Source organism: Dromiciops gliroides, chromosome 1 (assembly GCF_019393635.1).
Source record: "Dromiciops gliroides isolate mDroGli1 chromosome 1, mDroGli1.pri, whole genome shotgun sequence".
Taxonomy (NCBI): domain Eukaryota; kingdom Metazoa; phylum Chordata; class Mammalia; order Microbiotheria; family Microbiotheriidae; genus Dromiciops; species Dromiciops gliroides.
This window is the reverse complement of record NC_057861.1, coordinates 1-132,341: the sequence shown is the minus strand read 5'-3', so window position 1 is coordinate 132,341 and position 132,341 is coordinate 1. Positions and strand designations below refer to the sequence as shown.

The following is a 132,341-nucleotide window of genomic DNA, read 5'->3' as shown; positions in this document are numbered from 1 at the left end:
GATGAAGGAGTCTTTCCTTTCCCACCTCTGCCATAGGAATCTCGTCAGAGCCACAAGGAATGAAAGCACACACACAAAAGAACAACAATTATTAAGTGTGTGCTGTGGAGCACCATGCTAAGGCCTGGGGGTCCAAGGGGAAAATGATGACAGCCCCTGTTCTCATGGAGCTTCCATTGAACTGAAGGGTTTCCTCTGTAGGTCAGATGGGCAGGGCCCATGTTCCTGAGGGTGCAGCAGCACAGCAGGTGGTCGTGCCTCTTGTCCACTCCAACTCCACTTGTACTGATAAAATTGCTTCTCTTTGTGCTGGGGTCCATCTCCCCAGAGCTGGGGACCTTGGGGCAAAGAACCCTTTTTCTGGGTTTTCTGGTGTTGTGACTGCAGTTGCTGCAGCAGTAGTGGCCAGGCTGTGTCTCCACAAGGTTGTATCCCTGTTGTGTGACTATGGACCCCGGCCTTCTAATCCTCAAGCTTTGGACTTCAAGATCCTGGAGCATTGTCCTCATGATGCGAGGGGAGAAGGTGATCACTCGGGTCATGGTGGTTTGACTTGCCTGGCACAAGCTACCTCCTCTTTCCCCGGGGGGGGGGGGGGAGGGGCTTGGCAGCTTCAGCCGGGCTGGCTCATCTGAGCTGTGGGTGGCAGTCGTCTGACTGTTGTTGAGGGTGGCTAAGCCCTCATCCACAAGAGTTAGTCCCATGGACGATGGCTGTGCTGACTGAAATAGAAACAGGACCCCAGGTCTGGGGGATGCTACCCCTCCTAGAGCTCTTGGGCTGGTCTGGTTTCTGGTGGTTGGTAAACAGCTGTTGCTGTTGATGCTGGGGAAGGTGGGTCATTTCTCCCCAGTGATACCTCCCCTTAGGGATGGCTGTGGGGTCTAGGCTGGAAGAAGGTGTGATGGCTCATGAGGCACTGCTATTCCCAAAGCTCCTTCATTCAGGGCTCTGTACTGTCTCCTTTGGAATCCATGGGGAGCTGGGGGTCAGTGCAGTTTTAGGGGGTTTATTTGCCTGGCACATGCTACATCTTGCCTCTCCCTCACGTGTCCTGGCTGCTTAATATTCCCAAAATAAGAGGCAGCTAGGTGGCACAGTGGATAAAGCACCGGCCCTGGATTCAGGAGGACCTGAGTTCAAATCTGCTCTCAAACATTTGACACTTACTAGTTGTGTGACCCTGGGTAAGTCACTTAACCCTCATTGCCTTGTAAAAACAAAAATAAAAACAAACCAAAAAAATTCCCGAAACAAAATTCTTGTTCATTAATAAATAAAGACACTTTGGATCTTGGGATGGTGTATTGTTCCCCTTGTGGTAAAAATGATTTGTGGTAAAGTTATTATTGCAGTTTTAACACTCCATATATCAAATTTTGGCCCTCACAACCTGTAGTGCTTTTGTTCAAGACCCAATCATTCTAGGGGATCGCAATGAGGAAAATGGCCTGACTCTGTAAAATAAGCCTAGACCAACAATATTTAGGAGAAAATAATATGGGATGGAAAATGGATAATTTTGATTATATTGAAATGGTTTTGCACAAACAAAACCAATATAAGCAAATTCATACAAAAAGTAGAAAGCTGAGGGGGAAAATGTACTGCAAGTGTCCCTGATAAATGCCTTATTTCTCAAAATGGACTAAGCCAAATTTATAAGAATAAAAGTCATTCCCCAATTAATAAATGGTCAAAAGATATGAACAGGTGATTTTCAGAAGAATAAGTCAAAGCTATATTTAGTTACATAAAAATGCTCTAAAATACTATTGATTAGAGAAATGAAAATTTACAGAACTCTGAGGTACCTCCTCACACTTTTCAGACTAGCTACTATGACAGAAAAGAAAAATAATCAATGTTGGAGAGGATATGTGAAATTGGGACATCAAAGCACTGTTGGTGGAGTTATGAACTGATCCATCCATTCTGGAGAACAATTTGTAACTATGGCCAAAGGGCTATAAAACTGTACATACCCTTTGACCCAGCAATAACACTACTGGTCTGTATCTCAAAGAGATGCAAAAAAGGGGGGGAAATCTTATATGTACATAAATATATATAACAGTTCTTTTGTGGTAGAACAGTATTAGAAATTGAGATGTCCATCAATTTGGGAATGACTGAACAATCTGTGGCATATGATTATCATAGAAGATTATTGTGATATAAAAATAATGAGTAGGATGCTTTTAGGTAAACCTGGAAAGGCTTACAGGAATTGATGCAGAGTGAAGTCAGCTGAACCAGGAGATGATTGTACACAGCAACAGCAACACTGTGAAATGATCAACCCTGACTGCCTTAGCTCTGTCAGGAATACAATGATCCAAGACAATTCCAAAGGACTCATGATGAAAAAAGGTTCTCAGGCTGCAGAGAAAAAAATGGATAGAGCCTGAATGCAGATTGTAGCTGACTATCTTCACTTTTTCCCCAAGGTTTTGTTTTGTTTTTGGGGGTTTTTTTGCAGGTCAATGGGGGTTAAGTGACTTGCCCAGGGTCACACAGCTAGTAAGTGTCAAGTGTCTGAGGTCGGATTTGAACTCCGGGAGTCCTGAATCCAGGACCAGTGCTTTATCCACTGCGCCACCTAGCGACCCCACAAGGTTTGGTTTGTTTTTTTTTTTATGCTTGTTTGTTTCTTTTAGTTTGGTCTGTGTTTCCTTTCACAACATGGCTGATATGGAAATAAGCTAGGCATGATTTCAAATGTGTAACTTATATCAAATTGCTTACCATTTCAGGGAGGAGGGAGAAAAGGAGAGAATTTGGAATTTAAATTTTTTCAAATGAATGTTAAAAATTGTTTTGCACGTGATTGGGAAAAATTTTTGAATATTCCAAAAGGAATAAAACTAAACACTCTATTGTTAAAAAGTCAAACAACATAGGATTGCTGTATAGTGTGAGTGCCCATGTCTTCAGCCCATTTCTTCTGCACTCGTGGTTTGTCCACCTTGACCATCGGGGCCATCTGATGTGAAGCCTTTCCAGCAGGAGACAATGGGTTGGTTTTTGTCTTGTTCCAAAGCACCTTGCCATCTTGTGGTGCCAGAAGATAAGGAAGAGATCCCTGCTCCATTGCCCTCCCTGACCAGCTGGTAATCAGGACGGCTTGTGTGGTGAGTCTACAGCCCTGGGGAACCCCTTACATTCCTGGGATTCAGGGAAACAGTCACCTCCCACAGGCTCTGGCTGGTAACACAATCAGTGGCATCTCCTGAGCCCCTGTCAGAAGGTGAGCTCTACAGTCTTTCACCCTATCCCTCCTCAAGAGTGTTTTGCTTCAGACTAATATGTTTAATGGGATTGTACATATATAACATGTCAGATTACTTGCTGTCTTGGGGAGGGAGGAGGGAGGGAGAAAAATTTGAAACTAGAAATCTGATAAAAACAAATGTTGAAAACTATCTCTACATGTAACTGGAAAATAACAAAATACTTTTATAATTTAAAAAGAAAGTGTTTTGCTTCTTACTGCTCCCTCCCCCAATCTGCCCTGCCTTCCTTTGCCACTCCCACCTTATTCCCTTCCCCTCCCACTTTCCCACAAGGAAAGATATGTTACTGTACCTACTTGAGTGTGTATGTAATTCCCTCTTTGAGCCAATTCTGATTAAAGTAAGGCTCACACAGGGCAGCTCGGTGCCTCAGTGGATAGAGCACTAGCCTTGGATTCAGGAGGACCTGAGTTCAAAGCCAGCCTCAGACACTTGACTCTTACTAGCTGTGTGACCCTGGGCAAGTCACTTAACCCTCATTGCCCTAGCTGCCACAAAAGAAGTAATGCTCACTCACTCCCTTCCTCCTTCCCCATTTCCCCTTCCAATCCATAAGCTTTTTCTTGTTTCTTTTATGTGAGCTACTTTACTCCATTCCACCTCTCCCTTTCCATTTCTTCCAGGACATTCCTTCACTCCTTAATTTTATTTTAAAGATGTCATCATGGGGCAGCTAGGTGACACAGTGGACAAAGCACCAGCCCTGCACCCAGGAAGGCCCAAGTCCTATTCTGGCCCCAGACATATGCCACCCCATTTTGACTGTCCCACAAAAAAATGATAAACAAAAAATAAATGCTTTACAGGAATCATACCTTCATATTCAATTCACACCTGTGCCCTTTGTCTAAGTATATTCCTTTCAGCTGCCCTAATACTGAGAAAGTTCTTATGAGTTAGCCTTATCATCTTCCCATGTAGGAATGTAAAGAGTTTAACCTTTTAACATCCTTCATGACTTATTTTTCCTCTTGACCTTTTTATGCTTCTCTAGGGTCTTGTATTTGAAAGTCAAATTTTCTATTCAGCTCAGGTATTTTCATCACAAATGTCTGAAAGTCCTCTTTTTCATTGAAGTCCCATTCTCCCCCCCACCCTAAAAGATTATACTCAGTTTTGCTGGGTAGGTGATTTCTTGGTTGTAATCCCAATTCCTCTACCCCCCCCCAGAATATCATATTCCATGTCCTTTGATCCTTTAATGTAGAAGCTGCTACTCCTGACTGTGGCTCCACAATACTTGAATTGTTTCTTTCTGGATGCTTGCAATATTTTCTCCTTGACCTGAGAGCTCTGGAATTCAGCTATAATATTTCTAGGAGTTTTCCTTTTGGGATCTCTTTCAGAAGGTGATGGGTGGATTCCTTCAATGTCTATTTTACCTTCTGCTTCCAGAACATCAGGGCAATTTTCCTTGACAATTTCTTGGAAGATGATGTCTAGGCTCTTTTTTAAATCATGGTTTTCAGGTAGTCCAATAATTTTCAAATTATCTTTCCTGGATCTATTTTCCAGGTCAGCTGTGTGGCATTTAAAATTATATGGGGTTGCCGTATTTCTGTCCCAAGTTTTATGGAAACATAGCTGGGGTTTCTAATATAGAGCTACTTAGAAATGAGAGGCTACTGGGGCAGCTAGGTGGCACAGTGGATAGAGCACCGGCCCTGGATTCAGGAGGACTTGAGTTCAAATCCAGCCTCAGACACTTAACACTTACTAGCTCTGTGACCCTGGGAAAGTCACTTAACCCCAATTGCCTCACCAAAAAAGAAAGAAAGAAAGAAAGAAGGAAAGAAAAAAAGAAAGAAAGAAAGAAAGAAATCAGTGTCTACTGCACCAGCTTGGGGCATTAAGTATTTATTAAAGCATATTAAATATTAGTAAAGAGATAGCACATTGCTCAGAAAGATCAGAAGGTCTAACTAGGAAAGAGGGGAGAGAGAACAATCTGTGTCCTGTCTCCTTGAATGTTAAAATCCAAGAGAGCATGTCAGAACCTGTAAGCTTCCTGTGGTCAGGAGCAGAGGTGTTCCTTACACACTTATCCAAGCTAATTGGCTAGCATCATTCAAACCTATTGGTTAATTGGACTTGAGGGTGGTCTATGAGCAGTATATGCTGATGTCAGGGTATGGAGGGCAGACCCTCTGACAGGAAAAGCTTTCAGGTAGGTGTGGTTTTGAGTGAGGTCATTTCCATTTCCCTTGGAATTCTCCTGACTCTGGGCTGGCCTTAAGAAAGGTCAGGCAGGGGCAGCTAGGTGGCACAGTGGGAAAAGTGCTGGCCCTGGATTCGGGAGGACCTGAGTTCAAATCAGACCTCAGATACTTGACATTTACTAGCTGTGTGATCTTGGGCAAGTCATTTAACATTGCTCCACCAAAAAAAAGGTCAGACAAGGCACTCTGGGTTAGGCCCTCTAGTATGGGCCTCTGGGAGTCCCCAAACCCCATTATTTTCTCACAGCTATTTTTCCAAGGAGATATTTCACATTGCCCTCTATTTTTTCATTCATTTGGATTTGCTTTATTGTGTCTTGATTTCTCATAAAGTCATTAGCTTCTATTTGCTCAGTTGTAATTTTTAAGCAATGATTTTCTTCAGAGAGCTTTTCCATTTGGCCAACTTGACTTTTCAAGCTGTTGACTTTTTTTCATGATCCTCCTGCATCACTCTCATTTCTCTTTCCATTTTTTCCATTACCTCTCTTACTTTATCTTCAAAGTCCTTTTTGAGCACTTCCATGGCCTGAGACCAATTCATATTTTTCTTGGAAACTTTGGATGTAGGAACTTTGACTTTGTTATCTTCTTCTGAGTGTGTATTTTTTTTTTTGGTGAGGCAAATGGGATTAAGTGACTTGCCCAAGGTCACACAGCTAGTATGTGTGAAGTGTCTGAGGCCAGATTTGAACTCAGGTCCTTCTGAATCCAGGGCCGGTGCCCTATCCACTGCACCACCCAGCTGCCCCTGAGTGTGTATTTTGATCTAACTTGTCACCAAAGAAACTTTCAATGGTCTGCATCTTCTTCTGTCTGCTCATTATCCTAACCTATTTCTTGGCTTTTAAATCCTTCTTTAAGTGGGGCACTGCTTCCAGGATGCACTATTCCAAGCTTAAGGGGTCCCAGGTGGTATGATTGAAGGAGAGCTTGTTCTCAGCTTGCCTGGCCTGTAAGTAACAATGGGCCTGCTAGCTCTTAATCTAGAAGCAGGAACAGCTGGGTGGTGCAGTGGATAGAGCACCGGCCCTGGAGTCTGGCCTCAGACATTTGACACTTACTAGCTGTGTGACCCTGGCCAAGTCACTTAACCCCAATTGCCTCACCAAAAAAAATCTAGAAGCAGAAGTCTGATTCTGTGTGGCTGCAAGTTTGGCATGCCTGTGCCCCTCCCCACTGGGCCTCTGCTACTCAAGTCAGCCTCCTGGTTGCAAGCACAGCAGAGACCCTTGCTATCTACCCCCTCTGCCAGCCAACTGCTGGACCCCCTTACAGGTCTGTGAGTTGAGTTCCAGAAGTAGCCACTGATGCCAATGATTCTGAGGCTCTGGAGATGTGGCCTGCCTGGGGCTGGATCTGCATGGTGCAGCTGCCCTTCCCTCTCATGCCAGGACAGCAGACCTTCCCTGCCACTCGTTTGAGTCATCTTTGGCTGAAAATGGTCTCACTCTGTGCTTCTGTGGGTTCTGTTGCTCTAGGATTTGTCTTATGGCATTATTTGGTGATGTGTGGATAGATCATAGGGAGCTCTGAAAAGTTACTGCCTTTCCTCTCCATTTTGGCTCTGTGCCTTGTTGTACAGTATTAAGAAACCTGTTCAGACACTGGGGAGTGGTGAGTTGTCAATTCCCACGGCTGCTTCTGTCCAGTGAGAAGACAACACCAAGGCCTGGGCCTCCTTTGTGCAGGGTTGTGACTACAGCTCCCAGTGCATCCACATCTGCTGCTTCCTTGGTCACTATGACTGCTGCCACAGGACTTTGGGATAGGTAAAAATGGCCAAATGGAACGGGGGATGGCTTTTGATTTGTTCACAAATTAGACTTCAGTGAGGCACAGTTGCAAGAAGACATGGGCTTCACTTTCTCTTCCAGAGTCATCACAGTCCAGTGGCAGGACAGAGACAAGATGACTGGTGATGGCTCCAGGTGCATCTTTGGTGCCTAACCAAGCTCTCAGAACTCCACAGAGCCTGCTTCAGCCCCTTCCTGGCCACTGGAAGAAACTGTTCCCATCTGCCCATTCTGAAGGGGGAAGTCTTCTCATGCTTGGGGAAGACACCGCCCCCCCCCCCCCCCCCGTGCCAACTTGCTTCAGGGTTTGAGAGCTCTGATGGAGCCTGTCTGCTGAATGCTTTACCAGGGTGTGGCCTTTGAGGGTGCTGCAGCTTCTTGGATGAATCAGGGGGACACCAAAGGAGCAAAGCAGCCCTGAAAGACTAGCCTTCCCTGAACACATGGGAGGTGGCCAGCTGGGGCTAAAGCAGGGTGGGGGAGGGATGGACATTGCACTGAGCTGAACACTGCTCACAGGTATGTGCAGGGTGCACACAATAATAATAATAACAACAACAACAATTTTAAAATAGAGCTTTATGGTTTCCAAGGTGCTCTACAAACACAGTCTCACTTTTTCCTTAGAAAATCAGTAGGGGAAGGGGCCATTATTTTGCCTATTTAACAGATGAGGAAACTGAAATTGGGAAAGATGCTGTATTTCCAAAGAGTTCATGGTTGGCTGAGTGTCCCTGGACAAGTCACTGAACCCTGATTGTCTTGCAAAAACAAATTCATGATTGTGTGATATCAGATTTGAACTTAGATCTTCATGACTCCAGCTCCGGCAGGCTCTCTATCTGTGGTACAACTTCCCTGTCTCAATCTGAGGGACTTTTCCTTGAAGAGACTTTATTAATTAGGTGGTGACCTGACCTATTGAACACTCACTGGTACTGACCCTGAATAGAGTGGGCCAAGAGCCAGAATGCCAAGGCAGTGGGAGTATATGGAAGTCTCTGCCCAGTTGGTTGGATCTAGATGGGATCTGGCCTAATTTTTGAGATTGGGGGCAGGGATTCCAATCTTTAGGATTCAGGCTCACCTCAGGGGGCATGAGTCAGGGCCTGTGGGAGGTGCAGGCCCTTGTTCACAGAGGAGCAAAAACATGGGCCAGACACTGCCAGAACCTGGCTAGTTCTTCTTTGCTCACACTTCCCTTCTAATGTCTTTGCTTCCCCTTGGGGGTGTCTGTAATCACAGCCTCATAAGCAGTGGCAAAGGCCCAAGGGGTAACCTTAGAAAAACCAGACTGCTCCTTGTGAGAGCAAACAGGGACACGGCTGGAACAGCCGATCTTGGGGGGGTCCACCTCTCCTCCCCTCCCCTCTCCTCCCCTCCCCTATCCTCTCCTCTCCTCCCCTCCCCTCTCCTCTCCTCTCCTCTCCTCCCCTCCCCTGTGCTCTCCTCTATTCCCCTCCCCTCCCCACCCTTGCCCTCCCCTCCCCTCCCTTCTCCTCTCCTCTCCTCCCCTCCCCTGTGCTCTCCTCTTTTCTCTACCAGCCACATACCAAAGGCTGAAGGCTCAGCTGAAGCCCTGCCCTGCTGTCAGTCTCCTCAAAGGCAGGTTGGGACAGGGGGAAAGTACTGGCCATGGTGGGACAGGGCCTGTGTTCAGGGTCCATTTCTGGGATTTACTATCAGTGTGATCTTAAACAAGTCATTGACATGTCCTGAGCTCTAAGACAGTGAGAGGTAGACAGACAAACAATGAGAGAAGGACTGAGACAGAGGGAAAGGTACACAAAGGCAGTGATAGGAAGATGGGGAGAGACAGAGAGAGCCAGAGTAGAGAAAAAGAGACAGACAGAGAAAGGGAAAGAACAACCTGACATGCCTTCAGGGCACTGGTGTGTGTCAAGGCCTGGGGCCAGGGGGGAAGCTGGGCCAGGGCTGACAAAATGGTTTTTGTCTCACTTCCCCACTGAATGTGTCACTGTGGTTCCGCTAGTACTATCACCTGTTACACAGTAATAATCGGCCTCATCCTCAGGCTGGATGTTGCTGATGGACAAGTATCTGTTGGCCCCAGAGGCAGAGCCAGAGAAGCGATCAGGGATCCCGTCGCCCCTGCTTCCACCTCCACTGCTGCTGACATACATGATAAACCGAGGGGCCTTCCCTGGGCTCTGCTGGTGCCATCCAATAGTGTAACTGCTGTGCTGACTGCTCAGGGTGCAGGAGAGTTTGGCTGTGGCTCCCAGGGATGCAGAGGCAGAGGGAGGCTGAATCACCACAAGCTGGGAGAAGGAATCTACAAACACAGACACTCATTAATGTCCTAGAACAAGAAGAAATGGGGAAAGGGCTTTGAGACCCTCAGCAGAGAACCAGGGGCAGGGATGAGGGAGCAGGACAGGGAGGGGTCTGAGGGCAGCCCTGACCTGAGCAGAGAGTGAGCAGGAAGAGGCAGACAAGAGGCCAGGCCATGGTGCAGGGGACCCCAAGTGCTCTGCTCCCCAAAGAGCTCCCAGCTGGGCCTGGGCTCCTCCAGGTCCCTCTTATCCTGCCCCTGTAAGCCTGGGATGGGGTTTGGGAGGGTGGGTGGGGGCTGGATGCAAATCTGTCATCTCAACCACTCCCTGAGCTCTAATCCTGGGGTCCCAGTTCTCATCAGGAGGGCGTGTCTTTCTGGGGAAGGGTGTGGAGCCCAGTTGAGATGTCCCACATGAGGCACCACAGTTGGTCATAGCAGCCACAGGCACAGCCAGCTGAGCTGAACCTGACATCCCCAGGCTCCTCAGGCCCCCCTGAATACCCAGGACCAGCCCCACAGTGACCCCTAGTGGCTGCAGCCCCCACCCCCACCTTTGTAATTAAACCTCGGTGCCCAAAAGCCAGAACTAGAGTCCTCTTCAGTGCCCACCAGTCCCCCAAGCCAATATCTGATCACAGGACAAAAGGATGGATGGGCTCAGGAGAGGACAACCTTGGTGCATGTATGTAGGTAGGACCGGGTCCTGAAAACTTGTTCTTCTTTTACCCTCCAATAGTCACCCAAGGGCTTGGTTTGTTTTCTGACAAAGGTTGGCTTCAATACTCTTCAAAAACACATGGTGCAGTGAGGACATCTAGTGGTTTGCTAAAAAGCACCATCATTGGTAACCAAAGAGTAACCACCAAACTGGAAGGAAGTCCTGAGATCTCAATGGGTCTTTGAATGTGGCCAAGTCAGGGGCAGTTCTGTCTATACTGGGCATGTGTTCACACCTCCCCGTGATAAAAGCTTTTGTCAATTAATACATAATTATGACATCTTGAATCTTGGCATGGTGTATTGGGCCACTGTAGTGCTTTTCTTCAGGGCCCAATCATTCCAAGGGATAGCAATGAGAAAATGATTTGACCCTTAGTAAATGACCCAAGACCAGCAATATGTGGGAGGGGAGAATATTACAGGATGTAACGTGCACAGTTTTCATTATGTTAAATTAAAGAGCTTTTGCACAAACAAAACATACAGCCAAGTTTAGAAGGAAAGCAGAAAGCTGGGATTTTTTTCCAAGTGTCTCTGATAAAGGCCTTATTTCTCTCTATTTTTTAAAATTAATAAAGTATTTTATTTTTTTCCCATTACATGTAAAGATAGTTCTCAACTACTGTTTATACAAGCTTTCCAATTTCAGATTTTTCTCCCTCCCTCCCCTCCCTCCCCCCTCCCCTAGACAGTAGGTAATCTGATATAGGTTTTATATATATATATATATATATGTATATATATATATATATATGTATATATATAAAATAACATTAATCCTATTTCTGCATTAGTCATGTTATAAGAGAAAAATCAGAGCAATGATGAAAAACCTCAAAATAGATAAAACGACAGGACCAAAAACAAAAGACATAGTATGGTTCATTCAGCATCTATACTCCACAGTTCTTTTTTATTTTCTTGGATTTGGAAATCCTCTTCCATCACGAGTTCCCTGGAACTCTTCTGTGCCATTGCATTGGTGAGAAGAATATAGTCCATCACAGTAGATGAACACTCAATGTTGATGATACTGTGTACAATGTTCTTCTGGTTCTGCTCATCTCACTCACCATCAGCTCACGTAAGACCCTCCAGGTTTCTCTGAACTCCTCCTGCTCATCATTTCTTACAGCACAATAGTATTCCATTGTATTCATGTACCACAACTTGTCCAGCCATTCCCCAATTGATGGGCACCCCCTCAACTTCCAATTCCTTGCCACCACATAAAGAGCAGCTATAAATATTTTTGTGCATGCGGGTCCCTTTCCCCTTTCCATGACTTCTTTGGGAAAAAGACCCAAAATTGGTATTGCTAGGTCAAAGGGCATGGACAGCTTTATTGCCCTTTGGGCATGATTCCAAATAGCTCTCCAGAATGGTTGGATCAGTTCACAGCTCCACCAACAATGCATTAGTGTTCTAATTTTTTCAACAGCTTCTCCAAAATTTATTATTTTCTTTTTTTGTCATTTTACCTAATCTGATAGGTGTCAGGTGGTACCTCCGAGTTGTTTTAATTTGCATCTCTCTAATCATTAGAGATTTAGAGCATTTTTTCATATGGGAATAGATAGCTTTGGTTTCTTCATCAGAAAACTGCCTGTTCATACCCTTTGACCATTTCTCAATTGGGGAATGACTTGAATTCTTATAAATATGATTTAGTTCCCTCTATATTTTAGAGATGAGTCCTTCATCAGAAGCACTGGCCACAAAAATTGTTTCCCAGCTTTCTACCTCCCTTCTAATTTTGGATGCATTGCTTCTGTCTGTATAAAAAATTTTAATTTAGTGTAATCAAAATCATCCATTTTGCATTTTATAATATACTCTATCTCTTGTTTGGTCATAAACTGTTTTCCTTTCCAAAGATCTGATAAGTAGACTATTCCTTTCTCTCCTAATTTACCTATGGTATCACCTCTTATGTCTAAATCCTGTATCCATTTTGACCTTATTTTAGTATAAGGTGTAAGATGTTGGTCTATGCCTAATTTCTGCCATACTATCTTCCAGGTTTCCCAGCAGTTTTTGTCAAATACTGAGTTCCTATCCCAGAAGCTGGAGTCTTTGGGTTTATCAAACATTACATTACTAGTGTCATTTACTACTGCATTTCCTGAGCCTAGCCTATTCCATTGATCTACCACTCTATTTCTTAGACAGTGCCAGATAGTTTTGATGACTGCCGCTTTATAGTAAAGTTCCAGATTTGGTACAGCTAACCCACCTTCCTGTGCATTTTTTTTCATTATTTCCCTGGATATTCTTGATTCTTTGTTTTTCCAGATGAATTTTGTTATTATTTTTTCTAGCTGTATAAAATAATTTTTAGGTAGTCTGATTGGTATGGCACTGAATAAGTAAATTAATTTAGGCAGTATTGTCACTTTACTATATTAGCTCTGCCTATCCATGAGCAAATGATATCTTTCCAATTATTTAGATCTGATTTGATTTGTGTGAAGAGTGTTTGGTAGTTGTGTTCATAGAGTTCCTGGGTTTGTCTTGGCAAGTAGACTCCCAAGTATTTCATATTATCTACGGTTACTTTAAATGGAATTTCTCTTTCTATCTCTTGCTGCTGGACTTTGTTGGTCATATATAGAAATGCTGATGATATATGTGGATTTATTTTATATCCTGCTACTTTGCTAAAGTTGTTAATTGTTTGAAGTAATTTTTGAGTTGATTCTCTAGGATTCTTTAAGTATACCATCATATCATCTGCAAAGAGTGATAGTTTTGTTTCCTCCTTGCCTCTTCTAATTCCTTTAATTCCGTTCTCTTCTCTGATTGCTAAAGGTAACATTTCTAGTACAATATTAAATAATAAGGGTGATAATAAGGCCTTATTTCTTTTCTTTTTTTCTTTTTTTGCAGGGCATTGGGGGTTAAGTGACTCACCCAGGGTCACACAGCTAATAAGTGTCTGAGGCTGGGTTTGAACTCAGGTCCTCCAGAATCCAAGGCTGGTGCCTTACCCACTGTGCCACCTAGCTGCCCCTCAGGCCTTATTTCTCAAAGAGGACTGAGTCAAGTTGATAAGAATACAAGTCATTCCCTGTAAGAAACAGGTAAACTGAATCAGGACCCCCCGTCTGCTGCAAAGCAGGAAGGCCATTTATTCTCGACCTTGCAAGGATGGGCAAGTACCCCTCCCTTTTGGGTACTGCAGTTTTTTTCCAGTGAAGTCTCCTTCTTTTTATCCTAGATCTAATGCAGGCAACAGAGAGTGCGGTTTTCCAATGTCCTCATTGTGGCAGGAGCTGAAGCTCTCATATTGGACTACACAGCCACACTGTGGCCTGTGGCTCTTCAGGGCACTGGTCCATGGTCATCTGCAACTGGTGGAAGCCTACTACTACTACTACTACTACTACTACTACTACTAATGCAAGGTCCAGCCCCCATCTGGGTTCACATTCTTCACTGACACTTTTAAACATAGAGACCCCCCCTTCCTCCCCTCCAGATGTGGTGCCACAGTGGCTGCCCCCACCCCTGGGATGACCAGACCCAGAGATTTTACAATCCTTTCTTCTCTAACTTTAGAAAACCTCTGTTGACTCAGCAGGGAAAAGGAAGGGAAATTTGGGGGAGTGGGAATAAGCTTGTAGGGCTTGAATTACATAGTTTGTTCTTATCTGAGAGAAACATACTCTCCTGGTGAACTGTTAACTCAGCAGTATAAAGGAAGCAATGGGGGAGATGGGGGAGAAGGGCCCAAGACTTGAATAATGTATCCTGCCTACTGAGGCAGACACACCATTCTTATCATTCCCCAATTGATAAATGGTCACAGATATTAACAGGTGGTTTTCAGAAGAATAAATCAAAGCCATCTATAGTCTATGCTATCTGTCTCCAGAAAAAGAACTGTTGGAATCTGAATGCAGATTTAAGTAGACAATTTTCACTTTATTTTTTCATGGTTTTGACTTGGTTGGTTTGTTTGGTCTGTGTTTCCTTTGACAACATTGACTGATGTGGAAATGTGTTTGGCATGATTTCACATGTATAACCTCTGTCAAATGTCTTGGCATTTCAGGGAGGTGAGAGAAAAGGAGAGAATTTGGAACTCTAAATTTTAAAAAATGAGTAAAGAAATTATTTTAGCATGTCATTTGTAAAAATAAAAAATATTGCAAGGGGCAGTTAGGTGGCACAGTGGATAAAGCACCGGCCCTGGATTCAGGAGTACCTGAGTTCAAATCCGGCCTCAGACACTTGACACTTACTAGCTATGTGACCCTGGGCAAGTCGCTTAACCCCCATTGCCCTGCAAAAATATATATATATATTGCAAAGGGAATATATCTAAGCACTTTATTTATAAAAGTCAAACAACATGAAATTGGTCCATAGTGCAAGTGCCCATGTCTTCATCCTATTTCTTCTGCACTCATGGTTTGTCTACTGTGCCATTAGGGCCACCTGCCCTGAACCCTTTCCAGCAGGGGACAGGAGATTGTTTTTTTGTGAACTTCTCTGGTCAACTAAATTTTTCCATGATCTTCCACAATCTCTCGTGACAGTCATTATGAAAGACCTTGTTCAGATTGATGAATACTGTGTACAGACCTCTTCTCTGCTCCTGGAACTTTCTTTTTCTTTCCTTTTTTTAGTAAATACTCCTTTATTTAAAGTTTTGAGTTCCAAATTTTATCCCTCCTTCCTTCCCTCTCCCCCCTTCCCAAGGTGGTAAGCAGATAACATGTGTAGTTATGTAAAACTTTGCCATATAAGTCATTGTGTAAAAGAAAACTTGAATAAAAGAAAAAAGTTTAAAAAGTAAAAAATTGCATTCTTCAGTCTGTGGTCAATCAATATCAGTTCTTTCTTTGGAGGTGGATAGTTTGCTTCATCATTAGTCCTTTGGGATTGTCTTGGGTCATTGTATTGCTGAGAATAGTTAAATCATTCACAGTTCTTCATCAAACAATATTGCTGCCACTGTGAATAATATTTTCTCAGTTCTGCTCACTTCACTATACATCAGTTCATACAAGACTTTCCAGGCTTTCTGGAATCATCCTGTCTGTCATTTATTAGTGTAACATCATATACTACAGTTTGTTTAGCCATTCCCCAATTGATGGGCATTCCTTTGATTTCCAACTCTCAACCACCAGAAAAAGAGGTGCTGTAAATATTTATGTACAGATAGTGCATTTACTCTTTTTTTTGTAATGCCTTTGGGATATCAACCCAGTAGTAGTGTTGCTGGATTAAAGGGTATGTATAGCTCTAGAGCCCTTTGGGCATAGTTCCAAATGGCTCTCCAGAATGGTTGGATCTTTTCACAACTCCACCAACAGTGGATTGGCTTCCCAGTTTTCCCACATCCCTTCCAACATTCCACATTTTCCTTTTTTGTTGTATTTGCCACTCTGATAGGTGTGAGGTGATAACTGAGAGTTGTTTTAATTTGCATTTTTCTGATCAATAGTGATCTAGAGCATTTTTTTGTATGATTTTACATAGCTTTGATTTCTTTTTCTGAAAACTGTCCTGGTATTTTCTGAAGCCACACTGGCTCTTGAGTAGACAATAATCTTCCAGTGAAGGATCAGCCTATTAAGGAGGACTGGAGCAAGAATCTTGCCAGCAATGACTAGGAGCGAGACTCCCTCTCATCCTCCCAGTTCTTGTCACAGGATGGCCTATTTCCTTTTCTTTTCTAGAGATTGACAATGGAGGTATCCTTGTACTCCTGAGGGGCAGCCTCTTACTGTTTGATCCAGAATTTTCAGTCAGATTTCTATGTCCAGAGGACACCATCACCTTGTAAATCTCAGCTGGAATAAGATCAGCACCAGGTGCTTTGCTACACAAGAGAAGCATAATGGCAGTAGAAACCACTTCTTCAGGTGGAAGTTTGGCTAGAGAGGAATTGACTTCAGTGGGAGGTAAACCATAAGTGGTTTCAGTAATGGTTGTTGGTGGTGTCTTGAGGACATTAGAGAAGGATTCAGCCCACCTCTCCAAGATCATGTCCTTATATCCATCAGCACTGAGTAGTGAAGGGGCACAATATGCCTCTGGCCCACAAATAGCCTTCAGGGCATCATAAAAGCACTTTGGATGGTTACTATCAGTATAAAATTGAATTTCATCTCCCTTCTTACTCAGCCAAGAATCCTGCAACTCTCTAAGGTCCCTTGCACTTTCCTTTTAATGAAGGTAAATTCTGCTTTCTTAGAAATGGATGAACTGTCCTCCTGATAAACCCTAGGGAACTCTCGCTTTTCATTTGCAGCTTCTGAATTTTCCTATCATTTCTGTCAAGCCAGTCTTGATGTTTGTTAGTTAGTGTTCTGACCCAGAACAGTGTATACAGGCCTGTATAAGGAATCTCTGACAGCTGCCCACTCCTTTTCTTTCCCAGTGTTGTCACCCATGTATTGGCTCACTTTTCACTCCTAGTTAGTTTGGAGAAGCACTCTAACTTATTGACATTAAGTCTTCTGATAATAGTCAAGCCTGTCTCCACAGAACTTCAAGGTAAGTAAAATAGTACCATAGTAAAATAATAAAAGAGTAGAATGGCTTAAGAGTAGAAGAGTAAAAGGATAGAGCTGTAAACTTATTGAATAGTAAAGTTACCACACAGTGAAATGGTAAAAGAATAAAATGGTAAGGATGATGACCTTTGACTCATGCATAAATTGGATTTAAGTGAGGTGGAATTGTTTATAGCCATCAGACCCGCTCTCTCTTCCAGAGTCCTTGGAGCCTGTGAGAAAACAAAAGGCAAGGTGCCCGAAGCTGGCTCTGATGCACTGGGTGACCTGGATATCATCAGTGTCTAAGCAAAATCTAATTGCTCCACAGCTCCAGCTTCTACTGCTTTTTATGGGGATTGAAATGAATGTTTACATTGTCACATAATTGGGGTAGATACTCCCCCCAACTCACCAATAGGGACCCTTGGTTTTGTTTGTTTGTTTGTTTGCTTTTTGGTGAGGCAATTGGGGTTAAATGACTTGCCCAGGGTCACACAGCTAGTAAGTGTCTGAGGCCAGATTGGAATTCAGGTTCTCCAGATTTGAATTCCAGGCTGGTGCTCTATCCACTGTGCCACCTAGATGCCCCCAAGACCCTTGGTTACCTTCAACCTGGTTTACTTGGGTGTTGTTGCTGTGCATACTACAGCTTCTTGGAGCCACTGGTGAAAGGCAGGTGCCAATGGACACCAAAGACAGATGAGCAGATTTCACACCAGAGTCCTCCCTGAACATCTCATACACCCCAAACCACTAGGTACAAGCGAGGTATTTGCTCCGGACAAATTGGTAATAATCAACAGAGAAAAGACACTAGCACCAAGGGGGGTTGTGAAAGGTCTCTTTTAGAAGATGGGATTTTGCATGAGACTTGAAGAAAGCTAGAGAAGTTAGGAGTCAGTTATGAGGAGAGAGAGCCAGAGCAAATGCTGGAGACTGGAGATAAAGGGTCTTGTTTAAGGAACAGCAAGGAGGGCTGTGTCAGGGGAGGGAGGGGACGAAGTTTTCAGAAGCCTGGAAAGGTAGGAAGGGCTTAGGTCACTAAGGAGTTTAAAATGAGGCTTTTATATTGGATCTTGTAGGTAATAGGGAGCCACAGGAGGATAGCCCAGGTGTGAGTTGATAAGGGCAGTAGCAGTGTCAGTGGAGAGAAGGGGGAATACATAAGTTATGAAGGCAAATTCAAACAGTTGGGTATGGAGGAGAGAGGATCTGGGGATGACACAGTTTTTGAGCATGTGCTACTAGGAGGAAGGTGGTATCCTCCCGTGTAATAGGGAAGTTAGGAAGAAGGGAAGATTTGGGGTGAAAGACATGAAGTTCAGTTTTTGACATGCCAAGTTGAAGAACATATGGTTTGAGATGTCCAATAGGCAGTTGGAGATAAGATAGTAGGGGTCAGCTAAGAAGTTAGGGCTGGATAAGCAGATTTGAAAATCACCAGGATAGGGGGGGCTGCCAGGTAGAGCAGTGGATAAAGCACTGGCCTTGGATTCAGGAGGACCTGAGTTCAAGTCCAGCCTCAGAACTTGACACTTACTAGTTGTGTGACCTTGGGCAAGTCACTTAACCCTCATTGCCCCCCCCCCCCAAAAAAAAGAAAATCACCAGGATAGAATGATTGAATCCAATGGAGCTGATAAGATCACTGAGTGAAATAGTGTAGAGGGAGAAAAGTGCTCATCTGGGGCCCCCTGTGGGATACCCCTAGTCATTGGGTGTAAACTGGATTTATATCCAGCCAAGGACACTGAGCAGAAGCTGTCAGACAGGTAGGAGGAGAACCAGGCTGGAGAAGTGTCACTGCACCTTAGAAAGAATGGAATGCCAAGGACATGAGGGTGATCGGCAGTGTCATGGGTGGCAGAGAAAGGTCAAGGATGATGAGGATTGAGGAAAGGTCATTTGATTGGTCCATCAAGATGTCACTAGTAACCTTGGAGGGATCGGTTTTGGTGGAATGATGAGGCTGGCAGCCACACTGCTGAGAGTTAAAAACCAAGTGGCAATCTCACCAGCATGAGCTGATCCTTCAGTCCTTTTGGAAGGCACACAAGCTTGCTGACTAGAGGAATTTTGATTGAAAAGCCTATGCCAGCTCCAGGCTGCTCCCCATCACTGGGGCCACTCCAGGAAGGCATGTGTCCGGCCCTGATTGTGGGGAGCTGGCCTTCATTTGGCAGCCTTGCTTCACTCAGGGAAGCTATTAAGATGCCACACCTGCCAACTTCTCTCCTAACAAGACCTGTTTGCCTTTCAAGTCTAGTGGATTTCAGGTTCTCTAAAAGCATGCACATATTCCATGTGCCAAAGGTGAGTGGAACCAGCTTGGCAAAAGTTTTGGTACAGTGTGTGTGTGTGTTTGTGTGTGTGTTTTTGTTTGTGTGTGTGTTTGTATGTTGGGGGTGTGCTGTTTGTGTGTGTATGTGTATTGTGTGTCTTGTGTGTTGTGTGTATGGGGTTTGTTTGTTGCGGGTGTATGTAGTATGTGTGTTTGTGTCTGTGATGTGCATGTGCTTGTGTGTGGTGTGTGTGTGGTGTGTTTGTGTGTCTGTATGGTATGTCTGTGTAGTATGTGGTGTGTGTGTATAGGGTGTATGTGTGGTGTGTGTGTATGGTGTGTGAGTGTAGTGTGGGGGGAAATGTGTGTTTGTGTGTTCTCTGTGTGGCATGTGTGTGCTGTGTGTGTGGCATGTGTGTGCTGTGTGTGCTGTGTGTGTATGGGGTGTGTGTGGTCTGAGGTGTGTATGTATTGTGTGTGTGAAGTGTGCATGTGTTTGTGTGTGTGGTATGTGGGGGGATGTGTGTGTGTTTGTGTGGTGTGTGTGTATGTGTGTGTTTGTGTGTGGGGGGGATGTGTGTGTGTTTGTGTGTGTGTGTTTCAAACACAGTGTGGGGTCCCGACCTGCCGGAGTGAGCAGGCCTGTGTTAGGGTAGGTGAAGCAGACAATTTTAGGGCCCCTTTTCTAGCCCCTTTCTCATGCCAGGAGGTGACCAGCACAGTTCTCAAAAGGCTGCTAAGATAAAGAGAGGGCTGTTCAATGCCACAGCTGCTTCCGTCCAGTGAGAGGAAAACGCCAAGGCCTGGGCCTCCTTTGTGCAGGGTTGTGACTACAGCTCCCAGTGTGTGCACATCTGCTGCTTCCTTGGTCACTATGACTGCTGCCACAGGACTTTGGGATAGGTAAAAATGGCCAAATGGAATGGGGGATGGCTTTTGATTTGATCACAAATTAGACTTCAGTGAGGCACAGTTGCAAGAAGACATGGGCTTCACTTTCTCTTCCAGAGTCATCACAGTCCAGTGGCAGGACAGAGACAAGATGACTGGTGATGGCTCCAGGTGCATCTTTGGTGCCTAACCAAGCTCTCAGAACTCCACAGAGCCTGCTTCAGCCCCTTCCTGGCCACTGGAAGAAACTGTTCCCATCTGCCCATTCTGAAGGGGGAAGTCTTCTCATGCTTGGGGAAGACACCGCCCCCCCCCTCTGTGCCAACTTGCTTCAGGGTTTGAGACCTCTGATGGAGCCTGTCTGCTGAATTCTTTACCAGGGTGTGGCCTTTGAGGGTGCTGCAGCTCCTTGGATGAATCAGGGGGACACCAAAGGAGCAAAACAGCCCTGAAAAACTAGCCTTCCCTGAACACACGGGAGGTGGCCAGCTGGGGCTAAAGCAGGGTGGGGGAGGGATGGACATTGCGCTGAGCTGAACACTGCTCAGGCCTTTAGTCCCCTTGCCTGGAAGCAGGGAGAGCTGGGGCAGCCTGGCCTGGGTGAGCTCTACATGGGGTCCAGTCTTGGAGAAGTCGTGCTGATCAGCCTGGCAGCACGGCCCAGAAGAGGTTCCTTTTTGCTTTCTGCTGAGGAGGCCACTGATGATGATGGTCCTGCCAGAGACAAGAGAGCAAAGCTGGGCAGAGCATCCCCCATCTCTCAGCCTGTAAGGATCCCAGAGGCCACCAAGCCTGACGCCTACATGTACAGAGAAGGTAACTGGTGTCCTGAGGCTGGGCCAAGGTCACCCAGGCAGTGAGGGGAAGAGCCAGTATTCCCAGGTTGGAGAGAGTCAGGGAGGTCGGTAGAAAGCAGCCACCAGAATGAGGAGTTAACACACCTCTGGGGGGAGAGGATCCTGAGTGATGGTGTCAGAGGGAGAACCTGGCAGTGCCAATGGGGACAAGGAGGATGCCACCTCTTCTCCTCTCCCCTCCCCTCATCTCCTCCCCTCTTCTCTCCTTTCCACCAGCAACAACCCAAAGGCTGAAGGCTCAGTTGAAGCCCTGCCCTTCTGTCAGTCTCTTCAAAGGCAGGTTGGGACAGGGCCTGTGTTCAAGGTCCATTTCTGGGATTTACTATCAGTGTGATCTTAAACAAGTCATTGACATGTACTGAACTCTAAGAGAATGAGAGACAGACAGACAGACAAATAGAGAAGGACTGAGATGGACAGAAAGGTACAGGAAGGGAGTGACAGAGACAGAGTAACAGAAAGAACAACCTGACATGCCTTCAGGGCACTGGTGTGTGTCAAGGCCTGGGGCCAGGGGGGAAGCTAGGCCAGGGCTGACAAAATGGTTTTTGTCTCACTTCCCCACTGAATGTATCACTGTGTGAGCATAACCACTACCAGTACCATAATGTGCTCCACAGTAATAATCGGCCTCATCATCAGGCTGGATGTTGCTGATGGACAAGTATCTGTTGGCCCCAGAGGCAGAGCCAGAGAAGCGATCAGGGATCCCATCGCCTCTGCTTCCACCTCCACTGCTGCTGACATACATGATATACCGAGGGGCCTTCCCTGGGCTCTGCTGGTACCATTCAATAGTGTAGCTGCTGTGCTGACTGCTCAGGGAGCAGGTGAGTTTGGCTGTGGCTCCCAGGGATGCAGACATGGAGGGTGACTGAGTCAGCACAGGCTGGGAAAAGGAACCTGCAAACACAGACACTCATTAATGTCCTAGAACAGGAAAAATATGGAAGGTGCTTTGAGATCCTCAGCAGAGAACCAGGGGCAGGGATGAGGGAGCAGGACAGGGAGGGGTCTGAGGGCAGCCCTGACCTGAGCAGACAGTGAGCAGGAAGAGGCAGACAAGAGGCCAGGCCATGGTGCAGGGGACCCCAGGTGCTCTGCTCCCCAAAGAGCTCCCAGCTGGGCCTGGTCTCCTCCAGGTCCCTCTTATCCTGCCCCTGTAAGCCTGGGATGGGGTTTGGGAGGGGCCTGGATGCAAATCTGTGACTTATGCAGGCCCTTCTAAATTACAACCCTGTGTCATAACTCTAGGGTCCCATGTCCCATGGGGAGGGTGTGTCTTTCAGAGGGAGAGGATGAGGTGTTTGTATGTCTTGGCCCCCAGCCCAGCTGAAATGTCCCACATGAGTGATCACAGGCTCAGGGCAGTCAGAGGCACAGCCAGCTGGGCTGATCCCCACCTGACATTCCCAGGCTCCCCAGGTCCCAACTGCCTGCCCAGGACCAGCCCCACAGTGCTTCCTGTTGGCTACAAGCCCCAACCTCAGCTTGTAAGCAAACCTCAGGGGTCCCACAGCCAGAACTAGACCCCTGCTCACTGCCCACCAATTCCCCAAGCTAGCATCTGTCCACAAGACAAAAAGATGGATGGGCTCAGGAGAGGACAACCTTGGTGCATATGTGTGTGATCAACCGAGTCCTTGAAAGTTGCTTTTCTCTGATCATCCAGTAGTCACCCTAGGGCTTGGTTCATTTTCAGATGAAGGTTTTCTTCTTGGTCTTCTGCCTCATTACTCTCCAACAACACACAGTCCAGTGAGGACATCTAGAGGTTTGGGAGAACTACCATCATTGCTAACCAATGGTGCAGAGTAACCACCCAATGGGAAGGAAGTCCTGAGGTCTCAAAGGGGCCTATGGCCAAAAACGGAGGATCCAGTTGGACAGAAGCTGATGAAGGAGTCTTTCCTTTCCCACCTCTGCCATAGGAATCTCGTCAGAGCCACAAGGAATGAAAGCACACACACAAAAGAACAAGAATTATTAAGTGTGTGCTGTGGAGCACCATGCTAAGGCCTGGGGATCCAAGGGGAAAATGAAGACAGCCCCTGTTCTCATGGAGCTTCCATTGAACTGAAGGGTTTCCTCTGTAGGTCAGATGGGCAGGGCCCATGTTCCTGAGGGTGCAGCAGCACAGCAGGTGGTCGTGCCTCTTGTCCACTCCAACTCCACTTGTACTGATAAAATTGCTTCTCTTTGTGCTGGGGTCCATCTCCCCAGAGCTGGGGACCTTGGGGCAAAGAACCCTTTTTCTGGGTTTTCTGGTGTTGTGACTGCAGTTGCTGCAGCAGTAGTGGCCAGGCTGTGTCTCCACAAGGTTGTATCCCTGTTGTGTGACTATGGACCCCGGCCTTCTATTCCTCAAGCTTTGGGCTTCAAGATCCTGGAGCATTGTCCTCATGATGGGAGGGGAGAAGGTGATCACACGGGTCATGGTGGTTTGACTTGCCTGGCACAAGCTGCCTCCTCTTTCCCCCGGGAGGGGGGGGGCTTGGCAGCTTCAGCCGGGCTGGCTCATCTGAGCTGTGGGTGGCAGTCGTCTGACTGTTGTTGAGGGTGGCTAAGCCCTCATCCACAAGAGTTAGTCCCATGGACGATGGCTGAGCTGACTGAAATAGAAACAGGACCCCAGGTCTGGGGGATGCTACCCCTCCTAGAGTTCTTAGGATGGTCTGGTTTCTGGTGGCAGTTGCTAAGCAGCTGTTGCTGTTGATGCTGGGGAAGGTGGGTCATTTCTCCCAAATGATCCCTCCCCAAGGGATGGCTGTGGGCTCTAGGCTGAAAGTAGGTGTAGTGGCTCACGAAGTACTGCTATTCCCAAAGCTCCCATGTTCAGAGCCCTGTGCTGTCTCCTTTACAGTCTGTGGGGAGATGGGGGTCAGTGCAGTGGTAGGGGTGTGACTCTCCTGGCCATGCTATGTCTTGTCTCTCCCTCAGGTATTCTGGTTGCTTTAAATTCCAAAATTAAAATTCTTGTTGATTAATAAATAATTAAGGATATACTGAATCCCGGGATGCTGTATCAGTCTCCTGTAGTGCTTTTGTTCAAGACCCAAGCATTCCAAGGGACAGCAATGAAGAAAATGACTTGACTCTTTAAAATGAGCCTAGACCAGCAATGTTTGGGAGGAGAGAATATTATGAGATATAAAATGGATAATTTTGATTATATTAAATTGAAATGGTTTTGTACAAACAAAACCAATACCACCAAATTTAGAGGGAAAGCAGAAAGCTGAGGGGGAAAATTAGTGCAAGTGTCTCTGGTAAAGGCCTTATTTCCCAAAGAGGATTGAGTCAAATTTATAAGAACACAAGTCATTCCCCAATTGATGAATGAACAGGTGGTTTTCAGAAGAATAAATAGTAGCCATCTATAGTCGATACTATCTCTTTCCAGAAAAAGAACTTTTGGAAGCTGAACGTAGATTCAAGTAGACTATTTTCACTTTATTTTTTTCATGGTTGTTCGTTTGTTACTTTGGTCTGTGTTTCCTGTCACAACGTGACTCAGATGAAAGTATGTTTGGCATGATTACACATGTATAAACCACATCAAATTGCTTGTCATTTAGGGAGGAGGGGAGAAAATGAGAGAATTGGGGATAGTAAATTTTTGAAAATGAATGCTAAAATGGTTTCTGCATGTAATTGGGAAAAATAAAATAATTAAAAAGGAATAAGTCTAAGCACTCACTTCATAAAATGGAAAAGAACATAGGATTGTTGTATAGTGTGAGTGCCCATGTCTTCAGCCCATTTCTTCTGCACGTGGTTTGTCCACCTTGGCCATCGGGGCCATATGCCCTGAAGCCTTTCCAGCAGGAGACAATGGGTTGGTTTTTGTCTTGTTCCAAAGCACCTTGCCATCTTGTGGTGCCAGAACACAAAGAAGAGATCCCTGCTCCATTGCCCTCCCTGACCAGCTGGTAATCAGGACAGCTTGTGTGGTGAGCCTACTGCCCTGGGGAACCCTTTTGAATTTCTGGGATTCAGGGGAACAGTTGCCTTCCACTGGCTCAGTCAGTGGCATCTTCAGAGCCCAATAACCAGCATTTCTGGCTTTCTGGAAGCTCTTCAAGCTACCAGAGCTGTCTTCAGCTACATAGATTCCTCACCCTGTACATCACCTTCAATAACACGTCTTGTCTTTGTCATTCTCAGCTCTCTCCCTACTTCAACCCCCACCTTGATATGGAAAATTAATTGAATTTTGAGAGTGCTATTAGTAATACTATTGTTTTTGTTTTTTACGTTGTTCTCATCTTCTTCCATTGGGTTCAGATTGAATTCATCTGAGGACAAATCTCTATCTTGCCATTTCTCTGTTACATTCAATTCTCTGTGGGAAAAAACAATGACTATTTCTGTAACTGAACAAGAGATGAGCATATCAGGTCATCTTATGTAGATTCTGGCAAATATCACTGAAACAAACCCAGGAGTCCACAGATGACTGGGATATCAGGTAATTCATCCAGTCTCCACTTGGTTTAATATTTTCTTGCTGATTTCTCTTTTCCTTTCCTTTTCCTTTTTTTTTTTTTTTGCAGGACAGTGAGGGTTAAGTGACTTGCCCAGGGTCACACAGCTAGTAAGTATCAAGTGTCTGGGACCGGATTTGAACTCAGGTCCTCATAATCCAGGGCTGGTGCTTTATCCACTGCACCACCTAGCTGCCCCTTTCCTTTTCTTTTAACAAAATAATTTGTATTGATCTTTTCAGTTTCTTACATCACCATACTAGCCTACATAGACCTCCCTCTTCCCTCCCCTTCCCTGAGAGCCAACCCATATGTCAGATAGTATTTTTTTTAGAAAGGAAAAAAAGAAGTCAGCATTCTCAAGGTACTGAAATCCATCTGCTTATCATTTCTTACAGAACAATAGTATTCGATTATATTCATATACCACAACTTGTTTAGCCATTTCCCAATTGATTGGCATCCCCTCAATTTCCAATTCTTCACTACCACAAAAAGAACAGCTATATATATATTTTTTACATGTGAGTGTGTGGTGTGTGGTGTGTGTGTGTGTGTGTGTTTGTGTGCATGTGTTTCAACCACAGTGTGGGGTCCCTACCTGCCGGAGTAAGCAGGCCTGTGTTAGGGTAGGTGAAGCAGACAATTTTAGGGCCCCTTTTCTAGCCCCTTTCTCATGCCAGGAGGTGACCAGCACAGTTCTCAAAAGGCTGCTAAGATGCAGAGCAGGCTGTTCAATGCCACGGCTGCTTCCGTCCAGTGAGAAGACAACGCCAAGGCCTGGGCCTCCTTTGTGCAGGGTTGTGACTACAGCTCCCAGTGTATGCACATCCGCTGCTTCCTTGGTCACTATGACTGCTGCCACAGGACTTTGGGATAGGTAAAAATGGCCAAATGGAACGGGGGATGGCTTTTGATTTGATCACAAATTAGACTTCAGTGAGGCACAGTTGCAAGAAGACATGGGCTTCACTTTCTCTTCCAGAGTCATCACAGTCCAGTGGCAGGACAGAGACAAGATGACTGGTGATGGCTCCAGGTGCATCTTTGGTGCCTAACCAAGCTCTCAGAACTCCACAGAGCCTGCTTCAGCCCCCTTCCTGGCCACTGGAAGAAACTGTTCCCATCTGCCCATTCTGAAGGGGGAAGTCTTCTCATGCTTGGGGAAGACACCGCCCCCCCCTCTGTGCCAACTTGCTTCAGGGTTTGAGACCTCTGATGGAGCCTGTCTGCTGAATGCTTTACCAGGGTGTGGCCTTTGAGGGTGCTGCAGCTCCTTGGATGAATCAGGGGGACACCAAAGGAGCAAAGCAGCCCTGAAAGACTAGCCTTCCCTGAACACATGGGGGGTGGCCAGCTGGGGCTAAAGCAGGGTGGGGGAGGGATGGACATTGCGCTGAGCTGAACACTGCTCAGGCCTTTAGTCTCCTTGCCTGGAAGCAGGGAGAGCTGGGGCAGCCTGGCCTGGGTGAGCTCCACATGGGGTCCAGTCTTGGCAGTATGTCCCATAAGAGATTCCTTTTTCCTTTCTTGTTTTGTTGTTGTTTTTGTTGTTTTGTTTTTGTTTTTGTTTTTGCTGGGAAATGAGGGTTAAGTGACTTGCCCAGGGTAACACAGCTAGTTAAGTGTCAAGTGTCTGAGGCTGGATTTGAATTCAGGTCCTCCTGAATCCAGGGCTAGTGCTTTGTTCACTGTGCCACGTAGCTGCTCCTCCCTTTTTGCTTTCTGCCGAGGAGGCCACTGATGATGATGGTCCTGCCAGAGACAGGAGAGTAACCTGGGAGAGCATCCCCAGCCTGTAAGGATCCCAGAGGCTACTGAGCCTGATGCCTACATGTACAGAGTAGAAAACATTTGTTCTAAAGCCATGCCAAGGTCACCCAGGCAGTGAGTGACGGATGGTAAGAGCCAGGATTCCCAATCTCGAGAGAGTCAGGGAGGTCGGTAGAAACCAGCCACCAGAATGAGGAGTTAACACACCTCAGGGGGGAGAGGGTCCTGAGGGATGGTGGCAGAGGGAGAGCCTGGCAGTGCCAATGGGGCCAAGGACAATGCCACCTCCCCCCCAGGCCAAGTGGGTGATGGGGTAAGAGGGACAGTGCAGCCAGGCTGGAAAGGGAGGCCAGGGAGGCTGTGTCAGCGAGAAGAGCCAGGTCTCTGTGGGTGCAAGCAGATGGGGGAGGTGAGAGAGGACAGCTGGGAAGGGGCTGAGTCACAGGGAAGGGTGGGCCTAGAGCGCTGAGGGGAGGCAGGACCAACAGAGGCTGCTCCTCCCCCCAGACTCCACATCTCCCTCCTCAGAGCATTTCCTCTGGCTGTTCTCCATACCTGGAAAGCTCTGCTTTCCCATGTCTGCCACCCTGGCTTCCTTCACCTCCCAGCTAAAATCTAACCTTACAAGAAGTCTTTCCCAATGCCTTCCCTCCATTGATTACCTCCAATGTAGCCTGTCTACACTGTGTGTGTCCATAGTTGTGTGTACTCTGTCTCCCCTAATGGATTGTAAACTCCTTCAAAGCAGGGATTGTCATTTTCCTTTTTTGTATCCCCAGAGCTTAGCACAGTGTCTGACACATAGTAGGTGCTTAATGAATGCTTGGTGACTGAGTGAGTGAGTGCCCTGTGCCAGGAGAGGAGAAAAACCCTGGGGCCCTGCAGAGCCTCAGGAAAGGGTGCACTAGGCCCTTGTGCCCTCCATGGGGTGCCCTCTCCTATGGGAATGCCCACGTGTGCCTGTTGTCATTGATGCTCAGCACATTTGTGGAAGAGTCTTTGTCAATGTTTGGTCACTGTTGTTTCACAGATTTGCCACTTGAACAAATGCCCATTTTTGAGGTACATGTGCCCTTGGTCTGATTGTTAAAGGGCCCTGAGGAGCTACTGTTTGTGATATATGGTACCACACAGGTATGTGCAGGGTGCACACAATAATAATAACAGCAACAACAACAACTTTAAAATAGAGCTTTATGGTTTCCTTTTTTTTTAATGTATAAGGTATTTTATTTTTTCCGTTACATGTAAAGATAGTTCTCAACTTTTGTTTATACAAGCTTTACAATTTCAGATTTTTCTCCCTCCCTCCCCTCCCTCCCCCCTCCCCTAGACAGCAGGTAATCTGAAATAGGTTATGTCTATATATCTCTATACATATACATATAGATATAGATATATACACACACATATATATACACATAATAACATTAATCCTATTTCTGCATTAATCCTGTTACAAGAGAAAGAATCAGAGCAGTGATGCAAAACCTCAAAATAGAAAAAAAAAACCAGCACCCAAAACAAAAGAAATAATATGGTTCAATCAGCATCTATACTCCACAGTTCTTTCTTTCTTTTTTTTCCTTGGATTTGGAGATCCTCTTCTATCATGAGTTCCCTGGAACTCTTCTGTACCATTGCATTGGTGAGAAGAATATAGTCCATCACAGTAGATCAACACTCAATGTTGATGATACTGTGTACAATGTTCTTCTGGTTCTGCTCATCTCACTCATCATCAGCTCACGTAAGACCCTCCAGGTTTTTCTGAACTCCTCCTGCTCATCATTTCTTACAGCACAATAGTATTCCATTGTATTCATATACCACAACTTGTCCAGCCATTCCCCAATTGATGGGCACCCCCTCAACTTCCAATTCCTTGCTACCACGTAAAGAGCAGCTATAAATATTTTTGTACATGTGGGTCCCTTTCCCCCTTCCATGATTTCTTTGGGAAAAAGACCTAAAAGTGGAATTGCTGGGTCAAAGGGTATGCACAGCTTTATCGCCCTTTGGGCATAATTCCAAATTGCTCTCCAGAATGGTTGGATCAGCTCACAGCTCCACCAACAATGGATTAGTGTTCCAATTTTTCCACAGCCTCTCCAACATTTATTATCTTCCTTTTTTGTCATTTTAGCCAATCTGATAGGTGTCAGGTGGTACCTCAGAGTTGTTTTAATTTGCATCTCTCTAATCATTAGAGATTTAGAGCATTTTTTCATATGGGAATAGATAGCTTTGGTTTCTTCATCAGAAAACTGCCTGTTCATATCCTTTGACCATTTCTCAATTGGGGAATGACTTGGATTCTTATAAATTTGATTTAATTCCCTATATATTTTAGAGATGAGGCCTTTATCAGAAGCACTGGCCTCAAAAATTGTTTCCCAGTTTTCTGCCTCCCTTCCAATTTTGGATGCATTGCTTCTGTTTGTACAAAAATTTTTTAATTTAATATAATCAAAATCATCCATTTTGCATTTTATAATATACTCTATCTCTTGTTTGGTCAAAAACTGTTCTCCTTTCCAAAGATCTGATAGGTACACTATTCCTTTCTCTCCTAATTTACCTATGGTATCACCTCTTATGTCTAAATCCTGTATCCATTTTGACCTTATTTTAGTATGAGGTGTAAGATGTTGGTCTATGCCTAATTTCTGCCATACTATCTTCCAGGTTTCCCAGCAGTTTTTGTCAAATACTGAGTTCCTATCCCAGAAGCTGGAGTCTTTGGGTTTATCAAACACTACATTACTAGTGTCATTTACTACTGCATTTCCTGAGCCTAGCCTATTCCATTGATCTACCACTCTATTTTTTAGCCAGTACCAGATAGTTTTGATGACAGGTTTGGTACTGCTAACACACCTTCCTGTGAATTTTTTTTCATTATTTCCCTGGATATTCTTGATTTTTTGTTTTTCCAGATGAATTTTGTTATTATTTTTTCTAGCTCTATAAAATAATTTTTAGGTAGTCTGATTGGTATGGCACTGAATAAGTAAATTAATTTAGGCAGTATTGTCATTTTACTATATTAGCTCTGCCTATCCATGAGCAAATGATATCTTTCCAATTATTTAGATCTGATTTGATTTGTGTGAAGAGTGTTTGGTAGTTGTGTTCATAGAGTTCCTGGGTTTGTCTTGGCAAATAGACTCCCAAGTATTTTATATTATCTACTGTTACTTTAAATGGAATTTCTCTTTCTATCTCTTGCTGCTGGACTTTGTTGGTCATGTATAGAAAGGCTGATGATTTATGTGGATTTATTTTATATCCTGCTACTTTGCTAAAGTTGTTAATTGTTTGAAGTAATTTTTGAGTTGATTCTCGAGGATTCCTTAAGTATACCATTATATCATCTGCAAAGAGTGATAGTTTTGTTTCCTCCTTGCCTATTCTAATTCCTTTAATTCCTTTCTCTTCTCTGATTGCTAAAGCTAACATTTCTAGGACAATATTAAATAATAGGGGTGATAATGGACATCCCTGTTTCACCCCTGATCTTATTGGGAAGGCCTCTAATTTATCTCCATTGCATATAATACTTGCTGATGGTTTCAGGTAGATACTGTTTATTATTCTAAGGAAAGCTCCCCCTATTCCTAAACTCTCTAGTGTTTTTATTAGGAATGGGTGTTGTACTTTGTCAAAAGCCTTCTCTGCATCTATTGAGATAATCATATGATTTTGGTTGGTTTTCTTATTGATGTGGTTGATTATGTTAATAGTTTTCCTAATGTTGAACCAGCCCTGCATTCCTGGTATAAATCCCACCTGGTCATAGTGTATTATGCTGGTGATCACTTGCTGTAATCTCCTTGCTAATATCTTATTTAAGATTTTAGCATCAATATTCATTAGGGAAATTGGTCTATAATTTTCTTTCTCTGTTTTTGCTTTGCCTGGTTTTGTTATCACCACCATATTTGTGTCATAAAACGAATTTGGTAGAACTCCTTCTTCACCTATTTTTCCAAATAATTTCTATAATATTGGAATTAATTGTTCTTTAAATGTTTGGTAAAATTCACCCGTAAACCCATCTGGCCCTGGGGATTTTTTCTTAGGGAGTTCATTAATAGCTTGTTCAATTTCTTTTTCTAATATGGGTTTATTTAAGGATTTTATTTCCTCTTCAGTTAACCTGGGCAGTTTGTATTTTTGTAAATATTCATCCATTTGTCAAATTTATTGGCATACAGTTGGGCAAAATAATTCCTGATTATTGACTTAATTTCCACTTCATTGGTGGTAACATCACCCTTTTCATTTTTGATACTGGTAATTTGGTTTTCTTCTTTCTTTTTTTTAATCAAATTAACCAATATTTTATCTATTTTATTGGTTTTTTCATAAAACCAGCTCTTAGTTTTATTGATTAATTCTATAGTTTTTTTGCTTTCAGTCTTATTAATTTCTCCTTTAATTTTCAGGATCTCTAATTTAGTGTCTAATTGGGGATTTCTAATTTGTTCTTTTTCTAGCTTTTTAAGTTGCATGCCCAATTCATTAATCTCCTCTTTCTCTTTCTTATTCATGTAAGCATTTAGAGCTATAAGCTTTATGGTTTCCAAGGTGCTCTACAAACACAGTCTCATTTTTTCCTTAGAAAAACAGTAGGGGAAGGGGCCATTATTTTGCCTATTTAACAGATGAGGAAACTGAAATTGGGAAAGATGCTGTATTTCCAAAGAGTTCATGGTTGGCTGAGTGTCCCTAGACAAGTCACTGAACCCTGATTGTCTTGCAAAAACAAATTCATGATTGTGTGATATCAGATTTGAACTTAGGTCTTCATGACTCCAGCTCCGGCAGGCTCTCTATCTGTGGTACAACTTCCCTGTCTCAATCTGAGGGACTTTGCCTTGAGGAGACTTTATTGATTAGGTGGTGACCTGACCTATTGAACACCCACTGGTACTGACCCTGAGTGGAGTGGGCCAAGAGCCAGAATGCAAAGGCAGTGTGACCCCACGGGTGGGGTGCATTGCAGTCTCTGCCCAGTTGGTTGGGTCTAGATGGAATCTGGTCTAATTTTTGAGATTAGGGGCAGGAATTCCAATCTTTAGGATTCAGGCTCACCTCAGGGGGCATGAGTCAGGGCCTGTGGGAGATGCAGGCCCATGTTCACAGAGGAGCAAAAGCATGGGCCAGACACTGCCAGAACCTGGCTTCTTCTTCTTTGCTCACACTTCCCTTCTAATGTCTTTGCTTCCCCTTGGGGGTGTCTGTGATCAGAGCCTCATAAGCACTGGGCAAAGGCCCAAGGGGTAACCTTAGAAAAACCAGACTGGGGGGCAGCTAGATGGCGCAGTGGTTAAAGTGCTGGCCCTGGAGTCAGGAGTACCTGAGTTCAAATTTGGCCTCAGACACTTGACACTTACTAGCTGTGTGATCCTGGGCAAGTCACTTAACCCCCATTGCCCCGCAAAACAAACAAACAAACAAACAAACAAAAAACCAGACTGCTCCTTGTGAGAGCAAACAGGGACAGGGCTGGAACAGCCGATCTTGGGGGGGTCTGCCTCTCCTCTCCTCTCCTCTCCTCCCCTCCCCTGTGCTCTCCTCTCCCCCCCTCTTCCCTCCCCTCCCTTCCCTTCTCCTCTCCTCCCCTCCCCTATCCTCTCCTCTTCTCTCCACCAGCCACATCCCAAAGGCTGAAGGCTCAGCTGAAGCCCTGCCCTGCTGTCAGTCTCCTCAAAGGCAGGTTGGGACAGGGGGAAAGTACTGACCATGGTGGGACAGGGCCTGTGTTCAGGGTCCATTTCTGGGATTTACTATCAGTGTGATCTTAAATAAGTCATTGACATGTCCTGAGCTCTAAGACAGTGAGAGGTAGACAGACAAACAATGAGAGAAGGACTGAGACAGAGGGAAAGGTACACAAACAGAGTGATAGGAAGATGGGGAGAGACAGAGAGAGCCACAGTAGAGAAAAAGAGACAGAGACAGAGAAAGGGAAAGAACAACCTGACATGCCTTCAGGGCACTGGTGTGTGTCAAGGCCTGGGGCCAGGGGGGAAGCTGGGCCAGGGCTGACAAAATGGTTTTTGTCTCACTTCCCCACTGAATGTGTCACTGTGGTTCCGCTAGTACTATCACCTGTTACACAGTAGTAATCGGCCTCATCCTCAGGCTGGATGTTGCTGATGGACAAGTATCTGGTGGCCCCAGAGGCAGAGCCAGAGAAGCGATCAGGGATCCCGTCGCCCCTGCCTGCACTTCCACCACTGGTGACATACATGATATACCGAGGGGCCTTCCCTGGGCTCTGCTGGTGCCAAACAACACCGTAATTAGTGTACCCACTGCTCAGGGTGCAGGAGAGTTTGGCTGTGGCTCCCAGGGATGCAGAGGCAGAGGGAGGCTGAGTCACCACAAGCTGGGAGAAGGAACCTGCAAACACAGACACTCATTAATGTCCTAGAACAAGAAGAAATGGGGAAAGGGCTTTGAGACCCTCAGCAGAGAACCAGGGGCAGGGATGAGGGAGCAGGACAGGGAGGGGTCTGAGGGCAGCCCTGACCTGAGCAGACAGTGAGCAGGAAGAGGCAGACAAGAGGCCAGGCCATAGTGCAGGGGACCCCAAGTGCTCTGCTCCCCAAAGAGCTCTCAGCTGGGCCTGGGCTCCTCCAGGTCCCTCTTATCCTGCGCCTGTAAGCCTGGGATGGGGTTTGGGAGGGTGGGTGGGGGCTGGATGCAAATCTGTCATCTCAACCACTCCCTGAGCTCTAATCCTGGGGTCCCAGTTCTCATCAGGAGGGCGTGTCTTTCTGGGGAAGGGTGTGGAGCCCAGTTGAGATGTCACACATGAGGTATCACAGTTGGTCACAGCAGCCACAGGCACAGCCAGCTGGGCTGAACCTGACATCCCCAGGCTCCTCAGGCCCCCCTGAATACCCAGGACTAGCCCCACAGTGACCCCTAGTGGCTGCAGCCCCCACCCCCACCTTTGTAATTAAACCTCGGGGCCCAAAGCCAGAACTAGAGTCCTCTTCAGTGCCCACCAGTCCCCCAAGCCAATATCTGATCACAGGACAAAAGGATGGATGGGCTCAGGAGAGGACAACCTTGGTGCATGTGTGTGGGTAGGACCGGGTCCTGAAAACTTGTTCTTCTTTTACCCTCCAATAGTCACCCAAGGGCTTGGTTTGTTTTCTGACAAAGGTTGACTTCAATACTCTTCAAAAACACTTGGTGCAGTGAGGACATCTAGTGGTTTGGTAAAAAGCACCATCATTGGTAACCAAAGAGTAACCACCAAACTGGAAGGAAGTCCTGAGATCTCAATGGGTCTTTGAATGTGGCCAAGTCAGGGGCAGTTCTGTCTATACTGGGCATGTGTTCACACCTCCCTGTGATAAAAGGCTTTGTCAACTAATACATAATTATGACATCTTGAATCTTGGCATGGTGTATTGGGCCACTGTAGTGCTTTTGTTCAGGGCCCAATCATTCCAAGGGATAGCAATGAGAAAATGATTTGACCCTTAGTAAATGAACCAAGACCAGCAATATGTGGGAGAGGAGAATATTACAGGGTGTAACGTGCATAATTTTCATTATGTTAAATTAAAGAGCTTTTGCACAAACAAAACATACAGCCAAGTTTAGAAGGAAAGTAGAAAGCTGGGACTTTTTTTTCCAAGTGTCTCTGATAAAGGCCTTATTTCTCTCTTTTTTTAAATTAATAAAGCATTTTATTTTTTTCCCATTACATGTAAAGATAGTTCTCAACTTTGTTTATACAGGCTTTCCAATTTCAGATTTTTCTCCCTCCCTTCCCTCCCTCCCCTCCCTCCGCCTCCCCTTGACAGCAGGTAATGTGATATAGGATATATAGATATAGATATAGATATAGATATATAGATATAGATATAGATATATACACACATAATAACATTAATCCTATTTCTGCTTTAGTCATGTTATAAGAGAAAAATCAGATCAATGATGAAAAACCTCAAAATAGAAAAAACAACAGCACCAAAAACAAAAGACATAGTATGGTTCATTCAGCATCTATACTCCACAGTTCTTTTTTTTTTCTCAGATTTAGAGATTCTCTTCTATCCTGAGTTCCCTGGAACTCTTCTGTACCATTGCATTGGTGAAAAGAATATAGTCCAACACAGTAGATCAACACTCAATGTTGATGATACTGTGTACAATGTTCTTCTGGTTCTGCTCATCTCACTCATCATCAGCCCAGGCAAGACCCTCCAGGTTTCTCTGAACTCCTCTTGCTCATTGTTTCTTACAGCACAATAGTATTTCATTGTATTCATGTACCACAACTTGTCCAGCCATTCCCCAATGGATGGGCATCCCCTCAACTTCCAATTCCTTGCCACCACATAAAGAGCAGCTATAAATATTTTTGTGCATGCGGGTCCCTTTCCCCTTTCCATGATTTCTTTGGGAAAAAGACCCAAAAGTGGTATTGCTGGGTCAAAGGGTATGCACAGCTTTATTGCCCTTTGGGCATAATTCCAAATTGCTCTCCAGAATGGTTGGATCAGCTCACAGCTCCACCAACAATGCATTAGTGTTCCAATGTTTCCACAGCTTCTCCAACATTTATTATCTTCCTTTTTTGTCATTTTAGCCAATCTGATAGGTGCCAGGTGGTACCTCAGAGTTGTTTTAATTTGCATCTCTCTAATCATTAGAGATTTAGAGCATTTTTTCATATGAGAATAGATAGCTTTGGTTTCTTCATCAGAAAACTGCCTCTTCATATCCTTTGACCATTTCTCAATTGGGGAATGACTTGGATTCTTATAAATTTGATTTACTTCCCTCTATATTTTAGAGATGAGGCCTTTATCAGAAGTACTGGCCACAAAAATTGTTTCCCAGCTTTGTGCATCCCTTCTAATTTTGGATGCATTGCTTCTATTTGTACAAAAAAATTTTAAATTTAGTGTCATCAAAATCATCCATTTTGCATTTTATAATATACTCTATTTCTTGTTTGGTCATAAACTGTTTTCCTTTCCAAAGATGTGATAGGTAGACTATTCCTTTCTCTCCTAATTTACCTATGGTATCACCTCTTATGTCTAAATCCTGTATCCATTTTGACCTTATTTTAGTATAAGGTGTAAGATGTTGGTCTATGCCTAATTTCTGCCATACTATCTTCCAGTTTTCCCAGCAGTTTTTGTCAGATACTGAGTTCCTATCCCAGAAGCTGGAGTCTTTGGGTTTATCAAACACTACATTACTACTGCATTTCCTGTGCCTAGCCTATTCCATTGATCTACCACTCTATTTCTTAGCCAGTACCAGATAGTTTTGATGACAGGTTTGGTACTGCTAACCCACCTTCCTGTGAATTTTTTTTCATTATTTCCCTGGATATTCTTGATTTTTTGTTTTTCCAGATGAATTTTGTTATTATTTTTTCTAGCTTTATAAAATAATTTTTAGGTAGTCTGATTGGTATGGCACTGAATAAGTAAATTAATTTATGCAGTATGGTCATTTTTACTATATTAGCTCTGCCTATCCATGAGCAAATGATATCTTTCCAATTATTTAGATCTGATTTGATTTGTGTGAAGAGTGTTTGGTAGTTGTGTTCATAGAGTTCCTGGGTTTGTCTTGGCAAGTAGACTCCCAAGTATTTTCTATTATCTACCGTTATTTTAAATGGAATTTCTCTTTCTATCTCTTGCTGCTGGACTTTGTTGGTCATGTATAGAAAGGCTGATGATTTATGTGGATTTATTTTATATCCTGCTACTTTGCTAAAGTTGTTAATTGTTTGAAGTAATTTTTGAGTTGATTCTCTAGGATTCTTTAAGTATACCATCATATAATCTGCAAAGAGTGATAGTTTTGTTTCCTCCTTGCCTATTCTAATTCCTTTAATTCCTTTCTCTTCTCTGATTGCTAAAGCTAACATTTCTAGTACAATATTAAATAATAGGGGTGATAATAAGGCCTTATTTCTCAAAGAGGACTGAGTCAAGTTGATAAGAATATGAGTCATTCCCTGTAAGAAACAGGTAAACTGAGACAGGACCCCCGGTCTGCTGCAAAGCAGGAAGGCCATTTATTCTCGACCTTGCAAGGATGGGCAAGTACCCCTCCCTTTTGGGTACTGCAGTTTTTTCCAGTGAAGTCTCCTTTTTTTTATCCTAAATCTAATGCAGGCAACAGAGAGAGCAGTTTTCCAATGTCCTCGTTGTGGCAGGAGCTGCAGCTCCCATATTGGACTGCACAGCCACACTGTGGCCTGTGGCTCTTCAGGGCCCTGATTCCTGGTTGTCTGCAACTGGTGGAGGCCTACTACTACTACTACTACTACTACTACTACTACTACTACTACTACTACTACTACTACTACTACTACTACTACTACTACTACTAATGCAAGGTCCAGCCACCATCTGGGTTCACATTCTTCACTGACACTTTTAAACATATAACCCCCCCCACCTCCCTCCCCATTCCCCCCTGTCCAGATGTGGTGCCACAGTGGCTGCCCCCACCCCTGGGATGACCAGACCCAGAGATTTTACAATCCTTTGTTCTCTAACTTTAGAAAACCTCTGTTGACACAGAAGGGAAAAGGAAGGGAAATTTGGGGGAGGGGGAATGAGCTTTTAGGGCTTGAATTACATAGTTTGTTCTTATCTGAGAGAAACATACTCTCCTGGTGAACAGTTAACTCAGCAGTATAAAGGAAGCAATGGGGGAGATGGGGGAGAAGGGCCCAGGACTTGAATAATGTATCCTGCCTACTGAGGCAGACACACGATTCCTATCATTCCCCAATTGATAAATGGTCACAGATATTAACAGGTGGTTTTCAGAAGAATAAATCAAAGCCATCTATAGTCTATGCTATCTGTCTCCAGAAAAAGAACTGTTGGAATCTGAATGCAGATTTAAGTAGACGATTTTCACTTTATTTTTTCATGGTTTTGACTTGGTTGGTTCGTTTGGTCTGTGTTTCCTTTGACAGCATTGACTGATGTGGAAATGTGTTTGACATGATTTCACATGTATAACCTCTGTCAAATGTCTTGGCATTTCAGGGAGGTGAGAGAAAAGGAGAGAATTGGGAACTCTAAATTTAAAAAAATGAGTAAAAAAATTATTTTAGCATGTCATTTGTAAAAATAAAAAATATTGCAAAAGGAATATATCTAAGCACTTTATTTAACAGAGATAGACAAAGAAAGGGAGAGAGTCTTTCTCTCTTTGAGAGCAGACACACACACACAGAGACAGACACACACACAGACAGACAGACAGACAGACACACACTAACAGAGATAGACAAAGAAAGGGAGAGAGAAAGAGAGAGAGACAGACAGACAGACACACACGCACACACAGAGACAGAAAGAGACAGAGAGACAGAGATAGACAAAGAAAGGGAGAGAGAGACAGACACACACACAGAGACAGACAGACAGACAGATGGACACACACACACACAGACAGAGATAGACAAAGAAAGGGAGAGAGAAAGAGAGAGAGAAAGACACACACACAGAGACAGACAGACACACAGACAGACAGACACACACACACTCACACAAAGATAGACAAAGAAAGGGAGAGAGAAAGAGAGACAGACAGACAGACACACACACACACACACACACACACACACAGAGACAGAGATAGACAAAGAAAGGGAGAGAGAAAGAGGTGGAGAGAGAACTGGCAGAGCCCTGGCTCTGGGGTGACAGGGGAGGTTTTTGCCTCACTTCCCCACTGAATGTATCACTGTGAATAGCCAGGACCATAATCTGCTCCACAGTAATAATCGGCCTCATTGTCAGGCTGGATGTTGCTGATGGACAACTATCTGTTGGCCCCAGAGGCAGAGCCAGAGAAGCGATCAGGGATCCCATCGCCCCTGCCTGCACTTCCATTACTTTTTACCCACATGATATACCGAGGGGCCTTCCCTGGGCTCTGCTGGTACCATTCAATAGTGTAGCTGCTGTGCTGACTGCTCAGGGAGCAGGAGAGTTTGGCTGTGGCTCCCAGGGATGCAGACATGGAGGGTGACTGAGCCAGCACAGGCTGGGAAAAGGAACCTGGAAACACAGACACTCATTAATGTCCTAGAACAGGAAGAAATATGGAAGGGGCTTTGAGATCCTCAGCAGGGATCAAAGGCAGGTTTGAGGGAGTAGCACAGGGAGGGGTCTGAGGGCAGCCCTGACCTAAGCAGACAGTGAGCAGGAAGAGGCAGACAAGAGGCCAGGCCATGGTGCAGGGGACCCCAAGTGCTCTGCTCCCCAAAGAGCCCACAGCTGGACCTGGTCTCCTCCAGGTCCCTCTTATCCTGCCCCTGTAAGCCTGGGATGGGTGTTGGGAGGGTGGGAGGGGCCTGGATGCAAATCTGGGTCATTTTAACCACCCCCTGAGCTCTAGTACTTGGATTCCAGGTCCCTTGGGGGGGGGGCATGTCTTTCTGGGGATGGGGGTGGAGCCCAGGAATGATGTCACACATAAACAATCTCAGGGGTCAGAGCAGCCACAGCCAGAGCCAGCTGGGCGCTGATCCCCACCTGACATCTTCAGGCTCCTCAGGGCTCCCTGAATGCCCAGGAACAGCCCCACAGTGCCCCCTAGTGGCTCCAGGCCCCCCCTTGTAAGCAAACCTCAGGGATCCCACAGTCAGAACCATACCCCTGCTTGCTGCCCACCAGTCCCCCAAGCCAGCATTTGTCCACAGGACAAAAGGATGGGTGGGTTCAGGAGAGGAAAACCTTCAGGTGTGTTTGTGGGACCAGGCCCTGGAAGCTCGTTCTTTCACCCTCCAATAGTCACCCAAAGGCCTGGTTCATTTTCAGACAAAGGTTTGCTTCTTGGTCTTCTGCCTCATTACTCTTCAATCACACAAGGTCCAGTGAGGACATCTAGAGGTTTGGTAGAAGCACCAACATTGCTAACCAATGGTGCAGAGTAACCACCCAATGGGAAGGAAGTCCTGAGGTCTCAAAGGGGCCTATGTGCAAACAAGGAGGATCCAGTTGGACAGAAGCTGATGAAGGAGTCTTTCCTTTCCCACCTCTGCCATAGGAATCTCGTCAGAGCCACAAGGAATGAAAGCACACACACAAAAGAACAAGAATTATTAAGTGTGTGCTGTGGAGCACCATGCTAAGGCCTGGGGATCCAAGGGGAAAATGAAGACAGCCCCTGTTCTCATGGAGCTTCCATTGAACTGGAGGGTTTCCTCTGTAGGTCAGATGGGCAGGGCCCATGTTCCTGAGGGTGCAGCAGCACAGCAGGTGGTCGTGCCTCTTGTCCACTCCAACTCCACTTGTACTGATAAAATTGCTTCTCTTTGTGCTGGGGTCCATCTCCCCAGAGCTGGGGACCTTGGGGCAAAGAACCCTTTTTCTGGGTTTTCTGGTGTTGTGACTGCAGTTGCTGCAGCAGTAGTGGCCAGGCTGTGTCTCCACAAGGTTGCATCCCTGTTGTGTGACTATGGACCCCGGCCTTCTATTCCTCAAGCTTTGGACTTCAAGATCCTGGAGCATTGTCCTCATGATGCGAGGGGAGAAGGTGATCACGCGGGTCATGGTGGTTTGACTTGCCTGGCACAAGCTACCTCCTCTTTCCCCGGGGGGGGGGGGGGAGGGGCTTGGCAGCTTCAGCCGGGCTGGCTCATCTGAGCTGTGGGTGGCAGTCGTCTGACTGTTGTTGAGGATGGTTAAGCCCTCATCCACAAGAGTTAGTCCCATGGATGATGGCTGAGCTGACTGAAATAGAAACAGGACCCCAGGTCTGGGGGATGCTACCCCTCCTAGAGTTCTTGGGCTGTTCTGGTTTCTGGTGGTTGGTAAACAGCTGTTGCTGTTGATGCTGGGGAAGGTGGGTCATTTCTCCCCAGTGATACCTCCCCTTAGGGATGGCTGTGGGGTCTAGGCTGGAAGAAGGTGTGATGGCTCATGAGGCACTGCTATTCCCAAAGCTCCTTCATTCAGGGCTCTGTACTGTCTCCTTTGGAATCCATGGGGAGATGGGGGTCAGTGCAGTTTTAGGGGGTTTATTTGCCTGGCACATGCTACATCTTGCCTCTCCCTCACGTGTCCTGGCTGCTTAATATTCCCAAAATAAGAGGCAGCTAGGTGGCACAGTGGATAAAGCACCGGCCCTGGATTCAGGAGGACCTGAGTTCAAATCTGCTCTCAAACATTTGACACTTACTAGTTGTGTGACCCTGGGTAAGTCACTTAACCCTCATTGCCTTGTAAAAACAAAAATAAAAACAAACCAAAAGAATTCCCGAAACAAAATTCTTGTTCATTAATAAATAAAGACACTTTGGATCTTGGGATGGTGTATTGTTCCCCTTGTGGTAAAAATGATTTGTGGTAAAGTTATTATTGCAGTTTTAACACTCCATATATCAAATTTTGGCCCTCACAACCTGTAGTGCTTTTGTTCAAGACCCAATCATTCTAGGGGATCACAATGAGGAAAATGGCCTGACTCTTTAAAATGAGCCTAGACCAACAATATTTAGGAGAAAATAATATGGGATGTAAAATGGATAATTTTGATTATATTAAAATGGTTTTGCACAAACAAAACCAATATAAGCAAATTCATACAAAAAGTAGAAAGCTGAGGGGGAAAATGTATTGCAAGTGTCCCTGATAAATGCCTTATTTCTCAAAATGGACTAAGCCAAATTTATAAGAATAAAAGTCATTCCCCAATTAATAAATGGTCAAAAGATATGAACAGGTGATTTTCAGAAGAATAAGTCAAAGCTATATTTAGTTACATAAAAATGCTCTAAAATACTATTGATTAGAGAAATGAAAATTTACAGAACTCTGAGGTACCTCCTCACACTTTTCAGACTAGCTACTATGACAGAAAAGAAAAATAATCAATGTTGGAGAGGATATGTGAAATTGGGACATCAAAGCACTGTTGGTGGAGTTATGAACTGATCCATCCATTCTGGAGAACAATTTGTAACTATGGCCAAAGGGCTATAAAACTGTACATACCCTTTGACCCAGCAATAACACTACTGGTCTGTATCTCAAAGAGATGCAAAAAAGGGGGGGAAATCTTATATGTACATAAATATATATAACAGTTCTTTTTGTGGTAGAAAAGTATTAGAAATCGAGATGTCCATCAATTTGGGAATGACTGAACAATCTGTGGCATATGATTATCATAGAAGATTATTGTGATATAAAAATAATGAGTAGGATGCTTTTAGGTAAACCTGGAAAGGCTTACAGGAATTGATGCAGAGTGAAGTCAGCTGAACCAGGAGATGATTGTACACAGCAACACTATGAAATGATCAACCCTGACTGCCTTAGCTCTCTCAGGAATACAATGATCCAAGACAATTCCAAAGGACTCATGATGAAAGAAGGTTCTCAGGCTGCAGAGAAAAAATGGATAGAGCCTGAATGCAGATTGTAGCTGACTATCTTCACTTTTTTCCCAAGGTTTTGTTTTGTTTTGTTTTTGGTTTTTTTTTTTGCAGGTCAATGGGGGTTAAGTGACTTGCCCAGGGTCACACAGCTAGTAAGTGTCAAGTGTCTGAGGTCGGATTTGAACTCCGGGAGTCCTGAATCCAGGACCAGTGCTTTATCCACTGTGCCACCTAGCCACCCCACAAGGTTTTGGTTTTTTTTTATGCTTGTTTGTTTCTTTTAGTTTGGTCTGTGTTTCCTTTCACAACATGGCTGATATGGAAATAAGCTAGGCATGATTTCAAATGTGTAACTTATATCAAATTGCTTACCATTTCAGAGAGGAGGGAGAAAAGGAGAGAATTTGGAATTTAAATTTAAATTTAAATTTTTTCAAATGAATGTTAAAAATTGTCTTGCACGTGATTGGGAAAAATTTTTGAATATTCCAAAAGGAATAAAACTAAACACTCTATTGTTAAAAAGTCAAACAACATAGGATTGCTGTATAGTGTGAGTGCCCATGTCTTCAGCCCATTTCTTCTGCACTCGTGGTTTGTCCACCTTGACCATCGGGGCCATCTGATGTGAAGCCTTTCCAGCAGGAGACAATGGGTTGGTTTTTGTCTTGTTCCAAAGCACCTTGCCATCTTGTGGTGCCAGAACATAAGGAAGAGATCCCTGCTCCATTGCCCTCCCTGACCAGCTGGTAATCAGAACGGCTTGTGTGGTGAGTCTACAGCCCTGGGGAACCCCTTACATTCCTGGGATTCAGGGAAACAGTCACCTCCCACAGGCTCTGGCTGGTAACACAATCAGTGGCATCTCCTGAGCCCCTGTCAGAAGGTGAGCTCTACAGTCTTTCACCCTATCCCTCCTCAAGAGTGTTTTGCTTCAGACTAATATGTTTAATGGGATTGTACATATATAACATGTCAGATTACTTGCTGTCTTGGGGAGGGGGGAGGGAGGGAGAAAAATTTGAAACTAGAAATCTGATAAAAACAAATGTTGAAAACTATCTCTACATGTAACTGGAAAATAATAAAATACTTTTATAATTTAAAAAGAAAGTGTTTTGCTTCTTACTGCTCCCTCCCCCAATCTGCCCTGCCTTCCTTTGCCGCTCCCACCTTATTCCCTTCCCCTCCCACTTTCCCACAAGGAAAGATATGTTACTGTACCTACTTGAGTGTGTATGTTATTCCCTCTTTGAGCCAATTCTGATTAAAGTAAGGCTCACACAGGGCAGCTCGGTGCCTCAGTGGATAGAGCACTAGCCTTGGATTCAGGAGGACCTGAATTCAAAGCCAGCCTCAGACACTTGACTCTTACTAGCTGTGTGACCCTGGGCAAGTCACTTAACCCTCATTGCCCTAGCTGCCACAAAAGAAGTAATGCTCACTCACTCCCTTCCTCCTTCCCCATTTCCCCTTCCAATCCATAAGCTTTTTCTTGTTTCTTTTATGTGAGCTACTTTACTCCATTCCACCTCTCCCTTTCCATTTCTTCCAGGACATTCCTTCACTCCTTAATTTTATTTTAAAGATGTCATCATGGGGCAGCTAGGTGACACAGTGGACAAAGCACCAGCCCTGCACCCAGGAAGGCCCAAGTCCTATTCTGGCCCCAGACATATGCCACCCCATTTTGACTGTCCCACAAAAAAAAATGATAAACAAAAAATAAATGCTTTACAGGAATCATACCTTCATATTCAATTCACACCTGTGCCCTTTGTCTAAGTATATTCCTTTCAGCTGCCCTAATACTGAGAAAGTTCTTATGAGTTAGCCTTATCATCTTCCCATGTAGGAATGTAAAGAGTTTAACCTTTTAACATCCTTCATGACTTATTTTTCCTCTTGACCTTTTTATGCTTCTCTAGGGTCTTGCATTTGAAAGTCAAATTTTCTATTCAGCTCAGGTATTTTCATCACAAATGTCTGAAAGTCCTCTTTTTCATTGAAGTCCCATTCTCCCCCCCACCCTAAAAGATTATACTCAGTTTTGCTGGGTAGGTGATTTCTTGGTTGTAATCCCAATTCCTCTACCCCCCCCCAGAATATCATATTCCATGTCCTTTGATCCTTTAATGTAGAAGCTGCTACTCCTGACTGTGGCTCCACAATACTTGAATTGTTTCTTTCTGGATGCTTGCAATATTTTCTCCTTGACCTGAGAGCTCTGGAATTCAGCTATAATATTTCTAGGAGTTTTCCTTTGGGGATCTCTTTCAGAAGGTGATGGGTGGATTCCTTCAATGTCTATTTTACCTTCTGCTTCCAGAACATCAGGGCAATTTTCCTTGACAATTTCTTGGAAGATGATGTCTAGGCTCTTTTTTAAATCATGGTTTTCAGGTAGTCCAATAATTTTCAAATTATCTTTCCTGGATCTATTTTCCAGGTCAGCTGTGTGGCATTTAAAATTATATGGGGTTGCCATATTTCTGTCCCAAGTTTTATGGAAACATAGCTGGGGTTTCTAATATAGAGCTACTTAGAAATGAGAGGCTACTGGGGCAGCTAGGTGGCACAGTGGATAGAGCACCGGCCCTGGATTCAGGAGGACTTGAGTTCAAATCCAGCCTCAGACACTTAACACTTACTAGCTCTGTGACCCTGGGAAAGTCACTTAACCCCAATTGCCTCACCAAAAACGAAAGAAAGAAAGAACGAAAGAAAGCAAGAAAGAAAGAAGGAAAGAAAGCAAGAAAGAAAGAAGGAAAGAAGGAAAGAAAAAAAGAAAGAAAGAAATCAGTGTCTACTGCACCAGCTTGGGGCATTAAGTATTTATTAAAGCATATTAAATATTAGTAAAGAGATAGCACATTGCTCAGAAAGATCAGAAGGTCTAACTAGGAAAGAGGGGAGAGAGAACAATCTGTGTCCTGTCTCCTTGAATGTTAAAATCCAAGAGAGCATGTCAGAGCCTGTAAGCTTCCTGTGGTCAGGAGCAGAGGTGTTCCTTAAACACTTATCCAAGCTAATTGGCTAGCATCATTCAAACCTATTGGTTAATTGGACTTGAGGGTGGTCTATGAGCAGTATATGCTGATGTCAGGGTATGGAGGGCAGACCCTCTGACAGGAAAAGCTTTCAGGTAGGTGTGGTTTTGAGTGAGGTCATTTCCATTTCCCTTGGAATTCTCCTGACTCTGGGCTGGCCTTAAGAAAGGTCAGGCAGGGGCAGCTAGGTGGCACAGTGGGAAAAGTGCTGGCCCTGGATTCGGGAGGACCTGAGTTCAAATCAGACCTCAGATACTTGACATTTACTAGCTGTGTGATCTTGGGCAAGTCATTTAACATTGCTCCACCAAAAAAAAGGTCAGACAAGGCACTCTGGGTTAGGCCCTCTAGTATGGGCCTCTGGGAGTCCCCAAACCCCATTATTTTCTCACAGCTATTTTTCCAAGGAGATATTTCACATTGCCCTCTATTTTTTCATTCATTTGGATTTGCTTTATTGTGTCTTGATTTCTCATAAAGTCATTAGCTTCTATTTGCTCAGTTGTAATTTTTAAGCAATGATTTTCTTCAGAGAGCTTTTCCATTTGGCCAACTTGACTTTTCAAGCTGTTGACTTTTTTTCATGATCCTCCTGCATCACTCTCATTTCTCTTTCCATTTTTTCCATTACCTCTCTTACTTTATCTTCAAAGTCCTTTTTGAGCACTTCCATGGCCTGAGACCAATTCATATTTTTCTTGGAAACTTTGGATGTAGGAACTTTGACTTTGTTATCTTCTTCTGAGTGTGTATTTTTTTTTTTGGTGAGGCAAATGGGATTAAGTGACTTGCCCAAGGTCACACAGCTAGTATGTGTGAAGTGTCTGAGGCCAGATTTGAACTCAGGTCCTTCTGAATCCAGGGCCGGTGCCCTATCCACTGCACCACCCAGCTGCCCCTGAGTGTGTATTTTGATCTAACTTGTCACCAAAGAAACTTTCAATGGTCTGCATCTTCTTCTGTCTGCTCATTATCCTAACCTATTTCTTGGCTTTTAAATCCTTCTTTAAGTGGGGCACTGCTTCCAGGATGCACTATTCCAAGCTTAAGGGGTCCCAGGTGGTATGATTGAAGGAGAGCTTGTTCTCAGCTTGCCTGGCCTGTAAGTAACAATGGGCCTGCTAGCTCTTAATCTAGAAGCAGGAACAGCTGGGTGGTGCAGTGGATAGAGCACCAGCCCTGGAGTCTGGCCTCAGACATTTGACACTTACTAGCTGTGTGACCCTGGCCAAGTCACTTAACCCCAATTGCCTCACCAAAAAAATCTAGAAGCAGAAGTCTGATTCTGTGTGGCTGCAAGTTTGGCATGCCTGTGCCCCTCCCCACTGGGCCTCTGCTACTCAAGTCAGCCTCCTGGTTGCAAGCACAGCAGAGACCCTTGCTATCTACCCCCTCTGCCAGCCAACTGCTGGACCCCCTTACAGGTCTGTGAGTTGAGTTCCAGAAGTAGCCACTGATGCCAATGATTCTGAGGCTCTGGAGATGTGGCCTGCCTGGGGCTGGATCTGCATGGTGCGGCTGCCCTTCCCTCTCATGCCAGGACAGCAGACTTTCCCTGCCACTCCTTTGAGTCATCTTTGGCTGAAAATGGTCTCACTCTGTGCTTCTGTGGGTTCTGTTGCTCTAGGATTTGTCTTATGGCATTATTTGGTGATGTGTGAATGGATCATAGGGAGCTCTGAAAAGTTACTGCCTTTCCTCTCCATTTTGGCTCTGTCCCTTGTTGTACAGTATTAAGAAACCTGTTCAGACACTGGGGAGTGGTGAGTTGTCAATTCCCACAGCTGCTTCTGTCCAGTGAGAAGACAACGCCAAGGCCTGGGCCTCCTTTGTGCAGGGTTGTGACTACAGCTCCCAGTGCATCCACATCTGCTGCTTCCTTGGTCACTATGACTGCTGCCACAGGACTTTGGGATAGGTAAAAATGGCCAAATGGAACGGGGGATGGCTTTTGATTTGTTCACAAATTAGACTTCAGTGAGGCACAGTTGCAAGAAGACATGGGCTTCACTTTCTCTTCCAGAGTCATCACAGTCCAGTGGCAGGACAGAGACAAGATGACTGGTGATGGCTCCAGGTGCATCTTTGGTGCCTAACCAAGCTCTCAGAACTCCACAGAGCCTGCTTCAGCCCCTTCCTGGCCACTGGAAGAAACTGTTCCCATCTGCCCATTCTGAAGGGGGAAGTCTTCTCATGCTTGGGGAAGACACCGCCCCCCCCCCCGTGCCAACTTGCTTCAGGGTTTGAGAGCTCTGATGGAGCCTGTCTGCTGAATGCTTTACCAGGGTGTGGCCTTTGAGGGTGCTGCAGCTCCTTGGATGAATCAGGGGGACACCAAAGGAGCAAAGCAGCCCTGAAAGACTAGCCTTCCCTGAACACATGGGAGGTGGCCAGCTGGGGCTAAAGCAGGGTGGGGGAGGGATGGACATTGCGCTGAGCTGAACACTGCTCACAGGTATGTGCAGGGTGCACACAATAATAATAACAGCAACAACAACAACTTTAAAATAGAGCTTTATGGTTTCCAAGGTGCTCTACAAACACAGTCTCACTTTTTCCTTAGAAAATCAGTAGGGGAAGGGGCCATTATTTTGCCTATTTAACAGATGAGGAAACTGAAATTGGAAAAGATGCTGTATTTCCAAAGAGTTCATGGTTGGCTGAGTGTCCCTGGACAAGTCACTGAACCCTGATTGTCTTGCAAAAACAAATTCATGATTGTGTGATATCAGATTTGAACTTAGGTCTTCATGACTCCAGCTCCGGCAGGCTCTCTATCTGTGGTACAACTTCCCTGTCTCAATCTGAGGGACTTTTCCTTGAAGAGACTTTATTAATTAGGTGGTGACCTGACCTATTGAACACCCACTGGTACTGACCCTGAATAGAGTGGGCCAAGAGCCAGAATGCCAAGGCAGTGGGAGTATATGGAAGTCTCTGCCCAGTTGGTTGGATCTAGATGGGATCTGGCCTAATTTTTGAGATTGGGGGCAGGGATTCCAATCTTTAGGATTCAGGCTCACCTCAGGGGGCATGAGTCAGGGCCTGTGGGAGGTGCAGGCCCTTGTTCACAGAGGAGCAAAAACATGGGCCAGACACTGCCAGAACCTGGCTAGTTCTTCTTTGCTCACACTTCCCTTCTAATGTCTTTGCTTCCCCTTGGGGGTGTCTGTGATCACAGCCTCATAAGCAGTGGCAAAGGCCCAAGGGGTAACCTTAGAAAAACCAGACTGCTCCTTGTGAGAGCAAACAGGGACACGGCTGGAACAGCCGATCTTGGGGGGGTCCACCTCTCCTCCCCTCCCCTATCCTCTCCTCTCCTCCCCTCCCCTGTGATCTCCTCTATTCCCCTCCCCTCCCCACCCTTTCCCTCCCCTCCCCTCCCTTCTCCTCTCCTCTCCTCCCCTCTCCCTACCTCTCCCCTGTGCTCTCCTCTTCTCTCTACCAGCCACATACCAAAGGCTGAAGGCTCAGCTGAAGCCCTGCCCTGCTGTCAGTCTCCTCAAAGGCAGGTTGGGACAGGGGGAAAGTACTGGCCATGGTGGGACAGGGCCTGTGTTCAGGGTCCATTTCTGGGATTTACTATCAGTGTGATCTTAAATAAGTCATTGACATGTCCTGAGCTCTAATACAGTGAGAGGTAGACAGACAAACAATGAGAGAAGGACTGAGACAGAGGGAAAGGTACACAAAGGCAGTGATAGGAAGATGGGGAGAGACAGAGAGAGCCACAGTAGAGAAAAAGAGATAGAGACAGAGAAAGGGAAAGAACAACCTGACATGCCTTCAGGGCACTGGTGTGTGTCAAAGCCTGGGGCCAGGGGGGAAGCTGGGCCAGGGCTGACAAAATGGTTTTTGTCTCACTTCCCCACTGAATGTATCACTGTGGATCCACCAGTACCATAATTTGCTCCACAGTAATAATCGGCCTCATCCTCAGGCTGGATGTTGCTGATGGACAAGTATCTGGTGGCCCCAGAGGCAGAGCCAGAGAAGCGATCAGGGATCCCGTCGCCTCTGCTTCCACCTCCACTGCTGCTGACATACATGATATACCGAGGGGCCTTTCCTGGGCTCTGCTGGTGCCAAACAACACCGTAATTAGTGTACCCACTGCTCAGGGTGCAGGAGAGTTTGGCTGTGGCTCCCAGGGATGCAGAGGCAGAGGGAGGCTGAATCACCACAAGCTGGGAGAAGGAACCTACAAACACAGACACTCATTAATGTCCTAGAACAAGAAGAAATGGGGAAAGGGCTTTGAGACCCTCAGCAGAGAACCAGGGGCAGGGATGAGGGAGCAGGACAGGGAGGGGTCTGAGGGCAGCCCTGACTTGAGCAGAGAGTGAGCAGGAAGAGGCAGACAAGAGGCCAGGCCATGGTGCAGGGGACCCCAAGTGCTCTGCTCCCCAAAGAGCTCCCAGCTGGGCCTGGGCTCCTCCAGGTCCCTCTTATCCTGCCCCTGTAAGCCTGGGATGGGGTTTGGGAGGGTGGGTGGGGGCTGGATGCAAATCTGTCATCTCAACCACTCCCTGAGCTCTAATCCTGGGGTCCCAATTCTCATCAGGAGGGCGTGTCTTTCTGGGGAAGGGTGTGGAGCCCAGTTGAGATGTCCCACATGAGGCACCACAGTTGGTCATAGCAGCCACAGGCACAGCCAGCTGAGCTGAACCTGACATCCCCAGGCTCCTCAGGCCCCCCTGAATACCCAGGACCAGCCCCACAGTGACCCCTAGTGGCTGCAGCCCCCACCCCCACCTTTGTAATTAAACCTCGGTGCCCAAAAGTCAGAACTAGAGTCCTCTTCAGTGCCCACCAGTCCCCCAAGCCAAGATCTGATCACAGGACAAAAGGATGGATGGGCTCAGGAGAGGACAACCTTGGTGCATGTATGTAGGTAGGACCGGGTCCTGAAAACTTGTTCTTCTTTTACCCTCCAATAGTCACCCAAGGGCTTGGTTTGTTTTCTGACAAAGGTTGGCTTCAATACTCTTCAAAAACACATGGTGCAGTGAGGACATCTAGTGGTTTGCTAAAAAGCACCATCATTGGTAACCAAAGAGTAACCACCAAACTGGAAGGAAGTCCTGAGATCTCAATGGGTCTTTGAATGTGGCCAAGTCAGGGGCAGTTCTGTCTATACTGGGCATGTGTTCACACCTCCCCGTGATAAAAGTTTTTGTCAATTAATACATAATTATGACATCTTGAATCTTGGCATGGTGTATTGGGCCACTGTGGTGCTTTTGTTCAGGGCCCAATCATTCCAAGGGATAGCAATGAGAAAATGATTTGACCCTTAGTAAATGACCCAAGACCAGCAATATGTGGGAGGGGAGAATATTACAGGATGTAACGTGCACAGTTTTCATTATGTTAAATTAAAGAGCTTTTGCACAAACAAAACATACAGCCAAGTTTAGAAGGAAAGCAGAAAGCTGGGATTTTTTTCCAAGTGTCTCTGATAAAGGCCTTATTTCTCTCTATTTTTTAAAATTAATAAAGTATTTTATTTTTTTCCCATTACATGTAAAGATAGTTCTCAACTACTGTTTATACAAGCTTTCCAATTTCAGATTTTTCTCCCTCCCTCCCCTCCCTCCCCCTTCCCCTAGACAGTAGGTAATCTGATATAGGTTTTATATATATATATATATATATGTATATATATAAAATAACATTAATCCTATTTCTGCATTAGTCATGTTATAAGAGAAAAATCAGAGCAATGATGAAAAACCTCAAAATAGATAAAACGACAGGACCAAAAACAAAAGACATAGTATGGTTCATTCAGCATCTATACTCCACAGTTCTTTTTTATTTTCTTGGATTTGGAAATCCTCTTCCATCACGAGTTCCCTGGAACTCTTCTGTGCCATTGCATTGGTGAGAAGAATATAGTCCATCACAGTAGATGAACACTCAATGTTGATGATACTGTGTACAATGTTCTTCTGGTTCTGCTCATCTCACTCACCATCAGCTCACGTAAGACCCTCCAGGTTTCTCTGAACTCCTCCTGCTCATCATTTCTTACAGCACAATAGTATTCCATTGTATTCATATACCACAACTTGTCCAGCCATTCCTCAATTGATTGGCATCCCCTCAACTTCCAATTCCTTGCCACCACATAAAGAGCAGCTATAAATATTTTTGTGCATGTGGGTCCCTTTCCCCTTTCCATGACTTCTTTGGGAAAAAGACCCAAAATTGGTATTGCTAGGTCAAAGGGCATGGACAGCTTTATTGCCCTTTGGGCATGATTCCAAATAGCTCTCCAGAATGGTTGGATCAGTTCACAGCTCCACCAACAATGCATTAGTGTTCTAATTTTTTCAACAGCTTCTCCAAAATTTATTATTTTCTTTTTTGTCATTTTACCTAATCTGATAGGTGTCAGGTGGTACCTCCGAGTTGTTTTAATTTGCATCTCTCTAATCATTAGAGATTTAGAGCATTTTTTCATATGGGAATAGATAGCTTTGGTTTCTTCATCAGAAAACTGCCTGTTCATACCCTTTGACCATTTCTCAATTGGGGAATGACTTGAATTCTTATAAATATGATTTAGTTCCCTCTATATTTTAGAGATGAGTCCTTCATCAGAAGCACTGGCCACAAAAATTGTTTCCCAGCTTTCTACCTCCCTTCTAATTTTGGATGCATTGCTTCTGTTTGTATAAAAAATTTTAATTTAGTGTAATCAAAATCATCCATTTTGCATTTTATAATATACTCTATCTCTTGTTTGGTCATAAACTGTTTTCCTTTCCAAAGATCTGATAAGTAGACTATTCCTTTCTCTCCTAATTTACCTATGGTATCACCTCTTATGTCTAAATCCTGTATCCATTTTGACCTTATTTTAGTATAAGGTGTAAGATGTTGGTCTATGCCTAATTTCTGCCATACTATCTTCCAGGTTTCCCAGCAGTTTTTGTCAAATACTGAGTTCCTATCCCAGAAGCTGGAGTCTTTGGGTTTATCAAACATTACATTACTAGTGTCATTTACTACTGCATTTCCTGAGCCTAGCCTATTCCATTGATCTACCACTCTATTTCTTAGACAGTGCCAGATAGTTTTGATGACTGCCGCTTTATAGTAAAGTTCCAGATTTGGTACAGCTAACCCACCTTCCTGTGCATTTTTTTTTCATTATTTCCCTGGATATTCTTGATTCTTTGTTTTTCCAGATGAATTTTGTTATTATTTTTTCTAGCTGTATAAAATAATTTTTAGGTAGTCTGATTGGTATGGCACTGAATAAGTAAATTAATTTAGGCAGTATTGTCACTTTACTATATTAGCTCTGCCTATCCATGAGCAAATGATATCTTTCCAATTATTTAGATCTGATTTGATTTGTGTGAAGAGTGTTTGGTAGTTGTGTTCATAGAGTTCCTGGGTTTGTCTTGGCAAGTAGACTCCCAAGTATTTCATATTATCTACGGTTACTTTAAATGGAATTTCTCTTTCTATCTCTTGCTGCTGGACTTTGTTGGTCATGTATAGAAATGCTGATGATATATGTGGATTTATTTTATATCCTGCTACTTTGCTAAAGTTGTTAATTGTTTGAAGTAATTTTTGAGTTGATTCTCTAGGATTCTTTAAGTATACCATCATATCATCTGCAAAGAGTGATAGTTTTGTTTCCTCCTTGCCTCTTCTAATTCCTTTAATTCCTTTCTCTTCTCTGATTGCTAAAGGTAACATTTCTAGTACAATATTAAATAATAGGGGTGATAATAAGGCCTTATTTCTTTTCTTTTTTTCTTTTTTTGCAGGGCATTGGGGGTTAAGTGACTCACCCAGGGTCACACAGCTAATAAGTGTCTGAGGCTGGGTTTGAACTCAGGTCCTCCAGAATCCAAGGCTGGTACCTTACCCACTGTGCCACCTAGCTGCCCCTCAGGCCTTATTTCTCAAAGAGGACTGAGTCAAGTTGATAAGAATACAAGTCATTCCCTGTAAGAAACAGGTAAACTGAGACAGGACCCCCCCCCGTCTGCTGCAAAGCAGGAAGGCCATTTATTCTCGACCTTGCAAGGATGGGCAAGTACCCCTCCCTTTTGGGTACTGCAGTTTTTTTCCAGTGAAGTCTCCTTCTTTTTATCCTAGATCTAATGCAGGCAACAGAGAGTGCAGTTTTCCAATGTCCTTGTTGTGGCAGGAGCTGAAGCTCGCATATTGGACTACACAGCCACACTGTGGCCTGTGGCTCTTCAGGGCACTGGTCCATGGTCATCTGCAATTGGTGGAAGCCTACTACTACTACTACTACTACTACTACTACTGCAAGGTCCAGCCCCCATCTGGGTTCACATTCTTCACTGACACTTTTAAACGTAGAGACCCCCCCTTCCTCCCCTCCAGATATGGTGCCACAGTGGCTGCCCCCACCCCTGGGATGACCAGACCCAGAGATTTTACAATCCTTTGTTCTCTAACTTTAGAAAACCTCTGTTGACTCAGCAGGGAAAAGGAAGGGAAATTTGGGGGAGGGGGAATGAGCTTTTAGGGCTTGAATTACATAGTTTGTTCTTATCTGAGAGAAACATACTCTCCTGGTGAACTGTTAACTCAGCAGTATAAAGGAAGGAATGGTGGAGATGGGGGAGAAGGGCCCAGGACTTGAATAATGTATCCTGCCTACTGAGGCAGACACACCATTCCTATCATTCCCCAATTGATAAATGGTCACAGATATTAACAGGTGGTTTTCAGAAGAATAAATCAAAGCCATCTATAGTCTATGCTATCTGTCTCCAGAAAAAGAACTGTTGGAATCTGAATGCAGATTTAAGTAGACGATTTTCACTTTATTTTTTCATGGTTTTGACTTGGTTGGTTCGTTTGGTCTGTGTTTCCTTTGACAGCATTGACTGATGTGGAAATGTGTTTGACATGATTTCACATGTATAACCTCTGTCAAATGTCTTGGAATTTCAGGGAGGTGAGAGAAAAGGAGAGAATTGGGAACTCTAAATTTTAAAAAATGAGTAAAAAAATTATTTTAGCATGTCATTTGTAAAAATAAAAAATATTGCAAAAGGAATATATCTAAGCACTTTATTTAACAGAGATAGACAAAGAAAGGGAGAGAGAAAGAGAGAGCAGACACACAGACACAGAGACAGACACACACACAGACACACAGAAAGACAGACAGACAGACAGACACACACTAACAGAGATAGACAAAGAAAGGGAGAGAGAAAGAGAGAGAGACAGACAGACACACACGCACACACAGAGACAGAAAGAGACAGAGAGACAGAGATAGACAAAGAAAGGGAGAGAGAGACAGACACACACACACAGAGACAGACAGACAGACAGATGGACACACACACACACAGACAGAGATAGACAAAGAAAGGGAGAGAGAAAGAGAGAGAGAAAGACACACACACACAGAGACAGACAGACAGACACACACACACTCACACAAAGATAGACAAAGAAAGGGAAAGAGAGACAGACAGACACACACACACACACACACACACAGAGAGACAGAGATAGACAAAGAAAGGGAGAGAGAAAGAGGTGGAGAGAGAACTGGCAGAGCCCTGGCTCTGGGGTGACAGGGGAGGTTTTTGCCTCACTTCCCCACTGAATGTATCACTGTGAATAGCCAGGACCATAATCTGCTCCACAGTAATAATCGGCCTCATTGTCAGGCTGGATGTTGCTGATGGACAACTATCTGTTGGCCCCAGAGGCAGCGCCAGAGAAGCGATCAGGGATCCCATCGCCCCTGCCTGCACTTCCATCACTTTTTACCCACATGATATACCGAGGGGCCTTCCCTGGGCTCTGCTGGTACCATTCAATAGTGTAGCTGCTGTGCTGACTGCTCAGGGAGCAGGAGAGTTTGGCTGTGGCTCCCAGGGATGCAGACATGGAGGGTGACTGAGCCAGCACAGGCTGGGAAAAGGAACCTGGAAACACAGACACTCATTAATGTCCTAGAACAGGAAGAAATATGGAAGGGGCTTTGAGATCCTCAGCAGGGATCAAAGGCAGGTTTGAGGGAGTAGGACAGGGAGGGGTCTGAGGGCAGCCCTGACCTAAGCAGACAGTAAGCAGGAAGAGGCAGACAAGAGGCCAGGCCATGGTGCAGGGGACCCCAAGTGCTCTGCTCCCCAAAGAGCCCACAGCTGGGCCTGGTCTCCTCCAGGTCCCTCTTATCCTGCCCCTGTAAGCCTGGGATGGGGTTGGGAGGGTGGGAGGGGCCTGGATGCAAATCTGGGTCATTTTAACCACCCCCTGAGCTCTAGTACTTGGATTCCAAGTCCCTTCAGGGAGGGCATGTCTTTCTGGGGATGGGGGTGGAGCCCAGGAATGATGTCACACATAAACAATCTCAGGGGTCAGAGCAGCCACAGCCAGAGCCAGCTGGGCGCTGATCCCCACCTGACATCCTCAGGCTTCTCAGGGCTCCCTGAATGCCTAGGAACAGCCCCACAGTGCCCCCTAGTGGCTCCAGGTCCCCCCTTGTAAGCAAACCTCAGGGGTCCCACAGTCAGAACCATACCCCTGCTTGCTGCCCACCAGTCCCCCAAGCCAGCATTTGTCCACAGGACAAAAGGATGGGTGGGTTCAGGAGAGGAAAACCTTCAGGTGTGTTTGTGGGACCAGGCCCTGGAAGCTCACTCTTTCACCCTCCAATAGTCACCCAAAGGCCTGGTTCATTTTCAGACAAAGGTTTGCTTCTTGGTCTTCTGCCTCATTACTCTTCAATCACACAAGGTCCAGTGAGGACATCTAGAGGTTTGGTAGAAGCACCAACATTGCTAACCAATGGTGAAGAGTAACCACCCAATGGGAAGGAAGTCCTGAGGTCTCAAAGGGGCCTATGTGCAAACAAGGAGGATCCAGTTGGACAGAAGCTGATGAAGGAGTCTTTCCTTTCCCACCTCTGCCATAGGAATCTCGTCAGAGCCACAAGGAATGAAAGCACACACACAAAAGAACAAGAATTATTAAGTGTGTGCTGTGGAGCACCATGCTAAGGCCTGGGGATCCAAGGGGAAAATGAAGACAGCCCCTGTTCTCATGGAGCTTCCATTGAACTGAAGGGTTTCCTCTGCAGGTCAGATGGGCAGGGCCCATGTTCCTGAGGGTGCAGCAGCACAGCAGGTGGTCGTGCCTCTTGTCCACTCCAACTCCACTTGTACTGATAAAATTGCTTCTCTTTGTGCTGGGGTCCATCTCCCCAGAGCTGGGGACCTTGGGGCAAAGAACCATTTCTTCTGGGTTTTCTGGTGTTGTGACTGCAGTTGCTGCAGCAGTAGTGGCCAGGCTGTGTCTCCACAAGGTTGTATCCCTGTTGTGTGACTATGGACCCTGGACTTCTATTCCTCAAGCTTTGGACTTCAAGATCCTGGAGCATTGTCCTCATGATGGGAGGGGAGAAGGTGATCACGCGGGTCATGGTGGTTTGACTTGCCTGGCACAAGCTACCTCCTCTTTCCCCCAGGGGGGGGGGGAAGGGGCTTGGCAGCTTCAGCCGGGCTGGCTCATCTGAGCTGTGGGTGGCAGTCGTCTGACTGTTGTTGAGGGTGGCTAAGCCCTCATCCACAAGAGTTAGTCCCATGGATGATGGCTGAGCTGACTGAAATAGAAACAGGACCCCAGGTCTGGGGGATGCTACCCCTCCTAGAGCTCTTGGGCTGGGCTGGTTTCTGGTGGTTGGTAAACAGCTGTTGCTGTTGATGCTGGGGAAGGTGGGTCATTTCTCCCCAGTGATACCTCCCCTTAGGGATGTCTGTGGGGTCTAGGCTGGAAGAAGGTGTGATGGCTCATGAGGCACTGCTATTCCCAAAGCTCCTTCATTCAGGGCTCTGTATTGTCTCCTTTGGAATCCATGGGGAGATGGGGGTCAGTGCAATTTTAGGGGGTTTATTTGCCTGGCACATGCTACATCTTGCCTCTCCCTCATGTGTCCTGGCTGCTTAATATTCCCAAAATAAGAGGCAGCTAGGTGGCACAGTGGATAAAGCACCGGCCCTGGATTCAGGAGGACCTGAGTTCAAATCTGCTCTCAAACATTTGACACTTACTAGTTGTGTGACCCTGGGTAAGTCGCTTAACCCTAATTACCCTGTAAAAACAAAAATAAAAGCAAACCAAAAAAATTCCCAAAATAAAATTCTTGTTGATTAATAAATAATTAAAGACACTTTGGATCTTGGGATGGTGTATTGTTCCCCTTGTGGTAAAAATGATTTGTGGTAAAGTTATTATTGCAGTTTTAACACTCCACATATCAAATTTTGGCCCTCACAACCTGTAACACTTTTGCTCAAGACCCAATCATTCTAGGGGATCGCAATGAGGAAAATGGCCTGACTCTTTAAAATGAGCCTAGACCAATAATATTTAGGAGAAAATAATATGGGATGTAAAATGGATAATTTTGATTATATTAAAATGGTTTTGCACAAACAAAACCAATATAGGCAAATTCATACGAAAAGTAGAAAGCTGAGGGGGAAAATGTACTGCAAGTGTCCCTGATAAATGCCTTATTTCTCAAAATGAACTAAGCCAAATTTATAAGAATAAAAGTCATTCCCCAATTAATAAATGGTCAAAAGATATGAACAGGTGATTTTCAGAAGAATAAGTCAAAGCTATATTTAGTTACATAAAAATGCTCTAAAATACTATTGATTAGAGAAATGAAAATTTAAAGAACTCTGAGGTACCTCCTCACACTTTTCAGACTAGCTACTATGACAGAAAAGAAAAATAATAAATGTTGGAGAGGATATGTGAAATTGGGACATCAAAGCACTGTTGGTGGAGTTATGAACTGATCCATCCATTCTGGAGAGTAATTTGTAACTATGGCCAAAGGGCTATAAAAGTGTAAATACCGGGGCAGCTAGGTGGCCCAGTGGATAGAGCACCGGCCTTGGATTCAGGAGGACCTGAGTTCAAATCTGGCCTCAGACATTTAACACTTACTAGCTGTGTGACTCTGGGCAAGTCACTTAACCCCAATTGCCTCACCACAAAAAAAAAAAAAGTGTAAATACCCTTTGACCCAGCAATAACACTACTGGTCTGTATCTCAAAGAGATGCAAAAAAGGGGGGGAAATCTTATATGTACATAAATATATATAACAGTTCTTTTTGTGGTAGAAAAGTATTAGAAATCGAGTTGTCCATCAATTTGGGAATGGCTGAACAATCTGTGGTATATGATTATCATAGAAGATTATTGTGATATAAAAATAATGAGTAGGATGCTTTTAGGTAAACCTGGAAAGGCTTACAGGAATTGATGCAGAGTGAAGTCAGCTGAACCAGGAGATGATTGTACACAGCAACAACAACACTATGAAATGATCAACCCTGACTGCCTTAGCTCTCTCAGGAATACAATGATCCAAGACAATTCCAAAGGACTCATGATGAAAGAAGGTTCTCAGGCTGCAGAGAAAAAATGGATAGAGCCTGAATGCAGATTGTACCTGACTATCTTCACTTTTTTTCCCAAGGTTTTTTTTTATGCTTGTTTGTTTATCTTTTAGTTTGGTCTGTTTCCTTTCACAACATGGCTGATATGGAAATAAGCTAGGAATGATTTCAAATGTGTAACCTATATCAAGTAGCTTACCATTTCAGGGAGGAGGGAGAAAAGGAGAGAATTTGGAATTTAAATTTTTTCAAATGAATGTTAAAAATTGTTTTGCACGTGATTGGGAAAAATTTTTAAATATTCCAAAAGGAATAAAACTAAACACTCTATTGTTAAAAAGTCAAACAACATAGGATTGCTGTATAGTGTGAGTGCCCACGTCTTCAGCCCATTTCTTCTGCACTCGTGGTTTGTCCACCTTGGCCATCGGGGCCATCTGATGTGAAGCATTTCCAGCAGGAGACAATGGGTTGGTTTTTGTCTTGTTCCAAAGCACCTTGCCATCTTGTGGTGCCAGAACATAAGGAAGAGATCCCTGCTCCATTGCCCTCCCTGACCAGCTGGTAATCAGAACGGCTTGTGTGGTGAGTCTACAGCCCTGGGGAACCCCTTACATTCCTGGGATTCAGGGAAACAGTCACCTCCCACAGGCTCTGGCTGGTAACACAATCAGTGGCATCTCCTGAGCCCCTGTCAGAAGGTGAGCTCTACAGTCTTTCACCCTATCCCTCCTCAAGAGTGTTTTGCTTCAGACTAATATGTTTAATGGGATTGTACATATATAACATGTCAGATTACTTGCTGTCTTGGGGATGGAGGAGGGAGGGAGAAAAATTTGAAACTAGAAATCTGATAAAAACAAATGTTGAAAACTATCTCTACATGTAACTGGAAAATAACAAAATACTTTTATAATTTAAAAATAAAGTGCTTTGCTTCTTACTGCTCCCTCCCCCAATCTGCACCGCCTTCCTTTGCCTCTCCCCCCTTATTCCCTTCCCCTCCCACTTTCCCACAGGGAAAGATATATTACTGTACCTACTTGAGTGTGTATGTAATTCCCTCTTTGAGCCAATTCTGATTAAAGTAAGGCTCACACAGGGCAGCTAGGTGCCCCAGTGGATAAAGCACTAGCCTTGGATTCAGGAGGACCTGAGTTCAAAGCCAGCCTCAGACACTTGACTCTTACTAGCTGTGTGACCCTGGGCAAGTCACTTAACCCTCATTGCCCTAGCTGCCACAAAAGAAGTAATGCTCACTCACTCCCTTCCTCCTTCCCCATTTCCCCTTCCAATCCATAAGCTTTTTCTTGTTTCTTTTATGTGAGCTACTTTACTCCATTCCACCTCTCCCTTTCCATTTCTTCCAGGACATTCCTTCACTCCTTAATTTTATTTTAAAGATGTCATCATGGGGCAGCTAGGTGACACAGTGGACAAAGCACCAGCCCTGCACCCAGGAAGGCCCAAGTCCTATTCTGGCCCCAGACATATGCCACCCCATTTTGACTGTCCCACAAAAAAAAATGATAAACAAAAAATAAATGCTTTACAGGAATCATACCTTCATATTCAATTCACACCTGTGCCCTTTGTCTAAGTATATTCCTTTCAGCTGCCCTAATACTGAGAAAGTTCTTATGAGTTAGCCTTATCATCTTCCCATGTAGGAATGTAAAGAGTTTAACCTTTTAACATCCTTCATGACTTATTTTTCCTCTTGACCTTTTTATGCTTCTCTAGGGTCTTGCATTTGAAAGTCAAATTTTCTATTCAGCTCAGGTATTTTCATCACAAATGCCTGAAAGTCCTCTTTTTCATTGAAGTCCCATTCTCCCCCCCACCCTAAAAGATTATACTCAGTTTTGCTGGGTAGGTGATTTCTTGGTTGTAATCCCAATTCCTCTGCCCCCCCCCAGAATATCATATTCCATGTCCTTTGATCCTTTAATGTAGAAGCTGCTACTCCTGACTGTGGCTCCACAATACTTGAATTGTTTCTTTCTGGATGCTTGCAATATTTTCTCCTTGACCTGAGAGCTCTGGAATTCAGCTATAATATTTCTAGGAGTTTTCCTTTTGGGATCTCTTTCAGAAGGTGATGGGTGGATTCCTTCAATGTCTATTTTACCTTCTGCTTCCAGAACATCAGGGCAATTTTCCTTGACAATTTCTTGGAAGATGATGTCTAGGCTCTTTTTTAAATCATGGTTTTCAGGTAGTCCAATAATTTTCAAATTATCTTTCCTGGATCTATTTTCCAGGTCAGCTGTGTGGCATTTAAAATTATATGGGGTTGCCGTATTTCTGTCCCAAGTTTTATGGAAACATAGCTGGGGTTTCTAATATAGAGCTACTTAGAAATGAGAGGCTACTGGGGCAGCTAGGTGGCACAGTGGATAGAGCACCGGCCCTGGATTCAGGAGGACTTGAGTTCAAATCCAGCCTCAGACACTTAACACTTACTAGCTCTGTGACCCTGGGAAAGTCACTTAACCCCAATTGCCTCACCAAAAAAGAAAGAAAGAAAGAAAGAAAGAAAGAAAGAAAGAAAGAAAGAAAGAAAGAAAGAAAGAAAGAAAGAAAGAAAGAAAGAAAGAAAGAAAAAAAGAAAGAAAGAAAGAAAGAAAGAAAGAAAGAAAGAAAGAAGGAAAGAAGGAAAGAAAGCAAGAAAGAAAGAAGGAAAGAAAGCAAGAAAGAAAGAAGGAAAGAAGGAAAGAAAAAAAGAAAGAAAGAAATCAGTGTCTACTGCACCAGCTTGGGGCATTAAGTATTTATTAAAGCATATTAAATATTAGTAAAGAGATAGCACATTGCTCAGAAAGATCAGAAGGTCTAACTAGGAAAGAGGGGAGAGAGAACAATCTGTGTCCTGTCTCCTTGAATGTTAAAATCCAAGAGAGCATGTCAGAGCCTGTAAGCTTCCTGTGGTCAGGAGCAGAGGTGTTCCTTAAACACTTATCCAAGCTAATTGGCTAGCATCATTCAAACCTATTGGTTAATTGGACTTGAGGGTGGTCTATGAGCAGTATATGCTGATGTCAGGGTATGGAGGGCAGACCCTCTGACAGGAAAAGCTTTCAGGTAGGTGTGGTTTTGAGTGAGGTCATTTCCATTTCCCTTGGAATTCTCCTGACTCTGGGCTGGCCTTAAGAAAGGTCAGGCAGGGGCAGCTAGGTGGCACAGTGGGAAAAGTGCTGGCCCTGGATTCGGGAGGACCTGAGTTCAAATCAGACCTCAGATACTTGACATTTACTAGCTGTGTGATCTTGGGCAAGTCATTTAACATTGCTCCACCAAAAAAAAGGTCAGACAAGGCACTCTGGGTTAGGCCCTCTAGTATGGGCCTCTGGGAGTCCCCAAACCCCATTATTTTCTCACAGCTATTTTTCCAAGGAGATATTTCACATTGCCCTCTATTTTTTCATTCATTTGGATTTGCTTTATTGTGTCTTGATTTCTCATAAAGTCATTAGCTTCTATTTGCTCAGTTGTAATTTTTAAGCAATGATTTTCTTCAGAGAGCTTTTCCATTTGGCCAACTTGACTTTTCAAGCTGTTGACTTTTTTTCATGATCCTCCTGCATCACTCTCATTTCTCTTTCCATAAGCCTCAGCAAAGAGACAGGTGATCATGGAAGAAGGCATCTGGGTGATGTAACATGAAAAGAGGAGAAAAGGATGTGATGAGCACAGGGTCTTACTTTTGTCAGTCAAATGTGTGGCAAGGTAGGGGAAGGGGGATCCTTGGGATGTTTGAGATGGAATGAAAAGCTTGGGAGGAGCCATTGTATGGAGTGGGACGATGAGTCCATCAGGAGATTTAAGAGGATGGCCTTATAGAAGTGAAAGCCGAAGTGAGGTTATGTAGCATAAAGTTTCACACTTTTCTTCATCTTTGTTCAGCATCACATGCATAGGGGCAAAGGCAATAGATGTCATCCAGTGTTCAGGTTTGACAGGACAAGATCAAATATAAGAAGCAAGGACTCAAGAGGATACTGTAGAAATGATCTAGTTCACTAAGGGATCAAGATAGGTGAAGGGAAGACAGTGTAGCTAGTAGAGGGGTGATAGCTTGGAAAAGAACTCAGGGCCTGAGAAATTTAATGTCATAATGATGAAAAAGAACAGCGTTTAGAGTAGTCAGGCAGAGGAAATGGTTAGATAAGAGAATCTCAGAGTTTACATCCATGGACGTGGTGCATTTGTAAGTGATAGCAAGATCACAGATGTGACCACCTTTCTGGGTGGGTGAGATGGGGTGGAGGAGGAGGTCATGGGAAATAGGTAAGTTCAGGAACTGGGAGGTTAGGTTGTTTGAGGGAAAATAAGTATATCTTTTATGTATGGGGGCAGGAGTTGGGTAGCAAAGACTATGACTCAGGCACTGATTCACTGAGGAAAGAAGTGTCCCAGGAGTTGGTATAAAAACCACCAGAATCTAGATTGAATGACAGATGCTGATTGAATGAATGTCAAAGGAAGAAGGTTACTGGGTGATAGAGGAAGAAGAGAGCCTAGAAATGGCAAAGGGCAGCAAGGAGTATTCCAACTCTCTACCTTGATTAGAAAATCCAGGGAATGAGTGTAAGTCCAAACAGTGCTGGAAAGGGAAGTCAGGGAAGAGGTGTCATCAGGAAGGACTCAGACCTTAGACTACAAGAAGATGGAAGGAGTAGAATAGATGTAATGTGGAAACAAGTTTGTCACCTCCTGAGAAAGCCTTTGAGAGAAGATAATGGAAAGGATGGGTTGCTTTAGAGTCTGTCTATGTCTGTTGGATCACATATTAGTCTCCCTGAGGGTCAGATACTCTCTTGCTTTTTGCATGCCAACCTTTCTTCTGCCCACCTCCTCTCCTCTCCTCTCCTCACCCCTTATTCTGCTCTTCCTCTTCCTCTTCCTCTCCTCTCCTCTCCCTAGTACCTATACTGGCCTCCCTGCATTAGGTCTAACCTTTCTTGCTTGGTGCATCACTGGCATTTGGGGCCATGTGGTTCTACTTCTGTTCCCTTTTTTGATGTTCTCTCCCCACCCCTCACATAGATCAATATTTCCCTCCATTCTTTTACATTCAGAAACCTCTTCCATTTTTTTTTTGAAGGAACACTTCAATATGTTCTGCTAGGTTGCATGTAGGGACCCTGAGTCAAAAGGGCCCAAGTTCAAATTTGGACTCAGATACTAGATGTGTGACCCTAGACAAATGACTTGACTGTTCTTAGCCTTGGTTTCCTCATTTCTATGTGGGGATAATAATAATGCCTACCTCCAGGGTTGTGACAATCAAATGAAGAAATGCTGGTAAAGCACTATGTAAACCTTAAAGAGCCCCATAAATGCTATGCTGATGATTGCCTGGGTCCTTCTCTTCTCTTTAAGGAGAGAGACTAGTTTGCACTTTGAGCCTTAGACAGCGAAGAAATAGAAACATCATCCAATCAGTGCAGATTGCTGTTCTCTCCCTGTCCTTAAGAGAAGTCAATCCTTAGTCTTTTCTTTGTATTTATTTTATTTTTAGGCTATTAACTCTTCTACTCTGTAGGTGTCAAACAGGAGCACACACCCTCAACATGTCCGAGAAGAGCCCGAGTCAGATCACAATGTACTTGGGAAATAAATGGATGGATGGATGGATGGATGGATGGATGGATGGATGGATGGATGAACAAATAAATAAAAATACAGTAGAACTCAATAGTATTAATATGTGGTTATCGAAGTCACTAGGCAGCCGCTGTGATGATTACAGACGGTTTAATGCCATTGTCCCGAAGATCTGCTCAGGCAAACTGCCGTGTGTGTGTGTGTGTGTGTGTGTGTGTGTGTGTGTGTGTGTGTGTGTGTTGAGAGATATGTGCACACATTGCCTTCTGTTCTCAGGTCCACCAATAGGGGGCATCCGTACTGCAAGTGCTGCATACGTGGGCGGCCTTCTCGCTCCACTCCTGAGAGATCACACTGTGAGCAAGACCAGCACGGAATGCGCCACTGAGCATGTGCAGCTATGTACAGGCCTCTCCAGCCGTTGTCATGGAAACGGGAAGACGCAAAGCGGAGGCAGCCTTGGTCCCTTCTCTGCAATGTCACTTCCGCTTCCGCTCCTCCCCACCTGTAAGGCTTCTTAGGCCCTCTCGGTCCGAGGCCTTATTGACTCCTCTCCTGCAGCCGCTGGCGCGGCTCCGAGCCTTGTGTCCGTCCTGGTCCGGGGTGAGTGGGCTCCAGAGGACGGCGGAGCCCCCGAGAACGGGAAGAGACGGGAAGGAATGAGGAGGGGCCGCAGTGCCAGCGGAGAAGGTATTTGCGCATGTGCGGGCCGCCTCCGCTCCGCTCTCCTGCGCGAGCACAGGCTCCAATTGGTCTGGCCTGCGGGGGCACGGCCTTGGAGCCAATCAGCGGTGTAGGCCCGGGGTCCGGGCGGAACATGCTGCTCGTTGGGGAATGGTGTCTTCCAGCAGCCTCCTCTTCCAGGAAGCCCTCCCATACTCCCTCCCCAGGCTGAGCTGTTCCTGAGAGATGCCGACCTGGGGCGGGGGGCTGCGGGTGCGAAGCGCTGCCGGCCTTGCCCTTCATCCCCCTTTTCTCCCCAGATCCTCCCGCCCCGAAGCCGGACCGCAGAGGAGGAGATGGTGGGTCCTGTGCACCTGGCAGCCCGGGCCCCCCAGGTAAGGAAGGCCAGTGTCCAGCAGGGGAAACTGAGGCCCGGGAGGGGAATGGACGTTGGTCAGGGAGGTTGTGAGCTTCCGGGGAGGCAGATCAGGTGTTTGTTGTGGTTGGGTCATTCTCCCTTGTCGGACCCCACCGGTGTGACCGGCCACTTCCGCCCATTTACAGAAGAAACCGAGGCGCAGGGGTGAGGGCCCCGGGGCTCGTGCCTGTCTGGTGCCGGATTTGAACCCGGGAACCGAGGCTTGCTGACTCGGCCTGGCGCCCTCAGGAGGCTGGCCTGGAAGGGGCGGATTGGCCGCTGCTCCCGGGAGACACGCCCCCTCCCCTCTGGCCTCAGTTTCCCTTCCGTCTGCTCCGCCCCCCCATCGGTCCCCGCCCCCTCGGTTTCCCTTCAGTTTGCTGCGACCCCCACGCGATCCCGTCCGCCCAGTCCGTGTCCGCATCCATTCTGTTGTCGCGCGTGGGCAGACAGCGGGCGCTTTCGGAAGGAAATGGTCTGAGCCGGTGCAGGGCCTGGGGCCCCCACTGAGCAGGGCCGGCCGGAGGATCTCCGGCGTCCAGTTTGTGGGAGAGCCCAGAGAAGAAGGCCCCGGGCCGGGGGCCGGGAGGGCCGGGAGGGCCGGGAGGGGGAGAGCCGCCCTTTCGGATTCCTGCCGCGGGGAGGGGAGGGCCGGTCTCCGGGCACACCGAGGTTTGCGGCTGCTTTCAGGAGTCGGTGACCTTCAGGGACGTGGCCGTGGACTTCACCCCGGAGGAGTGGGGGCACCTGGGCCCCGCCCAGAAGAGGCTGTACCGGGAGGTGACGCTGGAGAACTACCGGAACCTGGCGTGCCTGGGTGAGGAGGCTCCCCATTCTTCCCTAAAGGCCCAGGGCAGATACCAGACCACGAGGGGTCTCTAGGCTCTTACCAGGGATCAGGCCCCTGGTGAATTTCATATCTAGGCCCAGATCCATTCTGTGGATCCTGCCCGTTGTTCCCGGAAGATGAAAGGGTTAGGACCACGTCCAGGCTGCCTCTGACTCCCGCGCTGGCCTGTTTCCACGAGCAGGGCTTGCCGTGTCCAAACCAGGCGTGATCTCCCAGCTGGAGCGAGGGGAAGCACCGTGGATGGCAGAGGGAGGAGGCCCAAGATGCAGGTGTGCGGGTGAGTGAGTGACACCAGCAGGAGAGGCTTGGCCAGTGACAGCCCAGCGGGCCAAGGGGAAGGAAGCCCTTCAAATAGGGGGTTGGTGGCGTTCCTCCAGGCTCTGCAGGGCTGGAGTTGTCCGGTGGGAACCTTTTCTTCACCTCTCCCGACACCGACTTATCCTCCACTGGCCTTTCTTTCTCTAATACCTGGTTAATGACCACCTTCTCCTCTCCCTACTGCATCTCCCTTGACTATTTGTTTCTGTTCTCTCTTTTTTAAATGTACATTTTGTCTCAAGAAAAATAATAATAAAAAATGTGCTGTTTACTTTACATTGTGGGGAGGAAACATCGCTAAATGAAAAGAACCCCGAGATGGGAGTTAGGAGATGTGGGTCTGAGTCCCAAAGTTACTAAGTCATTCTGAGACTGTTCGCCTATTTAGAAACCTAATAATTGGCTTCCCTGCCTCTCTGGTTCTTGTACAATCCCTGTGGATGTTTCTTACCGATGACAAATGATCATACACACCTAAGGAAATATTGGGATTTTTTGTTTGTTTTTTTTTAGCAACAAATATTTATTTTATTTTTTCCAGTTACATGTAAGGGTAGTTTTCAACATTCATTTTTATAAGATTTAGAGTTCCAAATTTTTCTCCCTTTCCTCCCCCCTCCACAAGATCGCAACCAGGTTATATATGTACAATCCACAAGTGTTCTTTTTATTATAGTAAGCTTCCTCATTAGTTCCTTGGGATTGTCTTGGATCATTGCACTGCTGAGAGTAGTTAAGTCATTCACAATTGCTCATTGAACAATACTGCTGTCACTCCCAGCTCTGCTCACTTCACTGTACATCAATGTTCATTAGTCTTTCCAGGTTTTTTGGGGATCATCCTGTTTGTCATTTCCTGTAGCACAAGCCCATTCCACTACAGTCATATAGTACAGCTTTTTCCATCATTTCTCAATTGATGGACATTCCTTTGATTCTCAATTCTTAGCCTCCACCAAGAATTGCTATAAATATTTTTTTGTACAATTTTTCCCCCTTTTCTCTTTTTCATGATTACTACTGTTAATTGTTTCCCTTCCATCCTATTCCCTTCCCCATGATATTTATTCTATTATCCATCTTCTTTCATCCTATCACTCTTCAAAAGGGATTTGCTCCTGTCTGTCCCCTCCCCCACTCTGCCCTTCCTTCTTTTGCCCCTCTCTCTTTATCCCTTTCCCCTCCTATTTTCCTACAGGGTTAGAGAGATTACTCCACCCAATTGAGTGTGTACATTATTCTCTCCTGGAGCCAATTCTAATGAGATTGAGGTCTTTGAGCCAAATCTGATGAGTGTTAGGCTCATTTACTGCCCAGATTAAATAGATTACTCCACCCAGTTGGGTGTGTGTGTTAGTCCCTCCTTGAGGCAGCTCTGATGAGTTTAATGTCTTTGAGCCTTTTCTGATGAGTGTAAAATTCATTTACTGCCCTGCTCCTCTCCCATCTCTTCCCCCACTCCTTAAGCCTGTTCCTGTTTCTTTCATGTAGGATTTCACTTCTGCCCTTCCCCCTCCCCCAGTGCATTCCCCTCACCCCTCAATTCAACCCTAAGGGTGTGTCATCACCTAGCTAGGTGACACAGTGGACAAAGCATCACTCCTGGACCCAGGGGGATCCCAGCCAAAACCCGGACTCAGACACAAGACAGTCACCCACTGTAAGACCCCAGGCATGTCCCCCAGCTCCAATTTTTTTTTATGGTTCTCTAGGGTCTTGTATTTGGAAGTCAAATTTGCCATTCAGTTCAGGTCTTTTCATCACAAATATCTGAAAGTCTTTTTCATTAAAGTCCCATTTTTTCCACTGAAAGATAATGCTGAGTTTTGCTGGGCAGGTGATTCTTGGTTGTAATCCCATTTCCTTTGCCCTTTGGAATATCATATTTCATGCCCTCCAGTCCTTTAATGTAGAAGCTGCTAGATCTTGTGCTATCCTGACTGGGGCTCCACAGTACTTGAATTCTTTCTTTTTGGCAGCTTGCAATATTTCCTCCTTGACCTGAGAGCTCTGGAATTCGGCTATAATATTCCTAGGAGTTTTCCTTTTGGGATCTCTTTCTGGAGGTGATCGGTGGATTCTTTCCATTTCTATTTTAGCTTCTTCTTCTAGAATTTCAGGGCAATTTTCCCTGATAATATCTTGGAAGATGGTGTCTAAGCTCTTTCCTTGATCATGGTTTTCAGGTAGACCAATACTTTTCAAATGATCTCTCCTGGACCTATTTTCCATGTCAGCAGTTTTTCCCAGAAGATACTTCACGTTGTCCTCTATTTTTTTATTCATTTGAATTTGCTTTATTGTGTCTTGGTTTCTCATAAAGTCATTGGCTTCCATTTGTTCAATCCTCATTCTATCTCTCTAATTTTATCTTCAAAGTCCCTTTTGAGCACCTCTATGGCCTGAAACCAATTCATATTTTTCTTGGAAGTTTTAGATGTCGGGGCCCTGATGTTGACATCTTCCTCTGAGGGTGCACCTCAGTCTTCCTTGTCACTGAAGAAACTTTCTATGGTCCTCACCTTTCTCAGTCTTCTCATCTTGTCTTTCTTTTACTAGACTTTTAGCTCCTTAAAGTGGGGCACTGTTTCCAGGCTGCAGTATCCTAAGATTCAGAAGTCCCAGGTGGTATGATTTAAGAAGGATCAGGTTCTTCCCTCGCCCGGCCTGTTTCCTGGTCCGTAGATGACCCCAGACCAACTTGCTAATCAACCAGCTTTGTGTTGTGGTTGTTAGCTCTGACGAGCCTGTGCCCCTCCCCCCCAGGCCACTGCTACTCAAGCCTACCACCTGGTTCTCAGTAGGGGTGTAAAATCCAAGTTCTGCCTTAGCACCAGCATAGACCCCTGTAGTCTCCCCCCTGCCCAGGGCTCAGCCCTCTCACCAGACTGTGAGCTTAGTTCCAGATGACACTGGTGCTTCAGCTGATTCAGAGGCTCTGGGGGTCTCCTTCTCTGGTGAGGCCTTCCTGGGACTGGATCTGTGTCAGGGTGACTGTGGGGTTGGGCCCAACTCCTGTCTCAGCACAGCGGCTCCCTCCTTCTGACCGTCCAAGCTGTTCTTGGTTAGAAAATGATTTCAGCACATTCTTCTGGGAGTTTTGCTGCTCCAGGCATTTTCCTATGGTGTTATTTGGATGTTTTTTGGAGCGATCGTGTCATGAGTTCGAGAGCTCACTGCCTTTCCTCCGCCATCTACCTAAGGGAGTATTCTTACAGATTCTTTGAAGTTCAGCCCTGTTTGTAGGGGACACAGCAGAGAGGCCTGTATGTGGAGTATAAGGTACAGGAGACATGGACTCATGTATTTATGAGCAGACATTCAGCACACTCGAGAGAAGTACAAGGTGAGGTACAGGAGGAGGCTGTAGAAAGAGACTGGCCAGAATGAGGGGTAGGGCTCTGAAGATGGGAGTAAGTTTAGGCCTGAGGTAGCTGCTCCCTCTTGGCGTGACTCCTGTGTTTTCTGCTCACTCTTGTTGGTACTTGGGCTTCTTTTCAGTTTTTCTGTTGCAAATATCTTAGTTATAGAGCTCAGCTCTGTCATGAACTCCCATTCCAATATCTTCTAAGTCTTTCAGAAAGTTATTATTCCAACATGTTTGTATTGATTGATTAGCAGCTACCTATAGAAAACATTTCTAGGCCCTTATGGGAGCCATGAAAGTAGATTAGTTCACAGCCCTCTAGGACATTACACTCTAGATAAAAAAGATAAGGCTTAAAACCAGCCGATAAGAATGAACATCTCAATCTTCTTCTGGTTCAGTGAGTAGTCAGGACGGTGATCCCTTGAAGAATTAAAAGACATGGACATTCAGTGAGATCTTGCATTAAGCTGAGTAGTCAGAAGATAATTGAGGAAGATTTCACAGCCATTTGATGGATGAATTGGGAAAAATGGCTTAGCAGACTAAGGAAGATGCTGTTGTAAGATTCCACGTGTGAGATCTTGAGGTTGCAGGTGCTTCTCCCAGACTGGGTCTCCCATTCCTTGTTCACTGTTGGTTATTTTCCCTTTTCGCTATTCTTTTCCCTTAGTGTATTCCCTTGGTAACTTTTACTTTCTTCCCTCCTTCCTTGTTCTTTCTGTTTAACCTCCTCTTTCTACTTTTACACCAATCTGAAAGGCCATGTGTCAATAACCATGTACTTTTTTGGGGGAGGGGTTGCTTTTTACATTCAAATGACAGTGATTCATATTAAAGTCTGATTTTATTTATTATCCCCTTCATTCTTTCATTACAGCTTTGAAGCCTGATGTAACCCTTAATCTTGTTAAGGGCTAAAATTCTAGCTAGTCTGTCTAAAATATTTAATGAGTGGTCGCCAATAAATTATAAGCTTTAGCAAGAGTTAGACTTTTAAGCGTTTATTAAGGAGAATAAGAATTTGATAAAGAGAGAAGAAAAGGCCTAGATTCCTATCTATTAAAGGGAGAGCACATTTCTAGCTCCCTTCTCCGCCAGCGTCCTCAGGAAAGAAGCGCGAGACTGAGCGCCAGTCTCTTCCTTCCTCCTCCCACTAGCTCGCGTCACTTCCTGACTCCTGGTCTTGCCCTCAAAGACCTTCCCTTCATAGGCAGAACTCTTCTACAGTAAGTATCCAGCAGGTGGCGTTATTCCAATCGTTACAGTCCCCCCTGTTGTTCCTCAAGAAACAAAATGTTTCCTTGACGGAACAGTAAAAAGAATATAATAACTATTGCTAACTAATAATATGTGAACAACAATATAGAAAAGGAAGAGAGGAAAGTTTTGTCCAGAGGGGCGAGTTTTTTTTTTTTCCTCATGAACCGACGCTTTGACATTAGTCTTGCAAAGGGAGGGCCTCTGCAGAGAATACATGTTACAGATGGTGTATATTATAACAGAAAGAGAAAAAAACAACAAAAACAACAAATCAAAACTGTTCATTTAAAGTCTCTGAAAGTCTTTTCTCAGATGTCCTCTAGGTGTAATCGTGGAATGGAAGTCTTTTCAGGGGTTGATGTGTGGATACTGGTAATCAGCCAGAAAATTTCCTACAAAATTGAGCTTAACACAACTTTAAAATAGCTTTGTCAATAATCAAATCAAACAATGAAAGTTCTCAAAAACATGTCTAAGGGAATTCATAATCTTAGTTGTTACACATGAAACATATAATAAAACAAAAATTAAAACATTCTTTAAAATTATAATATTACTATAGTCCCCCCTTATGGAGGGTAATTGAGAAGACAATTGCTGCAATATTAATTAATAAAAATAATTTTTATCTTTGTTTCATCACTTTTTGCATCACCTGCCTAATTATCCTCATGCCATTATGAGAAATTTTAAAATCTAATATAATTGGTAACAGGTGTTAAGGCCAAATTCAACACTGTATTTATCATGACACCTGAGATAATTATGGGGGTTACCATAAAAGAACAGAGAAATGATGGGATATGAGCATTCCCACACTTGAGGAAAATGTACTGCCCATACAGTATGCCAGGCTTAAAATAGGTGGATGGAATATATGTCCATGCCACCGAACATATTGGAAGAAACTGAGTCAGACTTAATCAGATGCATGGGATTGAGATGTCCATGGCATCAGGCATATAGGAGGGAGCATAGAAGCCAGGTGTAGAAGTGAGATGGGTGGGATCAATACTTCCAGCCATCTGTACAATATTGTGGGGAAAAATAAAATAAAATATGAAACCAAGAGAATCCAACCTCAACATTTGTCAAAAGCCGTTCCCTCGGCCATACCTTGACTTCATGCATGTCTCCCCTCATGTGACAGTTCAGTGTCTGCTCTTGCATGTATTCCTCTTGTGATTGGATGGCATCTTGGCCAACTGGCATCTGATAACTCAGAATAAAGGCAATTAATGTCTTAAATGATAAGTTCCCATAATCCAAGTCTCATATGGATTTAAAAATTGAGGATAATAAATGATTGCAAAAAATGCGAATACGTCTTGACTCAAAATATATAATTATGCAACAATTTCAAATAATACCCTCTTTTTTACTTAGTATACAATTACTTTTGTGAAAAATCAGAACATATTTAAATACAAGTTAAAGCACAACAGAATCTCAAAGAAAACTTTTTTTAAAAAAAGAAAACTTTTACAAATGTTCCCCTCTTTTTTTTTTTTTTGGAATATGCTTATCAAAAATAATACTTCTAGAATCAATTTACACTTGCCATGGCAACCAATTTGCCAAGGAAATGCTTTAAAGAGTTTGATCAAATAATCAGTTGAGAAAAAAAAATAACAAAAACAAACAACTCAGAATATGGGAGCACAATACTCCTAGAATTAACATTGTATTATGAAATCAAAACCATCTTGCAATTTTTCAAAATTAGATAGATAAACGAATAGAAGAAAATACACATGGAACAATAAAAGACAATGAAATTCAAACTAAGGAAATCTAAATGAATATGAACTTAATATTAATAAGAGTCTTATAAAATATAAACTTGATTACATGACTATAAAAAGCTTTTACAAATATTCTCCTTGTTTTAAAAACTAAGTATAAAACACAATCTCAAAAGCATTAAAATCTCTATGAAAATAAACCTATACCATTAATTCCAAAATGTATATGTAATAGCATAGAAATCCTATGTAACCTCTGAACTGACATTAATAATCTGAGTGAATTCAGAACACTCTTGATTCCGATATCTAAAATCCCCAATACTCATATCAATACCTTGCTGCTTACTTCTACATTTCTGTAAAATATATACCCTTCCATGGCAAAAGAAGCAGAGTCTTGAACTATGTTGATTGTCATTCTTATTCAGCTTAAGTTTTTCTTCTTTAACCCCTCTATATTGTCTGTTGGGCTTTTCACCATACAAATGCTTTATAAGATTACTAATTAAAGACAAAAGCAGGTTAGCAAAATTATGAACAAAACGAGCATATCTGGAATTTAAAGAGTTTTCTAAGATTGTCTCAAAAGCACAGCCAGGCCGGGGAAGGGCTGAACCTGAAGCTGCAAATGCAGGTAGAAAAAGTTGAGCATGCGCACCAGATCTCTGGACTTCCCAGGCAGGGGAAGCTATGGGCTTGGCCATAGGAGGAGTAGAGGGTGGGGTCTGGAGAGGAAGGGGAGGGACCAGTGCAATTTGAATCAGACTTGATTTTGAACTCAGGCCTGGATTCCTCTTCCCCCACTTTGCCTCCAGGTGCTAGGGGATTAAAAGCTTCTAGAGGGTGGGTCATTGCCTCCAGGCATGCAAAATTAAAGCAACAATTAGTGTTAGAACTGGGAAAAGCTGCAGGAATCTCTTCAGGTTTCTCTGAAAAAGCATGGTTGGGAGAGGGGGAGATATTTCCTTGAGTGAGTACATTGCTGGCTCTTCTAACAAAAATAAAAAGAAAAATAGAAAATCCACAAAAACAAAGCATTAACATGATCTTATCTCCCATTTGTCTGGTTAAACAGACTAAAATCAAAAATAGGGTAATTAGGGAGTTTAAAAGGTCCATTTGAAAAAATTTAAAGGAAAACACAGCCAGTACACCAGTACTTAGCAGTTAAAGGGAGAGGGAGGGGAAATTTCTTACCCAACCAGAAGATCAGAAGACTGAGGGTTAGCTTTCCTCTTCGTGGTCAGCCATCTGTTAAGGGCTAAAATTCTAGCTAGTCTGTCTAAAATATTTAATGAGTGGTCGCCAATAAATTATAAGCTTTAGCAAGAGTTAGACTTTTAAGCGTTTATTAAGGAGAATAAGAATTTGATAAAGAGAGAAGAAAAGGCCTAGATTCCTATCTATTAAAGGGAGAGCACATTTCTAGCTCCCTTCTCCGCCAGCGTCCTCAGGAAAGAAGCGCGAGACTGAGCGCCAGTCTCTTCCTTCCTCCTCCCACTAGCTCGTGTCACTTCCTGACTCCTGGTCTTGCCCTCAAAGACCTTCCCTTCATAGGCAGAACTCTTCTACAGTAAGTATCCAGCAGGTGGCGTTATTCCAATCGTTACAATCTGTACCCCTTAATAACATTTTAACTATCTCTAATTGTGCCTATACATGTTGTATCTAACAGGCACTTGAGGCTGGTCCCTTTCTTTTTTTTCTGTTTAGAATTTTATTTTCCAAATTACATGTAAAAACAAATTTTGACATCAATTTTTTAAAACTTTGTGTTGCAACTTCTCTTCCTCCCTCCCTTCCCACCCCCCACCCCCAAGAACTCAAGCAATTCAATATAAGTTATACATGAGTAGTCATGGAAAATGTCTCCACATTAGCTAGGTCCTTCAGAGTTATATTGGATCATTGCCTTGCTGAAAATAACCACATGCTTCCCAGCAGATCATCTTACACAATTGCTGTTATTTTGTATACAGTACATTTCGCTCTATTTCAGTTCCTGTAGCTCTTTCCAGGTTTTTTTCTGATAGCATCCTATTCATCATAACTTTTATGTAGCACCTTAAACTTGACAAAGAATCTACTTTACAATAGCCTAGCAAAGTAGGTACCATACATTTTGCCATTATAATCAATCATCATAACTATTTCCCTCCATCCTATTCCCTTCCCATGATATTTTTGTTTTGTTTTTTGCAGGGCAGTGGGGGTTAAGTGACTTGCCCAGGGTCACACAGCTAGTACGTGCCAAGTGTCTGAGGCCAGATTTGAACTCAGGTACTCCTGAATCCAGGGCCAGTGCTTTATGCACTGTGCCACCTAGCCGCCCCCCCTTCCATGATATTTACTCTATTTTCTATCTTCTTTTACCCTAGTCCTCTTCAAAACTTTTACTTCTGACTGCCCCCTTACCCACCCACCCCCACTCTGCTCTCCCTTCTTTCACCCTTCCCTCCTTATCCTCTTCACCTCCTACTTTCCTGTAGGGTTAAATAGATTACTCCTCCCAATTGAATGTGTTTGTCATTCCCTCCTTGAGCCCACTGTGAGATTAAGGTCTTTGAGCTAATTCTGTATTCTAAATTTTCTTCCTCCTTCCCTCCTCAACCCTCTCTATGAAATCAAGTAATTCAATATACATCATACATGTGCAGTTATGCAGAACATCTTCACTTTCCTTGAAAATGTTTTCCTTTTTACTGCTCCCTCCCCCAATCTGCCCTTCCTTCTTCCCCCTCTTCTCCACCCCTACCTTATCTCCTTCCCCTCCCACTTTCCCTCAGGGAAAAATATATTACTATATCCACTTGAGTATGTATGTTATTCCCTAGTTGAGCCAGGTCTGATGATAGTAAGGTTCACTCACTCCCCCACTTCTTCCCCTTCTTACCCTCCCCTCCATAAGTCTTTTCTTGTTTCTTTGATGTGAGCTACTTTTCCCCAGTCTACCTCTCCCTTTCCCTTTCTTCCAGTGCATTCCTCTTACTCCTTAACTTTACTTTAAAGATGTCATCATGGGTTAGCTAGGTGGCACAGTGGACAAAGCACCAGCCCTGAACCCAGGAGACCCTGAGCCCAAATCCATCCCCAGACATAAGACACCCCACCCTGCCTGCCCCACAAAAAACAAGGATAAACAAAATAGAAATGATTTACAGATATCATCCCTTCATATTCAGTTCAGACCTGTGTCCTCTAAGTGTATTCCTTTCAGCTACCCTAATGCTGAGAAAGTTCTTATGAATTCGAAGTATTATCTTCCCATGTAGGAATGTAAACAGTTTAATCTTTTGATATCCCTCATGATTCCTTTTTCCTGTTTACTCTTTTATGCTTCTCTAGGGTCTTGTATCTGAAAGTCAAAGTTTCCATTCAGTTCAGGTCTTTTTATCACAAATGCCTGAAAGTCCTCTTTTTCGTTGAAGTCCCATTTTTTCCTCTGAAAGATTATACTCAGTTTTGCTGGGTACATGATTTTTGGCTGTAGTCCCAGTTCCTTTGCCCTCCAGAATATCATATTCCATGCCCCCTCGTCCTTTAATGTAGAAGCTGCTAGATCTTTTGCTATTCTGACTGTGGCTCCATAGTGCTTGAATTCTTTTTGGCAGCTTGCAATATTTTCTCCTTGACCTGGGAGCTCTGGAATTTGGCTATAATATTCCTGGAGGTTTTCCTTTTGGGGTCTCTTTCAGGAGGTGATGGGTGGATTCTTTCAATTTCTATTTTACCTTCTGCTTCCAGAATATCAGAGCAATTTTCCCTGACAATCTTTTGGACAATGCTGTCTAAACTCTTATTTTGGTCATGGTTTTCAGGAAGTCCAATGATTTTCAAATTATCTCTCCTGGATCTATTTTCCAGGTCAGTTGGTTTTCCAAGAAGATATTTCATATTGCTCTCTATTTTCTTTTATTCATTTGGATTTGCTTTACTGTGTCTTGGTTTCTCATAAAATCACTAGCTTCCATTTGTTCAATCCTAATTCTTAGGCAATTATTTTCTTCTGAGAGCTTTTATATCTCCTTTTCCATTTGGCTGTTCTTTTTCTTTTTTTTTTTTTTTTTGATAAAAGTATTGTATTTTTTCCAGGTACATGTAAAAATAGTTCTCAACATTTGTTTATACAAGCTTTCCAATGTCAGATTTTTCTCCCTCCTTCCCCCCTCCCCTAGAATCAGGTAATCTAATATAGGTTATATATATGTACATAATAACATTAAACATATTTTTGCATTAGTCGTGTTATAAGAGAAGAATCAGAGCAATGAGGAAAAACCTCAAAATAGAAAAACAACAGCACCAAAAGCAAAAGAAATAGTATGGTTCAATCAGCATCTCTATTCCACAGTTCTTTTTCTTTTTTCTGGATTTGGAGATCCCCTTCCATCATGAGTCCCCTAGAACTCTTCTGTACCATTGCATTGGTGAGAAGAATCTAGTCCATCACAGTAGAACAACACACAATGTTGATGATACTGTGTACAATGTGCTTCTGGTTCTGCTCATCTCACTCATCATCAGCCCACAAAAGACCCTCCAGGTTTCTCTGAACTCCTCCTGCTCATCGTTTCTTACAACACAATAGTATTCCATTACATTCATATACCACAACTTGTTCAGCCATTCCCCAACTGATGGGCACCCCCTCAACTTCCAATTCCTTGCCACCACAAAAGGAGCAGCTATATAAATATTTTTGTACATGTGGGTCCTTTTCCCTTTTTTATGATCTCCTTGGGGAAAAAACCCAAAAGTGGTATTGCTGGGTCAAAGGGTATGCACAGCTTTATAGCCCTTTGGGCATAATTCCAGATTGGTCTCCAGAATGGTTGGATTGGTTTACAGCTCCACCAACAATGCATTTGTGTTCCAATTTTCCCACAGCTTCTCCAACATTCATTATTTTCCTTTTTTGTCATATTAGCCAATCTCATAGGTGTCAGGTGGTATCTCAGAGTTATTTTAATTTGCATCTCTCTAATCAATAGTGATTTAGAGCATTTTTTCATATGGGAATAGATAGCTTTGGTTTCTTCATCAGAAAACTGCCTGTTCATATCCTTTGACCACTTCTCAATTGGGGAATGACTTGGATTCATATAAATTTGATTTAGTTCCCTATATATTTTAGAAATGAGACCTTTATCAGAAGTACTGGCCATAAAAATTGTTTCCCAGCTTTCTTCATCCCTTCTAATTTTGGATGCATTGCTTCTGTTTGTACAAAAACTTTTTAATTTAATGTAATCAAAATCATTCGTTTTGCATTCCATAATATTCTCTATCTCTTGTTTGGTCATAAGCTGTTCTCCTTTCCAAAGATCTGAAAGGTAAACTATTCCTTCCTCTCCTAATTTATCTACAGTATCACCTCTTATGTCTCAATCATGTATCCATTTGACCTTATTTTAGTATAAGGTGTAAGATGTTGGTCTATGCCTAATTTCTGCCATACTCTCTTCCAGTTTTCCCAGAAGTTTTTGTCAAATACTGAGTTCCTATCCCAGAAGCTGGAGTCTTTGGGTTTATCAAACACTGCATTACTAATGTCATTTGCTACTGTGTCTCCTGTGCCTAGCCTATTCCATTGATCCTCCACTCTATTTCTTAGCCAGTACCAGATAGTTTTGATGACTGCCACTTTATAGTAAAGCTCCAGATCTGGTACAGCTAACCCACCTTCCTGTGCATTTTTTTTTCATTATTTCCCTTGATATTCTTGACTTTTTGTTTTTCCAGATAAATTTTGTGATTACTTTTTCTAGCTCTATAAAATAATTTTTAGGTAGTCTGATTGGTATGGCACTGAATAAGTAAATTAATTTAGGTAGAATTGTCATTTTTACTATATTAGCTCTGCCTATCCATGAGCAATTGATATCTTTCCAATTATTTAGGTCTGATTTGATTTGTGTGAAAAGTGATTTGTAATTGTATTCATAGAGTTCCTGGGTTTGTCTTGGCAAGTAGACTCCTAAGTATTTTATATTATCTACTGTTACTTTAGATGGAATTTCTCTTTCTATCTCTTGTTGCTGGACTTTGTTGGTCATGTATAGCAATGCTGATGATTTATGTGGATTTATTTTATATCCTGCCACTTTGCTAAATTTGTTAATTGTTTCAAGTAATTTTTGAGTTGATTCTCTAGGATTCTCTAAGTATACCATCATATCATCTGCAAAGAGTGATAGTTTTGTTTCCTCCTTGCCTATTCTAATTCCTTTAATTCCTTTTTCTCCTCTGATTGATAAAGCTAACATTTCTAGTACAATATTAAATAATAGGGGTGATAATGGGCATCCCTGTTTCACCCCTGATCTTATTGGGAAGGCCTCTAATTTATCTCCATTGCATATAATACTTGCTGATGGCTTTAGGTAGATACTGTTTATTATTTTAAGGAAAGCTTTACCTATTCCTAAACTCTTTAGTGTTATTATTAGGAATGGGTGCTGTATTTTGTCAAAAGCTTTCTCTGCATCTATTGAGATAATCATATGATTTTGGTTAGTTTTCTTATTGATGTGGTTGATTATGTTAATAGTTTTTCTAATGTTGAACCAGCCCTGCATTCCTGGTATAAATCCCACCTGGTCATAGTGTATTATCCTGGTGATCACTTGCTGTAATCTCCTTGCTAATATCTTATTTAAGATTTTAGCATCAATATTCATTAGGGAAATTGGTCTATGATTTTCTTTCTCTGTTTTTGCTCTGGCTGGTTTTGGTATCACCACCATATTTGTGTCAAACGAATTTGGTAGAACTCCTTCTTCACCTATTTTTCCAAATAATTTGTATAATATTGGAATTAATTGTTCTTTAAATGTTTGGCTGGGGCAGCTAGGTGGTGCAGTGGATAGAGCACCGGCCCTGGAGTCAGGAGTACCTGAGTTCAAATCCGGCCTCAGACACTTAACACTTACTAGCTGTGTGACCCTGGGCAAGTCACTTAACCCCAATTGCCTCACTAAAAAAAAAAGATGTTTAAATGTTTGGTAAAATTAAGCTGTAAACCTATCTGGCCCTGGGGATTTTTTCTTAGGGAGTTCATTAATGGCTTATTCAATTTCTTTTTCTAATATGGGCTTATTTAAAGATTTTATTTCCTCTTCAGTTAACCTGGGCAGTTTGTATTTTTGTAAATATTTTTCCATTTCATTTAGAGTGTCAAATTTATTGGCATACAGTTGGGCAAAATAATTCCTAATTATTGATTTAATTTCTACTTCATTGGTGGTAACATCACCCCTTTCATTTTTGATACTGGTAATTTGGTTTTCTTATTTTTTTTAAACCAAATTAACCAATATTTTATCTATTTTATTGGCTTTTTCATAAACCATCTCTTAGTTTTATTGATTAATTCTATAGTTTTCTTGCTTTCAGTCTTATTAATTTCTCCCTTAATTTTCAGGATCTCTAGTTTAGTATCTAATTGGAGATTTCTAATTCTTTTTCTAGCTTTTTAAGTTGCATGCCCAATTCATTAATCTACTCTTTCTCTTTTTTATTCATGTAAGCAGTTAGAACTATAAATTTTCCCCTAAGCACTGCTTTGGCTGCATCCCGTAGATTTTGGTATGTTGTCTCATTATTGTCATTCTCTTGGATAAAGTTACTGATTGTTTCTATGATTTGATGTTTGACCCATTCATTCTTTAGAATGAAATTATTTAGTTTCCAATTGATTTTCAGTCTACTTTTCCATGGCTCTTTCTTACATGTAATTTTTATTGCATCATGATCTGAGAAGGATGCATTTACTATTTCTGCCTTTCTACATTTGACTATGATGTTTTTGTGCCCTAATACATGGTCAATTTTTGAAAATGTGCCATGTACTGCTGAGAAAAAGGTATATTCCTTTCTAGCCTCATTCAATTTTCTTCAGACATCTATCATGTCTAACTTTTCTAGTAATCTATTCACCTCTTTCACTTCTTTCTTATTTATTTTGTGGCTAGATTTATCTAATTCTGAGAGGGGAAGATTCAGATACCCCCCCCCCCCCCCCAGTATAGTATTACTGTCTAAGTCCTCTTGTAACTCATTTAACTTCTCTTAAGAATTTGGGTGCTATACCACTTGGCATATACATATTTAATATTGATATTGCTTCATTATCTGTAGTACCTTTTAGCAAGATGTAGTTTCCTTCCTTATCTCTTTTAATGAGATCTATTTTTGCCTGTGCTTTGTCTGAGATAAGGATTGCTACCCCTGCTTTTTTTACTTTAGCTGAAACTTAATATATTCTGCTGCAGCCTTTTACCTTTACTCTGTGTGTATTTCTCTGCTTTAAATGTGTTTCTTATAAACAGCATATTGTAGGATTCTGGCATTTAATCCACTCTGCAATTCATTTCCGTTTTATAGCAGAGTTCATCCCATTCACAATCACAGTTATTATTACTAATTGTCTATTCCCCTCCATTCTATTTACCCCCTTTGTACTTCCCCCCCCTTCTTTCACCCTATTTCTCCTCACCAACATTTTGCTTCTTACCCCTGCCTCCTCCAATCTGCCCTCCCTTTTTATCACCCCCTCCTTTCTCTTTACTCTTTTCTCCCTTGCTTTTGCCCTCCCTTGTATCAGTCCCCCCCCCCCTTCCCTTTCCCCTTTTATTTCCTTAAAGAATAAGCTAAGGGGCAGCTAGGTGGCACAGTGGATAGAGCACCAGCCCTGGAGGCAGGAGGACCTGAGTTCAAATCCCGCCTCAGACACTTAACACTTACTAGCTGTGTGACCCTGGGCAAGTCACTTGACCCCAGTTGCCTCACCCCCCCCAAAAAAATAAGCTAAGTTTCATAGTCCAAATGAACGTATATGTTATTCCCTCTTTGAATCAAATCTAATGAGAGTAGGGTTGAAACAATGTTCACCCCTCTCTTCTTTCCCTCTACTGTAATAGGTTTTTTTTTTCACCTCTTCATATGATATAATTCATTGCATTCCACCTCCCCTTCCTCTTCTCCCTATAAGCTCCCTTTTGACCCCTTAATTTCCTTTATGTCATCACATCAAAGACAATTTATATTTATACCCTCTGTGTATAATCCTTCTGTCTGCCCAAATACATTTACAATTCTCAAGAGTTATAAGTATTATCTTCCCGTGTAGGGATGTAAGCAGTTTAACCTAATTGAGTAACTTTTTTTTTTCCTTGTTTACCTTTTTAAACTTCTCTTGAGTCTTGTATGTTAAGATCAAATTTTCTATTCAGTTCTGGTCTTTTCCTCAGGAAACCTTGAAAGTCCCCAGTGTCATTGAGTGTCCATCTTTTCCCCTGAAAGAGAATGATCAGTTTTGCTGGGTAATAGATTCTTAGCTGCAGTTCAAGATCCTTTGCCTTCCGGAATATCATATTCCAAGCCTTGCGGTCCTTTAATGTTGAAGCTGCCAGGTCCTGATCAATCCTGACCATGGATCCATGATATTTAAATTGCTTCTTTCTGGCTGCTTGGAGTATTTTCTCCTTCACCTGATAATTCTGGAATTTGGCTATAATATTCCTTGGAGTTTTCCTTTTTGGGTCTCTTTCAGGAGGTGATCGGTGGATTCTTCAATGACAATTTTATCCTCTGATTCTATAATATCAGGGCAGTTCTCCGTAATAATTTCCTGGAATATGGTGTCTAGATTCTTTTTCTGGTCATGGCTTTCAGGCAGTCCAGTGATTCTCAAATTGTCCCTCCTGGATCTGTTTTCCAGATCAGTTGTCTTTCCAGTGAGGTATTTCACATTTTCTTCTATTTTTTCATTCTTTTGATTCTGCTTGACTGATTCCTGGTGTCTCATGGATTCCAACTGTCCAATTTTAATTTTTAAGGCATTGTTTTCTTCAATGAGAGTATGCACCTTTTTTTCCATTTGGCCAGATGAATTTTTTAAGTAATTGTTTTCTTCAGTTAATCTTTGTGCTTCCTTTTCCAAGCTGCTGATTCTTTTTTCATAATTTTCTTGTGTTGCTTTCATTTCTCTCAATTGATTTTTTTAGTTTGTTTTTAGTGAGGCAATGGGGGTTAAGTGACTTGCCCAAGGTCACACAGCTAGTAAGTGTCAAGTGTCTGAGGCCGGATTTGAACTCAGGTCCTCCTGAATCCAAGGCCAGTGCTTTTTCCACAGCACCACCTAGCTGCCCCTCAATTGATTTTTAAAATCCTTTTTGAGCTCCTCCCAGAAGGCTTTTTGTTCTTGAGACCAATTCATCTTCCCTCTTGAGGGAGTATTGTCCTCATCTGAATTTGTGTTTGCCTCTTTCCTGTCAACACAGAAGCTCTCAATGGTGAGAGTTCTTTTTTGTTTTTTACTCATAATGCAGCTTATTTTATTTTTAATTTTTTTTAAGTTGAGGTCTCCTCTGGGGGCACCAGGGTCCTTGTTTCAAGCTTCTTGGGCTGTGTCATTGGCTCTTTACACTGAGGCCTCTATGGCTTGTAGATTTTTCACTGCCTAGGACTTCCTGTCTGAGTGCGCTGGGATCAGTAGGCCTTCTGGCGCCTGTCCTGTGGGTATCCCTCCAGCTGGCAACCTGCCCTCTCGGCTGGTGCAGGTAGCTTTTGCCACTGTTTTGCTGCACCATCGGCTTGTTGTGCCAGGGCCCAAGGGCCTCAGTTGCTCAGCTGTGGCCCACAGCTTTCTGCTGACTTGCCCCACCTCTCTCCTGCACGCTGTGCTGCAGTGAGCTGAGCCTCCCTTTTGCCCGAGTGAGACCGACCTTTCCTGAAGTCTTCTAAATTATCTCTGGTTGGAAGACTGTGTCTCTCTGTCTCTTTCCAGGTTCTGTAGTTTCAGAATCCATTTAGAGGCTTGATTTAATGCTCTTTTTGAGGGAACAGAAGGAGAGCTCACGCGATTTGCTGGCTACTCTCCGCCATCTTGGCTCCACCCCTTCTCTATTTGGCCTTTCAAGCTGTGGACTTTTTTCTCCTGACTTTCCTGCATCGCTCTCATTTCTCTTTCCATTCTTTCCTCCACCTCTCTAAATCTTCCATCTATCTCTCCTACTTTCACTCCAAAGTCCCTTTTGAGCACTTCCATGGCCTGAGACTAATTCATATTTTTCTTGGAAGCCTTGGATGGAGGGGCCCTGACGTTGTTAGCCTCCTCTGAGGGTGCCCCTCAGTCATCCTTGTCACTAAAAAAACTTGATATAGTTCTCAACTTTCTTTGCTTTCCCATCTTGCCACCTTTTACTTGACTTGTAACTCCTTCTTACAGTGGGGCCCTACTTCCAAGCTCTACTGTCCTAAGCTTCAGAGGGCCCCAGGTGTTTTGGTTTAAGGGAAGGCAGGTTTTTCTCTCACCTGGCCTGTTCTCTGGTCTGAAGATAACCTCAAGCCAACTTGCTAATTAACCAGGCAGCAGAACTTTCTGTGCCGTGGATCTTAGCTTTGACGAGCCCCTCCCCCACCTGGGCCTGCTGCCACTCGAGATTTCTTCCCGGTTCCCTGCTGGGGTGGGATAGCCAAATTCCTCCTTAGGTCCCTCAGCTACCCATGTATTGCTCCACCCTCCCCCGGGCAGCCATTCAGCTCTTTTACCTGACCATAAGCTTAGTTCTAGAAGATGCTGGTGCTGCAGCTGATTTGGAGGCTTGGGGTTAAGTTCCTCTGGCTCAGTGTGCCTGGGGTCTGCGTCAGCATGATCTCGGGGTTGGACTCTTTGCAGCACAGCACAGCCCCCTCTAATCTGTCTTTTTGTGTGTTTTGCTGCTCCAGTGGTTGTTTTATTGCTGTTTTGGGGGTGGGGGTAATTGTGTCAGGAGCTCAGTGTGTTTAATGTCTTTCCTCCTCCATCTTGGCTCCGCCCCTGGAAGTCTGGAGGCTGGTCCCTTTCTGAGGGCTAGAGAGAGAGCTCAGATCCTGAAGGAGACAGGCCCGGGTGGTGTGGAAAAGACACAGGGCTAATCAGAGCCATGGTCCTTCCTCTTATTGTTTTCTTTTTCACCACAGCAGCTCATCTAGGATAAATAAGGAGTCAGAATCATGGAATCTGTGAAAACTGAGGAGCAATCGAGTACAATGCAGGAATCCTCTTTAGATTATTCCTAATGGATGATCATGTAGCCCCCAATTAAATATTTCCATGTGCAGAGAGCCTATTCTACTTCTACTACTCTGTTATTAATTAGTTATGAGACCTTGAGGAAGTCTTAAGGAAGTGTTGCTTTCATTTCTCTCAATTGATTTTTCAAATTCTTTTTGAGCTCCTCCCAAAAGGCTTTTTGTTCTTGAGACCACTTCATCTTCCCTCTTGAGGCTTCACATGTAGGCAATTTGGGAGTATTGTCCTTGTCTACTTATTTAGAATTTTTTAAAGCAATTTACATATCTCACCAGGTTACTGTGAGGCCATTATGAAAACCTTTTACTTAGTTTTTTCCAAATTATAAATTATTTGTTCTACTCTTTAAGATTTGACCATTATTTTTTGAGGGGGATAGTGAAGGGAGGGTACAAGGACTAGGATATGAGAGATAAGACTAAAAGTACTATGTTAGACAGTAAGATATTTACTTTATTTTCTTTTTCCAGACTGGGAGACTAGGCCTGAAACTCCAAAGCTGGACATTTCCATGGCTACGCCATCCCAAGAAAGACTCCCAAGGTATGGCACCTGTGTCACCAAGTTGGGAGAAGTCCGTGAATATGCTGCCAAGTTTGATATATGGCAAAGTAATGAGGAGAAATGTTCTCAGCAAGTAGAAATCACCCAGAGGAATTCTTTGACTACAATGAGAGGCCATGAATATGGCGAATGTGGCAGAAACTTCAGTCTAGGGACAGGCCCTTCTCCATACCTAGGGGAGCAAATAGCAAAGAGCCTCCATAAATGTGACCGACACAGACTAACTTCAGACCTAAGCAAATGCAACAGAAACTGCTCAAAGAAGACATGTTCCAAATACGGTGGATGTGAGAAATCCTTCAGTTGTAATTCTGACTTTAATGACTATCATAGAATTTATACTGAAGAGAAAGTTTGTGAATATAATGAATGTGGGAGCACCATATGCCACAGTTCATCCACTATTTCATATCAGAGAATTCATCCTGGAAAGAACCTTCATAAATATGATAAATGGGGAGAGACCTTTCCCCAGAACAAACAACTTCTTGAATGTCAGAAAACTCATACTAGAAAAGAAATGTATAAATGTCATGAATGTGGGAAGGCCTTTGGCCAGAGTGCACATCTTGTTCGACATGAGAGAAGCCATTCTGGAGAGAAACCTTATGGATGTAATGAGTGTTGGAAGGCCTTCAGCCGGAAATCACATCTTATTGAACATCAAAGAACACACACTGGAGAGAAACCTTATGAATGTCATGAATGTGGGAAGGCCTTCATCCGAGGCACACATCTTACTCTACATCAGAGAACACATAATGGGGAGAAACCTTATGAGTGTCATGAATGTGGAAAGGCCTTCCCCCAGAGCATACAACTTCTTGGACATCAGAGAATTCATACTGGAGAGAAACCTTATGAATGTAATTATTGTGGGAAAACTTTTAGACATAGTTCATCACTTAATTCCCATCATAGGATCCATACTGGAGAGAAACCCTATGAATGTAATGAATGTGGGAAGGCTTTCAAACACAGCTCATCCCTTACTTACCATCACAGAATTCATACTGGAGAAAAACCATATATATGTAATGAATGTGGTAAGGCCTTTCCCCAGAGCATACAACTTACTGAACATCAGAGAATTCATACCGGAGAGAAACCTTATGAATGTTGTGAATGTGCAAAGACTTTTAGCCGAAGAACACAGCTGACTCGACATCAGAGAATTCATACTGGAGCTAAACCTTATGCATGCAATCAGTGTGGTAAGGCCTTTTGTCAGAAGGCACAGCTTAGTAAACATCAACGAATTCACAGTCAAGAGAAACCTTATGAGTGTCACGAATGTGGAAAGGCTTTTAGATATACTTCTTCTCTCACATCTCATCACAGGATTCATACCGGTGAGAAACCTTATCAATGTAATGAATGTGGGATGACCTTTGGTTGGAACACACAGCTTAGTAAACACCAACAAATTCATACTAGACAAAAATCTGTGTTCTCTACTTAATGTTCTGTGCTTCCACGACCAACAGAGGCTAAGGCTCCTTCTTTCTTCTGCTCGCTGATATTTTAGAGATAGAATAATAGAATAGTGAAAGATCTTAGAAATCATCTCTTCCAACCTTTCATTTTGCAAATGAAAAAACAGGCTCAGGACACCAGGTGACAACCAAGGTCACATGGACAGGTAGTGTCAGACCCAGAAGTAACACCTCAGTTTCCTGATTCACACCATGGTGGTTTTTGTTTTGTTTTATTTTGACTGCCTTGCCCTGACTGGAGGTATTCCGTCCTTTTTCCAGTCATTTTCAGACCTTGATGTCCCATTGTGGTGACCATCCCATCTGATTTGTTCCTTAGCCCTAGAAACCGTTGGCCTTCCAATTGCCTCATTGCCATGACCATGCACTTTTGGGAGGGAATACTAATAATTAGCACTTAGGTTTGCATCACAAGCTTTTTCTCTTTATCCTCACAACCACCCTGGGAGGTAGGTGCTATCATAATCACCATTTTACAGGTGAGGAAGCTGAAGCAGATAGGTTAAGTGATTTGTCCAGGGTCACACATCTAGTAAGTTTGGAGGCTAGATTCAAATGTCTCTTCCAATTTCCAGTGTTATCCAAAGCATAGTTTCTGGTCCCTAAACTCTCTCCCTCCTGTCCTCAAGGAGCACAAAATCCTTTCATCTTTTCATCAGGCTTTCACCAAGTTAGCTATCCAGCTATTCACCTGATACCTCCACAGCTTTTAAGGTTTACAAAGTGTCCTTACACACCTTATCTCATTCAATCTCCATGACAACCCTGTGAAAATAGATGCTGAAGTGATCACACAGCTGTGAAGCGTTGCATGGAGGTGTCAGCCTTGGCATCACCTTACTTCAGTCCTGGGGTGTTTCCACTTCATAAGATGCCTCTGGGTAGTGAGTTCATCCCAATTCTAGATTTGGTCATCTTAGAATCTTCTCAACAGTGTCACCTGACAGGTGCCTTCTTAGATGGTTTGCAAAGCACTTGACCAGGTTTACAACCCTAGGAGGTTGGTCTTTTGTCCACGATTGAGAGAGGCAAAAGGTAACTTTTCCATCCCTCTGATCAGTGAAGCCACATTGGAGCTCAGATCTTCTGGACTCCTAGTGGCTGTGTTCTATGCATACTAGAACAATGGCAAGGGTTATACCATAGATGATCAGATTTTAATTTTAAATGGTTAAAACCTTGAGACATAATCTTATGAGTTGATCTGAAGAATGTCTTAGAATGATCCTAGGATATGTTCTTGGACAAGACATACCAAACTGGAAGAGGCTGAGGTAACCAAGTAATCTACCCCCTCCCTCCCAAGCCCTAGTAGTTTTCTCCCTAGTAGTTTAACACCCTTCTCTGGATAGTAGCCAGCTTTGACTTTATTAATCTAACCACTACACAGTTCCTAGATGACTGTCACTTTTGTTTTTGAGTACTGTGAATGGAAGATGCCTCTGACATGAAACCTGTGTGATACCTGTTTGGAGAATAAAGTTCACATATTTTGTTGCAGGACATCTTGAAGAATTGCTTGTTGATTGCTCACAAATAGTTGGAAATGGCTAGTATATATTTTGTGTGGAAACTTTCTATTATCACTGCAACCTTAAGTAAAGTTACTTTCACCTGAATTTGTGTATGTGGCCTAATTAAGCATCTCGAGAACTTCTGGGTCCAGCCAAAAGATTAATGCATATAGGTGTCTTTAGTGAGATTCATAGAAAGGCAGAAGTTGTTTGTGTGGGATTGAAAAGTTGGTTCTCTTCACTAATATAAAGACCCAGGTTTCAAACTTCAGAGTTTTTTCCACCTTCCTGGTTTGTCTTGTATAATATTTCAATTTGTGTTTGAATAGAGACAATGTAGTCTGTAGTATGAAGGCATGAAAATGACTTCAGAGAGTGATCCAAATATTGTCAAAGGGTCTTTCTTCCTCCATATTTGCCTAGTGACTAAAATTCCAGATTTAGAATCACTGTTTGAGACTCACAAGTATCTCAATATATAAATATATATACATATATATCCATCATAATAGTTAAATGACACTTGGTTTGATGGATTCAATGCAAGGGTTTGTACTGAGAGAAGGGAACTGACTTGGTAATATGAGGCACCACCATGTGAAAGTCAGTGTGGGCAATGTGTAGTCAGAAGTCAGGTAAGACCCCATGGCTTAATCCAGAAAATCAATGAAGGCTGGGTGTGCTCTTTTATCCTGAGAAGTCACAGGATTGGTGAGAGGAGCAATGGGGCAGTACACTGACCAGACCTTTCCAGAGGCAGTAGAAGTGGTCATTTGATTTCAGTTTTCAGAGTAAGCTGTGTCAGATGGAAGGGGAGGGAAAGTTTCCAAGGCAGCAGGACAGAACAGTGCCAATGTGTATGTGGCAAATGCTATTAGTACAAACCCTCTTATCCTAGACACTGAAGTGATAGATGGGAAGTTGTAACCTCACACCTATTTCAGGGGAACATGCCTTGTAATAGCTATTCCTGTTTTGACTTTGAAATTAGTTATTTTTTGTACGTTTTACCTTTTGTAAAAATTTTATAAAAATTAGGTTCAATGGACTGGGGCCCTAATCACTGGTGGCTAAATTTTGGGAAAGCACAATAGAATGGGGGAGAAGTTTAACTTGAAGGCAATGGAGAGAGAAAGCAAGAACCCCTCAGCAACATGCCTGGCAGCTTGAGAGGAGGATGTAGCCTTTTTCAGGAACCTGGCACATAGTAAGCATGGGAGGGAGACAAAGCCTGTAACAGGGACTACATCTGTTTTTCTTTATCTGCCTCTTTTCTCTCCAATTGGAATTTAAGGTCCTTGAGAGCAGGGACTGATTTTATCTTCCTTCACCTCTTCATTTCTTCTTATTGTGCCCAACATATAATATGTACTTAATTAAATCTTGTTGACTATGGGCTGAATTCTGACAAACTCACAAGTCTTCCTTCTGGGGGTTTATTGACTTCAGGCACCAGACAGTGATTGGGATTTCTCTTCTTTAGCTCCACTCATTTCTAAAGAATATCCAGTTTAAGGGGCGGCTAGGTGGCGCAGTGGATAGAGCACCGGCCCTGGAGTCAGGAGTACCTGAGTTCAAATCCGGCCTCAGACACTTAACACTTACTAGCTATGTGACCCTGGGCAAGTCACTTAACCCCAATTGCCTTAACAAAAAAACAAAAAAAAAGAATATCCAGTTTAACAACAGTGCTGGTGACCAGGTGTTTATGGATGAGGATAGAAACTCTGAGGCTTAATATAACATCCTGAACTATGTAACCTTCAGTGTGGATGCTTAAGCTCTGGTGAAAGTTGGACAGTTTATCCCCAAGGCTGAGCCTGGCCAAGATTTCACCATTAACGAGGAGGATCTAGTGTGGGGCTGGACATGTTCCAAGGTCAGAAACACTGGTAATATCAACCTGATTATCTAATCATGGGAAGAACTTTTACCCTGCTTAGCTTGCTCCATATCCCTTTTTGTGGGTAGAAAATCCTCCCTAGACATGATTTCTTTTCTCTTTGCAGCAAAATTCTGGATGAAAAAAAGTCAAATAAGCGATCCATTGGGTGGTGTTAAATTTGGGATAATTAGCGTGATTGGAGATAGAGCTGAAATCGACTTAAGGTTCATCTTGCTCAGCCAAGAACCTGAAACATACGAAGGTAGTGCTTGGCCCACTGCCCTCTGATCTCAAGGCCAGTGTTTTATTAACTACTTAGCCTTTCTGTGAATGAAGACATTCAACCATCCAAGCACCTCTGTACTGCTATGGAGCTGAGCAATGCGTTTGATATATGATTTCTTAAACTCATTGTATTTCGGAATCTAAGAAGTTGTTTTTCTAGAGGATTGTGGCATTCGCCCTTTTCGTTATAATGAACAATCAAATCAGGCTTGTCTTTGAATTATGTGTGTGGTGCATCCTACCTGCAGACACATTAAGTCTGTTTTAGGTCAGCACATTCAGCATGTTGGTGTTCTGCAGTGTCTGGGTCTCCTTCCAAAATACCAGAACACTAAGGGGAAGGCCATGGTTACTGTGGAAATCTCCATCCTGGTATCTAGTGCTGGGTTACTGAGCTGCATCTTTATTCTCAAGTGTTACAGGATTCTGCTGAGGCCAGACAGAAATGCCCAGGAGTAGAAAATAGAGGCAGGAATCCTTCTGCATCGTTGCCTGCTAATTCCCAGGCATAATCAAATTTAAGGATAACTATATCAATACAATGGGGCTCTGGGACATTAAGGCTCTTGCTTGCTGTCTAGTATTGCAGAATTTCACAAAATTCCTCCTCCTATTTGTGCCTGTCCTCAGATGAGGACCCTTTCCAAGGCATAAAGTCAGGATTGAGGAATGACATTGACATTTCTAATCACCTCCCTCCTTCAGCAGACATCTTGCTATTCACTGATGTGCTGCCTTGACTAATGAAATGTCTTGGACACCATCACCCTCTTATTTTAACAGTTCTAGTTATACCGAATTCCAGGCTTCTAAATAAGATCCCCATCCACATTATCACATATCTCCTTATTCCCATCTATCCCAATACTCCCACCAATATCCTATTAAATATTTGATTTCCCCCTCCACTGTATTTTTTCAAAGTGCCTGCTGCATAATAAACAATCTTCTTTTCATCATAAACCTCTTCCCTTCTCATTTCTTTCATGTTCTAGCACTTACTGAGACCTACTTCTTTCAAGATGAAATTCTTTCTTTCATCACACTTTCCAGTACTGGCCACACTTTCTGTCATTGTTGAAGTGGGGGTTTCACAATATGTTTTTCTCCCCATTGTCAACATCCATCATTTGGCAACCTCTCTCTCTCTTTGATGTTCATATTATCTAAAATCAGTCAGCCTATTCATATTTTCCTGGCTATCAAATGACATTCTCACCACCTTGAACATTTCCTCTCCTTCATAACTGAATCTGGTGACTGACCCAGAGTTTTCCTCTGTATCTTAATTACTGATCTTGTCCTACTTGATTTTTTTTTTTAGTGAGGCAATTGGGGTTAAGTGACTTGCCCAGGGTCACACAGCTAGTAAGTGTTAAGTGTCTGAGGCCAGATTTGAACTCAGGTCCTCCTGACTCCAGGGCCGGTGCCCTATCCACTGTGCCACCTAGCTGCCCCCCCCACTTGATTTTAAAAGGCCTATTGATGTTTACTCTGGTGCCATAAATTACTAATACCTCAATTTACATGATTTATTACTCAAATTCACCTCACCTATAAAAAGAGACAGTCATTATCCTTGGTCTTGCTGATACCCACCAGTGTTCCACTCATATTCATGAACTGACATACCTTCATTTGAATGTAATTTTTTGTACCAGAAACTTTAATTTTTACATTTAAAAAATTGATTTTTATTTTCAATCCCAAATTCCCTCCATCCCTCCTTCACCCAATATGATACCCATTATACCTATGAAGTGATGTTCCAAGAAAGCAAGAAAAATTAAAAAGAAAAATATGCTTAAATCTCTATTCTGAGTCCATCTATTTTGTATCTAGAGGAAGATAGTTTTTTCATTATAAGTCTTTTGGAATTGTGGTAAATTATTGCATTGATCATAGTTCTTTTGGTTCTCACTTTATTTTCTCGCTCTCTTGGTTCTCACTTCATTTTGCATCAGTTCATATGTGTCTTTCCATGTTTTTTTCTGAAACTGTCCCTTTCATAATTTCTTACAGCACAATAGTATACCTTCATATCCATATACCATAACTTTGTTCAACCATTCTCCCATAGCTAGACATCATCTCAGTTTCCAATTCATTGCCACCACAAATAGCTGCTATAAATATTTTTGTACATTTGAGTCCTTTTCCTTTTCCTTTAATTTGATTGGGATACACACACACGTTAATACACACATATACATGTATACATAAGTAGATATACACACATGTATATGTCCATACATATATCTATACACATGCATATACAATATGTGTGCATGTGTGTTTATTGTGTATATATGCATTGTGTGTGTGTGTATATATATGTGTGTGTGTGTATATATATATGTACATATATATACACACACACACACATGTGCAATATTTCTAAGCCAAAGGGTTTGCATAGTTTTATAACCCTTTTTATAACCCTTTGGGCACAGTTTCAAATTATTCTCCAGAATAGTTGGATGAGTTCACAACTCTTCAACAGTGAATTTAGTGTACTTATTTTTCCCACATTCCCTTCACTATTTGTCATTTTCTTTTTCTTTCACCTTTGTAATCTTTTATTTCATTTCATCCTATTTCATATTATTCTGATGAAGATATCTTTATTTCAAGAAGGGTAGCTATGAAGGGGAGGAGAGATACAGGATAATACCTAGTGATAATGGTAGGCTCTAAAGAGTATTTTCAAGGATAAAGGAGATGTAGGTGTGTTTTTAATTATCAGGGAAAGAATAGTTAGATAGGGAAAAATTAAAATTTACAAACATGGTGGGAATAACAGTGTGATTTCTTGGAAACGCTATATAGGAATGGGAATAAAACTCCACAGAAGGTTTAGTATTGCCAAGGAGATAGTAACATTAAATTGCTTTTAGATGGGAAAGAGAAGAGAAACGGGAGCTTATCTTAGATAATGGCCTCTTTTTTGGTGAACAATGAGGTGAGTTCCTCAGGTGAGAAGGTTAGGTTACAGGGTTGCATGGAATACTTGAGAAAAGAAAAGGCTTGGAATAGCCTTTGTAATGGGCAACACAAATATTAATAAGTAGAAGGATTACCTTACTATAATGAGGACATATTACCGAACAAATTAGATAATATAATCTTATGGTTGACCAAGTTAGCACAGTCTCATGAATTCCTTGAGCCTAGACCAGCAGACATGAAAGAAGATTATGGAATTAATCCAGGATTGGCATTTTCAGGGTGTGATGAGTGATACAACAAAGGGGCAAAGGCATAAAAGATTAGTGTATCATGTAGACTTGAACTGGTCAAACAAGAGATGAGACTGAGAAGACAGGAAAAGATAGAATAGGAGCAATGGCTTGTGAAATTACTGAGTAATGAAGGGCTTGGAATTCATGGTGAGGAAAAACAGCAGGGTGAGATTTTATAATGCATAGGAAAAAAAGATGAAATGACAAAAGATTAGGGTCAAAAAGGAATTTTAAAGCTCATGAAAATGGTGAGTGACACAGTGGATAAGGAGTCAGACATATTCAGGAAGACCCAAGAGGGGATTTTGCTTCAGACTATGAATCTAGGCACGTCAATTAACTTCTCTTTGTAAGCGTTTCCTCATCTGTCAAATAGACATCTACTTTACACATTGTTTTGAGGATCAAATGAGTTAACATGTGAAAACTTTTGAAAACTTTCAATATCGTTGTAAATAGTATTTTTGTTTCTTATTAATATTGCTGTGTTATCATTGCGAAGAACATAGGAGTGAATTATTTGTAGGTGATAGAAATGTAATTTCAAAAATATTACCATCTCTGTGTGTGGCTGAGGCAGGGTGGAGGGAGTATGCCAGGGAATTTGAATAGATGGAGGAAATTTTAAAAATAATCAAATGTATGTTTCAATTCCCCAGCATGAGAGCAGGAGTACAGGTGGAAGAGATGACTGTGAGCCTGGCACAAAATTCATTGAGGAAGGAAAGATCATTTATTAGGGAATGAGGAAAGGGTTGGTAGAAACAGATACAAGAGTCTGGATTGGGCATAACATTTGGATAAGATGTGCCTCAAAAATGAAGTTTGGGAGAAATGACAGTAGAGGAGAATACAGACTAACAGAGGTTAAATGACTTGCACAAAGTTACACAGTGCCTGAATCTGAATTTGAACCCAGGACTTCCTGACTCTGACCAGAACTTTACTGTACCACCTAGCTTGGAATGAGGAAGTAAACCCGTGAGGTGGAAGAAAGGACAGATTGTTCTTTAGCAGCCAAAGGTACAGTATCAATCAGGTGGAGAGAGCAAAAGGACAGAGAAGTATGCTAATCACTTAGGAAGGAGTATCAGTGGATTTGGAAAATTTTTCTAAAGGAGGCAGGTGATAAGGAGGATGAAGATCAATCCTTGAGTCCCAACCTTGTGGCAGATGATATTACTTTGTCTGGGGATGGTCCTGTTTGCCCAATTCAGTGCAGGGACAACCAGGAAGTATGGTATGGAATTCTGGTACCCTGGTCAGGACAAAGGAGGTGGGATTTCTCCGATTTCTTAACAGATGGTGGTGGTTAATTTTAAAACTTATTTTGTCTCTGGGAGGAATATGCCTGCAGTGATTCAAAATGATTCCTACCCCTAGAATCCACTTTCTTCTTTATCCCTTGTTGGGTATTTAGATCTGGCCTCAGTAGAATCACATAACACTTGGGAGTAAAGATGCAGCCCAGTAATCCAGCACTGGAAGCCAGGATGGAAAAGATCTCCACAACTACCATGGCCTTCCCTTTGGTGCTCTGGTATATGGGGAGGAAGGAGACCCACACACTGCAGAACACCAACATACTGAATGTGATAAGCTTGGCTTCTCTGAAGGTGTTGGGGGACTCCTGGCCAGGAAAGCCACAGCCCACGTAGCCCAGGACACAGTAGAAGGCAAAATCAGAACCCTCATTGCACTTAATGATGATGTGGCCAGGTTCAGAATGTATGTCCATGTCAGGAAAGGGGGGAGAGGTTCCCAACCAGACGACACAAAGAATCACTTGCATCCCAGAGCAGATGAAGACAACAGAGTTGGATGCCCTGCATTGTATCCATATACTGCTCCTGCTCCCTGGTATTGTAATCCTGAAGGCCAGGACCACCATGATGATTTTGGCCAAAATAGAGGAAACAACCACAGTGAAGACAACCCCAAATGTTGTTTGTCTAAAGAGGCGGGTGGCGGCAGTGGTATGGCCAAGGAAGAACAAGGAGCAGAGGAAACAGATGATGAAGGAGATGAGGTCAATATAGCTGAGAACCCAGTTATTGGCTTTCACCATGAGAGTGTCTCAAAACTTCCCAAGCACCCAAAGAATCAGAACTGTCATGAGTGATAAGGAAAGAGCCACACAGGCCAGAGTCTTCCCCCAAAGGTTCCACAGGATCCAGGGAAGTGACAGCCTTGGGGAGGCAGCAATTTCTCTCCTTGTTGGGATGCTCATTCTCTGGGTGCTTCTCACAATGCTTTACATCTGCTGGGAGCAAAGGAGGTTTTGTCATTTTAGATTCAACTAATAATTGCTATTTCCAAAAACTGAAAATAGGTACAACAGCCCAAGATAATTCTTGTTTCATAAAGCTGTGAGACGCTCACTGCTAAGCACAATACTCCAGGCTCACTCTGTTTGCATTATTTTTTGGTTAAAGTAGATCTCATTTATTTTCTTTAGAATTGGTTTTGGTTTTGACCAGAAGGTGAAATATCTAAAACATAAACAATTTCATAATCTTCTAATTCCAGTTGAACTCAAATATTGAACTAAGATAATTCGTCATTATTCCAAGGCATTTATTGATTCTCTATAACTAGATGAAAACCAGGACAAATTAGAATAGGCAACTAAACAATATAAAATACATAAATAATCTTTTCCAAATCTATCTTCAGGTGGAGACCCTGGGCGTCTGCCAAATCCCATTATTTTCTCACATAACCATATCAAATTATATACCAACTTGCCATTTACATATGCAAAATAACACACACATGATAAAATATTAGTAAAAGAGTAGTCCATAAACCCAATTTCTCATAAAAGTATTACTATGTTAGCATGTGTCTAAGTATAACATTAATGTCTCACACTGTGAGGCAATAACACAGTACTTGAAGTTACAAAATAAACTACATGTAATTCTTTTTCCCGAGTGTACAATAAGGCAGAGGAGAGGGTCCCATCCCCACCCCACAGTAAAATTAGAATATAGTACTGAAATTCACTGTTGTGAATTTTAAAATTTAAAATGGATGTACTAGAAAAAGTGTATCCTTTGTAGATAACAATCTGCACAGCTCTCTTAGCAACCACCCCACCCACAATAACCTAACCTTTTCTTTATTGGGGGGGAGGGGAGTGAAATACTATAAATCTGGTTTTCAGTGTCACTTGGATTTTCCAGAATAATTTCATGTGTTCTTTGTCTCCCTGCATCATGTCCATTCAGATGGTGAATCTCTTGGTTATTTGGGTTTTCCAGAACAATTATCAAAACAAATATCTATGACTTCTGCTGGACTTTCTGAAATATCATCTTTGTTATTTAAAGTAGGGAGTAGACATTGGTCTCTGATCACTCTATGGTATGATCAAGTGTTTTATCCTCACTAGATATCCAGACTTCAGATTTCTTTTGTTTGGGCTATTCTTGTATGTGAAGTTCCTTCCACAACAGCAGATCTCATAGGTATGTTATAAACACTTGCTAATACAAAGAATAAATGACCCACTTCTTTTAGTTAGTTAGGGAAGTGAATCTTTGCTAATATCAACATCTTTTTCAGTCCCCAAACATATTATAATTTGTAGGTTATGTCTAGCAATTGACATTGGTGATCTTTTTCTAGAAATGCTTTCAGTGCTAGTGGCGGCAGAAACTGTAGCACTTGCTGTTGAAATGCCAGTCCCCTTCTGAGGCATGGCTCCCTAACAGTTCCCCTCATCAATGTCACAATCATCAGAGTTATGAGGGTTAATAAAACTTAGGAGTGCTCTGACTCAAGACCCATAAAACTGCTGGGCTCTACTTGTAACATGGGCTTGCTGTTAGAGATCGTTTTACTAACCTGACATTGGTTGTCTAAGACTTTGCTCTCAAACTCATTAGTAATAGGTATAGTGGCCATATAACATGCCCTTTCTCTCTTAGAGGCAAACAACCTGATCTTGGTGGCGTATACAAACTTTTCTGCATTCCTTCTTGTGTAGTTACTAAGACTTTGCTAGATGTTGATAAGCCACAGTCCACACAAGAGTTTTGAAAAACATCTTTAGTTAAATCCCCTGAACTCAGCTCCTATGATTTTGAGAGTTTCTCAGTGTCACAGGGTGAAACAGAGTTAATCTTTTTTGTGTGTGTGAGGCAATTGGGGTTAAGTGACTTGCCCAGGGTCACACAACTAGTAAGTGTCAATCATCTGAGGCTGGATTTGAACTCAGGTACCCCTAACTCCAGGGCTGGTGCTCTATCTACTGCACCACCTAGCTGCCCCAAACAGATTTAATCTTTTTTTTTTTTTTTTTAGTGAGGCAATTGGGGTTAAGCGACTTGCCCAGGGTCACATAGCTAGTAAGTGTTAAGTGTCTGAGGCCGGCTTTGAACTCAGGTACTCCTGACTCCAGGGCCGGTGCTCTATCCACTGTGCCACCTAGCTGCCCCCCCAAACAGATTTAATCTTAATTGAATGTCCCCTATTAAGAGTATTTCCATCAACACTTCTTGGTCCCTCCTTTAGAGAAACCTTTTCAATTTCAAAACTCAGGTTTCAGTTTTGTTGCTTCTCCATATGTTCAGCTATTAATTTATTCTTCCCTGGAAATTCTGTTGTTTTATTAGAATTTTTATTGAGGCCTGTTGACTGCTGTTCTAACAAAACTATGTGCAACACAGGATTTGGGTGGTATCTATCATTATCTTGTCATACCATGGTAACTGTAGCATAGGCAGAAGGAGGAGAAGGTGTCAGGATGGGTAGTATAGGGTAAGGCTCTGGAGGCTGCATTTCTTCTTTAGCATTCCCTTCATCAAGGCAACTGCAAGAATGTGGAGATTTCAGAGGGGCAGAGGCTAGTTTTTCAAGGTTCAGAGAGCTGACAATCTTTTCTTTGCTAATTTCATTCACTATATCAGAAGTTTTCCAGTCTATGCATTTTTCATATTTTTGAAGTTGTTTTTCAAACAACTGGGCAATTGCTTGATGAACAAGTCCATACTGTTCCTTTGCACTTCAGAATGCCGTTGTGTTCTCATATCTTGTATTAAATTGAATACATTAAACTCTTCAAGTATTTTTGGAACTTTTGACAAATTCTTTGTATAATCTGCGGCACAAATGGCTCCCGTTCTTCCACAACCTGCACTGCAGTATTTGTAAATAGGCATATTTTCCCTCATAAGGCTGATCATATCCACAATAGAATCAGATAATGAAGGAACATCATGGCCTGGCTGGTTCACATAATGAAACTGATACGGTCAATGAGATTTTTTTTGGAAATTCAAATGATAATTTTTTTTTTTTTAGTGAGGCAATTGGGGTTAAGTGACTTGCCCAGGGTCACACAGCTAGTAAGTGTTAAGTGTCTGAGGCCGGATTTGAACCCAGGTACTCCTGGCTCCAGGGCTGGTGTTCTATCCACTGTGCCACCTAGCTGCCCCTCAAATGATAATGTTTTAATATAGTGATCTGTCTGAGCTTGTTCAGCTTCATGGATTGTATCAAAAATCTTAGTGCACTTTTAATTTTAAGATTTTGGGGATATGTTACATAATTTGAGACTTTGGGGATAAATTGTATAATTTAACATGTGGGGTCAGGGGAAGTGATAATAGTCAGCCACAGGCCTCCATGGGATTAAGTCCTTCAAACCCTTATTGGTCTAAAAGATTGAGTCCAGGGGCAGCTAGGTGGTGCAGTGAATAAAAGCACTGGCCTTGAATTCAGGAGGACCTGAGTTCAAATCCAGCCTCAGACACTTGACACTTGCCAGCTGTGTGACCCTGGGCAAGTCACTTAACCCTCATTGCCTTGCCAAAAAAAAAAAAAGATTGATTCCAAGAAAAAAATCCTTTCATCCTGTGTATACCTTAGCTCCACTCCATCTCACATATTCTCAGGACTACATTTTCCTCCAGACTAACTAACCCTTTCCTATTGAATGTAAGACAGTTACGAGGCCATGGGAATATGAAACATGAAGAAAGAGTGTAAGAAATGTACTTTAAATTTTATATAGATATCATTTTGCCAGTATTACAACAATATATGTAATTGAGTATCAATATTTCATGCCACACATCTTTAACTCAGAAGGTTTCAGTGCTTCACTTGGTCATAAATATCCTGTTTGTTACTCAAACAATGAAGTTCCTATGAGTTGTATGTGAGCCTAAGAGCCGAATCACAATGTGTTCTGTACAATATGTTTAAGAAGAAAGCTCCCTTGTGGAAAAATTGGAACACTAACGCATTGTTGGTGGAGCTGTGAACTGATTTAACCATTCCGGAGAGCAATTTGGAATTATGCCCAAAGGGCGATAAAGCTGTGCATACCCTTTGACCCAGCAATACCACTTTGGGGTCTTTTGCCCAAAGAAATCATGGAGGGCAGCTAGGTGGCACAGTGGATAAAGCACTGGCCCTGGATTCAGGAGTACCTGAGTTCAAATCCAGCCTCAGACACTTGACACTTACTAGCTGTGTGACCCTGGGCAAGCCACTTAAGCCCTATTGCCCCACAAAAAAAAAAAAAAGAAATGAAATCCAAAGAAATCATGGAAAGGGGAAAGGGACCCACATGTACAAAAATATTTCTAGCCACTCTTTATGTGGTGGCAAGGAATTGGAAGTTGAGGGGATGCCCATCCATTGGGGAATGGCTGGACAAGTTGTGGTATATGAATACAATGGAATACTATTGTGCTGTAAGAAACGATGAGCAGGAAGAGTTCAGAGAAACCTGGAGGGTCTTGCATGAGCTGATGAGTGAGATGAGCAGAACCAGAAGAACACTGTACACAGTATCATCAACATTGAGTGTTGATCTACTGTGATGGACTAGATTCTTCTCACCAATGCAATGGTACAGAAGAGTTCCAGGGAACTCATGATAGAAGAGGATCTCCAAATCCAGGGGAAAAAAAGAACTGTGGAGTATAGATGCTGAATGAACCATACTATTTCTTTTGGTTTTGGCGCTGTTGTTTTTCTATTTTGCGGTTTTTCATCATTGTTCTGATTTTTCTCTTATAACATGACTAATGCAGAAATAGGATTAATGTTATTATATATATATATATATATATATATATATATATATATAACCTATATCAGATTACCTACTGTCTAGGGGAGGGGGGGAGGGAGGGGAGGGAGGGAGAAAAATCTAAAATTGTAAAGATTGTATAAACAAAAGTTGAGAACTATCTTTACATGTAATGGAAAAAAATAAAATACTTTATTAATTTTTTTAAAATAAAAGAAAAAATTAAAAAAAGAAAAAGAAAAAAATGCATCATCAAAAAAAAAAAAAGAATATACTATGTGGGGCAGCTAGGCGGCACAGTGGATAAAGCACCGGCCCTGGATTCAGGAGTACCTGAGTTCAAATCCGGCCCCAGACACTTGACACTTACTAGCTGTGTGACCCTGGGCAAGTCACTTAACCCCCATTGCCCTGAAAAAAAAAAAAAAGAATGTACTATGTGCTAGGCACAGTCCTAAGGGCTGAGATTATAAAGAAAGACAAAAGACAAGCCTTGCCCTTATGGGGCTCACAATCTTGTGGCGGAAACAAGTAAACAAATATGCCCAACTAAGGTGTATATTGATAAGTAGTAAATACTTAACAGAACAAAATCATTAGAATCATGAAGGATTGGGAAAGGTTTACTGTGAAATGTGGGGTTTTAGTTTGAATTTAAAGAAAGTCAGGGAAGCCAGGAGGTAGAAAGGAGGTGAAAGAGTATTCCAGGAATGGGGGACATCTAGTGTCACTGGATCAAAGAATATGTGTGTGTTTGGGTGTAAAATTAAATAAGACAGGAATGGTGTGGGAGGAGAGATCATGAAAGACTTTGTATACTAAACTGAAAATATTGTATTTGAACCTTGAGGTGATAGGGAGCCATTGGAGTTTATTCAATATCAGAATGATGATCAGACCTACACTTCAGGAAAAATCACTTTACAGCTGAATGGAGGATGGACTGGAGAGGGGAGAGATTTATGACAGGTGGAATCTCTAGTAGGTTATTGCAATAGTTCAGAAAGAAGAGGAGGGGGCCTGCACTAGGATGCATTAAGAATATAAGGGAAGGGGGCAGCTAGGTGGCACAATGGATAAAGCACTGGCTCTGGATTCAGGAGGACCTGAGTTCAAATCCAGTCTCAGACACTCGACACTTAACTAGCTGTGTGACCTTGGGCAAGTCACTTAACCTTCATTGCCCCATCAAAAAAAAAAAAAGAATATAAGGGAATTGGAAGGAAAGAGGGTGGAAGGACTTGAACATTTTTGTGGAGCTCTCCCAAATCTCCAAATAACTTTTAAAATGCCTCAAATCAAATTCTTAGTGGGATAACCCAAAATAGTTGTGGCATCTCATTTTTCCAGTCCAGAACAGTTTAGAAGCACAGAAAAGTCTGCCTACAAACACTGGGTTTGGGGTTGGGTGGTGATGCTTTGGAGAAGCAGAACAAGTTGTGGGGCTTGCAGGACAAAGAAGCATCAATGGTAGTAGCTTCAGTACAGGCAGTGCCAATAGCATTAAAGGTAATAAACTCCTAGTTAGAGAGAGATTACAGAGTATCCCTGTGGAAGCAAGAGGCACATGAATGGGCACCATTTGGCAACTACTTCAGTCACTACCCAGTTCCTGCCTGCAGAAGAAGATTGATGACCTACCTTCATAAGGAAGGAGAGGTTCCACCTGGGTAAGGACAAGAGTGCAGACCAGAAGTATAGTGACTAGAACTCCCTCTGGATCATACCACCTTGGAAACAGTAAAAACCTATATGTCCCCAGATCCATCCATAAAAGCTCAGGCAAGCCATCTTCTCCAGAGATGAGCAAAGCTCAATTGTAACATGAAGTCTAAAGTCAAGAAATTAAGTTGGAAAAATAAGCAAACAACAACAAATAATCTGACAATAAAAGTTTTATGGAGATAGGGAAGCTCAAGACCCAAACTCAGGAAATAATGACTTAAAAACATCTATAAGCAAAGCCTCAAAGAAAACTGCAGATTGGACAGAACCCCAACAAGAATTCTTAGAAGAGCTAAAGAAAGATATTAAAAGGAGCAAAAATGATTTTACAAATCAAATGAATGCTAGAAGAAAATGAGGGAAATAAATGAGACTGGTGCAAGAAAATTATAAAAAGAGAATTAATATCTTGGTACAAGAGGTACAAAACCTCATTGAAGAATATAACTCCTTAAAAATTAGAAATAGGCAAGTGAAAGGTAATGATTCCATGAAGCATCAAGAAACAATTTAACTAAGTAAAAAAACTGAAAAAATAGAAGAAAAGGTGAAATTTAGCATAGGAAAAAGAACTAACTTGGAAAATAACTAACTAATTTGGGGGGACTAATCTGTGGAGGACTAATCTGGGGACTTTTGACTAACTGGCTATCTGACTGCTATTAATTTAATGTGGGCCATTTATAAAGTTCCACCACACTGCTCCACTCCCAAAATTGATAAGCAAAAGATTAAGAAGCCTCTTAACTAAATAATCAAAGCAGAGTTTATTGCCTAATTCTAATTTTTAAGGAGTTATATATAAATTAGTCAAGTTAATAAAATATTTCTACATCACTTAGCATGAAGGTAGGAGTTGGAGATGAAAAGAAAGAATATGAATTGAGCCTTAAACTGATTGAGGAAAGAAGAATTTGGAAAGATAGTGGCTATGGCTTGAGAGAACCTCAAGTGAAGAGAGATTTTGTAGCAATAATGGAAGATAGAGTATATATACAAAAGTATTTAGAGTTGCTGTGTTTGGAGTGGCAAAGAGGTGGAAATAAAGAGGGAGCACCTTAATTAGGGAGTGATCAAAGAAATTAGGGTATATGAATATAAAAGAATATTATTATGCTGAAAGAAAGGATAAAAAGGAATTGTTACAGTGAAAAAGGAAACAATAGCAATACTATGTAAAGAAGGGGGCAGTAAGTTGGTACAGTGAATAAAGCACCAGCCCTGGATACAGGAGGACCTGAGTTCAAATCCAGTTTCAGACACTTGACACTTACTAGCTCTGTGACCCTGGGCAAGTCACTTAACCCTCATTGCCCCACTTTAAAAAAACAAAAAAAACCCAAATACTATGTAAAGAAAACTTACTGAAAATATATAAGAAGTTGGATCAATGCAATGAGTAATTATACTAAGACATTAAGTTTCAGAGAAGGAGATGACTTGCATTTGTAATGATTGTAATGATGCCACCTGCTGGAGACTTACTGTAGAAAAGCTTCACCATGAGGAGAAGCCATGGAGTCAAGGTCCTTGGTGTCAGGAAGTGATGTTTGCTTATGGGTACTGTCTATCAAGGCTACCAGCCAATCAAGTTGAGGGGCCTCCCATTTCTGGGACGGGAACAGGAAGGAGGAATTGGAGGCTGGCAGAATTGGGCTTCCTATTTGGCTGTGAGAGATCAGCGTAGTGGCAGGACTTTCGCAGGGGAGTTTTATGAAGGCAAGGATTTCAGGCTATAAGAAAAATCTGTTCTCAATCTTTCTCTTTCTTTTACTATCTTTCAATAAACCCTTAAAAAAAACCTAAACTCGTTTATCAGTTATTTTAGTCAGTTTCCCCCCAAAACTGGGGGGACAGATTAGAACCCACATGTAGAATTGTAAATTACACATTTTGGCAACCATGAGTCCCCCCTTTGTTTCTTCAGGAAACACGGGGTGTTTCCTTGATGAAACACATTGAAAGAATGAAGTGTCTTCTCAGAAGAATGTCCTATACCAGTGAAATCATGTGAAATCACTTTCATGTGGGAGAGAGGAGCCCTGCCCTTAAGCATCACCCATATTGTTTACCATGAATAGAACTATCTTCACCCAACATTTATTACAGAAAAATATCTCATAATTACTTCAGACATACCTTCCCAGGAAATCATATGAGGCAACAGAGGATCAGAGCTTATCCAAAACCACACATTTCATTGGAAAATTGCTTATTAGGACCTCCTGAATCATCCTCCTCCTCCTCCTCCTCCTCCTCCTCCTCCTCCTCCTCCTCCTCCTCCTTCGCAATGAGGTCCTCCTGAATCCAGGGCAAGTCACTTAACTCTATTTGCTTCAGTTTCCTCATCTACAAAATAAACTGGAGAAGAAAATGCCAATCTGGTGTCTTTGCTAAGAAAACCCAGAATGGAATCAGAGTCAAACATGACTAAAAATGACTGAACCTTTTACAGATGAATAAATTTAGACAAAAAGAGGTCAAGTAAGTTGCCTGGTGTCACTCAGCTAATATGTATGAAAAAGGATTTGCATACAGTTCTTCAAGACTCCAGGTACAATGCTCTATCCACTGTACCACCTCGGCATGCACACATAACTGAAACAAAAGGTAGTGAAGAATACATGGCACATGAGTGATGTACTGAGCTCAAGGAATTTCAAATAAGGGGAAATCCCTTCCTACTAGAGTCATAAGGAAATACTTCATGGAGGGCCTTATACCCCTGGAAGGATCACTATTTTGATGGATGAAATTGGAGAGGAGAGATTTCTTTGCAAAGTCAACTGTACAGAGTTTTGTTCAAGAAATAGGATCTAAGTTGTACCCACCACATCTATGTCAAAGCTTATCTAAATGACTTCAATTTAGCAATAAGATCTCACACATCTCCTCACTACCACCATTCTTTCCCTAAGAAGGACAGAGAATAACCAAGTTACCTGAAGCATGAGGAGCTCTGGGGACTATCCCTACTGAGTGCATCTCCAGCAGTGTCTTTGCATCCAAGCGAAAAACAAAAGTGGAAAAAAACATGTTTGGGAATCTTCCTCCCTGCTCCCTTCATAGCCAATTGGACAGGAACACCTATAGAATGGTTGCCTTTCTCTGTGTCAGCAAAGGGCCTGTAGGATGCTAAAACTGATAAACATTGCATCAGGCAAATTTTGTTATGAATAGACAAGATAAAAAATTTTCAGTGAGGACAACTTGAAGGAGATCCTGAAGGTTTTAACGTAATGATGTTCGCTGTCTTTTCTAAGTCAAGGGCCATGTTTTCCTTGAATGTGTTCCTTCTTTTCCACCCACCCATCTTAGTGTATTCTTCTTCCCTTCTTTTCATTCATTTCTTAAAACCATCAAGACATTAACAGAACCACTCCCAGGCCTTTTCTATTTAGAGTCCCTCTATGAGCCCCAATATAGATCAGAGGGAACACATCCATAATATCCCTGTATTTGAACGTGTGCTTTATCCTTTCTTTTAGTCCTTAATGCTAGTTCATTTTTGTTTAGTTGTGTTTTTTTATGTTTCTCTTCACTCTTGTGTTTGAACTTCAAAGTTTCTCTGCACTTCTGGTCTTTTCATTAGGAATGCTTGGAAGTCCTTTCATTAAAGGTCATCCTCCTACGCATCCTCGCCCCTCCCCCCACATATTCAGTTTTATTGGGTAAATTACTCTTGACTATAAGACCATGTCATTTGCCTTCTGGCATATCACATTTCAAGGTCTTTGTGTTTTAATAGTGGGTGCTGCCAAATTGGGTGGGATTTTAACTGTGGCTCCTTGGTACTGGAATTGTTTCTTTCTGGCTGCTTGTACTATTATTATTTTATTTTTTGTCATTGACCTGAAAGCTTTGTATTTTGGCTATGATGTATCCTGGGAATTTTCATTGGGAGATTTCTTTTAAGAAGTGATCTGTGGTTTCTCTATTTTCATTTTGTCCTCTACTTCTAAGATATCTGGGAAGTTTTAAGATTTTTTTGAAATCTTATGTCTAGGGTTTGGGTTTTTGGGGGGTTATGGCATTCAGATAGTCCAGTGATACTTAGTTTTCCTTGTGCTGTTGTCCATGACAGTAGTTTTTACTATGAGATACATTACATTTTCTTTTATCTCTTTTTAGCCTTTTGATTTTTTAATAGTAGTTATTGACTTGTGAAGACATGGACTTTTATTTTGTCTTTTTCAATTTCTAGAGATTTTTTTTGTTTGCTTGGGGAAGGTTTGTATCTCCTGTTCCAAGCTGTTAATTCCTTGATTCTTTCTTACATAGCTCTCATTTCTTTTCCATTTTCCCCCTCAAGCACTCTCATTCAATTTATAAAAATGTTTAACTATTGCTTCAACTCTTCCAGGAATTTTAGTTGAGCCCAATGTGTTTTTCTGAGGCAATGCTTGCAGATATGAGTCAGTCTTTTACATTTATGTCTTGAGTGTCCCTGCTACCATAAAAGCTTATGGTGAGGTTCTTTTTTTATTTGCTCATTCTTCCAGCCTACTTCCTGACTTCAGACTTGATGTTAGAACTGAGCTCTGCAGCACTTCTGGAGGTAATGTTTGGGTTGTTCTTGTAGCTGCTTTCTTGCAGTACTAAGTGTTGTCTTATTACAGGATTTCAGGGGAAAGATAGAAGCCTAAAAGTTTTCAGTGTTCCCAAAATGGTCTGATGCAGGGGAGAATTTCATTTTTGCCCTCCTGTTCTGAACTTTATAATTTTCTGACCTGGGTTTGAGTCTGTGCAAAAGTAAACTGCTGCTGGACCCTTCCTATTGGCCAACTTGTAAGCTCTTCTGGCTGGCATAGAGGAGCAGAATTGTAGGTTCTCCTTTATTCTGGGACTTCTGCCCTAATTATTCAAAAGTAGGCTGGACTAGACATTGGAGGGAAGACTCTACTTTGTATCCAAGGTCTGAGCCACAGCATTGCTTCTTCATGCTTCTGAACTTCCTTCATGCAGTAGATGGCCTTGGGGATCTTTGACACCTGACCAGTCTTTAAGGGCTCCACACTAACAGCTGTGTAGTGTGGTAAAAAGTTTTAACAGTCGGTTAGATAATGGAGAGATGCCAGTTTTTTTTTAGGACCACCCTTTTGGGGAGGAGACCAACAACATGAGCTACGCACACCAGTCCGCCTGCGACGCAGGCCAGATTGCCTGCTGAGCACTCGACTTCCGGAGTGCGAGCTTAAAAGGCAAGGAGAGAACGGAAGTGGGGCCTTTTTTCCTGCTCCGCTGGTCTCCTGGCTGCACTGCACAGACAGACGCGGACTGGAGTTTGACTTGGCCCGGCTCTCGGTTAACAGCACGCGCTTGACTCGGTCTCTCTCCCCAAAGGTGGCCTTCGGTTTTTGGTGAGTTTTATACGGAATATAGACTAAGCCTAGACTTAAGACGATTTGTATTGTATTTCTACTTTCCTATCCTTCTAATCAACATCACCTTGTGACTACCATACAATAAAAGCTCTATCTAGAAAACCAGAAGCTTCTTCCATTTACTAGTCTGGGAGATAAATTAAGGGAAAGGTTAAGTAGGGTAGATTTATGATCTAATATCCAATTTTAATCTCACAGTAGTAATATACAGAAGATCAGGATGTATAGAAGACTGTAGAAAGGGAATATATAATAGGTCAGTATTGTTAATAAAGACAATTTCTAAAGATGTTTCAAACGCTATTGGGAGAAAATGAGAGGATGGAACTTTGGCTTGAGGATGGATGGAATAACTGAGCAATGACAGAATTGCTTAGCTCTTCTTTTGCTTCTCTTTGCCAAGGAGAATGACCTTTACACTTGAAGTGACAGAGAAGTAGTTAAGAAGTTGATATAGAAGATAAGCAAGCATGAAGTCCAGCAGTGAGAGGCAGAAATATAAATTCTATTTAAAAGAATTGTAGACAATATAAAATATTTGGGAGTCTACTTGCCAAGACAAACCCAGGAACTATAAGAATACAATTACAAAATACTTTTCACACAAATATAATCAGATTTAAACAACTGGAAAAGTATCAGTTGCTCATGGGTAGGCCAAGCCAATATAATAAAAATTATATTCTTGACCATTTGTTCTTCAAGATAAATTTTGTTACTTGTTCTAGCTCTATGAAATAATTATTTGGTAGTTTGATTGATATGGTACTGAATAAGTAAATTAATTTAGGTAGAATTGTCATTTTTATTATACTAGCAAGAATATCAAGGGAATTAATGGAAAAAATAAAAAGAAAGGTGGCCTAGTAATACCAAATCTCAAACTATATTATAAAGCAGTGTTCATCAAAACTATTTAGTACTGGCTAAGAAATAGAGTGGTGGATAAGTGGAATAGATTAGGTAAATAAGACACAGTAACTATAGTAATCTGCTGTTTGATAAATTCAAAGACTCCTGCTTCTGGGATAAGAACTCACTATTTGACAAAAACTTCTGGGAAAACTGGATAGTTGGCAGTAACTAGTATGGCAGAAACTAAACTAGGCATAGATCAACATCTCACACCACATACCAAAATAAGGTCAAAATGGGTACATTATTGAGAAATAAAGGGTGATATCATAAGTAATTTAGAAGAGCAAGGAATAGTTTACCTGTCAGATCTAGGAAGAAGGGAAGAATGTATGAACAAACAGGAGATAGAGAGCATTATGAGATGTCAAATGAATAATTTTTATTACATTAAATTTAAAAGGTTTTGCACAAACAAAACCAATGCAACCCAAATTAGAAGGAAAGCAAAAAGATGGAAAACAATTTTTACAGCCAATGTTTCTGACAAAGGCCTCATTTTCAAATATTCAGAAAACTGAGTTAAATTTATAAGAATACAAGTCATTCCACAACTGATAAAAGGTCAAAGGAAATGAAGAGGCAGTTTTCAGATGGAAAAATTAAAGCTATCTACAATCATGAAAAAATGTTCTAATTCACTATTAATTAGAGAAATGCAAATTAGAACAATTCTGAGGTACCACCTCACACATATCAGATTAGTTAATATGACAGAAAAGGAAAATGACAAATGTTGGAGGATATGTGGAAAAATTGGAACATTAATGCATTGTTGGTGGAGTTGTGAACTCTAACCATTCTGAAGAGCAATTTGGAACTATGCCCAAAGGGCAATAAAACTGTGCATACCCTTTGATCCAGAAATAGGACAATTAAGTCTGTATCCAAAAGAGATCATAAAAAGGAAAAAGGATCCACATGTACAAAAATTTTTATAGTAGCTCTTTTTGTGGTGGCCAAGAATTGGAAATTGAGGGAATACCCATCAACTGGTGAATGGCTGAACAAGTTGTAGTATATGAATGTTATGGAATACAAATGTTCTATAGGAAATGATAAGCAGGCAGATTTCAGAAAAACTTGTTAAGATTTACATGAACTGGGGGGCAGCTAGGTGGCGCAGTGGATAAGCACCGGCCCTGGATTCAGGAGGACCTGAGTTCAAATCCAGCCTCAGACACTTGACACTAACTAGCTGTGTGACCCTGGGAAAGTCACTTAACCCTCATTGTCCAGCCAAAAATAAAAAAAGATTTACATGAACTGATGCCATGTGAAGTGCACAGATCCAGAAGAACATTGTATATAGTAACAGCAACATTGTGTACTATGATAGACTTAGCTCTTCTTTTTATTTTTTCTGGGGCAATGAGGGTTAAGTGACTTGCTCAGAGTCACACAGCTAGTAAGTGTCAAGTTTCTGAGGCCAGATTTGAACTCAGGTCCTTCTGAATCCAGGGCCGGTGCTTTATCCATTGAGCCACCTAGCTGCCCCTGGATTTAGCTCTTCTCAGCAATACAATGATCCAAGACAATTCCAAAAGATTCATGATGGAAAATGCTATCCACATCCAGAGAAAGAATGATGGAATCTGAATGCAGTTTGGAGCATACAATTTTCACTTTTGTTGTCCTTTTAATTTTCATAGCTTTTCCCTTTTGTTCTGCTTCTTCTTTCACAACATGGCTAATGTGGAAATATGTTTAAGATGATTATACATATATAACTTACATCAGATTGCTTGCTGTGTTGGGAAGAGGGCTAGGGAGAGAGGGAGAAAAATTTGGGACTCAAAATCTTACAAAAATGAATGTTGAAAATTATCTTTACATGTAATTGGGAAAAAGAAGATAAATAAGCAAATAGCAATCAACACACATTAAGTGCCTACTAAATGATGTGCTGGCAGTATGCTAAGTACTTGGGATACAAAAAGAGGCAAAAGCCAGTACATGCTCTCAAGGATTTCACAGTCAATGGGGAAAGACAGATATTAAAAAGCTATGTATAGGATAAAAGAGAGATAGCACTACAATTAGTGGTGGTTGATAAAGGCTTCCTGTAGATGGGACTTTAGTTGGGACTTAAAGAAAGTCAGGGAAGATAGTAGGTATTGATGAGGAAGGAGAGCACTACAGGCATGGGGGATGGGGAGGGGGGAAGAGGGTGGAATCAAGTGAAACTGCCCAGAGCCAAGGCATAGAGTGTTTTGTTTGGGGAACAGCAAGGAAGCCAGTATTACTAGATTTAAGATTATGTGATGAGAAGTATGGTGTAAAAAGACTGGAAAGGTAGGCAGGGGGTAGTTCATAAAGGGCTTTGAATGCCAAACAGAAAACTTTGTATTTGATCCTGGAGGCAATGGGGAGCCACTGTTGTTTATTGAGTGAGAGTAGAGGAACATTGTTAACATGGTCAGACTTATTCTTTAGGAAAATCATTTTAGTGGATAAATAGAGGGTGAATTAGAGTAGGGAGAGACTTGAGGTAGGCAATAACTCAGGTGAGAAGGAAGTGATGAGGGCCTGATCTAGATTGGTGGCAGTTGGTTGTTGTCCTTCATCCTTAAAAAGAGGGCCAAAATGATATCACTATGTTAGGGGGTGGTGGCAGTATTAGAGGAGAGAAGTGATCATATTTGAGAGAGGTTGCAAAAGTAAAGTCTACAGACTTTGGCAACAGATTGGATATGAGGTTGAGAGTTAGGGAGAAGTAGAGCATGAAACCTTGGTTGTGAGCCCGAGGGACTTGGAAAAAGTGCCAACTGACATCTTGGTTGTGAAATGATTAAGATCAAATATCTTTTTTATTGATCCCATTTATAGTTTTTTGTTTGTTTGTTTGTTTGTTTTTTGTAGGGCAATGGGGGTTAAGTGACTTTCCCGGGGTCACACAGCTAGTAAATGTCAAGTGTCTGAGGCCAGATTTGAACTCAGGTCCTCCTGAATCCAGGAATGGTGCTTTATCCACTGCGCCACCTAGCTGCCCCCATCCCATTTATAGTTAATTGATTTTGTTCTGTATCTTCTTAAGTCATAGTTCTTTGTCTCTGAACTTAGTTTAGAAATCAAGGAGGCCTACAATGAATTAATTCAGTTCTCTTGCTAATGACTGTTCTATTGCCTCAAGGAATCCTGCTATCAGTTGGGGGTGCAGGTAGACACCAGGGAGTCTGCTCTGGTATCTTTACCAAGCTTTAAGTATGTCTGGTTTGCTATCCAAAGAAATCTGGCCAATTATCTTTTAATCTTGCAGGTGGTGGGGGCAGCTAGGTGGCACAGTGGATAAAGCATCAGCCCTGGATTCAGGAGGACCGGAGTTCAAATCCAGCCTCAGACACTTGACACTTACTAGCTGTGTGACCCTGGCCAAGTCACTTAACCCTCATTGCCCCAGGGGGAAAAATCTTGCAGGTGGACTCAAACAATGAACACAAGTTAGTCACAGGAGGAAAAGTGGGGAGTTGTTGCTAGCTCCCATTCCCACCCAATCATATTGTCTCCCATGCGTCACTTATGTAACCAGTAATGTATTCAACCCCATAATATCACAAATCCTGTTCTGTTCTTTGTTTTGTACTCCTCAAAACCTATAAAAGAAGAGCTTTTGTTCAGGAGCTGTCATTTTGGCCAGAGGCAGCCATTTGATCCATTTTATTAATGGCTATACGTGTCACTGTTAGAGATGATTATCAAAGAGATGGTAAGTGGCCATTCAAAAACAGAAACATTGGTCCCAAAGAGCCAGTGTCACCTCATCAAGCCAAGAAATGAGAGCTGAACCATTTCCCTTTTCCACAAGGTTACTAAACTGTGAGATCATGGAGATGCTAGAGACAGAATTTATCTTGGTTTTAAAGAAGCATTTTTTTTTCATATAAGGTATTTTATTTTTCCGTCACATGTAAAGATAGTTCTCAACTTTCATTTATACAAGCTTTACAATTTCAGATTTTTCTCCCTCCCCTCCCTCCCCCCTCCCCTAGACAGCAGGTTATTTGATATAGGTTATATCTATATATCTCTATACATATACATATAGATATACACACATAATAACATTAATCCTATTTCTGTATTAATCCTGTTACAAGAGAAAAAATCAGAGCAGTGATGCAAAACCTCAAAAAAAAAAAAAACAGCACCCAAAACAAAATAAATAGTATGGTTCAATAAGCATCTATACTCCACAGTTCTTTTTTTTTTTTTTCTTGGATTTGGAGATCCTCTTCTATCATGAGTTCCCTGGAACTCTTCTGTACCATTGCATTGGTGAGAAGAATATAGTCCATCACAGTAGGTCAACACTCAATGTTGATGATACTGTGTACAATGTTCTTCTGGTTCTGCTCATCTCACTCATCATCAGCTCATGCAAGACCCTCCAGGTTTCTCTGAACTCCTCCTGCTCATCATTTCTTACAGCACAATAGTATTCCATTGTATTCATATACCACAACTTGTCCAGCCATTGCCCAATTGATGGGTACCCCCTCAACTTCCAAAGAAGCATTTTTGAGGAAGCATCTCATACTATTCCCATTGAAAAGGTGGAGACAATACTACAAATGACTAGACAATAAATACAGTTAGATTTGCAATTACTTACATGCCTGGATTCCAAAAATAGTCAGAAATACAAAAATGGCATACTTATCAAATTTATAAATGATGCAATGTTGGGAAGGAAAGTTAACACATTGGAAAACAGAGGGGATCCCTTAAACTTGGGTTGAACAAAAGACTTTAGATACATAGGAAGACATGGTTTGTTGCTGTTCAGTCATTTTTCAGACATGTCCAACTCTTCATGGTCCCATTTGGGGGTTTTGTGGCAGAGATACCAGAATGGTTTGCCATTTCCTTCCCTGGCTCATTTTACAGATAAGGAAACTGAGGCAAACAGGATTAAGTGACTTGCCTGGTTCACACAGCTAGTGTTTGAGGTTAGATTTGAACTCAGGAGGATGAATTTTCCTGAATTCAGGCCTGGCACTCTATCCATTACACCACCTAGCTACTCCTGGTATGATTAGAAAACTGTTTATCTGAAAAAGATATGGATGTTTCAGGGCACTGCAAGATGGGTAAGAGTCAGCTGAGTAATATAGCAGCCAGAAAAGCAAATATGCTTTTGAGTTGCATTAAGACACACTTCAAGACACTTGAGAAATAGGAGAAAGTCTCTCTGCACACAGGCCTGGTAGACTATATCTGGTGAATCAGGGTGCTTTTAAAGACCTTTTTTTTAACCTAAGTGTGAGGCTATATTTATTCCCTTTAAATTTCAGCTTTCCCAAGGCCACAGTGCCCATATTTTTGCATTTCTCCACAACTGTCAGGGTAATTGGTCCATCAACTGATCTGTTGAAGTTTGAAAAATTTTCCATATATGGAATGAATGGTAACTTAATATGTTAAGGACAAAAATCTCGTTTCTTTTTAAGGTTTGGAAGCCATCAAATGAATATTCTTTTTGTGACTGAAGGCAACTTTTTCTCAAACACAACACCAACTTTTTTTTCTTTTACATTCTTCATATCTTTCATTATTCCAAATTACTGTTGGATCATTCATATTATTTGTCTTTTTTTTTCTGAGGAGCAATGAGGGTTAAGTGACTTGCCCAGTGTCACACAGCTAGTGTTATGTGTCTGAGGCCAGGTTTGAACTCAGGTCCTCCTGAATCCAGGGCCAGTGCTTTATCCACTGTACCACCTAGCTGCCACGGATCATTCATATCAAATAAGCACTATTAGGTGTTTTATACCTGCTGGGTTTTTTTTTTGTTTTTTACTAATATGGCACTTTCTTTTGTCTGTCCTTTTAAAAATCTCTTTTCTTTCTTTTTTTTTTTTTTTGGTGAGGCAATTGGGGTTAAGTGACTTGCCTAGGGTCACACAGCTAGTGTGTTAAGTGTCTGGGGTCAGATTTGAACTCAGGTCCTCCTGACTCCAGGGCTGGTGCTCTATCCGCTGGGCCACCTAGCTGCCCCTAAAAATCTATTTTTGAACTAAGCTTTCTGGTCAGAGATTATTACTAGTGCAGCTAGAACTTGAGAAACACTACTAGTCATATTGGGGACAAAACTCTTGGGCTCAGAGGCATCCAGAACTGTGAAGTGCTTCTTTTCTGTTTCCAAATAGGCACAGCCCTCTTGTACTCTTTTTTTGTTTGTTTTGGGGGGAGGGCAATAAGGGTTAAGTGACTTGTCCAGGGTCACACAGCTAGTAAGTGTCAAGTGTCTGAGGCTGGATTTGAACTCAGGTCCTCCTGAATCCAGGGCCGGTGCTTTATCCACTGTGCCACTTACCTGTCCCACCTCTTGTACTCTTTTAACAATGTCTCCTTCTTGATTTATATCCTAGGCCATGAGAAGTATCAAGTTTCTCTTTTTTGCTTTAGTTTTTCTCTCATATTTTCCAAGTGTTCTTTTGTCAGCTATCCCAGTCAAATACAGTGATTCTTACTCGGTAGTTGATTTACTAGCATCTACGTGCCCAACAAATCCTGCGTACATACTTTTTTTTTTTAATTAGGAGTACCCCCTCAGTGCTACTACAGATTTAGGTTTTGGGATTTCTTCTTCCTCCATCATCCATCTCCTAAGAACCACTTCCTAGCTCTGCCTCACCCCCTTCTCTGTTAGGACTCTCTTGAGATTTTTCCATCACAGGTTGTAGGCTCGGTGCTAACACATTCTGCTCTTGAGAAGGGCCGGGGGGGGGGGGGGGGGGGGGGGGGGGGGGGGGGGGGGGCTTTGGGGGCTGCCAGGGTGGGAGGCAGGGGGGGTCTTTCTAATCACTCGGCTCAACAGCTATCCCTTTCAGAACTCCTCTGGAATGTCCCCAGGCATCGCCCTGCGCCTCGTGCCTCGCACTTTACGGAAGCTGCTCTTTTTCCTGAGAATCGGGACCACGTAATTCCTTCTCAATTCTGCAGCGGGAGGACTTGCGCTTCCAGGGATGGAGAGTTTAAGGAGCGCTGGCATTTGTCCTGCCGGCAGGGGGCGCGCTCAAGGCCTCCTCCCTGACTTTAGGCATCAGCTCCCCCCGCCCCCCCCCCGGGAGTCATTCATTTCTAGGGCAAAGGTCACTCTCGGGGGTACAAGAAACCGTTCGGTTTTCCTCCCTTGCCCTTTCTCCTACACATCCCGACTCCTAGCAACTGGGCTTCCAGTCTCGAGACCTTTCACCCTCCCGGAGACAGGCTGGGAGGCGGGGAAGGAGGCCCGTCCTCCTAGACACCTCCCCAGGTCACGTGACAAAAGACGAGAGGCTATTTCCCGCTTCGAAACATCATTTCCTGTTTTCATGGTCCCGGTCACTTCCGGTCCTCCGGGTCATGCGTCGCTTGCGCGCGTCTGGCGCTTGGCCGTTTTAGGCGCGGGTTTGGGCCGCCTCGGCTCCGCTTCGCCCTCGGCTGCCGCCACCAGGGTCGGAGTCCTGCGTCCCGGACCTCGGGTCAGGGTGAGTTGGGGCCTGGGCCCTAGGGGCCGGCCAGGAGACGCATCCCTGGCGCCTGGCCCGGGCTGCGGAACTCAGCAGGAGGGCTAGGGTTGGAGGGGCGCTTGCGCAATTTGGAGCAGCACCCCGCCCTCTCTCCGGGCGAAGGTGCTCATTGGTCCTCCTTGGGGGCGGGAAGGGACCTGCGAACCAATCGCCTGCAGCGGGCTCGACTTGTCCCATCCCACTGCGTCCTCCCGCCCCGCCCCGTGTTCTGTGTTAGTCCCACCCTGTCCTCCCCCGTTACCCTGCTCAGCCCCTCTTATGCCATGCTGATCGCCTCCCTCCTCCTTTGGGCAGAGTGCCGCTCCCCCGAGCCTACTTGGGCCCTGCCCAGGGTCGTCGGCTTCCCAGAAGTCTCTTCCTTGGTGGCCAGTCAGCCAGCGAGCATTTATGAGGCGCCTGTAGTGTGCCTGGCACCGGGCTGGAGGAGCAGAGAGGGGGTGAGCCTCAAGGCCGCCCTCTGCTCTGGCTGCAGGTGTTCCTGCCCCTCCTGCTTTAAGCTTCTCCTAAGAGGATTGTGACCTCCTTGAGGGCAGGGACTTCCCCCCCCTCCCCGTCCCCACCCTCCAGCCCAAGCGCTTTGCCTGATAAATGGTTGTTGACTTTCCCACCTCCCAGTACAACCTTGAAACGTTGTGTCCGCCGGTGTATGACCTGTTTGTCCATTTCAAAGATGAGTGACGTCACTCGCGGGGGAATGGGACTTAAGCGAGGCAGAAGCCGAGTTAAACCAAGGCCTTGGTCCTCTTCTGAAGTCCAGTGGCAGGACGGAGACAGGACCACTGGCTGTGACCCGGGATGCAATGGGTGGCCTTGGCATCTGTGATGTCCCACCCAGCTCTAAGCGGCCTCGGCACCTGCTTCCGCTGCCTTCCTGGCCTTTGGAACTAAGTGTTCTCAGATGCTCATTCCACCCCGTGCTTGGGCTGGACACCCCCTAACTCATCCACAGGTTTGTGGTCCGTGGGTTACTCTCCACCCGGTTCGGCCAGAGTGCAGCCACTGCACGGGCCCAAGGTGGATGAGCACATAGCAAGCCCTTCCTATTTATGTCACTTGAATTAAGGCCCATTGGAGCTGACCCCAGAGCTCCCTGGGAGAGACCTGGGACGTCTGGAGCTGCCAAACAGGTTCTGTGTTTGCCTAATAGGGCTTCCTTTTTCTCTCCAGCTCCACCTTCTAAGGACTCAGCTCTTCCTCAAGAAGGAGAGTGGAAGAACCCAGAATGGCCCCTGTACTCCTAACAGCTGGGGCCTACCAGGTGAGAGAGGGTTTGCTCCTTCCTCAGACCTTGCCTCAGACTTGTCCATCTCCTTCGACCCAGTGTAGAGCGGGAGGGGCACTCACAATCATCTCTTGTCCTCTCATTTTACACAAGAGGAAACTGAGTGAACTGAGAATTGCCAAATGTCACATAGATAGTAAGCAGCAGAGAAGGAACTTTAACCCATTTCTTATTCTTTTCTATCATGTCATTATCTCTTGATAGTAGAAGCAGCTGGCAGTTCAATGGATAGGGCCCTGGGCCTGAAGTCAGGAACACCTGAGTTCAAATCCAGCCTGACACTTCCTAGCTCTGTCACTTAATGCTGTTTGCCTCTATTTCCCCATCTGTGAAATGGGGATAATAATAGCACCTACCACTCAGGGGTTGTGAGGATCAAATGAGGTAACATTTGTGAAGCACATTGCAAACCTTAAAGTACTACTTGAATAATAACGGTTATTATCATATTTAATCTACACATACCTACTCCCTCAAGCATTCTAACTTCCCAGTTCCTTGTTCTAGCCCCTTCTCATGACCTCCTCCACCCCACCTCAGCCCTACATAGAGATGATGGTCAGGCCCCTGGTTCCACCATCACCTAAAAATGTCCCCCTCACACATCCAAGAACTCAGAAATTCCTTTATCTCATCATAGCCTTTTCTCATTGCATCCTTCCCGTTACTCTTTTTTGTTCCCACTGAGAGCCCCTCGGCCTTTAGTTCTTGCCCAAGCTGTCACCCCCACACTAGCTGCATGGGCCTTCCTTCCTGAGCCAAAGCCCTTGGTGAATTGGTTCTACTCTCTATCATCATCTTCGCTCAAATCCCTTGTCCTCTCGTTGAGCCTGTTGTGTTTTACTGCCCTCAACACACACCTGAATGGAGCTACAGAGAGTGGCCACACCCTACTGACCAGTGAGATACAAGTGTGTGAAATACACACACTCAGCCCTCCTGCAGCAAGATAATCCTTTTATACTAACACCACCCAACCCCCCCCCCACTCCCTCCCAAACTGATGGCCTTGCCTCATACTTCACACACACACACACACACACACACACACACACACACACACACACACACACACACACACACACACGAATGATCGCGCACGCACACACACTGCTGAAGGTGTTCCCTACTGCTATCTCTTCTCCGTTTTTCCTCATCTAAACCTCACCTACACATCTTTTCCTTTACTTCAGTCTTACGTGAAGAGGTGGCCCTTTTTGCCAAGACCAACCCCTCTGCAGGCACAGGTGAAGTGGCCCGATTCCATCCCATCTTCTCTAGCAGATGACCCCCTCCATCATCCCCACTCTCTAACCTTTCATCTCTTCCTGGCCACCAGCTGTTTCTCTGCTGCTGAAGAAACATCTGTGGCTCCCCTCTCCTTTAAAAATCCCCACTCAGTCAAATCGTCCTCACTGGCTTGGGTCGTATATTCCTCTCCCCCTTCTCAGCCATCTACACTGTGTGCCTCCACTTCCTCTCCTCTCTTCTAAGCTTCCTACCTTCTAGCTTCTGTCCTCATCCAGTGAAGCTGCTCTCTCCAGAATTAGCAGAGATCTCTTAATTGCCAAATCCAGTGAACTTTGCTCAGTCTCCACCTTCCTGACCTTTGCAGCCATGGTCACTACTGATCACCTTATTCTCCTTTATATTCTCTAGGTTTCTAGGACACTGCTTTCCTGGTTTTTCTCCTACCTGCCTGCCTGCCTGCTCCTTTCTACTCATTTGTTGCATCTTCCTGTGGCTTATGTCCATGAACAATGGGTGTCCCCAGAGGGTCTGTTTTGGGCCCTTATCATGAAGAGGTGGCCTTAAACCCTCTCACTTGGGGACTCATTAGCTCCCCCAGGTTCTCTTAACCTCTATGCAGATAATTCTCAGCTTCAGTCTCCTGAGCTCCAGTCCCACATCACCAGCTGCTTAGGACATCTTGAACTCATGCCACAGATACCTTAAAGTAGATACGTCCAAAACGGACTTGTCTTTTCTCCCTAAGTGCCCCCCTCCTCCCAGCTTTCCTGTTACTGTCAAGCAGAACACCATTCTCCCAGTTGCCCAGCTTGGAATCTCAGTGTTACCCTTGACTCCTTACCCCAGATGTCAGATCTACACATTTCTCCCTTCACAGTCTCCTGTGTGCTTTCCTTTCCCCACTCAAACAGCCTCTGGTTTTGTGTCAGCCTCCTCATGCCTGCACTGTGGCAGAGCTCTGCATGGCCTCTTTGCCTCCAAGCCTTACTGCACTCAGCTCCCAGAGGGATTTTCCTAAAGCACAGGTGTGACCGGCTCATCTGCCCACTCAGTAAAGGCCAGTGGTCCCCTGTGGCCTCCAGGATCGACTGGAAAGACTGGCCCTTAAACCTCCTCCCATCTTTCTGGGCCTTTTGCTCCTCTCTCTGTGCTCTGCCTTGAACAACATGCTCCCACCCTCTCTAGCTCTTTGCCTCTCCCCTGACTGTTTCCCAAGAGTGGGACCTTCTCCTTCCTTCCCTCTGCCTGCTCATCTCCTCAGGGTCCTTTGGAGCCCAGCTCAGGGCCTCCCTTCCCAGTCATCCCCTGCTCTGGGATTGCCTACAGTTCACACTGCCTATTTCTTTTATCTACGCAGTGATTTGCATTTTGTCTCTGAATCAGAATGTGGCTCCTTATGGCAGGTGCTGTATTTTTGCCTTCCTTTGTACCCCTCAGAGTTGGCACAGTGCTTGGTCCAGCCTGTGGACAGCCGCCTGCTTGCCTTGGTCTCTTTTCTATGTGCAGTATTTGCTCATTCTTTGGTAAATTCACTCACGTCACCAGCATGTGTAGTGCTGAATTTGTTGCATTTAGGGATGCAAAAAATCTAACCGAACAACAAAATTTAAAGTCTGTTGACAGATCTTAATATGCTTCTTTAAGATGCAGGGGGGTTTACTGCTCATACCAGCATGACTAAACTGGACCATATCAGGCCTTGGGGACTCCTGGGTAGCTTTTGTAAAGGCCTCTTCTGCCCATCATCTACCGTTTAGTAGCAAATGCTCTCTAAATGGATGGTTATGTGGTAAGGCTGCCAACACACTGGAAAAAAAGGAGAGGCATCACTCACACAGAATGTCACTAGTGCCTGTTGGAGGCTATCTTCTGGCATTTTCTTGCAACCCCTATTAAATAACTAAAAGCCATCCGTTTCAAGATGCTGCTGGTTTTCTTCCAGGTGCTATGAGGAAGACCGAGTTTCCTTCTTAGTCTCTGACCCTGATGTTATTCCAGCAGTCTCTGCCATCCAAGTGCCCTCATCCTCAGATCTGTCTGCCAGATGGATCTAGCCAGATAAACAGGCTTCCACTTTTCCCTCCCAGTAGAGACCGGTGATGCTTGAAGAGATTCACATTTCCCAGGAATTTTCTGCCCATGATTGGTGGTGTGATAAGGTGATACCCTCTATATCCTCTTGATTGTCCTGCTGTCAAGAGAAAGTGTCTTCCCACAGACCCTCCAACATTTTGTTTCATGTTGACTAGTTTGCTGGATTTGAGGCAAAACAAAAAAGTGCTTTTAATGCATATGTCTCTTAATGACCATCTCCATTCCTTTTTGATCCATCAACCTAATATTGTTTTTTCTCATGTGTAAATTCCTAGAATAAGCCATCTCCGCTCATTGCCTCTGTCTCCCTTTCTTCTCCCTTAACAGACCTTCACTCAAGCTGGTTTTCTACCTCATCACTTAACTGATACAGTTTTCTCCTAAGTTAGGACCAGTTTTAAATGAAGACAGATCTGATGGCTCCTTCTTGACCTCTCAGTAGCTTTGGACGTGTTGATCCCCTTTTCTCCTGGATATTCTCTTTCTGGCTTTTTGTGACCCTGATCTGCCTCAGTTCTCCAACCTGCCCAATGGCTTGTTCTCTGTCTCCTTTGATGGCTTATCATTCTTCTGTCATGTCCCCTGACTGTGGCTTTGAAGCCCAAGGCTCCTCTTTTCTCACTGGACAACCTCTTTGGGCACTGTGGGCTTAGCTGTCATCTCTATGCAGCTGTCATCATTCTTCTGAATGCCAGTCTGCCTCCTGCCACATCAAATGGGACATGCTGGAGGCATCTCTAGTCCCAAAGAAAGCTCATCCTTCCCCCAGACCTCTTCTGAACTCCCCTCTTTGGTCAGCCCTGGGCACAGCTTTGGACTCACCCTTGACTCCAGCCTCTGCCCTTCCCAAATCCAGTCAGTGGCCAGATCTGGACATTTCTGGCCCACTGTCTTTGGTTCAAGACCACTGCCTTTGGCGACTGAAGTTGGCTCCCACTTGGTGTCATTATCTTAAGGTTCTCTGCAGTCTATCTCCCACTCAGATGCCAAAGCAACTTTGCTTGACCACTTTCTTCTCCGGGGCTCCCTGTGATGTTGAGGAGCACGTAGCAGCGTCTCTGTTAGTGAAAGCCTTTCACAAGCTGGCCTCACTGAGCAGGACTTCCTAGGATCCAGGGTCCATTATCCCTGGTGGTTGACTGCGTGTGGGCTTCCTTCTCCTAGCTCTGAGCCCTTGAACTGGCCATTCCCCAGGCCTGGATGATTCTCCCTCCTGCCTTCCTTGGTGTCTTTGGGCAGCACTCAACTCAAGGGAAGCGTCGTGCCTAAGCCTTTCCTAATCTCCTCTGCCCTCAGACATTCCTGCAACATTCACTCTGTATTTGTTTTACACAGACGTGTAGATGGGCTCGTCTTTTCCATTGAGGTGTAAGCCTCTGGAGAGCACAGTCTGTTGTTCCTATCTTTGTACACACAGCACCCAGGACAGTGCTTCGCATAGCGGTACTTTATGATTTCTTGTTGAGTGAATTTCAAAGCACAACCCCATCTTCCAGCAGTTTTTAAAGCACTTCAGCTCCCTTGGCAGGGAGGGCACTTGAGCTGCAGAATGAGTGGCAGCTTGGTATTATTGTGGAAAGAAGACCAGCCTGGGGTTTCAAAGACCTGGGATGCAGGCTAAGCTGTGTGGTAAGGGTCATGTCTTTTGGCCTTCCTTTGGTACAGGCTTCTCTTCTTTAACTTGGAGATAAATACATACTTGCATTGCAGATATGATCTGCTGTTATGTTGTGGAATTCAAATCTGGTGTGAAGTGAGCCACACATGGTAGGTGTCCATACACTGGTTTTAGAGTACTCTGAAGCCCTCCGTGCCAGTCCTGCCCACTCCCACTCTGCCCCCCAGGTCCACATGAAGGCCCCTGGCTGAGTGAATACATGTGTATTTGGTGTTTCAGGAATCAGTGACCTTCAAAGATGTGGCCATAGACTTTACCCAGGAGGAGTGGGGACACCTGGATTCTTCTCAGAAGGAGCTGTACCAGGAGGTGATGCTGGAGAACTACAGCAACCTGGTGTCCCTGGGTAAGGAGGCTCCCCTTGGGACTCAGAATGGGCACCTTGGGGTGCTTTGTTTCCAACCTAAGATGTGTCAGGGTGGCTCATGTGCTGTGCAGTTAGTGCTTGGCCTGTGGTGACTGGAGATTCTCTATCTTTTGGGAAACAAAAGGCAGGTTTTGTTTGTTTGGTACAAAGTATTTCCAGGTTAAAGGTATTCACTTTATAGAGCTGGAAACTGGAGGCTTGATGGTGTTGAGCTGCCTTCTCTGCCCTGCCCCCTACCCCCATGTGCACATGCACACACACACACACACACACACACACACACACACATGTTTCTCAGTTCCAAGATTCTGCTAAAATTTCTTGGCAGACCCCAGGAGGCATAAAAAGTTCCTGTTCTCTTAGGGTGGGAGTGTGTCCAGTGAACCATTTTACTTTCTAGGTCCAGTTACATTTCGTGACTTGTTCCCACCTTAATGCAAAGCATCCTTCAGAGATCCTTTGACTTTCCCCAAGCCAGAAGGGAGAGAACTGAATTCTGAGGTGTCTTTTTGTCCCTTTCCTTTTCCCATTTTTGATACCCAGGACTCATAGCCTCCAGACCAGACCTGGTCTCCCATTTGAAACAAGGGGAAGCACCTTGGGTGGCAAGGAGAGACATGGAGGCAGGCGCATGCCCAGGTGAGTGAGGGAAGAAGGGAGGGAAGTGCAGCCTGATGTGGCACCACAAGCAAGACCAGCTTGTGACATGTGGAACAAGCTTATCTCACAACTCCCCAGCCTCTGGAGGGCTCTGCTTGTGAGCTGCTTCATAGACCTTTATCTTAACCAATCAGTCGCCTTCCTCCCCTTGTGTGTCTTCTAGACTCAGAGAAAGAGACCCCTTGGGGGGCAGGGGGAGAAGCTATATTCACCTCTTTCTTCAGAATCACCTCGCCCTTAACTAAGCTCTGGTCATCAGCAGACATTGATCAAGCAGCTACTGCAGCTCAGGAGCTGTGGGCAGCCAAGGGGCACCGTGGGGCACAGAGCCTGGCCCTGGAGTCTGGGAGGCAGCCGGGGGGCATTGTGGGGCACAGAGCCTGGAGTCTGGGAGGCTCATCTCTGGGAGTTCAAATCCAGCCTCAGACACTTAACCAGCTGGGTGAGTCTGGGGCAGTCACTTTACCCTTTTTGCCTCTCTTTCTTCATCTCTAAAACAGGCTGGAGAAGGAAATGGCATCACAAAGGGTCCGACCCGACAGAGGCGGCAGAACAACAAGCCGGGTCAGGGGCTGTGCTCAGCACTGGGTTTTCTAGGGCAGAAAGTGAGCAGCTCCTGCCCTCAGGAGCTTAGGCTCTGTCAGGGGGGTGGGGGTGGGGGGCATCATGGGCAAAAATAGAGGCACCGTTTTCTGGGTGGGTGAGAGGGTCAGGGAAAGTTTCATGTAAAAAGTGCCACTTGATGTAAGCTCAGAAAGGAAGCAGGGGTTCACAGGGCAGAGGACAGACGACATCAGGCCTAGTCTGCACAAGACCAGAGCTGAGAGACTAGAAGATGCAGAAAGGGGAGGATGGTGGAGCCTGGAAGGGCAGGTTGCAGCCAAGATGTCAAGAGCCTGAAATACCCAATAGAGGAATTCCTGTTTGATCCTCAGTGTATAAGGGGGTTTTGTAGTGGATTAGGCTGGTGATTTGGGCAAGTGACTTTGGCAGCTATGTGGAGCGTCTGGGCAGGTGGGCCCATTCAGAGGCTATTGCAGTCCAAGGCTCGTTTGTTTTGCCTAGTTTGAACCTATCTTCCCAAATGTCTCACAGTTTTATTATATATTTGATTTCTTCCAGCATGATGATTTTCAACACATTCCTCTACCACAATTTATTCAGGCATTCTCCTATATGTGCCTCACATTACACTAGGTTTTGAACATGTAATTTAATGAAATAGCAAGGAGAATGAAGTGATATACAACTAAATGCCAATATACAAAAGGTTTTTAGTATAATCACAATTATCCATTTTACATCTCATAACGGTTTCTGCTTTTTGTTAGGTTTTAAATTCTCTCCTCCATAGATCTGACAGATAAAACTATCCCATTCTCCCCCATTTTGCTTCTGGTATCACCCTTTATGCTTAAATCATAGACCCATTTTGAGCCATATTGGTGTATTGTGTGAGATGTTGGGCTGTCCCTAGTTTCTGCCAAGCTACTTTCCATTTTCCCCAACAGTTTTTGTCAGATTCTTGTCCCAATCTTGGATCTTGGGGTTCATCAAGCACTGAGTGACTATGGTCATTCACTACTGTGTATGGTGTATCTGATCTGTGTCACTGACCCACCATTCTGTTTCTTAGTGTAGGGACCAATTTTTAATTGGGGAGTGTTAGCTAGGCAGCTCGTCACAATATTGGGGCAAGGAAGGAGACCGACAGCCTCCCTCAAAACAGAGCAGGATTTATTTAACAAGAACGAACTTAAAAAAAACAAACAGGATCAGTAGGATCGAGGGAAAGGAAATAAAATGGGCAAAGAGAAATAATACAACCTGAATAACACCATTGCCCAGGAATCAGCTGAGAACACACAGCAGCGTCCTGTTGCCTTCCAGCTTCCAGCTAGAATAGTGAAAAACCTTCCTTCTTCCCGGCAGACCCCAGGCTGACCACACAGAGCCCCAAGTCAATTGGCTGGAAGCTCTGACTGACAGTCACAGGACTGCCCTCACTGGGCTTCCAGTCATAATTTTTCCAGTCCCATGTAGGTGGCGGCAAGTGGTGATAATGTGAGGTGCCAGCACCATGGCGATGGCTACAACCAGTGGGTGGAGCACCATGCCATTTTTGGGTTTTTTTAATTCTAGCCAAAAGATGGGGTCATAAAAACCTCAAATAACAATTAATTCTATACATTAGCCAGTACCAAGTTTGCAGCTTTGTAATATAGTCTGAGATCTGGCACCGTGAGGCCACATTCCTTCCCATGATATTTCACATCACTGTGTTTGTAGAGTGTGTAGTGTATACAGTACATAGTGTGTAGTGAATAGTTTTCCACAGGGACATTGTGTTCTTTAAATTATTGGGGCTAAACTGTGCTTTATAAAATTATTTCTACTACTTATGGCTATTTATATAATGACTATTGCTCCTGTTTTGGTAGTAAACATTTATTATTAATTAATATTAAATATTAGTCAAGTATTGACCACATGGCAGTTCGGTACAACCAGGAGAAAGGCCCCAGAGGACTCACCTGTCTGTCAGAGAGCCAGCCCGTGGTCTCAGGCAGAGTCCAGAAGCCCTAAGTTATATACTCTGCCCTAAGAGGAGAGCGAGCCCCCAGAGCCAAGATGGCCACAGCCTTGTGGTCAAGGCTTTTCATCCTCTTTTGATTGATGGAAGCCCATTGGCTAGCATCATTCAATCCCATTGGTGGACATGACCTGAAGGTGGCCCAAATTCAAATGGGCTTTGCTGGTGACTTCTTGGCCTAGTGGGAGAGACCCCCTGAGGGGCAAAGATAAGTCTAGCTAGGTGTGGTATAATCCCTTTTTTCCTTCTTTTCCCTTGTCCTTGCCCTGAACAGGATTAAATTTTCAAGAATTGAACTTGCTGAAGTGGGGGGGCAGGAGAAAAGGCATCTGTGGGTCCCCCAGAAATCCATTATTAATACTTATTTTCTCACGATATCAAACACTTTAGGGTTCTTCCTGTATCCTGGAGTCTGTCCTCTATTGGCAGTCCATGAATAAACAGTGGGTATGGAGTCGAGTTAGGTTCTGAGTGAGAATCAGTAGAGTCAGCAAAAAGGTTCCAGCATGAGGTGGGAAAGAGAAAAGCCTGCATCTCCCCTCTCTTGGTAGGTATAAGCACAAAAGGCCTGTCCATGCAAGGGGTTGCCTCTACCCTTTCTCTTTGAAAAGCCTTTAGATACCATGTTCTTTTTTTTTCCAGGGACCCCCTTATCAGTGGGACACAAATACTTTATCTTTGTCTCTCTATATGGGGCCCATCATCAGGTTGTACTCAGTTCTGTGGAAGAGTCAGTCAGCCCCTAGACTTAGTCAGAAGCCTCCTGAGCTCAAATCCTCCCTCCACTTCATAGTAGCTGTGTGGTATTGGGAAAGTCTCTCAGCCTCAGTTTCTCCATCTGTAAATTAGGGATAATTCTAGCATCTAATTTAAAGGATTGTTGGGAAGATACCGATGTATTTTATTTTATTTTTTATTCATTCATTTATTTTGTGGGGCAGCAAGGGTTAAATGACTTGCCCAGGGTCACACAGCTAGTAAGTGTCAAGTGTCTAAGGCCAGACTTGAATTCAGGTCCTCCTAAATCCAGGGCTGGTGCTCTATCCACCACACCCCCTAGTGTCATGAAAATTTCTAAGTCCAACGAAGGAAAGAAAAATGAAGTCTCCAAGCCATAGCAAGATAGGTTTATTGAGAGAGGGATCCTGTTTCACAATAAAGCTGGTCAGTCAAGGGTAGGACCTGAGTGACCCAGAGTTCTACAGGTCTCTGGCTTTTATACCCCTAGGTGGATTAAATGTTTATACACCTTACTATTTTAAGACATTAACACCTCCCATTTTATCTACATCCCAGAGTCAAATGGTACAGTTCATACAATCAGTTGAGATGGTGAAATTCTTACAGATGTTCCTTTCACTGTTCATGGACAGGGAGGTCCTCGTTTTTGGACACAAAGGTCATTTCCTTTCAGCTGATTGCTTGAGGACCAGGTGTTTATATACATGACAATATGTCCTGGTCAGTCATGATCTCAAATTGGTCTGCTTCAGCTTGAGGATACTCTCTTTAGAAGTTGTGGTTAACCACAGTGAATACAGTACAAGGGATTTAGTTACTCAGAACAAGAGCAAGTTCACAGTTCGTTGATCCCTGAAAACATGTCACTGCATGAGCTTAAGCTACTAAGATTATATAAAGAATGATTGTGTAATGTCGATGCTCTGTGCTCTAAGTAATCAAAGAGCACTTAATGTAGAGTGAATCACCATTTGTAGCCTATTACACTGATGGCTATCACCATTAAATCTCTTATATTTAAGGGGTGGGGAAAATCTCACACCAGCTGCTCCCCTTTTCCTCTTCAAACATTATCTCCTTTGACCCAACAACAATCCTGGGAAGCAAGTGCCATTATGATCCCCACTTTAGTCAGTAAACATTTATTAAGTGCTTACTTGTGCCAATCATTGTGCTAAGTGCTAGAAATAGGAAAGAGGAAGATAATTCCTGCCCTCAAGGAACTTATAATCAGGGGCAGCTAGGTGGCACAGCAGATAGAGCACCAGCCCTGTATTCAGGAGGACCTGAGTTCAAATCTGGCCTCAGACATTTGACACTTACTAGCTGTGTGACCCTGGGCAAGTCACTTAACCCCAATTGCCTCACCAAAAAAAGCCAAGAAAACAAAAATGAGGAACTTATAATCTAATTGAGGAAACCTTATGAAAACAAGGCTAGCCAAATCCAGCAAATAGAAAATAATTAAGAGGTGATCAGAAGGCTTTCATTAAAAGAAGGGATTTTAGTTGGATTGGAAAAAAGCCAGGATCCTCAGGATGCTGAGCAGAGAAGGGAGAGCTAAGGCCTGGGCGACAGCCAGAGAAAACACCAACTGGAGAGTTCTATTTATGGAGCAGCCAGAAGGCCGGTGTCACTAAACTGGAGAGGAAGGTATTAGACGACTGGGAAGAAGGAGCAGGTCATGAAAGGCTTTGAATGTCAGCAGAGGGTTTTCTCTTTGATCCTGGAAGCAATAGGGAGTTTATTGAGGAGAAGAGTGGCAGGATCAGATCTTTAGGAAAGTCTGCTTTGATAGATGAAGGGGAGATGGGGAGATTGGAGGCAAGTAGGCATTCTCTCATCCCTTTCCCCCAACAGCTGTTACAGTAATCCAGGCCTGAGCAGATGGAGACCTGGCCTAGAGTGGTAGCATTGTCAGAGAAGAGGAGGGGGCATATTCGAGAGATTTGCAGAGTTGAAATCAACAGGCCTTGGTAACAGAGCTGATATCGAAGGTGAGAGAAAGAATCCAGGATGAGGCACTCTCTACAGAAATAGGGGAGTTTGGGGGGCAGGGTGAGGAGGGAGATCACGAGTTCCATTTTGGACATTGAGTTTAAGGCATCTGAGGGATTTCCAGTTTGAAGTGTCTGGAGGCAGTTGGAGAGGAGATGTCAGGACAGAAAAGATACATTTGAGAGTCATCGGCAAAAAAGGTGGTAATTAAATCCATGGGAGCCAATGAGCTCACCAGGTAAAATAGTCTGGAGGGAGAAGAGAAGAGGGCCCAGCACAGACCCCTTGGGACCCCTCTTGGATGAGGATCCAGCAAAAGAGATGGAGGAGGAGAACCAGAAGAAAGGGATGACCCAAAAACCTAGAGAGAAGAGAGGCTTGAGGAGCAGAGAGTGATCAACAAGATCGAAGGTTGCAGAATGAGAAACACCTATTGGGTTCAGCAACCGAGATCATTAGGAACTTTGGAGAGAGAGAAGTTTGGGATGGAATGGTGAGGTCAGAAGATAGATTGTAAAGGGATAAGGAGGAGAGCAGACAAAGGAGGCGCCATCTAGAGGGTCTTTTTGAAAAGCTTAGCTACAAAGGGCAGAAGAGAACATGGATCTATAGTGAGCAGAGATGAAGGGAAAAAAGGAGGGTTACTTCAGGATGGGAGAGACATGAATATGTTTATAAGTAGTAAGAAATGAACTGGTAGACAGGGAGAGATTGAGAGTAAGTGAAAGGAGAGATTTAGGAGGCAGTCTGTTGGAGAAGGTGGGGTCAGCGGGGGGTCAGCGGGGGTCAGCAAGGCCACTTCACGTGAGGTAGCTGATGGAGAGGGGGCAGAAGGCACCTGAGCGATAGGAAAGGAGAAGTCGTTTACATGTTTTTCTGTAAAATCTGAGACAAGGTTCTCAGCTGAGCAGGAGAAAGTTGCACAGGAAGACATTAAGTGACTTGTCCAGGGTCTCAAAGGCCATGTCTGAGGTCAGATGAGATCTCAGGTCTCTCTGACTCCAGGCCCAGTGCTCTTATCTACTGGCTTACTTGACTGATTCATTAAGAGTAAGGGGACAGCACAGCCAAGAGAAAGAAGTGGGAAGTGTTGCTAGTTTACAGACAGAAAGACAATGAGAAAAACCGCTCTGCTTTAACGGAAGAAAGTGCTTTTGGGGAAGTGTTGGAATAGGATTTATTTCCATTTTTAAAGATGTGTGTGCCCTCCATGAAGTCTTAGAAGAATGTGAACATTTTGAGACATGGTGGTCCAGAGGCCAGTAGACCAGGTAAGGGGTGACACCTCTTGAATACAAAGCTCAGGAATTTTGAATTTGTTAGACAGGTAACATGCAGAAGCAGAGAATTTGTGTAAGTGCCAGGTTGGTGTAATGGGAGCATCAGTATGTATAGGTGTGGGGACCAATTTTTAATTGGGGAGTGTTAGCTAAATGGCTTACCGCAATATTGGTGCAAGGAAAGAGACTGGCAGCCTCCCTCAAAACAGAACAGTATTTATTTTAACAAGAATGGACTTAAAAAAAAAGCACAAACAGGATCAGTAGGATCAAGGGAAAGGAAATAAAATGGGAAAAGGGAAATTATGCAACCTGAAAAAATACCACTGCGCAGGAATCAGCTGAGAATACGCAGCAGAACACCTGTCGCCTTCCAGCTTCCAGCTAGAATGCCCAATTCTCCTCCCCCAATCCCAGAAAACCCCATACAGCCCCAGCCAATGGGATGGCCGTTCTGACAGTCACATGACTGCCCTCACTAGGCTTCCAGTCATTATAATTTTGCCAGGCCCATGTAGGCGTCGGTGAGTGGTGATGATGTGAGGTGCCAACGTTTTCGGAGCCCCAGGCCAGTGTGCACCGAGGCATAAAAAACTCAAATAGGGGCAGCTAGGTGGCGCAGTGGATAGAGCACCGGCCCTGGAGTCAGGAGTACCTGAGTTCAAATCCGGCCTCAGACACTTAACACTTACTAGCTGTGTGACCCTGGGCAAGTCACTTAACCCCAATTGCCTCACTAAAAAAAAAAAAAAACTCAAATAACAATTAATTCTTTACATAGGAAAGGAGAGAAGCAAGATGCCTGGGAAATGTTTAGAAGCTCATTGCAGTGCCCCAAAGAGGAGCTATTAGGAGGACTAGAACCTGATATCCCATTCTTTCTATGAGTGGTTTCAGCTGCTGTCCAACATTTACCCCCAGGACCAATCAATTCCCTGGTGACCTTGTCATTCTTCATTCCCTCCTGGATTAATTCTCCTTACATTTTTTGCTTTTGACCTTCATTCTTGCTATGTTCACTTACTGCAAGGCTGAATGGCAAATTTATCAAAACCATGTTTTGTATGTGTTAAGTGTTATCTTTGATTGATTATTTCCATTCAGACATCCATTGATACTATTCCATTCAAATATCAGAGCAACACAGTGTTCTTATTTGCCATCCCAATGTTCATCCTATTACTGTAGTATTTCAAAATAAAATATCCTTATTTGGGCTCATTTCTGACGTGGTAAGTTTCCTAAAATATACACCAATGGGACTTGGCCCATCCAGACAGTCAGAAAGCATACAACATAAAAACTGAAATGATGACAGAGGCCTTGGGGAAGGGAGAAAGAGATTAGGAATGGGTCAGTCTCATTCTCCTTTTCTTCTTAGGAATTCACCTCTCAGGACCAAGGAGAATCAAGATCTGAACTTTAGACTTGAAAGGCCACCCTGCACCCTCCACCTAATGCAGGGATCA

The 132,341-nt window shown here is 43.5% G+C and overlaps 2 protein-coding genes, 1 pseudogene and 4 gene segments (V, D, J or C); 2 read left to right on the top strand and 5 right to left on the bottom strand.

The window, feature by feature from the left end:
* Nucleotides 1-9,266: 9,266 nt before the first annotated feature.
* Nucleotides 9,267-9,839, bottom strand: LOC122751409. The segment is given in 2 exon segments: nucleotides 9,267-9,607; nucleotides 9,738-9,839. Coding segments are annotated over 2 exon segments (387 nt in total).
* A 23,368-nt stretch (nucleotides 9,840-33,207) lies between these two features.
* LOC122750120 lies at nucleotides 33,208-33,771 on the bottom strand. The segment is given in 2 exon segments: nucleotides 33,208-33,548; nucleotides 33,679-33,771. Coding segments are annotated over 2 exon segments (387 nt in total).
* Nucleotides 33,772-38,920: 5,149 nt separating this feature from the next.
* LOC122731657 lies at nucleotides 38,921-39,424 on the bottom strand. The segment is given in 2 exon segments: nucleotides 38,921-39,220; nucleotides 39,350-39,424. Coding segments are annotated over 2 exon segments (285 nt in total).
* Nucleotides 39,425-49,456: 10,032 nt separating this feature from the next.
* LOC122749231 lies at nucleotides 49,457-50,029 on the bottom strand. The segment is given in 2 exon segments: nucleotides 49,457-49,797; nucleotides 49,928-50,029. Coding segments are annotated over 2 exon segments (387 nt in total).
* A 15,091-nt stretch (nucleotides 50,030-65,120) lies between these two features.
* Nucleotides 65,121-90,410, top strand: LOC122731602 (zinc finger protein OZF-like). 2 transcript variants are annotated; one of them, XM_043971828.1, is made up of 5 exons: nucleotides 65,121-65,340; nucleotides 65,634-65,708; nucleotides 66,422-66,548; nucleotides 66,763-66,858; nucleotides 85,824-90,410. In XM_043971828.1, the coding sequence occupies exons 2-5, from the start codon at nucleotides 65,670-65,672 to the stop codon at nucleotides 87,377-87,379; spliced, it is 1,818 nt and encodes a 605-aa protein (XP_043827763.1). In that variant the 5' UTR covers nucleotides 65,121-65,340; nucleotides 65,634-65,669; the 3' UTR covers nucleotides 87,380-90,410. The 2 variants fall into 2 exon arrangements, with proteins under 2 accessions (XP_043827763.1, XP_043827771.1); XM_043971836.1 differs by lacking the exons at nucleotides 66,422-66,548; nucleotides 66,763-66,858.
* A 7,148-nt stretch (nucleotides 90,411-97,558) lies between these two features.
* Nucleotides 97,559-116,732, bottom strand: LOC122747875 (annotated as a pseudogene).
* Nucleotides 116,733-116,751: 19 nt separating this feature from the next.
* On the top strand, nucleotides 116,752-132,341 carry LOC122737647 (putative protein ZNF720). 5 transcript variants are annotated; one of them, XM_043979933.1, is made up of 6 exons: nucleotides 116,752-116,886; nucleotides 118,096-118,186; nucleotides 123,453-123,579; nucleotides 124,144-124,239; nucleotides 130,788-130,863; nucleotides 132,254-132,341. In XM_043979933.1, exons 2-5 carry the CDS (start codon nucleotides 118,151-118,153, stop codon nucleotides 130,856-130,858), a joined length of 330 nt encoding a protein of 109 aa, XP_043835868.1. In that variant the 5' UTR covers nucleotides 116,752-116,886; nucleotides 118,096-118,150; the 3' UTR covers nucleotides 130,859-130,863; nucleotides 132,254-132,341. The 5 variants fall into 5 exon arrangements, with proteins under 5 accessions (XP_043835868.1, XP_043835866.1, XP_043835864.1 ...); XM_043979931.1 differs by having other exon boundaries at nucleotides 131,654-132,330; XM_043979929.1 differs by lacking the exons at nucleotides 130,788-130,863; nucleotides 132,254-132,341 and adding exons at nucleotides 124,761-124,865; nucleotides 129,455-130,367.

What these genes read in the sequence shown, in the direction of transcription:
- LOC122731602 (XM_043971828.1), top strand. Translation starts at nt 65,670, where the DNA reads ATGGTGGGTCCTGTGCACCTGGCAGCCCGGGCCCCCCAG. An exon ending in TGGCAGCCCGGGCCCCCCAG is followed by an intron (nt 65,709 to 66,421) that starts GTAAGGAAGGCC and finishes GGCTGCTTTCAG; the next exon opens with GAGTCGGTGACCTTCAGGGA. An exon ending in CCGGAACCTGGCGTGCCTGG is followed by an intron (nt 66,549 to 66,762) that starts GTGAGGAGGCTC and finishes TTCCACGAGCAG; the next exon opens with GGCTTGCCGTGTCCAAACCA.
- LOC122737647 (XM_043979929.1), top strand. Translation starts at nt 118,151, where the DNA reads ATGGCCCCTGTACTCCTAACAGCTGGGGCCTACCAG. An exon ending in GGAGGCAGGCGCATGCCCAG is followed by an intron (nt 124,240 to 124,760) that starts GTGAGTGAGGGA and finishes TCTCTAAAACAG; the next exon opens with GCTGGAGAAGGAAATGGCAT. An exon ending in TGGGTTTTCTAGGGCAGAAA is followed by an intron (nt 124,866 to 129,454) that starts GTGAGCAGCTCC and finishes TTCCCCCAACAG; the next exon opens with CTGTTACAGTAATCCAGGCC.